Raw genomic sequence first — 117,508 nt, 5'->3', positions numbered from 1 at the left:
TAAGCTTTATCAAAAAGGAAAGTTTTAAGCCTAGCCTAAAAAGTAAACAGGGTGTCTGCCTCACAGACTAAAACTGGGAGCTGGTTCCACAGGAGAGGAGCCTGATAACTAAAGGATCTGCCTCCCATTCTACTTCTAGAGACTCTAGGAACCACCAGTAAACCTGCAGTCTGAGAACAAAGTGCTCTGTTAGGAACATATGGACCAATCAGATCTCTGATCAGCTGAAGGCTTTTAACTACATTTTGTGGACATCCTGATAGTAAAGAATTACAATAGTCCAGCCTTGAAGTAACAAATGCATGGACTAGTTTTTCAGCGTCACTCCTGGACAGGATATTTCTAATTTTGGCAATGTTCCGGAGGTGAAAGAAGGAAATCCTAGAAACCTGTTTAATATGGGATTTAAATGACATGTCCTAGTCAAAGTTAACACCAAGGTTTTTTACTTTAATACCGGAGGTCAATTTAATGCCATCCAGGTTAAGTGATTGACTAAGAAGTTTCTTTTTTAAAGACTCCGGTCCAAAGACGACAACTTCTGTCTTGTCTGAATTTAGAAGCAAAAAATTTAAAGTCATCCAAGTTTTTATGTCTTCAAGACATGCTTGTAGTCTATCTAACTGGTTGGGCTCATCAGGATTTATGGATAAGTAAAGCTGAGTATCATCAGCGTAACAGTGAAAATTTATCCTATGCTGCCTGATAATTTGACCTATTGGAAGCATATATATAGTAAAGAGAATTGGCCCAAGTACTGAACCCTGTGGTACTCCACAATTAACCCTGGAGTTTAAAGATGATTTATAATTTACATGAACAAACTGGAATCTGTCAGACAGATAAGATTTAAACCAGCCTAGCGCTGTTCCCCTGATCCCTACAGCATATTCCAGCCTTTCTAAGAGAATATTATGATCGACTGGATCAAATGCAGCAATGAGATCAGTGTCAACATGAATGTTAAAATCCCCCACTATAATAACTTTATCTGTATTTAACACTAAATCAGATAAAAGGTCTGAAAACTGATCTAAAAATTGAGAGTAAGGGCCTGATGGACGGTACATAACAACAAACAGAAGAGGTTTTAGTGCTTTGATATTTGGATGAGGAAAACTAAGGATTAAATATTCAAAAGAGTTGTAGCTATTGATTGGTCTGGGGCTAATCAATAAATCAGACTGAAAGATGGTTGCTACTCCTCCTCCTCGCCCAGTATTTCGAGGAATGTGAAAATTTAAATAATTAGTAGGATTTGACTCATTTATATTAACATAATCCTCTTGCTGCAGCCAGGTTTCTGTGAGGCAAAATAAATCAATCTGATTGTCACAAATCAGGTCACTAACTAGCAATGTCTTTGAAGAGAGAGATCTTATGTTCAGTAAGCCACATTTAATTGTTTTATTTTTCTTTTTAGTCTGAGTTGTGTTTATTTTTATTAGATTTTCCTGATTTCCTCCATTTAGATTATTTTTTAATTTATTCAATTTTGGCCGTGGGCGAGACACTGAGACATTTATTAGAATTAAGATCTAGACTCAAGGACTAGGAAGTAATGTTCCAATGTGTTTTTTACTCTCAGCCATTGTACATACATAGTACATTCTAACTACCGCTTGTCTCTGAAAACGGGTTCCAGACTGTAATGTTTTAAAAACGTTCAAGTCTTCATTTTCATGTAAGCAGGAAAAACAGATTCCAGCTGTATGGGAAAGTCCTGGCACAGAGGATATCAACAGCAACAATGGCGGATATCTGCTGAGTCTTTTGAATATACAGGTCCTTCTCAAAATATTAGCATATTGTGATAAAGTTAATTATTTTCCATAATGTCATGATGAAAATGTAACATTCATATATTTTAGATTCATTGCACACTAACTGAAATATTTCAGGTCTTTTATTGTCTTAATACGGATGATTTTGGCATACAGCTCATGAAAACCCAAAATTCCTATCTCACAAAATTAGCATATCATTAAAAGGGTCTCTAAACGAGCTATGAACCTAATCATCTGAATCAACAAGTTAACTCTAAACACCTGCAAAAGATTCCTGAGGCCTTTAAAACTCCCAGCCTGGTTCATCACTCAAAACCCCAATCATGGGTAAGACTGCCGACCTGACTGCTGTCCAGAAGGCCACTATTGACACCCTCAAGCAAGAGGGTAAGACACAGAAAGACATTTCTGAACGAATAGGCTGTTCCCAGAGTGCTGTATCAAGGCACCTCAGGGGGAAGTCTGTGGGAAGGAAAAAGTGTGGCAGAAAACGCTGCACAACGAGAAGAGGTGACCGGACCCTGAGGAAGATTGTGGAGAAGGGCCGATTCCAGACCTTGGGGGACCTGCGGAAGCAGTGGACTGATCACAATATGCTAATTTTTTGAGAAGGACCTGTATCTACAGCTCTCCAACAAGGTTCTTCTAAGCAGGAAGTGTTTGCACGTTGTTGTCTCAAAGAACATACACCTACTAGTGGCGTGGTAGGGAAATTACACCATTTCCATGTTTCTACTAGTGTCGTATGCACGGAGATCGTAATTAAAACGTTGCATGTAGATAGGAAAACAATTAGGTTTTCAATTGATCATTGGTCCTTAGTTGTATGTGTCATTATGCCACTCTCCTGTTGGAAGACCTGTGACCTGCGACTCAGGCTGGGATTTCTATTCATTATTTTAACGATAAATTGCATTTCTTATTATGATAGTTTTTTTATTCCCCGATAGCAATCAACATTACATTATTTCCCATCTCTACATTAAGGTCAGAAACGGTAACTTCCGAGTACAAACTGAATGCACAATAATACAATCACTTTCATACAAATAACACTGACAGTACAAAACTCCCCCTCCTTGTCAACACAGATGCTTCAGTTTAACATCTTTGACTTTAGCCAAAGAAAGATGTTCTGATGAAATATTCAAGATCAATGGTCTGCATCGTCTCACGAAATTGATGTATAGACGCTCACGAGATTTACCAGATCAACTGAGAGGCAGCTAAACAAAAACAAATGATGCTGGAAAAATCTACACAAGAAGTGTGATTAAAAGAAACAATAAAATAAAATCCAGTTTTGTGTTAATATTGCTTTATAGTGTAAATTTCAATTTTATTAATTCTTTGCAGATGGGAAAATGTCTTGTTTACATCTAGTTTTACAACTGTAAATTAAAAACTTTATGAACAGAATGGACTGAAAAACAATTTTTTTTTAAATGGGTTCTAGAGGTAGACTAAAGCTTTTTGTTTTGATATAGTTGCGCCTAAAAGACACTGACGTGAACCTTATTTGTAAAGCAGAAACAGCTCCACCTTCCTCATAGAGATGTTCATACAGTAGTTGAAGCCAACTGGTTTGCATTAATTTCTCCTTTCCTGAAGGGAAAATGAGTCGAATGTCTGCAATGATTTTTTTAACTGCCAATGAGCAGGATTTAGGCTCAGTTTAATATTTTTTTTTTCTGCCGTTTAATTTAGTCTTTTATTTGCTGTAGATGCAAAGCATTTTTGTAAATAAAACGTTTTCTTATAATTGTTGTCATCTGTGTTTTCTCTTATTTATTGAGCACCTAACTCACACTTATTACTGTTTGGTGCATGTCTTCCCTTTTTGCGCCAGTTTTTAGTTCAGGCCTCGACCCAAAGCATTTGGAAAAACCCAGACAAAACATGTTTCTGAATTTTGGAGTGAAAAACTTAATCTCTCTCTTCTAGGTTACATTCGTTAACCATTTTTTTTTTAACAGAAGTAACACCATGTAAGGTGCCTGTGACATTGAAAGTTTCAGGATATATCCAATTACATATATGGGAAACAAACATTGATACAATATTTCCAAAAGTAAATTCATGCCACTGAAATGAACAGTTGTTGGGATATATGGTCATAAATGTCATTAAAAAGGCATTTCCAGACGACTCCTTTTAGATTTTGTTGCGCTCTTTGATGACATCAGAGGGGAACCCCTGCAGGTAAACTGACTGCTGCTACAACGGCAGCAACACAGACAGCAGTTAGAATCTGATGTTTCTGTAGATATATTTCAGTCACTATCAGAGAGATGCAGCAGAGTCAGGAGAAGAAAGTCAGCTTTCATCAGATAGAAGAGCACTAGATGCTGCAGCCTGCAGGCGGCCGTCCACCAGAGTCTATTGTTGCCGGATGCTGGAGTCAATCTGAATCATACTGGACCACCAGGAAACAGAACCAGCACAACATCCGTTTTTTCAAAATAATTCACTAAAGACGGACTAGATCTGGCTGTATTAATAAATACACATATATATTTATATATACACGTGTTTATATTAGCAGTATTAACATTAGATCAATTAGATCAGTTACTGGGTTAACTAAGGGATTATAACCAAGCTATTAAACATTAAATGCACCAAATGAAGCAACAAGCTTCTCTGCTCTCAGTGAACTCATCCATTGTAGAACAAAACACATGAAAATATCTGGATGCATCAAATGAAAAATGAAGCAGTTTAACCTCCACAGAATGACTTGTTTTGGACCTGCTGCTGCATTTATCACCGGCGTTTATTGAGCGATCTGCCTATGGTTCTTGGAGCTCCTCCGGGCTTTGAAACAACCGGACCGGACCGGAGCAGATACGGTGTAAATCCAGGGTTACAGTAAATATGGCTCTGAGTGAAACAACCGGAGGTGAAGCTGAGCAGCAGCAGCAACATAAGAGATGATTTAAGATCTGAAGACACCACCTGGTGTCATTTTTTAACTTTATATCAGAATATTTAGAGAAACATTCATTTAAACATATTGTATGCACCTGTAATTTATCCTATTTTACTAATAATAATAATCATTTTGAATTATTAACAAAAACTGCCGATGTCTAAATGTACTTTTGCAACCAGGAAGTGTTCTTACCTGCTGAGCCTGGATCTGTTTAGCAACAGCAGCAACAACCTTTTCTTTGGAGATCTTTTCCCATCAGATGCTCTGAACAGCGAGGCTTTAGACTCTGCTTCAAAGTCCTCCTTCATCTGCACATATCTGACCTCTGACATCATTTCTCTGGTGAAATCAGAGGTTTCTTGTTCGAAGCAGTTTGCTGAGAAGTCCTCCGATCACACCTGGCTGTGCTTGGTGGGACCAGCCCATCTGTTCCTCCTCAGTTTTCCAGCTCTGATCCAGGCAGCTCTGATCCTCTTTTCTTCAGGAAAGTAGTGCAGACTAACGGCTGCTGTCGTAGTGTTGCTGCCACCACCAGCAATGCACCTTTTCGCCATATTAATGCTGTTTTTAACGCAACTTGGCTTCTACCTGAACAGTTTATTACTGAGGCTCACACAGTGAATGACCCGAGACTTCCCCTTAGACGTCATTATGGGGCGACTCTGGACTTGCAAAATTTAACATCCAAATTTTGTGTCACAGTTGTCTTTTATCACGTCTTTAATCCTAATATGTCAATCACAGCCCAATTCCTTCAATATAAAGATGTTTTCTTTCAGTTTCTGCATTTGTTGGAAAAGCGTTTTAGACACTTTAAAGTAGGATTACAGAAAGTTGGACTTTGCATGACTGAATTTGGATTTTGATACCTTTAACTGTTTTTATACAACTGGTGTTTATGTTAACAAAAAAATATTTTATCAGAAAATGTTAAGCTTAGGGTGTGATAATGTCACACACTACAAATTTTAACCCTGAAAAATATTCATAACATTTTAGATTTAAGCTCCATTCCTGCCCACAGTTTCATGTCCACATGTACTTTTTTAAAAATCTTATTTTTTATTTAACCTTTATTTTACCAGGATAGTCCCACTGAGATTAAAAACCTCTTTTCAAATGAGTCCTGGCCAACAGGCAGCAACAGATAAAACACAAAGTTACACAGTTTAAAGAAAAACAAAAAATTTTGCAAAACAGGAACATGTTATTGAAGCAGCCTTAAGAACTTTTAGTTTGGAAGTAAACTCTAATTATATTTCAGCTCAAGTGTTTGCAATCAAAACTGTAACCAAAGAGCTTCTTTAACCTGTCGTATTGTCAACACAAGCCACTGTAAAGATAGAAGAAATTTAAACGGGTGCCTACAGAACAGTTTAGCAGGATTTTTAATATGATCCACAGTTTTCACACAGCAACTGCTTGTTTGAGACCTAAATTGTTGTCAGTATGTTGACTGGTACCCCTTCCCCCTCGGTTGAGGCGCCAATCAGCATAGCAACCATGGGTTCAGCATTTCCTGGTTCTCCTGTTCTTGCATGTCACATGTTCAGAAACAAAGAAACAATTTTAGCATAATTTTATGAGGTTTAAGGGGCAAACAGAGGTTACAGATCAGTGAAACAAGGCACATCACATACAGTATAATTGTGTTTAAGCTGTACTGATCTGCAGCTGATCAGTGCTGCACAATAAAAATACTGTATAATTAAATATTTCTCTAATGTAAAACATAAAATGTGCCACAAAAAATTTCACTGATAAACATTTAGCATCAAGTACCACAAATAAGCAAAATACATTATGAAGGAAGATACATGTGTTATGCGTACTTTATACAAAATACACTGTGAACCATTATACTTTATTCTTAGATAAAAAGAAAATAATAAACCTATATTTCCTTTTGTGGTAAATCTCTTCAATAATACACATTTTCCACAACATTTCTTTTTCATTTGAACAGAAATGTACCAGAACTACAGGCAGACAACAGGTTCCACAGGAGCAAACCTAACAGTTTTACAATAATGTGGTTGTATGTTTGCAGTTTTGGTGCTCAAGCGATGCCTTTGTTGTTCATGTAAAACTGGTTGCAGCGATGCAAAGGTTATGTTGTTGCTTTCATAAAGAAGTTAACCAGGAAGCCCTGAAGCTATTTTCCTAGCATTTAAGTCATGTGACTTAAGAACGTCTGTGTCACGATCCAGAGGTGTTAGGATTTGGTTTTCATTTGTGATCATGTTCTTCAGCATTTTTTGCTTGGTTATGTTCTAAAGGTTTTGCCATATTCTATTTAATTGTTTCCATATCAGTGCTTTCCTTGTGCTCATTGTTAGTTGTGTTCCTTTAGTTCATTACTTTGTGTTTCTCTTGTAAAACCTCTTTTAGTTTCCAGTTTGATCTCAGTTTGAAATTGTTTCTCATGGTTTCTTGTTAAGCTCCATTCATGCTTATTTGTTTTTCCTCTCCTTCTCTGCTCTGCTCCTTTCTTCTGTCTCAGCTGGTCCACATCTCCCCTGATTGCTCTGCCTCAGCTGTTTTCATTCCCTCTGATTGGCTCTTCTGGTTTTCCTGTCATCTCTCTACCCCTGCCTCAGTGTATATTTACTCTTTGGTTCACTTTACTCTCCCCTGGATCCTCCTGTTGTCTTCGTACCTCTGTTGCTCCGTGTTCCCAGAGTTTTAGGATTTCTTCTCGTGCATCTTAGTGCAAGACTCAATTTTTTTTCATCGTTTTTCATTAAAACCATTCAAACGTATCTATGGTTTGCTCTGCATTTGAGTCTCCTAAAACTCAAACATGACACTCGGGGCTTGTGACCCTTCCAGGTCATTTAGCTTTTTTTTGCCCTTTTTTCACCAAAGGTCCCATGATTTTAATACCTGGGATTTTTTTTTTTACCTGGGTAAAAGGAATCCTGGGTAATTTGTATGCTTTTCCACTGTTATGAAAGGCCTAGGAACTTTTTTAACATATCCCGTATCCGTACTTCCTCTTCCTTTGGTCCATTCAAGATCACAAAAAGTAGCAAGGGTCCACCAATCATCGTTGCTCAGCACATAAACCTTCCCAGACCGGGACTTTTTATCCAGGAAAGTATGGACTTGGGAAATTGAAATTACTTGAGTAAAATTGTACCTAACTGGGTGGAGGGCTTTAAGAGTCCCAGGTAATGGCTGAAAGTCCCTGCAATGGAAAAGTGGTTATTGTTGTCCTTAAAGAGACAGCTCGGAGTGTTTGAATTGCAGTAATGTTGGGAGGTTATTACCAGTCAATATCCTACTTGCTGAAGCTATAGTCGGAAGTTCAAACCGAGACATCATGGATGTTGATGAATGTAATATTTTTGGGGTTTTGGGCTACTAATGATTTATTTGAACTATTCTTTCTCCATGTTGGAATAACTACATTAGAAACAACTTCAGTGATTTTTTTTAAAAACAAGAGATGAATGCACTTCATTGTGGATTTTCTCTAACCCACATGGGATCAGAATTATACATACAGCCCTACTCATATTTGGTCAAATGACCGCTGAATAGTTGGATCTTAATCACACACTTTTTTAGCCAACTGCCATCATTCTAGCTGGATTTTGCCTTCTTGACAAAATGATAGATCCATTTAAACTGGTTGATTACCTGGCGCAGACTAAATGTTTTAGGATATTCCACTATATCTTAATAGAAGATAGGTCAGGGTTTTAGGAAATTCCTTTGAGAAGTCTGAATTTAACCAGTTCGGACGTGTATTGGGCTCGATGTCCTGTTGAAACACCCAAGCGTGCCAAGGTTTGAACCAAGTAGCTGTTGATTTCAGGTAAGGTTGAAGAATTTGGAGTTCCTCCTCCATCTTCATGTTTGCATCCAGCAGCAAACACCTCCACAGCATGATTCTACCACCACCATGCTTGATAGTTGGTACAGTGTTCTCCTCAAAACATACTTTTTGTTATTGTAGCCAGGTAGGCCAATCTGTCTGTTTGTAAAACATTTCTCCAAAAGGCATTAGGCTTATCCATTTAGGCAGCTGTAAATTTCATTCCATTTTGGTTTTTTTTTTAAGTCAGTACATTCCAGGGGCATACTGGGACAGTAAACTCATACAACAAATGATTTGAAATATATTGTTTGATTTAGGTGGTCCTGAAAAATGAATCAAAATCCCTGGAGTGAGGAAATAATCTGACCTGCTGTCGGTCAGACAGCCTGAGATAAAGCAAGGATGTGTCTGTCTCTACCTGTCGCTACTGCAGTCTGCGGGAGTTTTAACCAGGCAGATACCCGAGTGAGCCACACGAAAGGCATGGATTGTTTTCTAAGCACAACCCGAACCGAACCATCGGGCCTGGCCCCTCATTCTTTTCATGGATTTGAAAAGTGATGCACCTGAATAACTTACACCTAAACACATTGAACTCAATCATGATAATTAACCTCAAGTTAATATGTATTTGCCTCAACAAAATAAACAGCATTTTATACACTTTTGCACCAACAATTAAAACAGATAGCTGAGCCTGTATGTATAGTTTTGAACCTGTACAGAAAATCCATAATGACTTCAACTTTGTGCCCACATTTTTTCTTTTTAAAGTCACTGCAGCTACATTGTTTGTAATTATTCCATAAACATATCATTAGAAGCCCAAAAGGACCAGTGGAACTTATCTGTATCTCTTTCAGCCTTTTTGAAACTGAGATTAGTTTCCAAATTAACAGCTATCAGAGTGGGGCAAAGACCAAAGTGCATTTCTGCCATGTTAAAATATCTCCAGCCTCATGAATATTACAGTGCTTTATGCAGACTGTTTCATAAACCATAAAACTGCTGTTCTGCATTAGACGTAGAGTTGCATGCATCGATTAAAATGCTGAATTGTCCCATATTTGACACTTCACTGCTACATAAAGCCACATTTAAAAACTCAGACTAATCATTATTAACTGCTAATTCACTGCTGTGAGTTCTACAAATATTTCCTGCTGCAGCTAAAAGAAAACATCGGAAATGTGTCTTTGGAAGAAAATTCAGTAAAATTCATTGCAGCTGTTTCTAAAAGTGGACACAGAGACAAATCCTGCACAGAATGGAAACTAAGAGGTTGCTGTGGAAAAACAGTAATGAGAAAAAGGCTGTTTTCAGTCACTGTCCTTCTCTTTGGTATTTGTTTAAGGTGGGCGTTGCACCCACCTAAAGTGCTTTAAATAGAAAGCTGGCCGAGATTTTCATAACCGTTAAGTTGGTTCTTTGCATTCATAATGTGGCAAATTTTAAATTAAGGTGAAACCTAAAAGGATTATGTAGTTTCCTCTGTCAGTGACGCCACACTTAGCTCATCAGGCCATTCATTATATGAAAGAATTAATATCAGGTATAAGTCTGAGTCTCCACTCACAAACTAAACTCTGTCCCCTATTTCTGTAGAAAGTTTTGGCCCTCTGTTGCTGCAGAGCCTCTCGAGCGGCCGCAGCAGCTCGTCCTCTCTGGGTCTGTACGGCACCACGTAGCTCTCCTCCTCCAGCAGGATCCGGTTCAGCGTGTGTTCGTAGTTAATGTGGCGCCGCACCATCAGAATGTACTGTTTCCCCACCAGCAGGTCGGGGCAGTCGCACAGGTTCGGGACCCAGAGGAACTCCCGGTGCTCTAGCCGGAAGCGGTTCCGGTACGTGTGGATGATCTGAACGTCGTAACGAGTCTCCTCACCTCTGTACAGCTTCCCAAGAACTCTGCCACGAAACACTACCAGAGAAGTAAGTAAAACAGTTTGATTGGATAGTTCAGTGTGTTCAGAGTGTGAATGTGTGAAGTAGTTACGTCAGTCAGTATCTTACCCGTATAGACAGCAGCAGTCAGGCAGATCTCAGTTTAAAGAATCAAAGGAATTTTAATAAAACTAATATCTAAGCTTTGGACTTCATTAAAAAATATATTTCATTTTAACCATGTCTCATGCCTGCCTCCTGCGTGCATTTGGGTCCACACATTATGATATCATGGTCGAGTGAATTGGACTGAAAGTGAGTGAATAACCTGAAAGTCTAAAGAAAGTCTTTTACGGATCTTCAGGAAGCCTGGAGAACTGCTGATGAAGAACATTTAAAAATATTCTAAAAATTCATTTTGAAAAAGAATGAGGTGGTTCACTAGTTTTACACAATTCTAGTTCTTAAAACTTGTTTTACTCTCTTAGGATTTTATGATTATTTTACTACACTGCACTATAGCTGTTAAAACACCTTTCAGCTGTGTCTCCAAGGTGTTCTTGTGTCTTCCTAACAGTTCTCCCTTATGTTTTGTACTCCAGTTCTCCATTTTCTCTTTGGTCTACAAAGTTAATGCTTCTTCTAATCACTTATTTTCATTGTTTTATTGTTCTTCTGCAATAAACAAACAGGAACTTAAAGTATCAGCAGATTCGGGACAGAACTCTTTCAGCAGCCCCATTCTGTGCAAACAGGCATAATGAAACAGATGATTGTTCAGCTCAGGAAACCGCGACAATGTCAAACTTGAACAAATAAAGAGGTTTAAATGAGATAATGTAGAGTTGGCTTGAATTCATTAAAAAAATGAAGGTAGTTTTCATCTTAATGAGCGTGAGCAGTTTGCTTGACACCCCCATGAGAATTAGTCCTGGCTTAACTAAGATCTCTCTGAAGACTGTTCACTGCTGGTAGGATACTGACTGCTCTATACAACCCCTGAGAAGTCCTTACCAAAGTCCTTCTGGCAATACTGTCTCTGGCGTTCTCTTCGTCCTTTAACTCTCCGACATTTTCCACAATGCTCTAAGGAATCAACCAAGAAGAAGTAATTTCGGTAGACCATAACACATTAATATATTGACGGGGAGTTACATGATAAAATATCTCCAATGCTGATCTCTAAACCTTTGCCCAAAAGTTCTTAGAGATTTCTTCAAGGAGAAGTTATAGATCTAATGTAATCTCACACTGCATGGATTTGAGACAAGTCTCTAAGGCCTTTAGAGTATTATAGAACCTTCTGCAGTGCTTTTCCAGCCAATAATGTCTGAGCAATATTTCGACGATGTAAAAGCTCATGACTTGTTAGGCATTATAGAAATGGTGTGCGTACTTCCAGGTGGGACCTGAGGAAGGAAGTTTCTGTGGTTTTCCTCCCGCTCCAGACGAGTGAAGGGCTGGCGAGGAAGGTGCTGGTGGTTGCTGAGAAGAGGCTGACGGAAAGGCTTTAAATAACTGAAAACTGGAAGACAGAAAACAAAAACAGATTACTCTGAAAGGAGAGTAGTAAGTGCAGATCTTTATACAGCACATTTCTAGTCATACAGATGACTCAAGAGCCACGTTCATGACAGACAGATCGGTGGGCAACTTGGGGTTAGCATCATATCAGCTTCACAAGTCTAAAACTGGAACCGGTTAACCAGTTCCAATCTAAACCTAAAGCTTTTTAATCAAACCCTCAAAGAAGCAAAGGAAAACAGCGAGCTGTATCTTCAGTTGTCAGGGTGCTTTAGTTCAGTTTGGACTTGTTCCTTAGTCTTCTGGCTTCTAGGGTCTGCTTTAGAAAACACCCTCTGGTTAATTAATGTTTTTCCAGGTTTCAAATAGGGAATTAAATAATAAAATGTTCATGTGTTTGGTTTGTTTTTGGCCTATGCTGATATTTCGTCTGTAAATTCAATTTCAATTCAGTTTATTTATATAGCACCAATTCACAACACATGTCGTCTCAAGGTTCTTCACAACAGTCAGGTTCATACATTCCAATTAATCGTAACCATTGAACAGTTCAGTCAGATTCAGTTATTTATTCAAATTGGACAAAACGTTTTTCTATCTAAGGAAACCCAGCAGATTGCATCCAGTCAGTGACTTGCAGCATTCACTCCTCCTGGATGAGCATGTAGAGACAGTGGACAGTCACTGGTGTTGACTTTGCAGCAATCCCTCATACTGAGCATGCATGTAGCGACAGTGGAGAGGAAAAACTCCCTTTTAACAGGAAGAAACCTCCAGCAGAACCAGAACCAGGCTCCGTGTGAGCGGCCATCTGCCACGACCGACTGGGGGTTTGAGAGAACAGAGCAGAGACACAAAGAGAACAAAGAAGCACTGATCCAGGAGTACTTTCTATGGGAAGGAAAAGTAAATGTTAATGGATGTAGCTCCTTTAGTCGTTTCATCTAGAAAGAAAGAACAGATAAACTCTGAGCCAGTTTTCAAGGTTAGAGTCTGAAAGAGAGCATATAGAGTTAGTCACAGTAGAAGCTCAGTCAGTAGCCATGTCTAGGAGAGAGAAAGGGTTAAACACTGAAAGACAGGGCCATGTGGATCATCTGTAGAGGGTGTCTCAGGTAGATACAGTGTCAAGCCAGGTGTAGCTTCTAGGAAGAGAAAAGAGAGAGAACAAAGTTAAAAACTGAAATAACAGCAAATAATGCAAAATTGGAGAGTAGTGTGAGAATGTAGCGAAGAGGGTGAAAGTGGTCATTATGTCCTCCAGCAGCCTAAGCCTATAGCAGCATAACTACAGAGATAACTCAGGATAACCTAAGCCACTCTAACTATAAGCTTTATCAAAAAGGAAAGTTTTAAGCCTAGCCTTAAAAGTAGACAGGGTGTCTGCCTCACGGACTAAAACTGGGAGCTGGTTCCACAGGAGAGGAGCCTGATAACTAAAGGATCTGCCTCCCATTCTACTTCTAGAGACTCTAGGAACCACCAGTAAACCTGCAGTCTGAGAACAAAGTGCTCTGTTAGGAACATATGGACACAATCAGATCTCTGATGTATGATGGAGCTAGATCATTAAGGACTTTATATGTGAGGAGGAGAATTTTAAATTCTATTCTGGATTTAACAGGGAGCCAATGAAGAGAAGCTAAAATAAGAGAAATATGATCTCTCTTTTTAATTTTCATCAGAACTCTTGCTGCAGCATTTTGAATCAGCTGAAGGCTTTTAACTACATTTTGTGGACATCCTGATAGTAACGAATTACAATAGTCCAGCCTTGAAGTAACAAATGCATGGACTAGTTTTTCAGCGTCACTCCTGGACAGGATATTTCTAATTTTGGCAATGTTCTGGAGGTGAAAGAAGGAAATCCTAGAAACCTGTTTAATATGGGATTTAAATGACATGTCCTAGTCAAAAATAACACCAAGGTTTTTACTTTATTATCAGAGGTCAATTTAATGCCATCCAGGTTAAGTGATTGACTAAGCAGTTTCTTTTTTAAAGACTCCGGTCCAAAGACGACAACTTCTGTCTTGTCTGAATTTAGAAGCAGAACATTTAAAGTCATCCAAGTTTTTATATCTTCAAGACATGCTTGTAGTCTATCTAACTGGTTGGGTTCATCAGGATTTATGGATAAGTAAAGCTGAGTATCATCAGCGTAACAGTGAAAATTTATCCTATGCTGCCTGATAATTTGACCTATTGGAAGCATATATATAGTAAAGAGAATTGGCCCAAGTACTGAACCCTGTGGTACTCCACAATTAACCCTGGAGTTTAAAGATGATTTATCATTTACATGAACAAACTGGAATCTGTCAGACAGATAAGATTTAAACCAGCCTAGCGCTGTTCCCCTGATCCCTACAGCATATTCCAGCCTTTCTAAGAGAATATTATGGTCGACTGGATCAAATGCAGCACTGAGATCTAACAGAACCAGAACAGACACAAGTCCATTATCTGAGGCCATAAGAATATCATTAGTGACTTTCAGCAGAGCTGTTTCAGTGCTATGATGAGCTCTGAAACCTGACTGAAACTCTTCAAACAGGTCATTGCTGTATAAATGTTCACACATTTGATTAGCAACTATTTTCTCAAGAATTTTAGATAAGAATGGAAGATTGGATATAGGTCTGTAATTTATTAAATCATCTCGATCAAGCGAAGGTTTCTTAAGTAAAGGTTTAATTACAGCTACCTTAAAAGCTTGTAAAACCTGTTCCTTTTGTATATTTTAGCTATAATAGTCACAAACATTTTTCCCTTTGTTAAATTATTGTGTATTTTTCCCCTGTTGTTTTTGAAAGGTTTTTATTATCGTTGCTTATGTTTCTCCTCTTTTCTCTCTCATGTTTGTTTCCTTTTTTAGGATTCTTGTTGTTTTTACAGAATTATGAATTTTGCTTTGTTTTCTTTTTTTAATCTCTGACTCTTCGCCTGTATAGCTCTGTGTTTAGATTCTACTAACTGTGGACCATGACACCAGTGTATTTACAGCTTCATGCAAAAGTGACCTTTTTCACATATTGTCACAGTACAGTCACTAAAGTAGTTCACTGGAATGGGGTGATGTAATAGAGCAGCAAAACGTTGGGAGGATTGTGAATTGGAAAAAAAACAAGACTTCAATTTCAAGTTTCTATTTTTTCACAAATAAAAATATTAAAAATCTTGAAAATTGCATGATTTTTCTTCTGATTCATTAGTGTGGAGAAACCTTGTATACAAAAGAACGTCCACACTCATACTCACAGGTGTTAAGCTTCAGGTGTTGACAGATACACAGATGTTCTATATTGGGCTGCACTTCTCACTAAGTACATTTTACATTCAGAATTACTGTGTACTATTTTGTTAAAAAAAAAAAACAGCTGAAGGTGTATAAGCAAGCAGGGTGTAATCTTGTATTCTCTTTATCCTTCTTTCTCTCCTCTACTCTTTCCTCCCCTTTTTCCCCATCGTTCTCTTTTTCAAGCTTCTTTTTTCCTTTTCATTTCAGTCTCCGTGTCCGTAACAATTGAAATATTCCCAAAGAAGTTTATAATAAAGTTTCTTTTATAAATATCAAGCAGAGCTTTAAAGCATTAGCTGTGATGCTCTGCTTGTGAAAGTAAATCTGTTGGGCAATTTCTTGGCACTCAGACAACAATTCTGAGCGATACTCTGCTGGACAGGACACGGTAAAAAAAAAATATATATATTTTATGATTTTTCTTCTGATTCATTAGTGTGCATGGTGGTTATTGGTCTTTCATAATAAATACGTTTTAACAGGAAACAGTGAAACAGTGTCACTGTGTCAGCTATGAACCTCGAGTTTCAGCCTCAAAGCAGGCTTGCTCCTAATCTGCAGTGTCTGTTTTGTGCACAGCTGTCAATATGAGTTTCATATAGTTATTGTAGAATGAACACCTTAATAATACACAAAACAAAATTATGTCAAAAAATATCCTGAAATAACATAGTCTGAAGACAAGGTTTTATATCGCTGTCCCAACACTCCGATCAAAACTTAAAAATTTCTCGTTCTTGTTCCAAACACACACTGACAAGTTAGAAGATGCTCCTCATGTCCTGAGGTTTAAAGCTAATGTGGCTGGACATTCTCCTGCGAATATTTACCACAACACTCTTTAAAAACCCTTAAAGATTTTCCCTGCAGATGTTTTTAAGTAAGAAATAAAGAACGAAAGAATAGTATTACTGTAGAAGTGATAGGTGAAATTCAGGGACATTTTGACATTGATTGTAAGATGTATAGAGTCTCAGAGTGTTGAAATGTGGTGAATCCACACTGGGGGCATCCTGATTGTAAGCAGGCAGCACAGTTCTCAGAGTTACAGGTTAGGATGACCTCATCACCTCCTGATCCAACATTATAAATCACTACCTGATGGTTCACCTTTCTATTACGCAATGCAATGTTTTCTGGCAACAATTTGAGATCAGTTCTGTTTGGCTGCAATCCACCAGCTGGAAAAGGATTTCCAAGAGGCTACTTATATTCACGGAAACCTTGGACGGAATCCGACCGAAAGCACAATCCTCGGATTGATTGCAGATTGGTTTAGGAACATTAGGGAGGTGAGTGGGGATTCAGCACATTTGTAATCAACACGTAGAGAGTAAACCAGCTGCATTCCTCTGCTGCAGCATCAGGGAGGTCAGCATGCTGATCAGCAGTGGAGTAAAGGTGGATCATGCACACACCACAGATGTTTTCACTCCCTGAACCCAAATGGGCTTCGTCTAATCTGTACAATTACAATCATTTGTACCAATTTAATCGTAGCTTTGTGGTTTCCTCTAAAAACTAACAGTTGCTCTGGGCCACAGCAGCTACGCCAACTTAAATTTTGCCCTGTTATAATACCTTTTGCTTCAAACATAGCTTCCAGTGTTTTGGGTTATGTCTGTACCAGCTTCACACATATAGAGACTGACAGTTCGGCCCATTCTTCTTTGGAGAACAGTTCAAGCTCAGTTGGTTTGGATAGATGACATCTGTGAAGATCAAGAGGCAAAGTCTCTGCACCTCTAATATTATTGCCAATGAGAATAAGTCTCCTATGGTTTTATTCAAGACAATTAACTGCCTTAAATCTATGCACTTCAGCAATGATCGATGTTATGTCGTGAAAGTTTTCTTCGTTTTTTTGTAGGTAAAGTGCTTTCTGTAAATTCGTCTGTAAGTTGTAATGAACTGATGATCGACCCAACTAAATCTTTTCTCTTCAATCAGTTTAAACTGCCTGCAGATTTGTGGAAAATGGTGGGATCATTAAAACCTACCAACTGTCCTATGGACATGGTCCCTACCAGAGTGCCTAAATCTGTTTTTAATACAGTTGGGCCAACACTCCTCTTTTTTATTAATTGTTGGGACCCAGCCATGGAAACAACATTAAAGCTCCGGTACACACTTTTCTGGAACTTTCAAAATAGCTTTAACTGACTTCCAGCAACTGAGGAAAGGGGGGGTAGCAGCAGACTTCCCACGATGCCACTGTCTGAATAAGAGCCCCACCTCTCCAACAAGTCGACCTCTTTCCATTGCTCCTCTGCGGGACCAGGATAGGGGAGGCCCAGCGCGCTGATGTCTCTTTGCTGGCAAAAAGACATAACTCTTCAAACTGGATCCAAGGACGTCATACGATCATCGATCATATGCAAAGTTAAGTACGAATGAAATACTGTCTGTGTATCTGGTATTTTCATTCATGAACGGGGAAATTAAGGTGTAAGAGTTGCTTACTTTATCTCTGAGGCCTGCAGAAGCAAACTGTCCCAGAGAAGTTCCCTACAGAGAAGCGGTCTCTACGAAGCCGAGCAGAGCGTCTCCCAGTCTGGAAGGAAGACAGCAGAGACCGCATCACCGTGTTTTACTGCCGTGGTTTATTGAATACATTTTATTTAAGCGTTATGCATATTTACGTATCATTAGGACATTTATTTTGAAAATGCTCAGATAGGAACTAATGTATGGCATGTTGATTCGGCTGGTGCGCAAAAAAGTGATGCACGCTCTCAGTGAAGCATGAGCGTTGCAAGTTGCAGCAGGAAGGGCCAATTTAAGTTAGAAAGGGCTAAAATCTTTAAATCATTGTTTTAGGTCCTCATTTCTACCTCCAAGCATGGGTCAGCCAGCGAGGTATGTTTATGTTATATATAATTTCATATCTTTATTTCTATTTGTCTATCTCATTGAAGTTTATGTTGTGTTTTAGTTCGACGGTGACATAATATTGTGATCAAGATGGTGCTGTAATCATACCAACTTCGAGACTGTACAATTCACATTAAAGCCAAATTCATGTCATCAGTAAAAAGAACTCTTTATTGACTTAACGACGAGGTGGAAGTGATACCGTGGTTACAGTAACGTGCAGTGTGGTTGGCGGACAGAAGGGTTAGGGTCGCTTTGACAGTATTTATGACAGATGGAAAGCATTAATCAAAGTGGCAAAGAAATATGTTATAAAAAGAGACTCAGTTGACATTCTTGAAGGTCACATGGACATTGCACAAAAGGAAGTTGCCGAGCTTAATGGTCTTTATGATGAATATAGAACAATGGATGGACCACCTCATGACATGCGTTCCAAGCTAGACAAATGCACATCAGTGACTACGCTAGTTTTGCAAAACATCAAACTTCATGTTAAAGGAGAAATTCAAGAGATTGTATGGCCTGATGCCGGCTCTATTTTTACATCCTCTAGCTCTGTCAGTGTCTCAGATCACAGCTTGTTTAAAGCCAATACAGTTAAGTCTTATGGCTCCTCTGTCAAAAGACAAGAAGCTGCAGCAGAGTATGAAGCCACAAAGGCTGTACTTAAGATAATGACTGAACAAGAGAAATATAGAGAAAGAATGCGAATGCTTGAAGAAGAAGACAAACGCATAAGAGCAGACCAAGAAGCTGCTGCAATGTCACAACGCCTCCTAGAGGAAAAGGAGGAAATTGAGCGCAAGTTAAAAAGAGAAGAGGAGAAAGCAGCTGTTCTAAGGAGACAACAAGAAAAAAGTGCTTCCAGGAAAAGGTCACTTGAGGATTTGAAAAGAGAAATTGAAAGATTGGAACATCTGAAAGGATTCAATGCAGCAAAGGCAAAACTACAAATTTATGAAGAAGATTACCTTTCAGTAAAGCAAGAAAGTATCACGCTGAACCCAGCCAACGTACAGGTTACCAAGTTTAAGAGCACTGCTAGTCAACCTTCACAACCTCTAAGAGAGTTAAATGTAACTCATGAGAGTACAGGTGAGCTTGTAAAGGTTTTGGCAGAAGCTATGTCTGCTAATAGACTACCTATTCCAGAACCTGCAGTATTTAGTGGGGATCCACTTAAGTTTAAGCACTGGAAAGCGTCCTTTCAGACTCTAATAGAGAGAAAAAACATTTCCACTGCAGAAAATATGTTTTTTCTACAGAAATATGTAGGCGGCTGTGTTAAAGAGGCCTTAGATGGCTATTTTCTGATCAGCTCTGAAGATTCATATAGGGCAGCGTGGAACATTCTCAATGAACGTTATGGAGAGTCTTTTGTCATTGCTAAAGCTTTTAGAGACAAGTTGCACTCCTGGCCAAAGGTTACAGGAAAAGATAGTGCAGAGTTAAGAAAGTTTGTGGATTTTTTACAAAGCTGCCAATCTGCAATGAGTAATAATGAGAATCTAAATGTCCTTAACGATGTTATTGAGAATCAGAGACTCGCTGCTAAACTACCAGACTGGTTAAGTAATAGATGGAACCGAAAAGCAACAGAGTATCAGCTGGAGCACAAACAGTTCCCACGTTTCAGTTACTTTGTAACGTTCCTTTCAATGGAGACAAGTATTGCATGTAACCCCATTACATCATACCAAGCTCTAAGACAAAGTGACTCTGAGAAACCAAAGACAAGACCTCTACTTACACCTATTAATAAGAGACAAGATACAGTGAAAATCTTTACAACTAACTGTACTGAAAGAAGCACAGTGTCTTGTGTATTTTGTAAAAGAACAGGACACAGCTTACACAAGTGTCGTAAGTTTGCTGAGAAACCAGTTACTGAGAGAGTCAAGTTCATTCAATGTGAAAAATTATGCTTTGGCTGTTTAAATAGTGGTCATCTCTCCAAGAACTGCAGCAACCGGATGATATGTAACACCTGCTCAAAACGGCATCCCACATGCCTGCATGAAGAAAGACAAAGACAAGAGACAAAGAAAGAACAGCCTAAAGAGCAACAAGTAAGGGATGTGAAGGAGACCCAGCAACAGGTAATACAGTCACAAGACACAATCAATGAGAGTACCTTTAATAGAGTGACTCATGAAAGCAAAAACACCCAGACATCTGCAATAGTACCGGTCTATGTATCCACACAAAAAGAGCCAAGTAAAGAAGTACTGATCTACGCTCTGCTAGACACACAGAGTGATTCTTCATTTATTCTTAATGAAGTGGCAGACAGTTTGGACATAACCAAAACCCAAGTTAAACTCAAACTATCGACAATGTCATCCAAGAAAGCAACTGTACCATGCACAAAACTTGAAGCTTTGCAAATAAGAGGACTGTTTTCCAAGAAGAAACTCACTGTGCCAGTCGTTTACACATGTGACTTTATACCTGCTAATCGTAGTCATATTCCTACTCCAGACACTGCAAGGGCATGGCCACATTTGGAGCATCTCAGTGAGCATATTGCTCCAGCATTGGACTGTGAAATAGGGCTTCTGTTAGGGTACAACTGTACACAAACCTTAATGCCCAGAGAAGTCGTATGTGGTGAAGAAAACCAGCCATACGCCCAGAAAACAGACTTGGGCTGGAGCATCATACGTTACTGTGAGTCTTGTGATGCAGGCAGTGATGTGATTGGAGTAAGTCATCGCATCACTGTAAAACAAGTAATACCAGAAGCTGAGTTATCCACAAAGCTAAAGAATGAAGTCCATTACATCTGCAAGACACAAATTAAAGAAGTGGCATATCCAGATGTAATCAAGGCACTTGAGTCAGACTTTACAGAGAGAGCAGTGGAAGAGACAAGTATTTCACAAGAAGATGTCCGCTTCATAACAAAGCTAAAAGAAGGAATCAAGCAAAAACAAGATGGACATTATGAAATGCCACTGCCCTTTAAAAGCGACAGACCAAATCTTCCCAATAACATGTCAAGTGTAATGCAGCGTTTAAGTAGTCTTGTACGCAGATTTAAAAGGGATCAAAAGTACTACACAGACTATGTAAATTTCATGGAGGACATTATTGCGCGTGGTGATGCAGAGAAGGTGCCAGAGGAAGAGCTATGTAATACCCCTGCCTGGTACATTCCTCACCATGGGGTATACCACCCTCAAAAGCTCGGTAAGATCCGTGTAGTCTTTGACTGTTCTGCACAATATCAAGACACCTCACTGAACGAGCACCTGCTAACAGGGCCTGACCTCACAAACACTTTGGTGGGAGTGCTCTGTAGGTTCAGGAAGGGCTCAATCGCTATCATATGCGACGTGGAACGTATGTTTCATCAGTTCCATGTAACACCTCAAGATCAGGACTACTTACGCTTCCTATGGTGGGAGCATGGTGACCTAAGTGTTCCGCCCTCAGTCTTTCGCATGAAGGTACATCTATTTGGTGCTGCTTCTTCACCTGGTTGTGCTAACTTTGGTTTAAAACATCTAGCTGCACAAGGTGAGGAAACATTCACTCCGAACACAGTCAAGTTCATTCAAAGGAACTTTTATGTAGATGATGGACTTGTAAGTGTTACAACAGAAGTAGAAGCAATAAAATTAGTCAAAGAAGCAAGAGATCTGTGTAGCACAGGTAAACTAAGATTACACAAGTTCATATCAAACAGTGAAAAGGTGATAACGTCACTACCGAGAGAAGAGTGTGCTGAAAGTATTCAAAATTTGGATGTAGCACTTGGAGAGCCTCTGATGGAAAGAGTACTTGGTGTTCAGTGGTGCATTTCCTCTGATGAGTTTCCGTTCAGAATTATAGTGAAAGAACACCCAATGACGAGAAGAGGAATCCTGCGCACAGTAGCATCAGTTTATGACCCATTAGGATTTGTGGCACCCTTCATTTTAAGAGGAAAACAAATCCTGCAACAGTTATGTCAAGAGAAAGTTGGATGGGATGAGCCACTCTCGGATCAACTCCGTACACAGGGGGCTCTTAGACCTTCAAAACCTGTCAAAAGTGAGAATTCAAAGATGTTTCTTACCTGCAACCACTGACATTACACTGTGTGAATTACACCATTTTTCAGACGCCAGTGTGACAGGATATGGACAGTGCAGTTATTTAAGAACACTGACATCACAAGGGAATGTTCATTGTACCCTAGTCATGGGAAAGGCACGCGTAGCCCCAACCAAGGTCACCACTGTCCCTAGGCTTGAGTTAACTGCTGCTGTAGTTGCAGCAAGAACAGGTGTAAAGTTAAGGAATGAGCTGGAGATAAGCAATCTTCAAGAGCATTTCTGGACAAATTCCAAGGTACTGTTGGGATACCTAAATAATGATGCAAAGATATTTCATGTTTTCGTGGCAAATAGGATTCAAAGAATAAAGTCATACACAGGCCCACATCAGTGGCATCATGTATCTTCTGAAAGTAATCCTGCAGACCACGCATCAAGGGGATTAAGTGTTCAACAGCTACTGGAATTTAACTGGTTTAAAGGTCCAGAGTTTTTGTGGCAAAGTGAGCTACCCATTAAAAATAATGAGGTTGCTGAAATCATGCCTAATGACCCAGAGCTTAAAACAGTACATGCGCTTAACACCAAAATACAAGAAAGGAGTACGATACTCGACCGTCTCGCCAAGTTCTTAGATTGGACAAAAGCTGTTAAGGCAATTGCTCGTCTAAGGAAGTTTGTAAAGGATTTTAAAGGAGTCACACAAATAAAAGGAGGAAACACAAGTGTTGAGGACAGAAAAGAAGCAGAACTATTCATAATAAAACTGCACAAAAAAGCACATTCAGCAAGGAAATCAAGGACTTAACTCAAGGAAAGGACATTCAACTCAAGGATAAGGTACACAAGCTGTCCAATTTAAGTCCATTTGTTGATGAGCAAGGAGTACTTAGGGTGGGAGGACGTTTAGCAAGAGCTATCAAACATCCTGCCATTATCCCCAAGTCAAGTCATGTATCATCTTTACTTATTAAACACTTCCACGAAAAGGTGCAGCATCAAGGAAGAGGAATAACCGTCAATGAGTTGCGCTCCAATGGACTATGGATCACAGGGTGAAACAGCGCAGTTGCTTCTCACATCTACAAGTGCACAACCTGCAGGAAGTATAGGAGAAATACTCAAGATCAACGGATGTCAGATCTACCAGAGGATAGAATGGAAACAACACCCCCATTTTCTTACTGTGGTATTGACTGTTTTGGACCCTTTTATGTAAAAGATGGTAGAAAGGAACTCAAAAGGTATGGTCTTCTTTTTACATGCATGTGTTCTAGGGCAATACATATTGAAATGTTGGATGACCTTACAACTGATGCTTTCATTAATGCATTACGCTGTTTCATTTCTATTCGTGGACATGTAAGACAAATCAGATGTGACCAAGGTACTAATTTTGTTGGTGCTAAGGGAGAGTTTTTGAATGCACTGAAGGATTGTGACAAAGAACAATTAAAAACATATGGATGTGAATTTGTTCTGAACACCCCTTCTTCAAGCCATATGGGAGGTGTTTGGGAAAGGCAGATTAGGACTATTAGAAGTGTTTTAACTACTATTCTAGATCAAAATTCTAAGAGACTAGATAGTTCTTCCCTTAGAACATTTCTTTATGAAGTTATGGCTATTGTGAATAGCAGGCCATTAACAGTAGAAAATCTAAATGATCCAAGTTTACATCCTCTTACACCAAATCACATTCTCATGATGAAGTCCAGTGTTATTTTGCCCCACCCCCGGTGAGTTTGTTAGCCAGGATCTGTACCTGAGAAAGAGATGGCGCCAAGTTCAGTTTTTAGCCAATGAATTCTGGACAAGGTGGAAGAAAGAATATCTTCTCAATCTTCAGCAGAGAAAAATCTGGCAGAGGGATAAAAGGAGTGCAAAGGTGAATGACATTTCTATTCTTCAAGAGGACAATTCTCCAAGAAATAAGTGGAAATTAGCAAGAGTAACAGAGGTGTACCCAAGTGCAGATGGGCGAGTTAGAAAGGTGAAGCTTTTGCTCAGTGATTCAACCTTGGATAAGGATGGGAAAAGGACTGTCAAATCAGTGTATCTTGATAAGCCAGTACACAAAACTGTGTTGTTACTAGAAGCAGAGTAAATGCTAAAAAAAATAAAATGTAAATACCAATGTAAAGTGTTTCTATTATGATGTTATGTGTTTGAAAGGAAATCACAATAGATTTGTGATTTGGTGGGAGTTTTACTGCCGTAGTTTAGTGAATACATTTTATTTAAGCGTTATGCATATTTACGTATCATTAGGACATTTATTTTGAAAATGCTCAGATAGGAACTAATGTATGGCATGTTGATTCGGCTGGTGCGCAAAAAAGTGATGCACGCTCTCAGTGAAGCATGAGCGTTGCAAGTTGCAGTAGGAAGGGCCAATTTAAGTTAGAAAGGGCTAAAATCTTTAAATCATTGTTTTAGGTTCTCATTTCTACCTCCAAGCATGGGTCAGCCAGCGAGGTTTGTTTATGTTATATATAATTTCATATCTTTATTTCTATTTGTCTATCTCATTGAAGTTTATGTTGTGTTTTAGTTCGACGGTGACATAATATTGTGATCAAGATGGTGCTGTAATCATACCAACTTCGAGACTGTACAATTCACATTAAAGCCAAATTCATGTCATCAGTAAAAAGAACTCTTTATTGACTTAACGACGAGGTGGAAGTGATACCGTGGTTACAGTAACGTGCAGTGTGGTTGGCGGACAGAACGAAAAGTCTTTCATCCACAGCTGGAGGTTAGCGGGAAGCTAATCATTGTTCACCGTGGATACCTTCTTCAAACTTCATTGTCGCTTGGACAACATTCCTCACCACAGTTCAAGAGGTGTTCATTAAGTGTTTGGGTAGAACAATAATAGAAAGATTTAGATTGAAATTATCTAAACGTTTTTCATTTTATGAAGTTTGGTTTTGTTTGTGTTGAACTCAGCTATCTTGGTGCTAGCAGACTATATGCAGCAAACGTGTTCAGGTTGTGTTCTGTGTTTGTGTGTTTTTAAAGTTAAGAAAAACTTTATTAAGGGGTGATTTTAAACAGAAGATTGCTCATAACGCGCCGTCCGCGCTTACGCATTTTAACCCTTTTATTAACGATATTTTTAAAGGTGTGTGTTTGAATCTGGTGCTAAGCTAGAAGCTTCTTTGTTAGCTTAACTGCTAACAGCTAAGGACATGTGCTTGCTGCTAAATAATATTTACCCAGAAAGGTTTAGTTTTCAATCCAGTAAATAAGGTGTCCCTAGCATCTTTTTACTAAACTTGATAACTAAGTAAACACCATTAAGCCCCATTTCTCCAGAAAGATTTGGTTCTTTTCCAAAATATTCCCTTAATAATATTTTTTCAAATATTATTTCAATAACTAAAGGCAGCTAATTAGACACCGTTGAGAAATGGTCATCCAGAAGGTTGGTTTTATTCAGCAGATCATTATTTAAAACATTATTTTATTAAAATAATATTTTATCTGATCTTGCATTGTGATTGGTTGTCTAAACGTTTGCTGATTATTTCCTAAGTTAGTTCCAAGACTAACTTAACTTCATTTCAGATTCTTCAAAATAATCCTTGGTTCTCAAACATAAACATTGCATGGTAATGTTGGATTACTCTTTTGGTCATAATTTTCAATCATCTTTAATCAACTTGTTTATATTGTACATAGACCATTAGTCTTCGTTATTCTTTAATTCTGCTTGGTAGTTTAGTTGGATTGTTTTAGCATAGTAAAAAGTTTGTTGATTGAAATATGTTTGTCTTTGAATTGACTTATTTTTGTTAATAAATTCTTGTATTATAAGAAATCGTGTGAATTCATTCCATATATGTGCAGAGTTTATGCTGTTCAATAATGTCAGAGCTCGTCTCACACCTTTCTATTTTGTCCTAATACCATCGCTTTACTGGACTGGTATTCACAGGACAACCCTTAACAGACCGAAATATTATTTGATAAAATATTAATATTAAATATTAAATAATATTCTCTGATTTATAATCCCAACATATAAACTATCTTTCTTTAGGAGTTGTCTCTGCTGCTTTTAAACATGCGGTGGTCAGACCTCTACTCCAACATCCAGAGTTTGTACTATCAAATTTTACACCTGTATCTCACCTGTCCTTTCTTTCTAAAATCTTAGAAAAAGCCGATGTTAATCAAATACAGTTCTTTTTAGAAACAAATTAGATTTTTGAAAAGTTTGTAATAGAAAATTATTTTTAATGGTCTGACCTCCTTTTTACCTCTGTCCCCTCTAACCTCTGTGTTCTGTTATTTAGAGCAGATGGACTCTAATTTCATTATCAGGCGTTTTATGGTTAACACTCCCTGAAGTGTTGTATCTCAAGGGATGGTAGATGGGTGCTCTCATAAATAACTTTGTTACCTCTGACCCGGGGTGGGGTCTAGGGGTTATATTTCCAAACTCTTTTAAGTTGAGGTAACACCCACATAGTGTTTAAATACTGTCTGTAAATTCTGTTTTGGGCTCTGTTTGTCTGACTAAGCTCAGTGACAGGGTCTTCAAATGCTGAAATGCCTTTGACTAAACTTTATAAGATAAAGTCTGGTCTTTCTGTTGTTAATGAGTGGTCTTCTCTCCCACTTTGATTAGAAAATCCACAACAATTTTGGCGTCACGAACAGGATCCGACGTGCCCGAGGAATCCGCAGGAGGGGATAAGGACGCCTGGCCAGCCTGGAGACTAAGTTGTCCTCAGTCTACCTCCATTTAACAGAGTGGAGTCCTAGTGCCTGCCTGTGGCTTCTGGCCAATTGGATCCAGACCATAGATCTGCAAATATATCTGGGAGAGAAGTTATTCTGAATGATATATATTATTTTTTTATTACACATTGACCATCATCTCCTAACTAATTGATTAGGTTTCGGAGTTGGGAGAGGGAAGACTACGGCTGAGGGCCAGTTAACCCTGTAAGGAATACAGGGAGGTTCTTATTGGTAACAATAAGATAAAGCAAAACAAAGGGTTTTGCGTGTGATTTTTTGCGATTTCTACACCTTATAAAAGAGAAAAGCCAGATGGTAGACGTGCCGCTGAACGGGTAAAAAATTGTTCCGGAACCTCAAAGGCATCAGAGGTGGGTCCTTCTGATGCCTCGCCAACGACCTGAACGAGTTCTACTGCCGCTTTGAAAGACAAAGGGACAGTCCTGCAACCATCTCCCACGACGCCCCCCAACAGCTGCAGCCACAATCCACCACCCCCACCTCCCCAACCTCAAGAGGGGCCTTGGCACCTCCAACCCCCACCCTGAAGTTCCCCCCCACCAGCCCCCTACCCACGCCGAGGACGGCTCTTTCCATCCAGGAGAGGGACGTCAACAAACTCTTCAGGAGACAGAACCCCCGGAAAGCTGCTGGTCCGGATTCTGTCTCACCAGCCAGCCTGAAGCACTGCGCTGATCAGCTGTCTCCAGTCTTCACAGACATTTTTAACACCTCACTGGAGACATGTCATGTGCCAGCCTGCTTCAAGTCCTCCACCATCGTCCCTGTTCCCAAGAAGCCAAGGACCACAGGGCTTAATGACTTCAGACCCGTCGCCCTGACCTCTGTGGTGATGAAGTCCTTTGAGCGCCTTGTGCTCTCACACCTAAAAGACATCACCGACCCCCTCCTGGACCCCCTGCAGTTTGCCTACAGAGCCAACAGGTCTGTAGATGATGCAGTCAACCTAGCCCTTCACTTCATCCTCCGGCACCTGGACTCCACAGGAACCTATGCCAGGATCCTGTTTGTGGATTTCAGCTCTGCCTTCAACACCATCGTCCCAGTTCTGCTACAGGAGAAGCTCTCCCAGCTGAGTGTGCCCGACTCCACCTGCAGGTGGATCACTGACTTCCTGTCTGACAGGAAGCAGCGCGTGAGGCTGGGGAAGCACGTCTCTGACTCCCTGACCATCAGCACCGGTTCCCACCAAGGCTGTGTTCTCTCTCCTCTGCTCTTCTCCCTGTACACCAACAGCTGCACCTCCAGTCACCAGTCTGTCAAGCTTCTGAAGTTTGCGGACGACACCACCCTGATCGGACTCATCTCTGATGGTGACGAGTCCGCATACAGATGGGAGGTGGACCATCTGTTGGACTGGTGCAGCCAGAACAGCCTTGAGCTCAACGCTCTAAAGACAGTGGAGATGGTTGTGAACTTCAGGCAGAACCCAGCCCCACCTGCCCCCATCACCCTCTGTGACTCCACAATTGACACTGTGGAATCTTTCCGCTTCCTGGGAACCATCATCTCCCAGGATCTCAAGTGGGAGCCAAACATCAGCTCCCTCATCAAGAAAGCCCAGCAGAGGATGTTCTTCCTGCGGCAGCTGAAGAAATTCAACCTGCCAAAGACTATGATGGTGCACTTCTACACAGCCATCATTGAGTCCATCCTCACCTCCTCCATCACCATCTGGTACGCCGCTGCTACAGCCAAGGATAAGGGCAGGCTGCAGCGTGTCATTCGGTCTGCTGAGAAGGTGATTGGCTGCAGTCTACTGTCGCTCCAGGAACTGTACACCTCCAGGACCCTGAAGCGGGCAGGGAAGATTCTGGCTGATCCCTCCCACCCCGGTCACAGACTCTTTGAGACTCTCCCCTCTGGCAGGAGGCTGCGGTCCATCCGGACCAAAACCTCACGCCACAAGAACAGTTTTTTCCCATCTGCCACCAGCCTGGTTAACAAAGCCCGGAAACCACACTGACACTCTCCCTTTCCCCCACACCCCCCCTTTTTTTGCTGACAGGACACCTGTAACCTGTAACTCTATGCGTTACATTAACGCTCAGCTTGGACTCCTGCTTACTTGCACTGCTTTACTTGCACAATGATCACCTGCACTGTTGTATTGCTCTTGCATCTTATACTGCTCTATATTTACTCTCACTCACTTAAAGCTGTGCACTTATATTTATATTATATTGTAGATATGTTTATACTGTTTAATTTGTACTGTATTGCACCGACTACGCCAAAACAAATTCCTTGTATGTCCAAAAACGTACTTGGCAATAAAGCTTTTCTGATTCTGATTCTGATTCTGATTCTGATTCTCCATACTCTGTGATTTATAAAATAATGAAGAAAAAAGGTGGGGATGATTGTGTTAAATGTGCTTTAATTTGGGAAGATAAGACAAGTTTTTTTTTCCATACAGCAATCAGTCGGGAAAGAAGGTAAAAGTGAAAAGGTACATTAGAGATGGCAAAAGAAAGTTGTTTTAGAAAGGAGTATAGTGCATGTTGTCAAAGGAAGTGACAGGCATGTGGACAACTGACTGACTGACTGACTGATAATATTTCTGTGTGCAAAATCAGAATCTATACTAAACGTTTTCTTCTGTCTCTCACTCTCTCTCTCTCACACACACACACACATCCGTGTTTTACTATCTTTATGAGGACTTTTCGGTTACTTCCATTGACTTCCATTCATTTTCCTTGATTTTTAGTGCCTAACCCTGACCCTAACCCTAACCCTAACCAGTTAATACCTAACCCTAACCCTAACAATAACTCAATTAATACCCTAGTCCTAAACCTAACCCCTGTCCCAAGAACGGAATTTGAAAAAGTGAGGACCAGGAAAATGTCCTCACTTTGCAATAAAAATACAAAAAATGGTTCTCACTCAGCAACAAGTACAAGAACACACACACACACAAACACACATATGGGATTTGAGTGCAACATCTGTGTTTTTGAGTCTGGATTTTAGAAACCTGCCTTCCCCATGGCTACTCCACCAGAGACACTTCTTCATCATGGCTGGAAGAGAGAGGGTCTGCCTGTCTGCCTGCCTGCTTGCTGCAAATCACAGTGTGTTTCCACCAGAACAAAACTCAGAAGAAGTCTGGCCCCAAACCCACTGAGATGGACAACGATCCATGCTGTTTGCCATAGCCAGAAGAGCGATACGCTGGATTTATATTGAAAGCACATCTTATGCGGGCAGAAGAGAAACAGGCCGGAGCAAAGTTCTTTCTCCCTCCTGGAGAAGTTAAAGTGGACAAGGAGGGAGTGAATGTCCCACCAACAGATCTGGGAAGGGCCTGTTTTTTTTTTTGACTGATAGAGGACTGGGTGCCATGACAGTCTGACTCTGGAACGATTAAGAAACTGAGGGGGGTAACATACAAACACACACACATTTGCATAAATCTTTTTCCTATTTTCTGCAACAAAGAACACTTATTAACCGCTGCTCATGTGACACGCTTGCTTGACACTGACAGATATAGCTGGTTAAAATATTATTAGGCATTGTTTTCTGTTGTCGGAGTTTGTATCCCATAAATCTAATGGGTAGAGACCTCATTAAAACAGGCTTAGTTTTACTGAAGATGGTCCTTATACAGTCTCTGACACAGTACTTACAGTGGGGTGCAGTTTTTGTTCGCAAGTGCTAACTTACGCTTATGGAAAGTACAAATTCATTGTTTTTCACAGCAGCTGCTGGGAAGAGGTTATATTAGTTTTTTTCTTCCCTCTTCTGTTTCATGCAGCGTGTTGATTTACACTTTACCTTATATCAGGTCCTGACAAAAACTATGAAAGGCTTGGTTCTGCTGGTTCTTTTTTCTCCCTTTGGGGAAGGAAAGGAAACCTAATCAGTTCTGTGTTGCATACGAATATTAAAACACTTGTTGTTTTCTAAGATATCACCAGCTAAAACTTTTAAAACTTTTGAGAGTAATTGGTTTTGTTACACACATTTTCCTTGGCAAAGCAAACCTTTAAAATGAGAATGGAAAACATTGGGTTATTTTTGAAGGTAAGAAAGAATCTGATTGGACAGTGGTACCACACAAAATTAAACTAATCTGATGTTCTCTAAAAGACTCTGCATAGAAAGGCCTTCAGAACTGTGGAATTATTTTCCACCACAGTACCAATTTTTTAAGCATGCTTTTCCTTTATTTTAAAACAGATCTGTGTTTTTGTTTTTTAGCATAATGTTTGTCTGAAGCTTCTTATGAAGTGGGTTAGGAGCAAATATGATGTGGGGTTAATTAGGAGCTGTGAACTAGTAATTTTTAAATTTGATTATTGTCCAAGCCAGAAATAATACACTAATAGGTTTGGGGATTTTAAGCCAATCCTTCAATTTCTGCAGAAAGGTTACATCGTTGTTCAATGCAGCAGTACTCAACCTGAAGCCCGTGAGCCATAGATTTTGGGTTCATAAAATTATAATACTTAATTAAAGGTAGACCGATTACCAATTAAAACAGATCTAAGCCAATGATGGGTTCCAGTCATTTTGATGGCTTTGAAATGCAATAATACTCAAACTTTTTAATCTGGGGAACACAGTTTGGGGCTGAAGAGTTTTATTTTGGAGCCAAGTGTTGGACCATTTGTTTGCTGAATATTGGACCATTTGGACGCCACTATGCATTTCCAACGTCATCGGCCATTTTGTATCCAGGACAGTCCATTACTACAAATCCCATCGGCCACTGTGGCTGATATGACGGGGCGTCGCAAGTCTGACGTCACAGGTGATTATAAAGGAAGGTGACTCCCTTTAAAGAACGCCTTCAGCTGGAGACCTTGACACGGTTACCACGCAACTGAAGCATCCTCTGGAGAAGAAGAAGTCCCACGTGGAGTCTTCATTTATTCTCCTTCGTTGGCCAACGAAAAATTCATGAAAGAGGTTTGTGAAATGAGAATGCCAGAGACGTGAGTTTAACACGTAACCAAAACCACGGAGTTTCAAGGAGACGCAACTTTCCCTCCTTGCTTGGTTCTAGTCGACTGCTGACGGTCAGATCATATTTTTCCTTTTCGCCAAGGAGGCCAAAGGACGAAGATTGACCGCTCTTCCCGAAGTTAACTGTGGACGCACGTTAACTTCCAACTTTCCCTCTCCTCCTCTCTCCCTCTGCTCAGAAGGAAGACTTCACCAAAGTAAAACTCATCCTTTTATTTTAATTTCTTTATTAGGAATAGCGTGGGCAAGGTAGAGTAGGATTTTTAGTGCGATTAGAGTCGCCATTTAGAGTCTAATGTGTTCTGAATTGTATGTGCATGCCATTGTTTTGAAACTTGCTGGTACTTTCGGAGGCCGCTGTGTCTCGCAAGTGTGTCTTTACCGTGCAAACACCTGCGCGCAGGTGCGCTGTGAAACTGGACCGCTATAATAACCTTATGGTGAAAATCAACCATTTTCTTTGTCTTAAACTTCATGTTTTACTGGTTTGCTGCCAAAAGGGTTTATGATCCTTTGTGTGGACTGAGTTTTACAACCTTGATGGGGGAAGGTTTATGACTGCCCGTATCCCGCTGAGCTACACTTTGGGAGGGGCGCACCCAAAGCTTCGTTCAACCATATTCCACTTTGATTTTGCCATAACCGCTGGTTTGATCTCATACACACCCACTGCTGTTTTGTTTTATTTTGTTTAGTTAAATATTTTACCCTTTTTGTGTAGAACTTTGCATGTTTGAGTAGGTGAAGATTATTAAATCGGAAGAGCGGATTGTATCAGGCTGTGATTTAATAAATATCCACATAGATAAAGAGAAGTCGTGGGTGTTTATTTTGTGCAAGAGTGATTTGTCAGTCAAAATAAGGTTAAAGTTCCACACGTTTCGACAGAAACGGTTGATTAAACAGTGACATCTTTGGTAATAGTTATTCATTATTACTGAGTAATTAACGGTTGTAGTTATCAAAGGCGTTGAGCCACAATTACAACCCCAGAAGACATCTCTGGTCTCGATTCATAAATGAGGATTTTTGGTTAACAAATTAATTTAGTCAAATTATGATTTTTAATTATAATTATTGATAAATATCAATTAATCAATAATCATAATTCCAACATATGGCGTCCCTGGGTGGGCCTTAAAAAGACAGACATCACATCACTGTTGCAGAGAATAAACAATTGTGATATCCATTGAATCTAGTTTAGTGGTAGATTTTTGAGTTTCGCACAGAGCGTTTGTGAATTAGGGGATATTTTGACTAGAGTTTGCTCAGTTCTCCTGCAGAGGATAAAATAATCTTTTTTTCTTGTTTGTTGGGGATGCAAGGTGAAAGTTGGTTTGGCTTGTGAAAAATTTAAAGTTAATTTCCAGCCGGCCAGCCCTGCTGCATCAGCTGCAGAAAACCAGTACTGATAAGCAGCAGACCTGCCGCCAGTGTCCGCTGGACGTATTTACAGTTGTGACCAACATTCTCCCAGTCAGGTAGAGAACAACACCTACATCTGGTGGCCATTTAATAAATTGCAGTTGCAGCTGGACTTCCCAAACCGCAGACCTGCACTCGGTACCATCTGGTGGTCACTAGTGAGAATTGCATTTCCTACTTGGATTTTAATCACTCAATTCATTAACACAGGCAAATAATTCCATCACCTATGATCAAAAGGGCATAACTTAAAGTTGAAAGTTGAAGTTACAGATCATTCATCAAATTTAAGCATTTGTGCTGGGTTTTATTGTGTGAAGCATGTTTTGATCTGACTCATAAAACTAACTTAGTTGTCTAACAAGAAGGTAGGTGATCCATATTAGAGAGCACTAACATTTATTTGAAGCTAAGAACAGCATTGTTATAGTTTCGTTTTCCTATTTAAAAACATTTTATTTTGAATTTGGTTTTGGGTTATTTCAAAATTCTTTCTCTTCTTCCCTCTTCCCCTTTTTGTGTGTGTGTTTGCTTGATTACTCCCACTAATGCATAGACTTGGTTAAGCCACAGTTTGAACGGTCAAACCTGTGTGCCCACTTTAAGCAAACCCATACACCTGGAAGATACATATATGAATCAGACAGCTAGCTGAACAGCTTAGCCTGTTGTGTGCTGCTAATTAATTTAGCTATCATTTAATCACTGAACAGCTTAGCCTGTTTGTGTGCTGCTAATTAATTTAATAATCATTGGTCACTGAACAACTCAGTCTATTACGTTGCTGCTAATTTCTTTAGTGGTGGTTCATAGATAAACAGTTTTGTGTGTTTGCATTGTGCATTTTGGGCCAAAGATGGAGGGAACATCCCAGACTGCAGCTGGAGATGTGTGTATGGTGGAGGAACCCATAGGAATGCAGGCACAAGAGGTGATTGGGTCATTGATTCTGTTGTCCCCAGAGGAGCGTAAAGGTCTCAATGATTATGGCATTGAGCAGCGTGAAGCCAGGATTCAGGAGTTGCTCCAAGTCATTAAAGACCCACCAAAAGACAGACGGGTCTCAGATGTGTTAGGACAGCTCACTCTGTTGTATCAGTGAAGGTTAATGTTGGAAGTTGACCAGCGTGTTAAACTGCAGTTCGAGCTGAATGATACTTTGCAGACGGTGGATGTCCTTAGAGGTGAACTAACAGAAGTTGGAAATAGATTGGAGACAATAGAGGGTAGTCATGCCACCCCCCCATCCCTGGAGGAATGGGGGGACGAACCGAAACCCACCCCACAGGTTGAAACCTTTAGAGGTGAGCCACACCTGCGTAACCCTGAGAGAACCTGCAGGTCAGATCTGGAGGATGTAGAAGCTGCTCTCCAGAGATTACCTTTCCAGGCTCATGGAGTTCCCCATACATCTACTGAGGCAAGAACAGGTGTAAATAGTCAGAATAGGTTCAGTGGTGCGGTGCCCCACCCCACTGCAATCAGCAGCCATGAACGGTACCTGGCTGTGGATCCAGCAGGAGTAAATAGTTCAAGGTTTAGAGGCGAGCAGCCTTCAAACTTGACTCGCAGTACGGTCCTCTATGATCCCTCACCTCCGCCAAGGCAACAGGAAAACCGCCCCTGGGATTCAGGTGGTTCCTACCACCCTCAACTGCTGCCCAGGACCCGAGTCCGGGAAGCACAGGGTCCTCCGTTGTACCGTGAGCAGCCTCCACTGCCTCCTCCGAGGATGAGGCGTGATGCACTGATAAACCCTGAGTGCAGCCGGAGTGAACTCTCCGATGATGACTCAGATGGGCCGGCACCAATCTCTGAGAGTGCATTGCGCACCCGCCAGCTTGAGTCCCTTGCCAAAGACATAGAGTGTTTTGACCCTAATAATGCAGAATCAAACATTGATGATTATCTTAGGAAAGTTGAACGCTGTCTTCTAGATTTGTATTGCCCATCAGCACGGGAAAAACTGAAGCTCATCTGGAAGACAACATCCAGGAGCGTCCATGTTTTCATGGAGAGCCTGACACCCGCAGTCCGAGACCATTATTCAACCCTTTGCGAAGTTTTAAGGGAAAAATATTCTGTGTACACGGACCGGGCCTCCGCCACACTTGGTGCTTTCACTATCCAGCAAAAGAAAAGCGAAGCACCTAGGGAGTATTACCGGCGCTTGAGAGCTGTTTACTTCCAAGGACGCAATGCTCCCGGCATTGAGGATGAACATGCTTTTAAATCCCTGTTCCTCCACAACCTTCATGAAAGTGTGCGATACGATGTTACTATGTATTGCAGAACCAAGACCTTGAGCATGCAAGAGATCCGCAAATATGCTCAGATGGCGTGGGAAACACGTGCTCGCCCGACCAAGGGATCGGAGAGCGAGGCTAGGGTTTTACAGGTCCAGACTGAAAGAACCAGCCTTGCGTTAGAAGGTCGGGAAATGCCTTCAGCAGGAACCCACGTTAAGAACCGGTTCAGGGAACAACGTAGGTTTGGTCAGCTGGACTGGGGGGGTGGTACTGAATACCAACCACAGTCAAAATTGCCGGACCACTTCAGGTCGAACAGACGACCTGACCATCACGTGAAGCCTAAAGGTAAACCTGATGGAAAAGGGTGGAACCGACACGTGGAAGGGATTATGGGGAAAGAGATGGAGGAGGCCTTACGTAAGATGGTGACAGAAGCGGTGCGTCAGGCCACCATGCCCCCACAACCCTTGAAACAGGAAGCCGACCCTCCAGTTAAACCAGACCCAAACTTCCCGTCAGCATGACTAGGCGTGGACCCAGTCTCCACAGCCATCAGAGTCTACCTGATCGGATGGGGAGACAAACCTGGGACCTCTCCAGGAGAAACACCACAAACCATCTTTCCAAGGTTCTCAGGTAAACTGTCTATACTGTCTGATTATGATAGGAGGACGTTCCCAACTGAGGTTCCATTTTTAAATAGGATCAGAGATCAACCTGATGTGCTCAATAATGTTTGAGGAGGTGAGTAGAGCCATGCTCCCCTTCAATGAACCATTACAGGCCGAAGCTTGTGATGTAAGTATCACCAGCCCCACCCAAGACAGATCATGCATCACTAGTTGGGTGGAGCTGGACATCAAACTCAGAGACATGACTCTGGTGCACCCCATCTATATGTGCACATTAAACAAAGAGATTTTCCTTGGTGGCCAGGACCTGCTGGACAGGCTGGCCCCACTTATTGACTGCAACCGGGACCAACTCTGGGCCCAGGCGGAGGTGCCTTACCCACTGGGTGCAAGCAGCGAACGATCCATTGTGACCAATCAGGTCACCAGCTTAGAGGAGCCCAAAGAGCCTCTCAGGTCCTCGTCGGTGCCAGACATGGGCACCTCTGGGACACAGCTGCACCCAGCAACCCAGAAAACTCCTCCCAGATGCAGTCATGCATAATTTCTTTGCTCTTTAAAGAACCCAGATGTGAAAACTTACAACCCCAAAGTGTTGGAAGGTGTACACCTGGAATCCATGTTCATACCAGAAATGCTTCTAGCATTCTGGCTGGAAAATTCATCAACCAGTACAGAGCTGTATGACCGCTTGTGCCAAAAAGACCTCCTTTTAACTGAGGCACAACACAGCCACACACTCCTTTTAGCAGACGGGCTCCACCCTCTCCTCAAGACAGACAGAGTGTGCACCTCCAGTGTGCAGATTGGCATCAAACAGCTCTCCCATGCTGTGGACATTGTTCCAACATAACAAAGGGGGGTCACATTATCCTACGCCCATTACTCTCCTGTAGGGTGCCATAGGAGCTACAAAGCCACACTCCACATCCTCCAACAGATGCCGCACTGGCCTACAACATCTCACAACACTCAGGTCTACATCAAAGGATGTTTAACCTGCTGCCAGTTTCAGCCATCCCAGCCAACCAGTCAACCTCCGCTTCAGCGGTTACATTACCTTGGTTCCACCTTCAGACCAACTGGGTCGAACCAGCTCCAAAATTAACAGGAGGTAACAAATTCCTCCTAACTGTGACATGCAGCTTCATTAAGTGGGTTGGATGCTTGTCAGAAAAGATTGACACCGTCATCCCAGCTGCTGCTGTTTTGCTGAACCAGATGAAGTCCTACATCGAACTCTCCTCCCCAAGAACAGAGCTTGTCTCCATGTCCGGGAAAGGAGAGACCAGTGCGTAGGACTAGTTAAATAAGTGCATGTTTCATAAACTCACACTAACATGCACTAACCAGTAACAACTTTCTTCAACAGAAACAATTAAAAATATAAGTACCTTCTAGGACACAGTGTTAAACTGTAAGTTGGTTCGATATTTTTCCATAACACTTTGCATGCACAGCAGACCTCACAAAAGTGATTAAGAATGATGTAATGGACACCCACATTGCCAGAGATTTCATGCAAAATCTTATTAAAGGAGGTTGGTTCATCTGTAGACAGTCCCACTGAGGCAAAGATACCCACTGGCCCAGTTCGGCTGAACTTAGTAGAGAAATCCAAAGTCCACCACAGCAGACACCTTGCAACCTCCACAAACACACCTGGCTTATAGCCTAGGTACTGCAATTCATTTATTCTTTTTCTCCCTCTTTTCGCATCTAGATAGTTTAGAGACAGAAGTCATATTAAAACCCATCATCATTTGGAAGAGCTAATGGTTTAAGCCTAAACCTGTTTTAAACATTCAGGGTTTTTTTTAAGATTACACACCGCATACAGGCAGGTCATCCGTTTACAGGTCAGGATTGATTCCATCATATTCATTCCCCCACAGTTCATAGCACCACCTTTGCCAATGACACAGCCAGGTTCCAGTTCCTAATAGAAGTTGGACGAATAAGCTATGAACCATGTTTTGTTTTTGGTTTTTATATATACATATATGTGTACTGTATCTTTTATTGCTGTTTCATTTTGTCTCAGGGTTACCAGAAGCTGATGACCAAAAGAATGTAATGATGATATGAATGTATTGTCTTGTATTTTCTCATTGAACAACGTAGAGAGGTATGAGTTAGTCAGAGTTTAGTCCTGCCCAGGCTAACCTCTATCCTGCTCAGTCATAGGTTTTGAGGAACACAGAGACAGTGTTGTTCTGTTCTGCTTCGCCATGGATCACTGATTGGTCTGCAAAGGACAGAATGGTCCCAGTAGCTTCAAAGACTGCGATTCATCTCACCCTTTGAACCAGGGGGGAAGGTTGGACCACTTGTTTGCTGAATATTGGACCATTTGCACATTGCTGGACGCCACTATGGCTTTCCAACGTCATCGGCCATTTTGTATCCAGGACAGTCCGTTACTACAAATCCCATCGGCCACTGTGGCTGATATAAAGGGGCGTCCCAAGTCTGACGTCACAGGTGATTATAAAGGAAGGTGACCCCCTTTAAAGAACGCCTTCAGCTGGAGACCTTGACACGGTTCCCACGCAACTGAAGCATCCTCTGGAGAAGAAGAGGTCCCACATGGAGTCTTCATTTATTCTCCTTCATTGGCCAACAGAAAATTCATGAAAGAAGTTTCTGGAATGAGAAGGCCGGAAATTTCACTTTGCCGATCGAAGACGTGAGTTTAACACGTAACCAAAACCACGGAGTTTCAAGGAGACGCAGCTTTCCCTCCTTGCTTGGTTCTAGTCGACTGCTGATGGTCAGATCATATTTTTCCTTTTCGCCAAGGAGGCCAAAGGACGAAGATTGACCGCTCTTCCCGAAGTTAACTGTGGACGCACATTAACTTCCAACTTTCCCCCTCCTCCTCTCTCCCTCTGCTCAGAAGGAAGACTTCACCAAAGTAAAACTCATCCTTTTATTTTTATTTCTTTATTAGGAATAGCGTGGGCAGGGTAGAGTAGGATTTTTAGTGCGATTAGAGTCGCCATTTAGAGTCTAATGTGTTCTGAATTGTATGTGCATGCCATTGTTTTGAAACTTGCTGGTACTTTCAGAGGCCGCTGTGTCTCGCAAGTGTGTCTTTACCGTGCAAACATCTGCGCGCAGGTGCGCTGTGAAACTGGACCGCTATAATAACCTTATGGTGAAAATCAACCATTTTCTTTGTCTTAAACTTCATGTTTTACTGGTTTGCTGCCAAAAGGGTTTATGATCCTTTGTGTGGGCTGAGTTGTACAACCTTGCTGGGGGAAGGTTTATGACTACCCGTGTCCCGCTGAGCTACACTTTGGGAGGGGCGCACTCAAAGCTTCATTAAACCATATTCACCTTTTACTTTGCCATAATTGCCATAACTGCTGGTTTGATCTCATACACACCCACTGCTGTTTTGTTTGATTTTGTTTAGTTAAATATTTTACCCTTTTTGTGTAGAACTTTGCATGTTTGAGTAGGTGAAGATTACTAAATCGGAAGAGCGGATTGTATCAGGCTGTGATTTAATAAATATTCACATAGATAAAGAGAAGATTTGGGTGTTTATTTTGTGTAAGAGTGATTTGTCAATCAAAATAAGGTTAAAGTTCCCCACGTTTCGGCAGAAAATGTCAATTAAACAGTGACATCTCTGGTAATAGTTATCAATTATTACTGAGTATTTAACGGTTGAAGTTATCAAAGGCGTTGAGCCACAATTACAACACCAGAGGACATCTCTGGTCTTGATTCATAAATGAGGATGTTTGGTTAAGAAATACATTTTGTCAAATTATGATTTTTAATTATAATTATTGATAAATATTAATTAATCAATAATCATAATTCCAACACAAGGCTAGGATTCTTTATAACAGAATAAAGACAAGTAAAATCCTTTATTTTAGGAAAAGAAAAGAAATAAAGGCTCTCTTAACAGTAAGAGGATGGTCGGCTCAAACTCCAGTCTCCTTGTTTGATTTCTTAGGGTTTAAAGATTAAAAGAATAACTAGGACTACAAAGGTACACAAGGTAATTTCAGATTATTAGGAAATAAAATATTGGAACATTTATCAACATTTAAATTATAAAAGAGGGGTTATAGTAATAATTTTCTCCCCAACTCTCAAAATTTAAATAGCCCAAATTAAAGAAAATGATGTTTGTTCTTTTTGAAATGCTATGTGAGAACAAAGTCCAGTTTGGAGTCAAGCTTCTTAGCTGAATTTCTGGTTAAGTTTAACACTGTATAAAAACGTCATCGCCGACTGAAAATACTTCTTTGCATTTAACCTGAGCAGAATAATTCTTGAATACAGTTGGGATCAAATTGAACAAAACAAAAAGAGAATTATAACAATAACCCTCAGGATTGTAGTTATTGTTATAGAGTTACAGTACAAAGAATTGGCAAAGGGTTTCAGCATCAGTGAATTTGGATACATTTAAGAGAAAACTGTTGCTGTGCTTCTAAATAGTTTGTGCACTCATCTTAAAAAAGGATCCTGAAGATTGTCAGAACAAAATTGATCAATTATAGCATTAAAAGATATGGCTGAGAAAACATATTCTGAAAAGAGATTGTTAAAAATTTCTTTGAATTCTTGAAGCTTCAAATTTGGCCATTTGTCTGTCTTTGATGTTTTGTCTTTGTGTTTGTTGGACTGAATGTTTGTTTATATGTTGCATGAAACAATAATCCATGTTTAGAATAATGTTTCTAAATCTCAGATTGATTAAAACTTTGAGTTTTCAGGAGAGTTAAGAAGCAGCTTGTTTCTGAGGTAGGTGCATGTTAACAGTTTTGTAGTTTAAGGTTCACTAAGATGGGTTGGAATGAAGAAACTGTGAGTCCCGCCCATAGGCTGCCAATCATAGGTTAGTTCTGCCTGACTCCGCCCACCTATCAGGTTGGTTCACACCTTTGCTGTCATGGTAACGTTCAGCACCTCCCTTCCTGAGTTTTAACACTGTTTAAGAGACAATAGAATCAAAATGCTTGTAGTGATTGTTGCCTTAATAACATGTTTTTTTGGATGTAGGATGACTTTTGGATTTATGTGTTTTACTATTAAAAGGTTAATGAAATAGTTTAAACTTTTTTTAAAGGATTAGTTTTGCATACAGAATCATTGGTGATTTATTAGATTGAAAGTTTCCCTGGTGCCATTAAGCTAACTGACAGTTCAAGATGTGTCAAAAGTAAGGAATATATTTTTGATAAAAAATCAGTCATGATTTCATACTTGGTGGGAATTATTTATCAGATTAAATTTGTAGAGTGTAAGCGTCAATATTACATTAGATTTCCATTAATCTAATACTCATCTTCATACAAGACAAATCAGGAATATATGTGACTTATTTTTAAGTGAGACATTGATGAATTGCACAACAACTGAAGTTTGCATTTTGTTGTTAATGGAACTGAATTGCAGTTAAAAACATCTGGATCTTATTTATGTTGCTTTTGGTAATTTCATAGTGACACATAGTTATGTCAGAATTCATATGTCACATTTTTAATATTCAGAATATTTAGCCAAAATCTCTGTCTTCCACATCTTTGTGTGAAGAGAGGATGTTGTTTTACTGTCAAAACCTGTCCACTGTGCTTTCTCAAGTTTCACAGATTGTGAAGGCTGCATTACTGGAAACAGCCACTTCCAAACTCCACTCCTTGGTTCCAGGAGAACACAGTTGAAGTCCAGATGCTGGAAGGGCCCATATCAGATCCTACACCGCTGTCAAGGTAGCAGAGCATCTTACCTGGGTCTATGCTACACTGGAAGGTGTTCATGGGAACACCACCTGAGCAGCATCCTGGTTCTGAACCTCCTACCTAGAGGAGCTTCCTATGACCGCCCACCTGTACCAGACTGGTAACAGGGCAGCTTGAATAGCAGAAGCCACTCAGGAGAGGCAGCAGGATTTTTGAGTTTTGTTTATAATTAGTTTTCTTTGAGAAAAAAAACTGTTTGCTTTCAGTACCAGAAGAAAGGACATTCCAATTCAAGGTCACGATGCAGCTATATGGAAGATGTTCTGTTCTGATGCTAATGATTGGTATTGCAAGTATTTTTATTACTCTTGTGTTCATTTTGGAAAAGGTACAGCAAAGACAATGTGTGGTTAATCTGACTAATAATACTCATCAGCTGATTCGAAGAGAGATTCATCACTTTTCTGACTACTATGATCATGCTGATAATGTTTGGTGGCAACTGATGCATCAAACTGTGAAGAAGATAAGAAATGACATTTGCTATGTTTGTTGTTTGATTCCACGTGCTATTAATGATCAACCATTTTTAGTACCTGTTCTTATTAATACTACTTTCTTTCCAGATAGGCAACATAACCAACTGGTGGAGGTTGTTTTTCCTTGGGTGAGGAATTATATTGTAAGGCAAAGCAGAAATGTTAGTAGATTTTCTAGTGAGACTAATTTAATATGTGCTAGTACAGGAATTTTTTATAGATTTCGGGGTAATAGGAATTCAATAAAGGATCCAGATATTTGTATTACACAGGAGGAAAACACACCTTATTTCTTTGAAAAGACAGAGGGTTGCAAAACTATTATATTTGTTTCACGTGCTTTAACCAACAGAAATAAATCTGAGCCATGTCCTATCAGAACTGATCCTAATACCATTTCAGGATCTTTGGTCCCAGAGATTTTGTGTTAACTCTTAATCTTACAGCCTTACCGAATGGAAGTAAATTGAATGGCCAGGCAGGTAAATTAACCAGGGTTCTTGTTACTTTTTCTGGTAGAGATGGGTACTCGTGTCCTAAGAACATGGTTTGGATGTGTGGAAATAGATCATATCTGTATCTGCCTGCTAATTGGTCTGGAGTATGTTATTTAGCTCATTTACTACCTACAGTCACTACTTATGATTCAATCACCCAAATATTAGAAAGGAAAACAATGCTCAAACAGCAAAAGAGAGCTAGGATTCCATATTGGAAAGGGATTTTGGGTACAATTATTCCTAGTTATGGCGCTGCTAATGCCACACATAGGATTAATGAGTTGTCAGTTGAGTTAGAAAATCTGACTGCTTAAACTGGGGAAGGTTTAACTGTTCTGACCAAGGAGCAGCAGGATATAAGAACTATGAGTTTGCAAAATAGAATGGCTTTGGATTGAGAGGGGTGGTGTTTGTCATTTAATTAGGGAACAATGTTGCAATTTTATTCCTGATGTGTCTAACAACATGAGGTGTTGCTGACATCTCAACAGAAAGAAAATATGGGTTCCTCTTGGAATCCTTGGTCCTGGTTCATCACTGGTGGTTGGAGAGCCTGGGTAATAAAGATTGGAGTAATTATTTTATTTTGATTTTTGATGTTTCTTTCATGTTGCATTATTCCAATGGTTAAAGGAATGGTAATGAGACTGATTAATGTTTCCATGCTGAAAGATGATATGGATGTAGACTTAATTTCTGTTTGTAATGACTATGGTGATTCTGCATTTGAGATAACAGACGGTATGGATAACAATGGATTTTATATTGCTTAAGATGCTATAATGATGTAATAACTGTAAACTGTTTGGAGAGTTAATACTGATGTTCAGCATTCTAGTGGTTAATAGAGATTTGGAGATTTATTCTTTTAAAGTGTTGTATATTCTTTTTTCTTAGTTTTACTTTGATTATAATCTTGGGTGATGGTTTTGTAGAATTTTCCTTTAGTTGTGATTATTGTTGGGACCACAGCCATGGTTACGACATGAAAGGCTGGTACAAAGTTTTCTGAAACTTTCAAAATAAATTGCATTAACCTACCTCCGGCACAGCCAGGAAACGGGGTAACTGCGGACTTCCTGTGACATCACTGTCCAAATAAAAGCACCGCTCTTGCTACATCCTGCCTCTTCCACACGGCCTCCAGAAGGACCGGATAGGGCGGGAACAGCACGCTAATGTCTCTTTGCTGGCAAACAGACATAACTCTTCAACCGGATCCGAGAGTGTCATACGATCATCGATCATATGCACTAAGACAAGTACAAATTAATCACTGTCTGTGTATCCGGTAGATTAATTCATGAATGGGAATTATGGTACAAGCCTGGCTTGCCTTTCTCTCTGAGGCTGGCAGAATCAAACTGTTCCCAGTTGGAAGGAGGACCGCATCACCGTGGTAACATGCAGTGTGGTCAGCGGACAGAACGGGCCACAAAGCCACTGCTCCGGAGAATAGCTGGAAGCTAACCCTTTGTTCACAGAGCTTTCTTCAAATTTCGTCGTTGCCCGGACAACTTCTCCTCAGCATGGGTCAAAGGTTAGGTTTGGGCAGAGTGATAGAGAGAGATTTATGATCTGAATGTTTTTCATTTTATGAAGTTTGGTTTTGTTTGTGTTGAACTCAGCTATCTTGGTGCTAGCAGGCTAGCTGCAGCACATGTGCTCAGTTTTTGGTGTTCTGTGTTTGAGTGTTTTTAAAGTTAAGACAAACTTTATTTAAAGGGTGATTTTAAACAGAAGATTGATCATAACGCGCCGTCCGCGCTTATGCATTTTAACCCTTTTATTAACGATATTTTAAAGGTGTGTGTTTGATTCTTGTGATAAGCTATCAGCTTCCTTTGTTAGCTTTCACTGCTAACAAGCTAAGAACACGTGCTTGCCTGCTAGGGAATATTTAACAGAAAGGTTATTCGTTTTCAAGCTAGTAAATAATAGTCCCTAAACAATATTTTACTAAATCTGATAACTAATGAAAAACCATTAAGCCCCATTTCTCCAGAAAGATTTGGTTCTTTTCCAAAATATTCCCTTAATAATATTTCTTTAAATATTATTTTAATAAATAAAGGCAGCTAATTAAACACCATTGAGAAATGGTCATCCAGAAGGTTGGTTTTATTCAGCAGATCATTATTTAAAATATTATTTTATTAAAATAATATTTTATCTGATCTTGCATTGTGAATGGTTGTCTAAACATTTGCTGATTATTGTCTAAGTTGGTTCCAAGACTAAATTAACTTCATTTCCAGATTCTTCAAGATAATTCTTGGTTCTCAAACATAAACATTTCATGGTAATGTTGCATCACTCTTTTTGGTCATGATTTTCAATCATCTTTAATCAACTTGTTTATATTGTACATAGTCCATTAGTCTTCATTATTCTTTAATTCTGCTTGGTAGTTTAGTTGGATTGTTTTAGCAAAGTAAAGAGTTTGTTGATTGAAATATGTTTGACTTTGAGTTGACTTATTTTTGTTCATAAATTCTTGTATTTTAAGAAATTGTGTGAATTCATTCCATCTATGTGCAGAGTTCATGCTGTTCAATAATGTCAGAGCTCGTCTCACACCTTTCTATTTTGTCCTAATTCCATCACCTTACTGGGCTGGTATTCACAGGACAACCCTTAACAGACCCAAATATTATTTAAAGAAATATTAATATTAAATAATATTCTCAGATTCATAATCACAACATTATCTTGTAATCAGAAGAAAGGAGTGTAATGGAAAATTCTTTTTAATGGTCTGACCATCCCATTTTAGCTGTGTCTTACTGGTAGCGTCTTAAACCCCATCCTTCGTTACTGGGGTAAAAATTTCTTTTTTTTCTACTTTCCTTAATCTAAGTTCCTTTAGTGAAACGTAGACCTGTGTGGTCTCCACCGAAACATCAGAATCTGGACTAAAAGCTGATAGAACCCATTTCTACGAACACCAAACACAGCTAAATCAGAAAGTAAACAAACTCCACAAAATGGTGTCGCTGCAAGACTTGGCCTCACCACACAGCTTCTAAGCACACAACCAGCATGGCTGCTCAAGGCAAAGATCTCACAGATTCAAAAATACAAGTTTGGTCACAATCCAACAAGCAGCAAAGGAAGACCAGAATTATCAATGCCGTTTGAAAAACAGAATTATTAACATAACGATTATTTAAATAGAGTTAGTAATTTCTGAGAAAATTTAATTAGACCTGGGCGTTATTTCGAATACATTTCAAATGATGTATTAATTTGTGCAGGGCTATCACATAAAATCCCCACACATCCCCTGCATTGAAGTTTGTGGTTGTAATATGACAAAATGAGAAAGAAGCCTGAAGGATTTGAAATGACTTTGAAAGAATTGAGAGAGTAAAGACTTACACCAGTGGGGTCTCTGGGTAGTGTTTGGAGGTGCCCTGGTGGTAGTGGCAGAGGTTGTGGTTGAAGTGGTGGGTTGGATTCTGGGGAAGTAGCTGGCTGTATGGTGAGCCTGTCGTAAAGGGCTTCTCCTCCCATGGTAGAGGGCATACTGGTCAGGTGGAAGCCAGTACTCGTACTCAATTCCTGAGTTTGTGTCTGTTGCCAGAACCTGATCACAAGAGGACGGAAACATGTGAGAAAGCCAAATTCAAATAAAGGTAAAGAATGAGTCAGGCAATAAATTGGTGAAGCTATCTGTTAACCAACCAAACAACCAGCCAATAACTTTCTCGTTAAAACGCTGCTGTTCCAATAAAATCTCAAGTGCATTTTTGAAAGTGAATACATTTGCGTTTTTAGTCAGGCACAACTGACTGAAATAGATTCAAAATAACATTTAATGACTTTTACATGTTGATTTTCTCCACAGCGATTCCAGTAATGCTTCAGGGCAGATTCTGAACTGAAAGAACAAAGAACCAGTCTGGAGTACCACCACAGAGCCCCATCACTAGCTGTAGAGGACAATGGTGCCTAGAGGTGGCTTGTCTCATAGTATTTGGCTCGTTACCTCTGCAAAGAGATGTCTTGATCCCAACAGCATATTTAAAAAAATGCTGTTTTAAACCATTAGTGTTTATGAACATTCATTATAATGCTGTCTGGTATATCTAACCTCTGAGTTGCATTTATAAAATACACATGAAATGGGAGATACCCACACTGTTTTGAGCTAAAGGCATTGATAGCAGCTGGGGATTGAAAAGTTTTTATAAATTCAGTAATTAAAACATGGATTGTGGATGCAGCTCTATCCAGTCCACCATTCACTGTTCAACTAGCGATATGCAAACAACCAGCAGGAAGAAGATGAGCTCATGCTATTCTGGTGCCAATTTCTCTTATTAAAGTTGAGGCTCAGCATTTTCATTGTTCTCTTCTGAATTAGGGAGACAAAACTTTATGCTAACTTTGGAGATTTCAAGATGCTGCTCACCACAGGTTAGAAGATTATTCTTAATTCCCATAAACCCACTCTCATCCCCCTGATAAAGTCAGCTCTGTTCAGTTGGTGCTAATGGAGACACTGCAGTGAAAAACTCGTGCAAACCAACAAAACCAAACCAACCAACACCTTTCTCTTTATAGAGCTCTACATAACAAAAAATACATGTACACTTTTTAAAAATGATCCCAATCAGTTTCACACTTATTTGAATCAGAATATGCTATTTTTAATAACTGTACAGTATTTTTTCCTCATGTTGTATATGTGCCCTCACAATAGAGACTCATGTATTCTTTTTATATGTTTTACCTGTGTACCATTCACTTTGCTGCTGGAACACCGGGATTCCCACCCTGAGGGACCATAAAGGATATTTCTATTGTTCTATTCTATTTTCTATTCTATTCTAAGCAAGCACTAGCTCTGAATTAGCACTTGTTGATGTTCTTGGTGGAAAAATAAAATGCATTGACATGAATGATGCATTTTATGCAAAAAAGAGCAAATCCACAGAAGTCAATGACATAACCTCCTGTTTAACAGATAAAGCGGGATGATTTTTCTACATGTTGGACTGAACTTTACCTGGCGTGTGTCTCTTTTGCATGGGAAATGTGAATCTCCTTTCTGACAACACCATATGTTCATAAATTCTCCTAACAGTGGGGGCCCAAGTCCAGTCCACAAAGGTTCTATCCTGCAACTTTAAGATGCATCCCTTCCCCAGAATCTCCTCATCAGCCGTCATTCAGCTCTGCAGAGGTCTGGGATGAGCCATTCATTTGATATGTTGGAGAAGGGATGCATCTAAAGGACAGTAGCTCTCTAGGACTGGATTTGACTTGGGAATTCCTGTTCTAGAAAATGCTAGTTGATTTTCTTTGATGGTCATTTAGTTTTTTTAGAAACAAAATATTGTGCACCCTCTTTAATATAATTTGAAAAGCGTCCACAATATAGACTAAACTTGTCTACTCAGCAAGGCTTTCTGGCTAGTTCTCTGCTCAACGACATCTTTACTCAGCCTTACCATTAGATGAAGGTTTTCTTGGGTTGGTCCTGACACCTCAAAGCTCTCCCAGGTGTCTGCAGAGCGCCGGTAAAGCAGCTTGGTGCCAGCTACGTTGTACTCTCCGGGATCGCTGATCTTCCAGTTTCCATTGATCACAAACTGGGCTTGACCATTCTGCAGGGCTGGGTGATCGATGAAATTGATGGGAAGGGTGGAAAAATTTAGTGCTGTTGAACATTTTTTAAACTGAGTTGAATACTTCTGGTGGTGGACTTTTTGAGCTAAAGGTAAAGATTTCCGGATGACAGAGGCAGACATGTTCTCATGGCTATTTAAGGTAGTTTGGAAGGGCAGTTTCCATGACATGAGATGGAAACAAGTACCTGCTCTGCCCATGCCACCAGATACTGTCATTATGAGCATCCCCTTCCAAACCACAGTATGTGCCATTCTGGGGTATGTTGTATTTATGTCACCATAACAAGGATGAGAATAAATAACCTTAGTGATTATGTTACTTAGAAAGCAGATGAGCCTCTCCCCAGTCTCTGGGGAAACGGTGTAATAATAAGTATTACTGCGTATGAAGGGGACAGAGACAGGCTCAAACATCTTACCAAGATAGTTCTTGCTGTTATCGGTGACCAGGATATGAGTGGCTCCTGCTGGTATCATTGTCACTTCATTGTATCCGAAAGGCCCCCCTGGCAAATAGAGGTTTGGCTTAGTTTGTTTCTGTTCAAAGAAACATTTTTATTTAGGAACTTTTTTTTACTTTACTAAGAAGTAAAACCTCAAACACAAAATTCCCTCAGGAATCAAACTTTTTATCCAATTTGAATAAAAAGCTAACTCTGACTGCACTGTTCAATTGTTAGGATTACTTGGAGTGTATGAACCTGACTGTTGTGAAGTGCCTTGAGACGACGTGTTGTGAATTGGCGCTATATAAATAAAACTGAATTGAATTGAATCTCCTGGAACAATTTGCAACAGTAGTAGTTTAAAGCATTGTTGGGCACTGGCAAGTTCACGTAGCTTTTTCTGCTTTTTGTTGACAAAAACCTTCAATAAACATAATGTAAAATGGCTAATTTTGTTTCTTCGTGGGGAATATTATTGAAATACAGCCGCTCAGTCTGAGATTCTCGGACTCTCAGTCTTGATTTGATTAAGATCATCCATCTTTTTCTGCACAATTTCCCTTCGCAATATTGTCCCATTTTCACACACTATCTTATCATTTAGTGACTTGCTGATCCCTTTTAAGACCTTTGACCCAAATTATGAATTGCTTCAGAAAATTTTAGGATGTCCATTGTCAGTTTCAAACACCCACACATGAAAATGAATGGGATGCCTTTGGAATAATAAAGAATTGTCTTTCTATAGTTGTAACCTCCAACTATAGAATGATCTAAATAATAAATTAACTTGGACCTGCAGGGACTACAGAATAAACATCAGACGATCTTGTTTACATGGCTCAGTTAGGCTGTTCTCTATGTACATGCTTTTTGGTGGTGATGTAAGCAATGATTTCTACACAGATAACACACTCCTGTACATACCTAAAAACATAAACTCCTTCCCTTTTACTATTTTGTTCCATCCAGATTTATCGTTGGGATTAAAGAAAGAAAAGGGTGTCACAATAAACATGTTATTGATATAATTTAATACATAAAAACCATTGTCATCATTTTGACAATGATTTTTCTTGGTTTACAAGCCACTATAAAATGCACTGCTTTCAGCTTGTAAAAGATAACACTCTTATCATTCATCAGCCATAAGCTAATATTATTTCCTCTAAAAAAAAAAAAGGTTTATTGCGTATAGATATAATAGAAGAAAAATATTTCACTTTCTTCACTGCATGCAGTCAGACCATATATAATCCTTGAACCTTAAGGTGCCAGTGAAGGTAAAAATTGATCAGTGGTGCTTAGCCAGAATAGCTGGAAGGTCTTTATGTTCCTCCACCCCCTTCCTGAAATCTAACCACCGTAACTTTAAATCTGCTGTTAGCTGAAGTCCTTCTGGGAAGGCAGCCAGTCACTTTTGTGTTGCAATGCTGTTTCCATGGTTTATATTCATTCAATCAGGTAATAACACAGCGCTAAATAGGCCTGAAAGTCAAGTCAAGTCAAGTTTATTTATTTAGCGCTTTTCAGCAACAAGGCACTCAAGGCGCTGTACATACAGAAAAACATTACAATGATACAGAAAATCAAACAACAGATGATGCTTTCACAAATAATAGAAAAGTGGTCAAATAGAGCAACATCAGTTACAGACACCTTGGAAATGTTTAGACCCTTAGTGATGATCAAGTCCAAAATATGTCCCTGTTTGTGTGTTTGCTGTTTAACATGTTGAGTCAAACCAACATTTCTAAGAGTGTCACATAGATCTATTGGACTTCTGTCTTCAGGATTGTCCATGTGAATGTTGAAGTCTCCCACAATAATTAAACAGTCATAATCAACACAAATCACAGATAAAAGCTCATTAAAATCACTGATAAAGTTTGTTTTGGACTTAGGAGATAAATATTTAAGAACATGGTTCGGACCGGTTTCTTTACCTGGAGAGCCAAATATTCAAAAGAGTCAAATTTGCCGGGAAATACTTTTTTACACTCTAATAAATCTTTAAAAAAAGTGCCCCCCCCCCCTCCACCTTTTCTTTGCTGTCTGCTCTCACAAAGAAAATTGTAGTTTGGAGGCGTCGCCTCTATCAGAATGGGAGCTTCATTAAATTCATGTAACCATGTTTCTGTTAAAAACATAACATCAAAATCGTGGTCAGTAATGAAGTCATTGATTAAAAATGATTTTCCTGACAGATATCTAATGTTCAATAAAGTCAGTTTATATGACTTAGTTGCTGATATTAACTCTGTGTCTGGTTGTACCTGACAGTTTATGGCTTTTTTGATTGTTTATTACTGTCTCTTATCCTTTTAGCTTTGGTCTTTCTGTCACGTATAAGCACAGAGATTTTACAACTATCTCCTATTAGGGGCCCAAGTTTTTCCTGGACATGTTCATTTCTGATAGAGTTACCACTGGGGCCCAGACTGTATCACAGAGAAGTGATTTGAAGGTTCTGATTAGGAGGAGATAGATTAGGAGGTGGTGGAGGTCTGCGGCTTTTGGAAGATGTTGGTTTAGTAGCAGGGCCTCGGCCACGGGGGGTGTTGAATGGAGAAGATGTCAGAACCATTTGGGTCCTGATTTTAAGAGCTCATTTCATGTTATCAGAATCCAGTAAAGCTAAAACCGGGCTCAGTGGGGAGATGGGAGAGTTCTGTGAGGTCTGGGTCAGGGTCTGGGGTGAGGGGGATTTACCGGGGGTGTCGGTCTGGGTCTGGGTTTGCGGGGAGGGGGGTATAATGGGGGGGTCCACTTCTCCTGTGGATTTCAATGGGGAGACCTTTTGTGATGACCTCTCTTTCTCAGCCAACTGGCTGATTGTTTCTGCTGGAGCTGTTGGAGGAAGCGTTATCATTGTTGTTGATGCTCCATGTTCTCTGCTGAAGGTCGAAGCTGCTGGTGGATTATTTACTGAATAGAAGAGATTAGATGTGGGACGTCTGGCTCCTGGGTTGTTCAAACAGAAACCATCTGGCTTGAAGAGTTGTCTTTTTTCCCAAAAAATATTAAAGTTGTCGATGAAGTTCACAGTTATAGTAGCACATGTTTTTTCTAACCACTTATTAATCATCAGAAGTCTGGAAAAAATCTCATCTCCACAGAAAATCGGTGCAAAGGGTCCGCTGAGAAACACCTTGATATTGAGACCTCCAACAATATTCAGAAGACGAGTGAAATCCTCCTTCAATCCTTCTGATTTTTTCTTAGCTACGTCATCCATGGCTCCACAGTGTATAATAAGGTTTTCTAGAGACGGGCGTTTTTCTGTGATTGCAAGAATATTCTCTGAGATATCGGACACCACGTTACTGGTACCAATCAGAACTTCTGTGTTTTTCTTGTTGCAGAAGTTTTTAATCCCATCCACAGCTGTGTTGCCCACTATTAGGGTTCTTGGTCCGGTGGGGCGCTTTTTCTCTGGCAGCTTAGGAGAAGACTGTTTAGAATGAAGGTTGTTCTCAAACCTTTTATTGTTCTCAGAAGATGGATCATTTTCCTGGTTTTCATTCTGTAGTAGAACAAATATGTTCTGGAGGAGAACTCCATTATTTCCACCTGTCTCACTCCTATCAGTTGTTGTGACAGCAGCTCGCTGTCAAAGTCTCCTTTTCCCAGGGGAAACGGGGGCATTTCTCTGTAATTCTGGCCATTCTAATTTATTTAATTGCTGAGATCTTCCAGTGAGTCGTCCACCTTGATTTTTTGGGCACGCCCCTAAAACATGCCAGGTGGGTCTGCTGGTAGGTTTATTCTCAGTGTTCTGATTGCCGGCTGAGTTGTTGAGCTGGCTGTCACTGTTTGGGATCACAGGCAGAGTTGAATCATCGCTTTACCTCATATTCACCTCCACATTCACTTCTAGTCCATGGATTTTCATCTCCAAAACAGACAATTTCTGTAAAAGTTTATCGAAGTCCTCTGTGGTGAAGGGAGGCATTTTGTGCTGATTAGCTGGCGTCAAATTGTCCTGCTTTTGAGTTCGATTATAAAAACATCAAAATCCTTTAGAAAAAAAAAAATAATAATAATAATAATAATCCTTGGGAGTTGCTGGTAAGAAGTTGTTTTAGTCCAATATTTCCATAATTTTGGTTAAGCGATAAAAAGTTAGGAGTAAAAGAAAGCAAGTAATCAGGGAGGTTAGGAGAAAAGTGTCTGAACAGGCAGAGAGGCGGAAGCAGAATAACTGTTGCTTGTGAAAGGAAAACAAGGAACTGGAATTATCTCCATGCTGATTTTCTAAAACTGCTTCAGTGCATTCCTCAGAGACAGGGTAGGATGGTGGTATGTGGTATCAGTGTGTGTGTGTCCTACCTGCCTCCAGCCCACTGCTCTGGTACACACTCTTGTGGTGCAGGCAGGTGGTGTTGTGTCCTCCACACACCATGCAGGCATCTTCCTGCTGCTTTGAACCCAAGATGGAGTCACAGCCAGGCTTCTGCATAACATAGAAATGGAAAACCTTTCTGCTGAACATGCACTCAGCTGGGAAGCTTTCTTTTGCATCATATTTGTTCACCACTCCCCCTGCCAAGGGCTTGTGTCTCTGATAAATTATTTCCTCATCCCTCATTTATTGTGGAGAAAACCAGCTCCTCTGGGCCTCATCAGGGGACAAGTGGTTGGAAAGTTTTTCCTGCAAACATTAAAAACGACAAAGCTGGAGACAAAGACGACGAGCTGGATGGTTACCATCAGGGAGAACAACTTGTTGCTGGACAGATTACACTGGCTGCTTTCACTGTCTGCCTTCATCTCTGCAGAGCAAATTAATCAAGGGGGAGTTTACCAGGCAAGAGAGCAACAAGCTAGCAAACCCATAATCATCCTCTAAAGCCCATTTGAAGATACAAAATACCCCAAGAATCCGTGAGAGCACAACAAGAAATGAGCTCCTTGTGACATGGGAGGATGGGGTACATTGGGCCTTACAAAAGCTGAGACATTAGAACTGCAAAGCATGGAGTAAAAAATCCAAGAAGTGATCATCTGGGCTGATATAGCTAAAAGAGTGAGATAAACGTTCTGCATGGAGAATGTAGCTGTGAAAATAAATGTGGGAGGGCTTCATCATTTGGTGAAGGACTGCTTTGCTTATGTCCAGTATATTATGCTATACCATATGCCTCAAGGTTCTGGCACCCCTACCGTTTACCTTGTAAACCGTAGACATTAGATACAGTTAGAAATCCTACTTTGTTGCAGCTATTGTGAAATTTACAGTACCTTGCAGAAGTATTAAATCTTTTTGTCACGTACAACTACGCACTTCATTAGTATGTAGGATTTTATGTGATAGACCAACACATTGTAGTCCATAATTGAAAATCTATAAGTTGTAGAATATTTGGGGGTATGTCTCTACCAGCTTTGCACATGTTTCCCTATTTTTCTATGCAAAACAACTGAAGGTCAGTCTAATTGTTGGGGTGGTTGCACTTTTATTTTTAATTGTATCAAATCAGAACGGACTGAAATCGAATACAAGACACTCTTTTCACATTTTTATTGGCAAAGATAAATTATTTTCCTTCCAATGTATAATTACCTACTGGTTTTTGATGGTCTACCACATAAAATCCTAACAAAATACAATGAAGTACATAGACGTTTTTGTCCCTCTGAGGAGTCTTGACATACACTGCAGTCTATCCAAAGCAGCCATGTGTTCTTCAGGGTGATCTCAGTCTTTGACCTGTGGTCCTCAACACCAGCTGCAGGCTGCATCTGCTTCCTGTTTCAGGCTCTTTGCTGCTCTGACCTCTCCCAGCCTGACACTATGGCCCATAAATCTGTTTATTTACACCGAATGCCATAATGCACACACACACACATCGACATATGTAAACACAGACACATATTAATCCTAGTGCTTAGCTGCGTCCTCTCTGGTAGCAGATGTCTCTCCTGAGTATTATATATTGTGCTGCAGATGAATGTTCATTGCCAACCTTCCCCATCTGTTTGAGGGTGACCTGCTTGACTGGAACTGTGGACTCTGTGCTCAGCTGAGCTGTAATGCTTCCTGAAGGCTGCAGTCCACACTGATGAGTGCACTCTGGCCCTAACGCTCAGCATGGGACTCGCTTCTCCTGGGAGCTCTCGTCAGAGTAGTCAACATCAGTTATACCTCATCTTAGTGCAGTTTAACAGTGAAGAACAACATTTCCCAAACTTAACCTGCATTTAACTCTTATTACAGCCTTCTTTCCAGAAGTGAAAATTCTGTGATTTTTTTCAGGGGACTTTTCAGATCAAACGTGGGCACGAAACTCTGACAAAAAAGGTCAAACAACTGAGCATAACTGGTTTTCTTCATAGCCCAAGTTAAAGTTTATTTCTAAAGCAAATAAACTGTGTTATAAAATACGTAACTAAAAACTAAAAAACTAAAGCAAAGAATGAAACAAGAACTGATTTTAAAATAAAAGGAGCTGCATGACAGACAATTGTCTGATCATACAGCACTAGAAAACAATGAGAAGCTCTTGTGTAGAAATTCTTTTTGCCTGTTATGATTCTTGGGTGTTTGGGTTTTGGTTTTCATTTGTTTCCATCACTGTTTTTTCTGTACCAGTACCTAGTTTTTTGGTCCCTTCTCCTGAGCAGGTACGAACTGGGCTGAGTCAGGACTACGTGAGACATAAACAGACTGCTGTCCACTGATTGGCCATGGACCAGGAGAAATGAGAAGGTTTTCTAAGACGTGCAGGGAGACGTTAATAAAACTCAAGAGCGACCACAATAATATTAAGGACTGCAATAGCAGAAGCGGGTCAAACCTAAATACAATTTAACTATTTACTAATCATAACCCAGCCTGAAGGCTGAAAGAAAAGGAAAAGGACACATCAGCTTTCTGAATAACACGCAGGTAGGGGTCGCTGTATTTAATGACATCCTAAACCAGCTGATCACACATAAAATCAGCTGTTCAGATGCACAAGCATTTCCCCCAAAACATACAGACAAACCACCATGAAACAGCGGGTTTGGTTCTGATATTTATTGACAGTCCTTCACAGAACCAACATCTGCAGGAGGAGGGAGCAGGTAGAGAGCAGCTGCCCGTAATCAGACGGCCTCCATCGGGTAAAACTGGAGGAAGACCCGCTGAATCCACGGAGCACGAAGATCCAACATCCAACCTAAAACTTATCACTATGGCTGACAACTCCCTCATAAAGCCCAAAATGTTGAATTCTTCATGCAAACTTTGGAGCTTCACCATCGAGACAACTGTCTATACTCGCTTGTCCTTGCAGGGATCCAGGCTCCAGCAGTCATTGGGGGAGAGGTGGGGTACACCCTGGACAGGTCGCCAATCCATCACAGGTCAACACAGAGGGAAAAAAACCATGCACACACTCACACCTAATGACAATTTAGAGACATCATTGAACCTAACAGTCATCTTTCTCTGTGGGAGAAAGTCAGAGTACCCAGAAAGAACCAATGCATGCATGGGGAGAACATGCAAACTCTATGGAAGGACCCAGGCTGGGATTCAAACTTTAGGACCTTCTTGCTGCAAGGCAGCAGTGCAACCAACTCTTCCACCTTGCAGCCTCTCCTCTTTATCCAGAGAGCAGTGATTAATTGAATTAAACAGTTCATACACCAATAAGAACTAACACACTCTTAATCATTTAAAACAAGGGCATCTTTAAAGTACCATTTTATTTTAAAAAGAAGTAAAGAAAATTTTGGGTAGATAATTGGATTAACTAACCTACTTGACACATTAAAACATAAAATAAAAGATCTTAAAAGATGCTTTAGCTTTATTTATTTTGTAGGAATTGTTAGAAGAGCCAGTTATTGTGGCTTATTATTGACATTAACAGAAACATTGGATTTTTTGGTCCATCGAATAAAGATACTTAAATTAAGGGCTATAAAAAGCCATTAAAAGAGTGGGACTTTGTTGCTGCAATATAAGATACATTTATTATCCAATTACCAATAACTGTCATTTCTAGGATCAAGATAGTAATTTGACTATTAAACTTAATTTTAATTGATTTTAGTTGAATTTTCATGAGCAGAATAATAAGATAGTCAATCTATGTCAGAATGCTCTCGCCTAAACTAAAATATTAATATATTCTTGACCCAACACACATATCCATCACCTTCAAGTACATATCTGACAAAATTATTGTCTGTTTATGCTTTTTTAAAGTTTACAACTCTTATATGATGGTCTATTTTGACACATAAAGTTTAAAAAGGCTCTACACTACTTTTACTACACCATGTGATAAGACACAACTAATGCACACATCTGGGGTTGTTGGTATTTACCAGACAGCGTCCGTTGACACACACTGCTCCAGACTCCTCGTCACAGGTCGTACCGTCCAGCACGTGACCGAAGTTGTAGTAGAAGTTGTGTCCCAGGGCCAGGCAGCTGAGTTCACAGGGGCTGGAACCTGACGGGGAAAATCTGAAGTCAGTAAATCATTAGTTTTTATGGAATAAGAGGTGATGAAAGGAAACAGGACATGAGGGGGGAAAGAGAATGGGAGAGATCTGGAAGAAACTGGCAGGTATGACAGAAAATCACAATAACACCTGCAGCAGGCAGCACCTGTAAGCTGTCAAGACGTCCTAGCTCCAATAAAACTAACACAAAGATATTTCCAGTAGTTTCACAAATCTGAAGCCAAAAGCAACGCATCGTTTTATTGCTGCTAATACGGTCCATGGTATCGTGACAGGGCAGTTTGTGCCAAATATATGTTGTGCTTTTTAATCAAGCTTGTAGCGTTGTGAGATTAAATACCTGTAAAATAAAGGATTATGCATGTGTGAGAATGATTTGTATGGGCATCTGAAATAAAAGAATAAACCCAGATGTTCCCAGTCATGACAGACACTATGCAGCTGCAACCTAAACCTTCCGAAAGCAACCTGCAAGGGATAGTTCTGTTATTTTTCCTGCTGACCTCCAAGAAATGTGGTCCATCTGAAGGAGTTTCCTGACACCAATGGCCTGTTGTTGAAGGCAGCACACTGCATCTCTCTGAAATCCCCTGAGCCAGGGGGACACTCCTGCACAAACAGAGATATGCATCATGAAAATGCTGTAATGGAAGAACATTTTCTTCAAATTACCTTCAGAATAACCTACATCTGACAAAACCTCATATGTGAACCAATTAATTCAAATCAGATTTTCCAAAAAGCATTTTAAAGCTTCAGCTTGACAGCGTCCCTTACTGCCGGTGTCCACCACCGGGTTCGGGGATTGCCGCCGCGACAGGCACCGCAGACCTTGCGGCCGCAGCTACGGGCAGCAGCATCGACAATAGATGCGGAGAACATGGTCCACTCGGACTCTATGTCTCCAACATCCCTCGGAATCTGGTCAAAGCTCTCCAGGAGGTGAGAGTTGAATACATCCCTGGCCGAGGGCTCCGCCAGACGTTCCCAGCTGACCCTCACTATGCGCTTGGGCCTGCCAAGTCTCTCCGGCTTTCTCCTCCTCCAGCGGATCCAACTCACCACCAGGTGGTGATCAGTGGACAGCTCAGCCCCTCTCTTCACCCGAGTGTCCAAAACATGCGGCTGAAGGTCTGATGATACGACAACAAAGTCAATCATCGACCTCCTGCCTAGGGTGTCCTGGTGCCAAGTGCACTGATGGACACCCTTATGTTTGAACATGGTGTTCATTATGGACAATCCATGACTAGCACAGAAGTCCAATAACAAAACACCGCTTGGATTCAGATCGGGGAGGCTGAAGTCACCGAGGTGGTTAAAAAGCTCCGCGGTGGCAAGGCTTCGGGGGTGGATGAGATCCGCCCTGAGTACCTCAAGTCTTTGGATGTTGTGGGGCTGTCATGGTTGACACGCCTCTTCAACATTGAGTGGTGGACAGGGACAGTGCCTTTGGATTGGCAGACTGGGGTGGTGGTCCCCCTTCATAAGAAGGGTGACCAGAGGGTGTGTTCCAACTACAGAGGGATCACACTCTTCAGCCTCCCTGGTAAGGCCTACGCCAGGGTATTGGAGAGGAGAGTCCGGCCGATAGTCGAACCCCGGCTTCAGGAAGAGCAGTGTGGTTTTCATCCCGGCAGTGGAACACTGGACCAGCTCTATACCCTCTACAGGGTATTCGAGGGTTCATGGGAGTTTGCCCAACCGGTTCACATGTGTTTTGTGGACCTGGAGAAGGCATTCGACTGTGTCCCTCGTGATGCCCTGTGGGGGGTGCTCCAGGAGTATGGAATCGGGGGCCCTTTATCAGGGCCATCCGGTCCCTGTACAAGCGGAGCAGGAGTTTGGTTCGCATTGCCGGCACTAAGTCGGACCTGTTCCCGGTGCAGGGCTGCCATTTGTCACTGGTCCTGTTCATAACTTTTATGGACAGGATTTCTAGGCGCAGCCAAGGGCTGGAGGGGATCTGGTTTGGGGACCAGAGGATTTTGTCTCTTCTTTTTGCAGATGACGTGGTCCTGCTGGCCCCCTCTAGCCAAGACCTACAGCATGCACTGTGGCGGTTCACAGCCGAGTGTGAAGCGGCTGGGATGAAGATCAGCTCCTCTAAGTCCGAGGCCATGGTACTCGACCGGAAAAGGGTGGCTTGTCCTCTTCAGGTTGGAGTGGAGTTCCTGCCTCAAGTGGAGGAGTTTAAGTATCTCGGGGTCTTGTTCACGAGTGAGGGAAGAATGGAGCGGGAGATCGACAGACGGATCGGTGCGGCTGCCGCAGTAATGGGGGCGCTGTGCCGTTGCCGAAAAGCGAAGCTCTTGATTTACCGGTTGCTCTACGTTCCTACCCTCACCTATGGCCATGAACTTTGGGTCATGACCAAAAGAACGAGATCCCGGATACAAGCGGCTGAAATTAGCTTCCTCCGTAGGGTGGCCGGGCACTCCCTTAGAGATGAGGTGAGGAGCTCGGCCATCCAGGAGAGCTCAGAGTAGAACCGCTGCTTCTCCACATCGAGAGGAGCCAGTTGAGGTGGCTCGGGCATCTATACCGGATGCCTCCTGGACGCCTTCCTCGGGAGGTGTTCCAGGCACGTCCCACCGGGAGGTGGCCCAGGACACACTGGAGGGACAATGTCTCTCGGTTGGCCTGGGAACGCCTTGGGCTCCCCCTGGAGGAGCTGGAGGAGGTGTCTGGGGAGAGGGACGTCTGGGCGTCTCCGCTGAGTCTGTTGCCCCTGCGACCTGGTCCCGGATAAAGCGGAAGACGACGACGAGTATGAGTACGAGTACATTTTAAAGCTGAACTCGTCCTAAAACACATGTCCACAATCTTTTTTCCTAATGATTAGAGGACTCAAGTTGTTCTGTTGTGTTTCCAGATGCAACACTGAGTGATGGTGGATTTTAGAGATTTTCCAGACAACCTGAGCAGGTCAGTTGTTTAGGGGTGTTACAACTGATACCACTGAGAAAAAGGTAGAAATGCCAAACTGCGGCGTTATTTTGCAAGTGATCATCCTTAGCTGATGATGGGCCATCATCTACCCAACTAGTAGTACGTCCGTCTGTCCATCCAGTATTTCAATGTTTTTCTATTTAAAGCCTAACCTTGATAAAGTATATAATTCATAAAGTTTTGTTTTTAGAATTGGGACTGAGAACTTTGCTAAGGGTTGTATTTTACTACAATATCTGAGATATTACACTTATTGAGAGCTGCTTGAACATGTTTCAACTCATCTGTCAGTTTTTCCTTTAATCAATAAAGGACACAAGAAATGGCTGTCTAAACACACCCACACCCATCCCCGACAAATAGTCGATGACCTCAGCCAACAAAGCAGGTCTGACAGTTTGATTGTGTGAAATGTCTGCGTTTATTACACAGCAGTGCAGTGAAAGCTCGGGCCGATAAACATCAGATCACACCCTAAAATACCTCAACAGCCAGTCTGGCACTGCCTGAACACACCTAAGAGACCAATTTGTAAAGCAAGAATTGGCCATTGTTCTAAATTTTCAATGCATAAAGACAGTTTTTCATTCAGAGAAAAAACATTCGAGCTGAAGTGACCTTGGTGTTGCAGATCTTGTACTGTCTGGGATCTCCAGCACATGGTCCGCCAACTGGGTTTCTAGGAACACAGAAAAAGATCTTTATAGATTAATATCTTACAATCTTAAAGCAAAAGCATGTTTAACACTTAACCAATTAAATGCACATATCATCAGACTTAAAGCAGTGTTTCCACCCCTACTGTTGATAAAAAGGATCTTTTCCATTTAAAGAGGTTTGTCATAAAATGAACAGATCATTCCCAGAATCGGTTGTTTGATGATATATTTGAGCTCTGCTTTTGTCTGCAGGTTTAAACAGTCATGCAAATATGACAACCAGTTGAATTAACCAAAACCAAGAAATAAGAGCTGAAGTTTTTTGTTGTGTAAATCTACACGAGGTCAAGATTATGCACACGGGCAAAATCTTTTAATCTATTATTTTATGGTTGGTGATTATGACTGTCCTTTCAAACTGTCCTCGTCATTAAAGAAGAACTGGTGAAGATGTTCAGGAACAACCAGGAAGTACCAGGGCTGAGGTCTGTCATGAAACTGTTGGAAACCTGCTGCCACGGTTCACAGTGAAGTCGGATTTACATCACCATGGACAGAGAGGGTGCCAAAGAAGCATCTACAGATCTGTGAAAAAGTACTTGAGATTTGTTTTTAGATATTTTAAGATTTCTTCAGTTTTGGCTTTGTTTGTCTCAGCTTCTTTTCCCTAATAAATACAATCATTATTCAAAAACAATATTTAGTATTTACTCAGGTCATCTTTATCGGATACTAAATTCAGTTTGATGAGCCGAAACATTTTAAGCGTGACAAAAAAGTTACATCAAGAAATCTGTATTAGGATACATAAGTTTTAACAGTGTTGTGCCAAAAACAGTTAACAGCCCCCAACATTGAATCTGAGAACAACTTACCAACTTTAAAGCATGGTGGCATAGGTATCATGCTGTGCTTTTCAGAGAAAGAAGAAGGGGACGACTATGTTTGAAATTCCTTAAATTCATCTTAACAATAACAGCTGGTGAAAGATTTTAATCTCTCTAAGAGGAAGCTGATTTTTGTTGTTAACTCCAGAAATACACATTGTATTTGCCTCACAGGCCCGAGTCAACAACGACAGTATTTCACATTTATCAGAAACTCCAACAGATAACTCACTGAAGAACTTCAGGTATATATTTGAACACATGACAGATTATTGCAAATCTTTCTCCATTAATCTCATATCATGCTGTGTATTTCTGGCACAGTGTTACCTGGTGATGCAGGTGCGAGTCCGCACAGAGGCTCCGCCCCCGCAGCTGCGTGAGCAAACAGACCAGCCGCTCCATGACGCCCACTCGTTTCTGAAGTGCAGCTGTCGTCGTGCATGTCCTGAACGCCCTGATGAGGTGTCGCTGGAAGGACCCCACACAGAACTCCAAGAGGCCTGAAACAGTCAGAGAGTGAGTGCATGAACACAACTTTAAAGCTTTAAACATTGAGAGTTCAAAAGTTGAGTTATATCTTTAAACAATATTTGCCTAATATTGACATCTTAACACATTACTAATACATTTGTTAAGAGTTTGATCATCCAGTATATTGTAAGTATACTTTCTCTGAGTTTATCAGCAATCAGAATGAGAAAAAACTTTATTGCCAAGTAATGTTTCACAGGTACGAGCAATCTGCTTTGGTGGTGAGGTTCTACACATAGACAAACATACAGCTGACATAAATACATTTGGAAATATGTTAAAACAAAAGCAAGTTGTGTATGAATGTTATGAGAGAAATAGAGCACCGTGGCAAATATTAAAAATATAAAATAACAGCAATATAGAATGAAATGAAATAGTATTTACATGTGCTGAGATATTGGTACTATTTGCAAGGGGAAAGTGTCAGTGGGGGACCAGGCCTTGTTAATGAGGCTAGCTGCAGACGGGAAGAAGCTGTTTTTGTGGCGAGAGGTTCTGGTCCTGATGGGCCGCAGCCTCCTGCCAGAGAGGAGAGTCTGAAACTGTTTGTGTCCAGGATGGGAGGGGTCAGCTCTAATCTTTCCTGCTCACCTCTGAGTCCTGGAGGCATTCAGCTCCTGAAGAGAAGGACGATTGCGGCCAATCACCCTCCCTGCAGAGCGAATGATACGCTGCAGCCTTCCCTGGTCCCTGATGGTAGCAGTTTGATTGTGACAGATGGAGGAGGTGAGGATGGACTCGGTGATGGCAAGTTGCAGCATGAAAATATAATAGTCTCACCCACAAGTGGTACGAGTTTCCATAATATTATAAAAGTAATCATGTAAATGACAGACACAAAGAAGGGTAAAATAATGAAAAGAAAAAAAAGTGATTAATGGTTTTCAATATTTCTACAAATAAAAATCTGAAAATTGTGAGGTGAATTGGTAACAAGCCACCTTTTACTCCGGCAGTTAGAGGCCATCCAACTGGCATCAGTGGTTACCTAATTAGTAAATAGCCAAGATGCTCATAGTATCTCTGAAGGAGCTGCAGAGATACACAGCCAGTTTGACACAATCCATGTAGTGTCAGGGTTCGCTGGAGTTGTGTTGGACCAAGGTGCAGAGCAGAACGAGGTAGCCACATGGTGAATTAATGAGTATTTTTATAACAAGAAAGCAGAAACTTATATTTATTCAGGTCTTACAATACAGGTGGATAAATTAGGCTTGTATAAATCAGGACAGTAAAGAGGCAAGGAACAATCAGACATGACAACAGAATCCAGTGGCGAACAAAGAAACCCAGAGTATAAATGCTGAAGAAGGGTGGAGAATGGACTAATGAGCTAATTAGGAGGAATCAGGAACAGCTGGTGAAAGCAAACAACTGATGGAACGAGACTAATTAACACAGAAGAGCTGGGAGACCAGGGGGAACAACAGAACATCTAGGTGAACAGGAATAAGTAAACAATTAAAGGCCATAAATAGCGAGGAATCAGATCTATAAGGAAAAATAAACTAACTCATCTAACACAGTAATCCAAGGATGTAATCTAAACACAAGGATGGAATGAAGAATATAAACATGAACTGAAATACCTGAAGAATGTGAGAGAAAACAAACTAGGAACTCAAACTCGAAAACTAATACAGGCAGATCCTGGCATGTAGAGGACACAGTGGCAGTATCATGCTGTGGGGATGCTTCTCCTCAGCTCTAACAGAGAAGATGCAAAAGAGCTGATGGATAAATAGATGGAGCTAAATGCAAGGCATTCTTTAGGACACCAACGAAGCATTGAGAGACATTTTCCCCAAATGGAGAAGATATTGAACAATGGTGAAGATTCCCAGGAGTGGTGAGCCTAACACTCCAAAAGTGCATTGTGGATTCATCCAGGAGGTCATAAAAGAACCTGGATCAACATCTGTAGCTATGAACCCTCACTTGTCTAAGTTAAGGTCAGAGTTCATGTTTCAACAATCAGAAAGATAGACTGGTCAAAAGTGGCCTCCACTAGCAAAGATCAAGGCCAAAAGCACTGTTGACTAAAAACAACACAAATAAACACCTTAAAGAACACCATCAGTTGTGATCTTAAGTTAAAACACGCTTAGGATATGCAGCAAGACAATGATCAAAGGCAGAGCAGCAGGTGCACCTCTGAATGCCTCAAAAAACATTAAGGTTTTGGAGTGGTCCACTTAAAGTCTGTACATAAAGTTTATTTCAGATGTAGTGGCATGACCTTAAATAGGCTGTTATTCCTTGAAAATCCTCAGATATGGCTGAATTAATGTGGATTATCTTTTTCTGATCTTAAAATCTGATATTCTGAAAGATTTGAGTGAGAAAAACAAAACAAAAACAGAAGAAATCTGTAAGGGAGCAAATACTTCTTCACAACAGGAAGTAAAAATGATGAACTCATCTAACGCTGGAATTTAACATGCAAAAAACATGGAGAAAAACAACGTAGCACATGAGTGAAGAAAACCAGGACCAGAAATATTACGAATCACAAAAATCCCAACAGCAAAGATTTTATCTTTTTTATTACCTCCTGCTTTCTGTTCTGTGAATGGACTGATTGGATGCTCTGTTGCTCTGGGTAACGTCACTTCCTGTTCTCACTGTTGGACTCGGTGGATTGTTTGGTGTGTGAAGCTCTCTCGTTTGATCTGATTTCTCTCTACTGTGATATCTCTTACTTGTTCTAATACATAAACAAGTTAAAACACTTACTTTCTGTTGCTACATGTAACGTTTGGGGACTCTCTGTGTCTTACATGGTTTTTCTAGTAGTGGTAAGGGGTCGCTAGCTTAGCTTTAGCTCCACCATGGCTACCCGTTCTGCTGTTTCTCTCTGAGTCTCCTCCTCTCTCCTGCTCTCTGTGCCAGATGTTCAGTTACTCCTCTGCCTCCTTTAGTGATAATGGTAATAAATGTAGTATTTTTGTAGCTTTGGAGGCGAGGGTGTCGGAATTGGAGGCCCGGCTCCGCGCTGTTGAAAAACCAGCAGATAGCCGAGGCCCCTTAGCCAGCATGGAGCCACCGAGGGTAGCTCCCCGTAGCTGTCCTCCAGCAGAACCCGCGCAGCTGGGGCTTCAGGCCGGCTGGGTGACGGTACGTAGAAAGCATAGTCCAACTCTGGTAATTGGCAGTTCCATAGTCAGAAACGTGGCACTAGAGACACCAGCGACCATAGTCAAATGTCTGCCAGGGGCCAGAACGGGCGACATCAAATCCTACCTGAAACTGCTGGCTAAGGATCAGCGTAAATACAGTAAGATTGTTATTCACGCTGGCGGTAATGACACCCGGTTACGTCAATCAGAGGTCACCAAAGTTAGTGTTGCTTCGGTGTGTAAGTTTGTCAAAACAATGTCGGACTCCGTAATTTTCTCTGGTCCCCTCCCTGATCGGACCAGTGACGACATGTTTAGCCGCATGCTGTCATTCAACCACTGGCTGTCTAGGTGGTGTCCAGAAAACGATGTGGGCTACATTGATAACTGGCGAACATTTTGGAGAAAACCTGGTCTGATCCGGAGAGACGGCATCCATCCCACTTTGGATGGAGCTGCTCTTCTTTCTAGTAATCTGGCCGAATTTATTAGTTCTCCAGAACTCTGACAACCCAGGGTTCAGACCAGGAAGCAGGGTCGTAGTTTAACACTCCTCTCTGCAGCTTCTTTACTGCTACCCACCCATTACCCTATTAAGACAGTGTCTCGCCCACGGCCAAAATTGAATAGATTAAAAAATAATCTAAAAGGAGGAAATCAGGAAAATCTCATAAAAATAAACACAACTCAGACCGAAAGGAAAAATAAAACAATTAAATGTGGCTTACTGAACATAAGATCTCTCTCTTCAAAGACATTGCTAGTTAGTGACCTGATTTGTGACAATCAGTTTGATTTACTTTGCCTCACAGAAACCTGGCTGCAGCAAGAGGATTATGTTACTATAAATGAGTCAACTCCTACTAATTATTTAAATTTTCACATTCCTCAAATTACTGGGCGAGGAGGAGGAGTAGCAACCATCTTTCAGTCTGATTTATTGATTAGTCCCAGACCAATCAATAGCTACAACTCTTTTGAATATTTAATCCTTAGTTTTCCTCATCCAAATTGCAAAGCACTAAAACCTCTTCTGTTTGTTGTTTTGTATCGTCCACCAGGCCCTTACTCTCAATTTTTAGATCAGTTTTCAGACCTTTTATCTGATTTAGTGTTAAATACAGATAAAGTTATTATAGTGGGGGATTTTAACATTCATGTTGACACTGAAAGTGATAGCCTAAATATAGCGTTTAATGCTATCTTAGACTCAACTGGCTTTGCTCAAAACATTAACAAACCTACCCACCTTTGTCTTCATTCTCTGGACCTTGTGCTGACATATGGCATTGAGTGTAAAGACATAACAATATTTTCTCATAACCCTGTCCTGTCTGACCATTTCTTAATAACCTTTGAGTTTAATTTAACAGAGTACTCCACACCTGAAAGAAAATGTCATTATACTATAATGATCTACTATAATTTCATTATAGTAGATCATTATCAGGCGATGCTGTAACAACCTTTAAAGAATCTGTTCCACTTTTAATTTCCTCATTATCACTGAAAAGCACAGTGGAGGGCAATAATTCTGTTTCTGCCCCTTCACAAATTGATTCTTTTGTTCATAGTGTTTCTTCATCATTGCGTGGTGCATTAGACAATGCAGCCCCCTTGAAAAAGAAGGTAATCGTTAATAGGAGGCTAGCTCCATGGTTTAATTCAGAGCTGCGTACTTTAAAGCACAATGTTAGAAAATTGGAGAGTAAATGGCGCTCTACACACCTAGAGGATTCCTACTTAATCTGGAAACATAGCCTACTGTTGTATAAAGACACTTCGCCAAGCTAGAACAGCTTATTTTTCATCATTAATAGAAGAGAACAAGAATAATCCTAGGTTTCTCTTTAGTACAGTTGCTAAACTTACACAGAGTCATAGCTCTGTTGAGCCATCCATTCCCTTAGCTCTCAGCAGTCATGACGTTATGGGATTCTTCTTAAATAAAATTGATTCTATTAAAAATAAAATCTTTGACATACTCCCGAAGATGATTACTTCATCCTCAGCAAGTGAGACAACATTGGAAATAACTGCAGAACCTGATTTGTGTTTGGACTGTTTTGATCCTGTGAAGCTTCCTGAGTTATCAGAAATATTAGCTTCATCTAAACCTTCAACTTGTATGTTAGATCCAATCCCAACCAAATTATTTAAGGAAGTGTTCCATCTGATTACCAGCCCCATTTTAGATATGATTAATCTATCTTTAGTAAATGGATATGTACCACAGGCTTTTAAGGTAGCTGTAATTAAACCTTTACTTAAGAAACCTTCGCTTGATCGAGATGATTTAATAAATTACAGACCTATATCCAATCTTCCATTCTTATCTAAAATTCTTGAGAAAATAGTTTCTAATCAAATGTGTGAACATTTATACAGCAATGACCTGTTTGAAGAGTTTCAGTCAGGTTTCAGAGCTCATCATAGCACTGAAACAGCTCTGCTGAAAGTCACTAATGATATTCTTATGGCCTCAGAAAATGGACTTGTGTCTGTTCTGGTTCTGTTAGATTTCAGTGCTGCATTTGATCCAGTCGACCATAATATTCTCTTAGAATGGCTGGAATATGCTGTAGGGATCAGGGGAATAGCGCTAGGCTGGTTTAAATCTTATCTGTCTGACAGATTCCAGTTTGTTCATGTAAATGATAAATCATCTTTAAACTCCAGGGTTAATTGTGGAGTACCACAGGGTTCAGTACTTGGGCCAATTCTCTTTACTATATATATGCTTCCAATAGGTCAAATTATCAGGCAGCATAGGATAAATGTTCACTGTTACGCTGATGATACTCAGCTTTACTTATCCATAAATCCTGATGAGCCCAACCAATTAGATAGACTACAAGCATGTCTTGAAGATATAAAAACTTGGATGACGTTAAATTTTTTGCTTCTAAATTCAGACAAGACAGAGGTTGTTGTCTTTGGACCAGAGTCTTTGAAAAAGAAACTGCTTAGTCAATCACTTAACCTGGATGGCATTAAATTGACCTCGGATAATAAAGTAAAAAACCTTGGTGTTATTTTTGACTAGGACATGTCATTTAAATCCTATATTAAACAGGTTTCTAGGATTTCCTTCTTTCACCTCCAGAACATTGTCAAAATTAGAAATATCCTGTCCAGGAGTGACGCTGAAAAACTAGTCCATGCATTTGTTACTTCAAGACTGGACTATTGTAATTCTTTACTATCAGGATGTCCACAAAATGCAGTTAAAAGCCTTCAGCTGATTCAAAATGCTGCAGCAAGAGTTCTGATGGAAATTAAAAAGAGAGATCATATTTCTCCTATTTTAGCTTCCCTTCATTGGCTCCCTGTTAAATCCAGAATAGAATTTAAAATTCTCCTCCTCACATATAAAGCCCTTAATGATCTAGCTCCATCATACATCAGAGATCTGATTGGTCCATATGTTCCTAACAGAGCACTTTGTTCTCAGACTGCAGGTTTACTGGTGGTTCCTAGAGTCTCTAGAAGTAGAATGGGAGGCAGATCCTTTAGTTATCAGGCTCCTCTCCTGTGGAACCAGCTCCCAGTTTTAGTCCGTGAGGCAGACCCCCTGTCTACTTTTAAGGCTAGGCTTAAAACTTTCCTTTTTGATAAAGCTTATAGTTAGAGTGGCTTAGTGTATCCTGAGCTATCTTCCTTATTTTTTACCTCTGCCTTCTTCCCTCCCTGTTGGTTGGAGTAAGGGGGAATCAGGTTTAGCCTAAACCGGCTCAGTTATGGTTGAGGTGCAAACACACCCTCCATTTCTGCTACCTGTATGACCCCTTCTCTTTTCCAATGGTTATAATCAGTCTGACAGAGAGAGGTATCCCAATCCTTGTGGTTTTTAGTATAACAATGACCATCAGTGGGACCCTTTTTGGGGTTCCTTGAGACGGCATTGTTGTAAATAAGCGCAGTTTAACTAAATAATCTGAACTGAAACTATCTGTGTAGTTATGCTGCTATAGGCTTAGGCTGCTGGAGGACATAATGACCACTTTCACCCTCTTCGCTACATTCTCACACTACTCTCCAATTTTGCATTGTTTGTTGTTATTTCAGTTTTTAACTTTGTTCTCTTTTCTCTTCCTAGAAGCTACACCTGGCCTGGCTCTGTGTTTACCTGTGACACCTTTCTGGAGAGGGGCATCGTCCGAGCTTCTGCTGGCAACAACTTAATGCTCACCCTCTACCGATGATCCACATAGCCCTGTCTTTTAGTGTTTAACCCTTTCTCTCTCCTAGACATGGCTACTGACTGAGCTTCTACTGTGACTAACTCTATGTTCTCTCTTTCAGACTCTAACCTTGAAAACTGGCTCAGAGTTTATCTGTTCTTTCTTTCTAGATGAAACGACTAAAGGAGCTACATCCATTAACATTTACTTTTCCTTCCCATAGAAAGTACTCCTGGATCAGAGCTTCTTTGTTCTCTTTGTGTCTCTGCTCTGTTCTCTCAAACCTCCAGTGGGTCGTGGCAGATGGCCGCTCACACTGAGCCTGGTTCTGGTTCTGCTGGAGGTTTCTTCCTGTTAAAAGGGAGTTTTTCCTCTCCACTGTCGCTACATGCATGCTCAGTATGAGGGATTGCTGCAAAGTCAACACCAGTGACTGTCCACTGTCTCTACATGCTCATCCAGGAGGAGTGAATTCTGCAAGTCACTGACTGGATGCAATCTGCTGGGTTTTCTTAGATAGAAAAACTTTTTATCCAATTTGAATAAAAAGCTAACTCTGACTGAACTGTTCAATTGTTAGGATTAATTGGAATGTATGAACCTGACGGTTGTGAAGAACCTTGAGACGACATATGTTGTGAATAGGCGCTATATAAATAAAACTGAATTGAATTGAATTGAATGCTACCAGCTGTAGAAGCACACAACATTAAAATCACTCAGCAGCATCACTCTGCAGTGACATCCTGCATGTTTAAAGCTGTCACAATGCAAATAGTAATTGTCTGTAGCCTGTAATGACTGTGCTCAAGATGAAGAAAAAGCACTAAGCACAGATTGATGGGATGTCACTGTGTGGAAGAGAAATGGTTTCCATGAAGTTTCACATGACTCCCAACAAAGCCCTCTTTGTATCTCGCCACGAGTCTAGCAGGAAGATAAATCTATTCAAACAGTAGACGTGACTAAAAATAACAAAGCAACCCCATGAGGCTGATGGATCAGGATCAGCAGAGCAAAACAATAAAAGTGATTAGAGAAATCTTTGTGGTTCTCCTCAAACACATTCCAGAATTTGTGCCCTGGAGGAGGAGTGAAACTGGCAGCCGTCCCACCAGATTCTCATACAGGAGCTGGTGTATAACAGACACTTTTAACTCTTTGCACACTTCTTCAAGGACTACTGCAGCTCATGTTCTGTCAGAAAGAGATGAGGTCTCAGGAGTCTGGTGTGCAGGAAAACAAGACAAGATCTTGAACAAATGAGTACAAATCAAGAACTTAGCTTTAAACCAGCAGTGTGCAAACCATTCAATCAGAATCAGCTTTATTGCCAAGTTCGTACATACAAACAAGGAATTTGACTCCGGTACACTTTGCTCTTTGGTTTTGTTGTTGTATTACAGTATATACATATATACAATTTACAATGTACAATATACACATATCTAATAGAAAAGGTGCATTTGCAACATCTGTATGCTGTTGTTTTGTACTTTATTAAATGTTCATCAGAGAAACATCCTGGGGGAAGAAACTGTCTCTGTGGCGACTGGTTTTAGTGAACAGTGCTCTGTAGCGCCACCTGAAGGTAAAACTCTGAACAGTTTATGTGCAGGGTGTGTGGGGTCTGCAGAGATTTTAGCAGCCCTTTTCATGACCCTTGACCTGTATAAGTCCTGAATGGAGGGAAGGTCAGCCCTGATTATTCTCTCTGCAGTCCTGATTATTCGTTGCAGTCTGGACCTGTCCTGTTTTGTGGATGATCCAAACCACACTGAGATGGATGAAGACAGGACAGATTGAATGATGGCAGTGTAGAAGATGACCAGCAGCTCCTGTGGAAGGTTGAACTTCTTGAGTTGCCTCAGGAAGTACAGTCTCTGCTGGACCTTCTTTCGAACAGTGTCTATGTGTGAAGACCATCTCAGGTCCTCAGAGATGGTGGTTCCTAAGAACCTGAAGTGGTCCACGGCCGATACAGTGTTGTTGAGGATGGTGAGCGGGTGTATGGGGGTGGTGTTCTCCGAAGGTCCACCATCATCTCCACAGTTTTGAGTGGGTTCAGTTCCAGGTAGTTCTGACTGCACCAGTGGACCAGCCAATCCACCTGCTGTCTGTATGCAGACTCATCACCGTCCTGGACCAGTCCAATGACAGTGGTGTCTTCTGCAAACTTCAGGAGTTTCACGGACGAGTCCGATGAGGTGCAGTCATTTGTGTACAGAGAGAAGAGGAGTGGGGATAGAACACACCCCTGGGGGGCACCAGTACTTATTGATCTGGATCGGGAGAAGATGCTCCCCAGTCTCACCTGCTGCTGTTGGTCCGTCAGGAAGTTGTTGATCCACTGACAGGTGGAGGCTGGGACGTTGAGCTGGGTGAGCTTCTGGTGGAGGATGTCTGGTATGATGGTGTTGAAGGCCGAGCTGAAGTCTACAAACAGGATCCTGGCGTACGTCCCTGGGTGGTCGAGGTGTTGCAGGATGAAGTGTAGACCTAAGTTAACAGCATCATCTGCCGACCTGTTTGCTCAGTAAGCAAACTGGAGGGGGTCCAGCAGGGGGCTTGTGATGTCTTTCAGGTGCTTCAACACCAGCCGCTCAAAGGATTTCATGACCACAGACGTCAGGGCTACAGGCCTGTAGTCATTTAATCCTACGATGGTGGGTTTCTTGGGAACCGGGATGATGGTGGATCGTTTGAGGCAGGAGGGGACCTCACACGTCTCCAGTGATTTGTTGAAGATCCTTGTGAAGATCGGAGCGAGTTGATTTGCACAGGCTTTCAGGCATGATGGGGAGACGTTATCAGGTCCTCCAGCTTTCTTTGTTTTCATGCGCTGAAAGAGCCTATGCTGAAAAAGCCTATGCTGAAAGAGCCTATGCAGCCTAAAGAAGTTATGATGTGCATCCAAACCATAGGCAAGAGGTCCAGGAGAGAAACACAGACTTCCCCCTTCCCAGTGACATACTTATTTCCTCTGGGGAACCCCAAGGCACTCACAAGTCAGAAGTAATACATAATCCTTCTAAGTTCATGGTGTATCTGGGTTCTTCATCCAGTGGGACATTGGCTTAAAAGGGGAATTCCTGGAGGCAAAACCCCAAAAACCTCACTGGCTCCTTTCGAAGTAGAGGGGCAACTCCAAGTCAGCTCTTTGTTCACTATGATAAACTGGAGCAACAGCCACAAAACTGCAGATAAAGTCTGCAGAAATTATGGTGTTTTATTCCATCACATAATACCAAGACATCAAGATACATGAACTTCTCTTTTTGAGACAAACTTACCTCTGCACAAAAGGTCATTGCTTAAAGATGCCAATAAAAACACATCTGCAAAAATCAAAGATAAGAAACTTTAGTTGACCACGTCATCAGCAAAAAGAAGAGATGAAATCCACTGGTCCCTAAACCAGACACCCTCCGGCCCTTGGCTGCACCTAGAAATCCTGTCCATAAAGTTATGAACAGGACCGATGACAGCCCTGCCGGCGTCCAACATGCAACAGATTCGGCTTAGTGCAGGCAATGCGGACCAAACTCCTGCTCTGTTTGTAAAGAGAGCCCCTACTAAAGGGCCCCATCTCCGTATTCCTGGAGCGCCCCTACAGGGCACCACGAGAAACATGGTCGAATGCCTTCTCCAGGTCCACAAAACACAAGTGGAACAGTTGGTCATACTGCCATGAACCCTCGAGCAACCTGTAGAGGGTGTAGAACACACCCTCCGGTCCACCACCCCGGTCTGCCAGTCCCCAAAAGCCATGTCATGTTGAAGAGGCATGTCAGCCACGACAGCCCCACTACACCCTGAGACTTGAGGTACTCACGGTCCATCTCATCCACCCCTGAAGCTCTGCCACTATGGAGCATTTAACCACCTTAGTGACTTCAGCCTGGGTGATGAAAGAGTCCAACTCCAAGTCCCCAGTCTCTGCTTCCACCAGGAAAGGCATGATGGCAGGATTGAGCAGATCTTCGAAGTACTCCTTCCACCGCCCGTTAATATCCCCAGTCAAGGTCAGCAGCACAAACCAACCACAGTCGATGGGACACCTTCTTCAGGTTGACAGCTACGAGGGGCAGCAACGACAGTAAAGGCAGAGAACATAGTCCACTCGGACTCTATGTCTCCAACCTCCCCGGAAACCTGGTCACAGCTCTCCTGCAGGTAGGAGTTGAATACATCCCTGGCCGAGGGCTCCACCAGACGTTCCCAGCAGACCCTTACTATACGTTTGGGCCTGCCAAGTTTTTTCCGGCTCCCTTCCTCTTGTGGTTTTTAGTATAACAATAGCCACCAGTGGGCTCTAGATGGACAAAGTTTATCAGTTTATTATTTTACTTAGTACCCCTACACATAGCCCATTCTAAAATGGCCAAACTCTAAACTCAGTAGTTTAATCTAACCTCCCGAACAACCCCACACCATTCCAAACTCTTTGTGAAGAGCCTTGAGACGACATGTGTTGTGAATTGGCGCTATATAAATAAAACTTCTCTTCCAGCAGATCCAACTCACCACCAGGTGGTTATCTGTAGACAGCTCAGCCCCTTTCTTCACCAGTGTCCAAGACATGCAGCCAAAGGTCCGAAAACACAACTAGAAAGTCGATTATTATTATTATCGACCTCCTGCCTAGGTTGTCCTGGTGCCAAGTGCCCTGATGAACACTTTTATGCACCACTTGGGTTCAGATCGGAGAAGCCCCTCGAGGTGTCCCTGTAGTTTCCCATGTGGGCGTTGAAGTCCACCAGCAGAATGATGGAGTGCCCGAAAGGGGCACTTTCCAGCACCCCCGACAGGGATGCCAGGAAGGCCGGGTCAGACACCTGTCCCTGACCCGAAGACGCAGGGATGTGATCCTCTCAGCTACCGAGGGAAACCCCAACAAAAGACAGGTGGGCTGGGGGGCGACAAGCAAACCCGCCCCACCCCAGATCCCACAGAAATTTACCTTCTGAACAAGGGGATCCATAGGTCCTGATCTTCAAAGATCCCAATTAAGGGGCGCTTAATTGCTTGCGCAAAATTAAAATTGCACTTTTAATTGGAGGGGTTGTTGCGTGCCATCATCAAACATTGCTCTTGTAATAGATAACAGGTGCAAAGAGGTGCAGACCGCCCTATTTAAATGGGGAAATTGCATGTGCTACTGGCTGGTTGCTGCTGCCTCCAGCAGAACAAGAGGAAAAACAAACAGATCCTCTCTGCTGTGTTACTTGAAACATGCAGGGGTTGTGAGGCAAAGACAACATCCTGCTTCAAATTTGATCAAAATATTGGATTACAGGCTATTGCGCAGGAGGGCAGAGCTGTGTCCAGAGTGGCGCGCGCTCTGCTATCGGTACTCACACCAGGCAGCTGTGTCTAGGCTGACATCTGTGTCTCCTTTTTTTAAGAGTATATGTTTAAAGAGTTCGGAGTTTATCATAAACAGCCACAATATTTAGGCCTGAATGTAATATTAGCAACAGGCTATCTGGATGTTAGTTTTGCTAATGATGACACAAAATCATTTTTACAGTATAAAGCCTCCCCTGGTATATGTTTACATTTAAACAACGTAATCAAACTGATCCAGCTTTGATTGCTCTGCAATGACACAATGTTATTGTCAATAATGAAGTTTTCTTTTGTTTAGAGACAAGGTCATAGCATACACCGTGTTTCTCACCACATGGAATAGGATGGCTTAAAATGGTGATTTTTCTCTGGCTAAGAAGGGATTTTTAACATCCAGTTTGCAAATGAAGGATTTAATCTGGCTTATAATGTCTATAATTCTTTCCTATTAGTTATATTATCAACATCAAAGCACAGTGGGCTTTTGCATGATTTGTAGTAACAGTTACAGGCTGCGAGCTTCTCTGGCAGATGATCAGTTATGTGTGCAACTCTGCATGATCAGGTTTGTGCTTCAGCAGCAGATGATCTCAATGACAGCGATGGTTCGCTGGAATGATCCAGACGCAAGAAAAACATATTTCATCTTCTGTTTGTGATTGGCTATGAACCAGATCTTAGATAACCCTACATAGAATCCTCTATTCTCATTAGTTTTATTTTGACGATCTAAATCTGCTGACACATGTACAGAAGGTTCTCTCTCCATCATCTGTCATTCTATCTATGCCTCCTTCTGGCCACAGTTACAGCAGACATTTTTGCGACCTGCAGGTCAAATGTGCTAAATCTAGACGCTGAAACAGCACCGCAATCTGTTTCAGATTTGATAATTGAGGGTGGTAAGTGATTACATTTGCATATCACCCTCCCATAAATGTACACGTTTGGGTCATAATCATGTTTTTTGCCCATTTATGAAGGCAAACATGCTAAAAACTTTGCGCTGTTCCACTGATTTTAGACCTGCAATCGCACCTCGTTAGTAGATCAGCTTTGTGGAGGGAAACAGGTTTGTGTGTGGTTTTGTATATACAAACCTGTTGAAGATCAGGCCCTGAGAGTGTTCCTTCCACCACTCACCAGTATCCTTGATCTCAGGTCAAGGTTTCCTACTCAAGCTAAGTCCAGCCTGGGACGGGCCCTGCAACTGATCTCCAGATCCCCCAACCCCCACCCCCAAAGGCAAGCTTCTGTAAAGAATGCAAAGCGATGACAGACTAAATATTTACATGAAACCTGCACAAACATAGTTTAACACTGTTAAGCATTGTGTCTTTTCATGTTGTGGATCTGATAAGGTTTTTCAGTTAGCAAATCTTCATAAAAGCTACTAAATTACTGCTGGGCTGTTTAAACATGCTGCATAAAATTGCTCATTTCCACAAATCTATGCAGAACAAAACTCCCCCAAAGCAAATCTAAAGTTACTTTAACTGAGCACAGTTAAAAATAAAGTTACAGCGAGAAGAAAGAACCAAACTAATTGAGGCTCTGACTTTGTGACTCATTCTGAACACACACACTGAGCAGAGATCCAACATGTGCTACTTCTCCCCATAATTTCTTGGCAGGGTCTCTTAAAGGTGCCCTCATTAGTGTTACTCCCGTTCAAATTAGCGTTGATAACAGTTGGAGATGGGGGGGGGAGCTGGCTTTCTAGATTAATGAAAGCAACCCTTGACCTTAACAGTACACTCCTTCCCCCTTCCCAACTCAAAGAGAGAAAAAAGAAACTTCACATAGGAAGCGAACTAAAAAAAAAAAAATTCCCGTTTCCCTGGCGTATAAATACCAGACCCAGAAGCCCATTTCTCCCTGCCACTCTTCAAAATAGGAAATACAGGAGAACATGTATTAGAGTAAGCCAGACATCTGTTGATCTTTACAAGAAAGCAGCTACTGGCTTAAACTCGCCCATATCTACAGTCAGCAAACAATGACATCTTGGGGTCATCAAGTCTGCATTAAAACTACACTAATTGGTTGGGAGGCATGCCGTGAAAACTTGTCTGTGCTTCCATCATGAACCTAAAGGTGGGAGATTTGCTAACTGTAACTGAGGCTAAGATTTAACTTTCACCAGCAAACACTTCAGGTGCGTCTGCCATAAAACAAAGACTCCTGTTCATCGTTAAGTATAGTGGAGGTTCTGCGATGCTCTGGGCCTCTTTACCTTCTCCTTGTATACTCCAACCTCATAAAAAGTTTTCCGATAATAATGTCCTGTTGGTGAAAGGGGGTTATGCAAAGTATTAATAACTGTGGCACCAGAAATCTAATATTATTTTTAAAAATGTTTGCAAATAGCTGTGAAATCTGCTGTCTGTGCACTTTTAACTCTAATGCCAATTATTATATTTATTATCTAGGCTTATTATTTGTTTTATCTAATTTGCAAGTGAGCACAAATTCAGTTGTTATTTTGAATAAAAATATGAAAATACTACTTCATGGCTTTTGTTTTTAAATATACAGTAATATTTTTTGCAAAAGTAGACGAAAAACGCCGAATTTGAAATTAAAGCTACATAACTGTCGCAGCTTTATGATGAACGGGGATCATGATCCGTTGTCCTTCCCATTGTTTTAGCAATGGGAAGGACATAGACATGTTCAACATCCATGTGCAGAAAAACATGTTCCAACTCAACATTCAGATCAAGTAAAAACGACATGGCAGGATTGTAAAATGGAAACAAAGTGGCAGAAGGAAGGAGAGATGTCCAATATATCTTCAAAATACAAAGTTTGTCAAAGTAGGTTATGAGAAAAGGCAGAGACTGGAAGAAATGTGTGTGAGTCAGATGTCAGAGATCAGTGGAAGGAAGTGGGGTTTTCCACCTGAAAAAGAATAATTCAACCCATCAGTAAGAGTTAAACATTAAAAAACAAGATTCAGGAGCGCTAAAGAGTAGCGACTCATGAAAGGGATTTATAGCAAAGAATCACAAGTCTGCATTCAACAAGAGTGTGACGACAGCTTTAGTTTGGTTTATCTCCAGTACAACACAGAAAAACGAGGCTGAGCATCATCCTCCAACTACCCCAAACATTTAACTCATAATTAAATCAGACAAGGAGAGGAAGGCTGTGGGACATTACCTTGAAGCTGTGGCAGGTTAGAACCACAAGTTTCTACATGTAGAGTAAAATAAGAATCATTTGTTGCAACTGTTTTCCAATTTCATGTGTAAGATCTACATAAATTCACAACCTCACATGCACTTTGTTCTTTTGCAAAATGATAAGATCCTTATGACATTGCAAACAAACAGATAAACAAAGAAAGGGAAAAGAAGCATTTAATTTAAGGATCATTGTCTTATAGTGATAGACATCAATTAAAGAAAATACGTTTTTGAGTGTAACTTCAAACATTTTTGAATAATTGATGTGGATTTTATTCCTAACTGATCATGTGTAAGGCAGGTTATGAAGAAAGAAAGTTGTAGTGCCAGTTTGGTTCATTTTAAAAATGATTTGAAGCATTTTTGTTGCAGCAGTTTCATGGAAACTTTGCTCCACTGTGTCAAAGCTTTTCATAGAGGTCATTTCAAAAGAACCTGAGGTGATAAGATATTCTCAGGGTTAGTTTAGCCGGAGTTACAGGTCCTTCTCAAAATAATAGCATATTGTGATAAAGTTCATTATTTTCCATAATGTCATGATGAAAATGTAACATTCATATAATTTAGATTCATTGCACACTAACTGAAATATTTCAGGTCTTTTATTGTCTTAATACGGATGATTTTGGCATACAGCTCATGAAAACCCAAAATTCCTATCTCACAAAATTAGCATATTTCATCCGACCAATAAAAGAAAAGTGTTTTCAATACAAAAAACGTCAACCTTCAAATAATCATGTACAGTTATGCACTCAATACTTGGTCGGGAATCCTTTGGCAGAAATGACTGCTTCAATGCGGCGTGGCATGGAGGCAATCAGCCTGTGGCACTGCTGAGGTCTTATGGAGGCCCAGGATGCTTCGATAGCGGCCTTTAGCTCATCCAGAGTGTTGGGTCTTGAGTCTCTCAACGTTCTCTTCACAATATCCCACAGATTCTCTATGGGGTTCAGGTCAGGAGAGTTGGCAGGCCAATTGAGCACAGTGATACCATGGTCAGTAAACCATTTACCAGTGGTTTTGGCACTGTGAGCAGGTGCCAGGTCGTGCTGAAAAATGAAATCTTCATCTCCATAAAGCTTTTCAGCAGATGGAAGCATGAAGTGCTCCAAAATCTCCTGATAGCTAGCTGCATTGACCCTGCCCTTGATAAAACACAGTGGACCAACACCAGCAGCTGACACAGCACCCCAGACCATCACTGACTGTGGGTACTTGACACTGGACTTCTGGCATTTTGGCATTTCCTTCTCCCCAGTCTTCCTCCAGACTCTGGCACCTTGATTTCTGAATGACATGCAGAATTTGCTTTCATCCGAAAAAAGTACTTTGGACCACTGAGCAACAGTCCAGTGCTGCTTCTCTGTAGCCCAGGTCAGGCGCTTCTGCCGCTGTTTCTGGTTCAAAAGTGGCTTGACCTGGGGAATGCGGCACCTGTAGCCCATTTCCTGCACACACCTGTGCACGGTGGCTCTGGATGTTTCTACTCCAGACTCAGTCCACTGTTTCCGCAGGTCCCCCAAGGTCTGGAATTGGCCCTTCTCCACAATCTTCCTCAGGGTCTGGTCACCTCTTCTCGTTGTGCAGCGTTTTCTGCCACACTTTTTCCTTCCCACAGACTTCCCACTGAGGTGCCTTGATACAGCACTCTGGGAACAGCCTATTCGTTCAGAAATGTCTTTCTGTGTCTTACCCTCTTGCTTGAGGGTGTCAATAGTGGCCTTCTGGACAGCAGTCAGGTCGGCAGTCTTATCCATGATTGGGGTTTTGAGTGATGAACCAGGCTGGGAGTTTTAAAGGCCTCAGGAATCTTTTGCAGGTGTTTAGAGTTAACTCGTTGATTCAGATGATTAGGTTCATAGCTCGTTTAGAGACCCTTTTAATGATATGCTAATTTTGTGAGATAGGAATTTTGGGTTTTCATGAGCTGTATGCCAAAATCATCCGTATTAACACAATAAAAGACCTGAAATATTTCAGTTAGTGTGCAATGAATCTAAAATATATGAATGTTAAATTTTCATCATGACATTATGGAAAATAATTAACTTTATCACAATATGCTAATATTTTGAGAAGGACCTGTATTTTAGATTGAGGCTGTGCAGAGATTTATGTTGATGTGGGAGGGCTTGACTTACGCTCTGCGGGGAGGCGAGGGAGCCAGGGGGGGCCAGCAACAAAACAAAGGTCAGGACCCGGTTCAGAGTCAGCCTCCTGAAGACACAGAGAGAGAGAAGAAAAATACTGTCAGACTGTTGGTGAAGTCCTCCGTGTTGCTTTTAAATTAAAATAACTGTGACCAACAACACTGAAGCTGGTAGAGCAGAGGAGTTTGTTGATGGTGGACGGGAGGACAAAGCCTAGGCTGAGTTATCGCTGATTTTCACATAGAAGATGTGACACGATCAAAAACAGAAGCAGAGTTCAGGAAGTATCAATAGTTCCTGGGATTTAAACCATCCTGCTGCCCTAAACTCCATCTGCATCCTTATCACCTCTGGCCTAAGCCTGACCCTGTTAAATAGGTGGATGCAACAAAACACCAATTATATTATAATTATATCATATTCCTTCACTAATTCATCAAATTAAAGCTCAACTGGAGAATGTTCAATGCAGCAAAGTTAAAGCATAGAAAAGGAAATTCAAACTCTGCTTTTTCCAACTGTTCTGGTTCTACTATTTGGCCTTTTACTGCACCGGATTCACTAAAAAGATTTCACTAAATGGATGCCGATGCAAACACGGTCATCAAGATCTGCAGACAGGAGCAATTTGCACCTGTTTTTAATTATCATCTTTTCAGGCACAAACACAGCAGATGTGGTAAAGTCATCATAAATTGAGAGAAAACGGGACCTGATGAGGGATTATTTAAAACCTTAAGAAACAACTTCTAACTGGAGGAATTAGATGCAAGAGTGTTTCCAAATCAATCAGTGATGCTGTCGGTTGTAAAAGAAAGTGAAATAAGGATTTAACTTTAACACTTTTAACTTTTAAACATACACCAAAAAGCTTTTAACTTGAATTGATTCACTTGCAGATCAATTCACTGATGGAACTTGAAAGCTGCCAAAAACAATTTATTTCAGCAGACAGTATTTTGTCAGACAATCTACTCAATGCAAAGTGCTCTGGTCACTGAGAACTTCATGTATTTTACTGTGGCAATGATTCATGCAAATATACACTCCTCAAAAAAATAAAGGTAACACTCAAATAACATCCTAGATCTGAATGAATGAAATATTCTCATTAAATACTTTGTTCTGTACAAAGTTTAATGTGCTGACAACAAAATCACACAATAATCATCAATGGAAATCAAATTTATGAACCAATGGAGGCCTGGATTTGGAGTCACACACAAAATTAAAGTGGAAAAACACACTAGAGGCTGATCCAACTTTGATGTAATGTCCTTAAAACAAGTCAAAATGAGGCTCAGTATTGTGTGTGACCTCCACGTACCTGTATGACCTCCCTACAACACCTGGACATGCTCCTGATGAGACGGTGGATGGTCTCCTGAGGGATCTCCTCCCAGACCTGGACTAAAGCATCCTTCAACTCCTGGACAGTCTGTGGAGCAACGTGACGTTGGTGGATGGAGCGAGACATGATGTCCCAGATGTGCTCAATCGGATTCAGGTCTGGGGAACAGGCGGGCCAGTCCATAGCTTCAATGTCTTCATCTTGCAGGAACTGCTGACACACTCCAGCCACATGAGGTCTAGCATTGTCCTGCATTAGGAGGAACCCAGGACCAACCGTACCAGCATATGGTCTCACAAGGGGTCTGAGGATCTCATCTCGGTACCTAATGGCAGTCAGGCTACCTCTGGAGAGCACATGGAAAGAAATGCCACCCCACACCATTACTGACCCACTACCAAACCGGTCATGCTGAAGGATGTTGCAGGCAGCAGATCTCTCTCCACGGTGTCTCCAGACTCTGTCACGTCTGTCACATGTGCTCAGTGTGAACCTGCTTTCATCTGTGAAGACCACAGGGCGCCAGTGGCGAATTTACCAATCCTGGTGTTCTCTGGCAAATGCCAAGTGTCCTGCACGGTGTTGGGCTGTGAGCACAACCCTCATTTGTGGACGTCGGCCCCTCATACCATCCTCATGGAGTCGGTTTCTAACCGTTTGTGCAGACACATGCACATTTGTGGTCTGCTGGAGGTCATCTTGCAGGGCTCTAGCAGTGCTCCTCCTGTTCCTCCTCTTGCACAAAGACGGAGGTAGCGGTCCTGCTGCTGGGTTGTTGCCCTCCTACAGCCTCCTCCACGTCTCCTGGTGTACTGGCCTGTCTCCTGGTAGCGCCTCCAGGCTCTGGACACTACGCTGACAGACACAGCAAACCTTCTTGCCACAGCTGGCATTGATGTGCCATCCTGGATGAGCTGCACTACCTGAGCCACTTGTGTGGGTTGTAGAGTCCGTCTCATGCTACCACGAGTGTGAAAGCACCACCAACATTCAAAAGTGACCAAAACATCATCCAGAAATCATCGGTACTGAGAAGTGGTCTGTGGTCCCCACCTGCAGAACCACTCCTTTATTGAGTGTCTTGCTAATCACCAAAGATTTCCTCCTGTTGTCTTTTTCATTTGAACAACAGCTGTGAAGTTGATTGTTAATCAGTGTTGCTTCCTAAGTGGACAGTTTGATTTCACAGAAGTTTGATTTACTTGGAGTTATATTGTGTTGTGTAAGTGTCCCTTTATTTTTTGAGCAGTGTATATAAATGTGGGCAATTTTTTCACTGAATGCATGCACAATGCCTCAGTAAAAAGTGGGAAAACTGCTTCAGTGTTGAGTTACTTGGTCTATAGAGCTATTTTAGTTAACAACTCATTGCAATCAATTAGGATTCCTTGAAAACCAAACTTTTTACTAATTGCCATAATAAACTAAACTTGACTGCAGTGTTTTATAACTGGATCATATGTGATTGTCCTTGAATCTTTCTATAATTGGTTTAAATCACATATTTCTGTATATACACGGGATTTGTTTCCATTGCAAAGTGCCTTGAGATTACAGTTGTTGTGAATCGACTCTATTAATTGAACTGAACCTTCTCCTGAATGTAGTCTCAGGTTTGACCACATTTGACCCCTGTAAATAACTTTAGTGCCAGGAAGAACATGCTAGCTGTGATGCCTTTATTTGATTTTAGCAAAGAAAAAAGTCAGCAACATCAGCAAAAATTAAAACAAATTTCTAGCTTAATACACCTTTTAATCAGTATCAGCTACAGATATAAGTTTCAAAAATTATATTCCTGTCATGATCAACAAATGATGTCCTCCATCACCATGAATTAATTTTGATACAGAGACATAAAAATGTCAAACAAAGCTGTAACAATGAGAACAGTCAGTGAACAGGTTGGTAGATCTGATGTGTCGCTTTATTCATTAAATTACAAAATGTTACAAGAAGAAAGGCATCTACACTACCGCTCAAACCCTTTAGATACACTTTCTCACTTAATGGGTCTTTTTATTTTCATGATTCTCACCAAAGACAACAAACCTGTGAATGAACACAAGGAATTATATAGTAAACAGTAAAAAGTGTGAAAGTCAAAGGCATGGCTACTTTAAGGAATCTAAAACATATTTAAAGTTATTTTACAGTGTTTTGTTTGCTACATAATTCCTGTGTTCATTCACTGTTTTGATGCCTTCAGTGAAAACTCTACATTCAATGGAAATATTCCTAAACATAAAGAAAACCAGTAAATGAGGAAGAAGTTCTAAAACTTTTGACCAGTAGTGTATGACAATTAAAAAAGGCACAAATGAGGAATCAGAGCTGGCTTTACTGGTTCCTGTGAGGTAAAACCCATTCTCAGATTTTCTGATCTTATAGCTCTTTGTACCCTAAAAGGCAGCGCTGAGTATTTTAATGCACACAATTAAAACCCATGAAGTAGGTTATTCTCTTCAAATATCTAGAAGCAGAAAGAGTGGCAGAGCTCAGCTTTCAGTTATTGCCTCGTTGCTCATGGAACCAGCTCCCAGTTTTCCTGATCTTAGAACTCAAAAAGCACTTCAGTAAATTGTGGTTACTTTTAAATGTAATAGAAATTAAGTTTCACCTGACTTATTGTGGTTATTGCAGAGAAATACAGGACTTTCAGGAAAAAAGAAATTGGGAAGCACTGGTGTAGCACATGGATATTCAGTACGTCAATCATTTAGTTATTCTATTGAATAAATTAAACATAATAATTGTATAGTTAAAGTCCTGTTCTGATTAATTAAATTTGGTATTAGTAATGGTATTAGCAAATGCTGTTTCTGAGAAGCGATTCTTGGAAAGTCCCTCACTTTAACGGTTCCAGGGGCCGCTTTGGTGACAGCTGCAGTGTGTCTTGCATTTAGGGCTCTCCATTGAGACTGTGCACTGCTTTTTGTTGCTACTTAATAGGCAACTGTGCTGGAACAGATTGCATTTAAAGGTTATAGCAACCCAATCGTCTTTTTTCTTGTTGTCTCGTTTCATCCTGCGTCCAGCCTCTCTGCTATCCATCTCTCTCAGCCTCTTTGTCTCTTTTATCTCCCTGCGAGCCATAAACAGAGAGCTGACGCAAAGCTTCTGGAGTTGGCTTTTGGCTCAGCCCCAGGTCAGTAAGTTGCCCTGTCTAATTAAACGATACATATCTCTTTCACACTTGGCTGAGCAGCCTCTCCCCTCAGAGCCCTCAGCTCCCATCCTGGCCTTACATGGGGGAGGACTTATCAGGGGAACAAAGAGGGTCACACTGACTGAAAGAGGCAAACAGAACATAAATAAGGTCTTAAGAGGCCTTTTCATTTTCATACACATGGATTTGATGTTCAGTGTCTCAGCTGTAAGGCTTTTGCGTGACCTTTTGCGTGACCTTTTGATGACTTTTACAAGTTTTGAGACTTTCACAAAAGAAAGCAAAATGTTAGCAAAGAAAAATTGCTTTGAATGTATTTCATGCATGACAACAAACTTGAAATGTGCTCACACTCTGATTTGTACAAAAGTCGTCAGCGACAAATAGGTCTAAATACAGAAAAATCTGATTTTTTCTCCTCATTAAAATGCAACAAACCTGAAAACTCCCACTCGCTTTGCCCTGTAAATGTACCAACAGGCTGTTCTTTGATAGACATTTGGTTTCGATTTTAGTAAAAATCAGATGAAGAGAAAACATATGCTTTGATGCATTAATGGAGATAATCCCGGGGCCATTCATTTCTCTGTTGGATTGAAAACCCCTACCTTTACCAAGTAACCTGCAGCAGAGTTTTCCCTTTATTAGTAAAGTTTGCAACATTTAATTTAAATTATAGCAACGTTTATCCAAATGTATGTGTGAGGTGAGATCTCAAAGAAAAGAAGAAATCAGTGTGTCAGGAAATGTCTAATCGCTGCCTCTCTACTGTTTAAACTGACTATATTAAGGTGAAGGATCTGTTCCTAAATCCTCACAGTGAGAATAAACTGCCTAAAAATTAGATATTTCCAAAATTTTAAATTTTGCAAATATGCACGTAGTTGAAAAATAATTTATATTAAAAAAGTATAAAGAATTCAATATTTCTTTACTGATGAATTTGCGTGGCTATAACATCATAAAACATGAATGAAGAACTAGATCAGGGCTGTAGAGTCAATGACTCTATCTTTCTGCTTCAGCTTTAAACGCCAAACATCAGGATTTAACATTTTAAAGCTTTTCATGGATTATTTCTCTTCATGTTGTAATCTGTCAAATAAATACAGTTAGCATAAACCAAACTAACCATCAAGAGAAGGAACCTAACCTTCACAGAGATTTCAAACCACTCTGCAGCAACTCGGTCTGCCTGTAGTTCACCACAGTGAACAGTGGACTTCTTGTGATGAAAACCGTTACTCACAAAAGTCCAGTTCTGGCAGCATTCAGTTAGAACACATATCCTGTGATTTTCTCATGATGTCACACAAGGAATCAGCATGTTTGAGGTGTTGCCCTGAGATACATTTGCACTATTTAACTCAAATGTTGAGACCCAGTGTATTTAAAGGCAAAATAATCTTAGGTTATGTAAACGCCTCACTTGTCTGAGGAAATTCTCTAAAATCTTTTTGTCTCTCGTTATTCTGGCATTTTTCAAAAAATTATTGTTTTAGTAAAACTAAAACAGGAAAGATTTAGTTTAAATTTATGTTCAGAAGTCTTTTTATACAATGTAAATATCTGGCGTATTTTTAAAAGAAGGGTTGCACGGTGGCGCAGTTGGTAGCACTGTTGCCTTGCAGCAAGAAGGTCCTGGGTTTGATTCCCTGCTGGGGGTCTTTCTGCATGGAGTTTGCATGTTCCCCCCGTGCATGCGTGGGTTCTCACCGGGTACTCTGGCTTCCTCCCACAGTCCAAAGACATGCCTGTTAGGTTAATTGGTCTCTCTAAATTGCCCTTAGGAGTGTGTGTGTGTGCTTTGTTGTTTGTGTGTTGCCCTGTGATGGACTGGCGACCTGTCCAGGGTCTACCCTGCCTCTTGCCCATAGACTGCTGGAGATAGGCACCAGTTTCCCATGACCCACTATGGAATAAGTGGTAGAAAATGACTGACTGATTTTTTTTCTTTTTTAAAAGAACAGCAACCACTCTAAAACTCACTTTTCTCCACAGTTTTACAGCCTCATTGCTCAAATCCAGTCTCATACTAGCCTTAAAAGATGACAGTTTCCACCCATAACTTCAAGAAATTACACACATTGCCAGAGTTTCTATTCATGCTTTATGTTTATTTTTTAAATCACAGCAGACCTGTGTTCTGACTGCTTGGCCTCATCACTGAGGAGGCTCTTTCAAAGGTCAGCAGGGGTCAGCCTGCCTCCTCTTGCTCTCATTAAGACAATAGCAGCACATTAGTGAATATCTCCAGGGCAGGGAGAGCAAAATGTCTTCAATCAACGTGAGACTACCTGTTTAATTTGACCCGGGAGGGTCTGCTGGAAGCAAATAACATGAACATAAGGTCATCATTGACAGATTGCATGCATGCAGGGGAAGAGGAAAATCAGCAGAGAACTCATGATTGTACAGGTCCTTCTCAAAATATTAGCATATTGTGATAAAGTTCATTATTTTCCATAATGTCATGATGAAAATGTAACATTCATATATTTTAGATTCATTGCACACTAACTGAAATATTTCAGGTCTTTTATTGTCTTAATACGGATGATTTTGGCATACAACTCATGAAAACCCAAAATTCCTATCTCACAAAATTAGCATATTTCATCCGACCAATAAAAGAAAAGTGTTTTTAATACAAAAAACGTCAACCTTCAAATAATCATGTACAGTTATGCACTCAATACTTGGTCGGGAATCCTTTTGCAGAAATGACTGCTTCAATGCGGCGTGGCATGGAGGCAATCAGCCTGTGGCACTGCTGAGGTCTTATGGAGGCCCAGGATGCTTCGATAGCGGCCTTTAGCTCATCCAGAGTGTTGGGTCTTGAGTCTCTCAACGTTCTCTTCACAATATCCCACAGATTCTCTATGGGGTTCAGGTCAGGAGAGTTGGCAGGCCAATTGAGCACAGTGATACCATGGTCAGTAAACCATTTACCAGTGGTTTTGGCACTGTGAGCAGGTGCCAGGTCGTGCTGAAAAATGAAATCTTCATCTCCATAAAGCTTTTCAGCAGATGGAAGCATGAAGTGCTCCAAAATCTCCTGATAGCTAGCTGCATTGACCCTGCCCTTGATAAAACACAGTGGACCAACACCAGCAGCTGACACGGCACCCCAGACCATCACTGACTGTGGGTACTTGACACTGGACTTCTGGCATTTTGGCATTTCCTTCTCCCCAGTCTTCCTCCAGACTCTGGCACCTTGATTTCCGAATGACATGCAGAATTTGCTTTCATCCGAAAAAAGTACTTTGGACCACTGAGCAACAGTCCAGTGCTGCTTCTCTGTAGCCCAGGTCAGGCGCTTCTGCCGCTGTTTTTGGTTCAAAAGTGGCTTGACCTGGGGAATGCGGCACCTGTAGCTCATTTCCTGCACACGCCTGTGCACGGTGGCTCTGGATGTTTCTACTCCAGACTCAGTCCACTGCTTCCGCAGGTCCCCCAAGGTCTGGAATCGGCCCTTCTCCACAATCTTCCTCAGGGTCCGGTCACCTCTTCTCGTTGTGCAGCGTTTTCTGCCACACTTTTTCCTTCCCACAGACTTCCCACTGAGGTGCCTTGATACAGCACTCTGGGAACAGCCTATTCGTTCAGAAATGTCTTTCTGTGTCTTACCCTCTTGCTTGAGGGTGTCAATAGTGGCCTTCTGGACAGCAGTCAGGTCGGCAGTCTTACCCATGATTGGGGTTTTGAGTGATGAACCAGGCTGGGAGTTTTAAAGGCCTCAGGAATCTTTTGCAGGTGTTTAGAGTTAACTCGTTGATTCAGATGATTAGGTTCATAGCTCGTTTAGAGGCCCTTTTAATGATATGCTAATTTTGTGAGATAGGAATTTTGGGTTTTCATGAGCTGTATGCCAAAATCATCCGTATTAAGACAATAAAAGACCTGAAATATTTCAGTTATTGTGCAATGAATCTAAAATATATGAATGTTAAATTTTAATCATGACATTATGGAAAATAATGAACTTCATCACAATTTGCTAATATTTTGAGAAGGACCTGTAAACATATTTTTCAAAAATATGCAAAATAATTTAAGACTCAAACAGCTGTTAAATTAATATATTTGGAAAACCGAGTAATTTTTTGTAGCTGTTTGTATTTTCCATCACTGATAAATTATTTGAGTCTTGATGTGATCATTGTTTATAGGAAATTGATACACCGGTTTGTTTTTGCAGATAAAAATGAAGAACGTGTTCGTATTCAGCTCCCCTAAATAAAATCCACCTCAACCATTTGTCTACAAATCACCTAGTCAGTAAGTAGAGTCCACCTGTGTCTAAGATGGTTTCAGTATAAACAAATGCACATGAACTTTTACCCCTGAGTCAATGCTTCAGGCCCTAAACATATTGAAAACACTTTGTGTTTCTTTCTACCAGCTTTGAACATTGAAGGTTTTTGCCTGTTCTTTTCTAAAGATTTTTTTTGCAGCACTAGTGGCCTTTATTTTTTGACAGTAGATAGACAGGAAATGGAGAGAGAAGGGAAGACATGTGACAAATGTCGCCAGGCCGGGACTTGAACCCAGAACAGGAGGACTAAGGCCTCCTTAAATGGTTCGCACTGCACCTGATTTTTCCCTGTTCTTATTCACAAAGTAGTTCAGTCAACTTGGAAGGAGCGTCTGTGAACATCAGTTTGCATGTTTTGCTACAGATTCTCAATTGGATTTAGGTATGAACTTTAACTAGGCCATTCTAACATATGTTCTTTGATCTAAACTATTCTATTGTATCTTTGGCCTTGTGTTTTGGGTGGTTGTCCTGCTGGAAAGTGAACCTCCACCTTAGTATCAGAATCAGAATCAGAAAAGCTTTATTGCCAAGTAAGTTTTTGGACATACAAGGAATTTGTTTTGGCGTAGTCGGTGCAATACAGTACAAATTAAACAGTATAAACATATCTACAATATAATATTAATATATGTGCACAGTTTTAAGTGAGTGAGAGTAAATATAGAGCTGTATAATATGCTAGAGCAATACAACAGTGCAGATGATCATTGTGCAAGTAAAGCAGGAGTCCAAGCTGAGCGTTAATGTAACTCATAGAGTTACAGGTTACAGGTGTCCTGTCAGCAAAAAAAGGGGGGGATGTGGGGGAAAGGGAGAGTGTCAGGGTGGTTTCCGGGCTTTGTTAACCAGGCTGGTGGCAGATGGGAAAAAACTGTTCTTGTGGCGTGAGGTTTTGGTCCGGATGGACCGCAGCCTCCTGCCAGAGGGGAGAGTCTCAAAGAGTCTGTGACCAGGGTGGGAGGGATCAGCCAGAATCTTCCCTGCCTGCTTCAGGGTCCTGGAGGTGTACAGTTCCTGGAGCGACAGTAGACTGCAGCCAATCACCTTCTCAGCAGACCGAATGACACGCTGCAGCCTGCCCTTATCCTTGGCTGTAGCAGCGGCGTACCAGATGGTGATGGAGGAGGTGAGGATGGACTCAATGATGGCTGTGTAGAAGTGCACCATCATAGTCTTTGGCAGGTTGAATTTCTTCAACTGCTGCAGGAAGAACATCCTCTGCTGGGCTTTCTTGATGAGGGAGCTGATGTTTGGCTCCCACTTGAGATCCTGGGAGATGATGGTTCCCAGGAAGCGGAAAGATTCCACAGTGTCAATTGTGGAGTCACAGAGGGTGATGGGGGCAGGTGGGGCTGGGTTCTGCCTGAAGTCCACAACCATCTCCACTGTCTTTAGAGCGTTGAGCTCAAGGTTGTTCTGGCTGCACCAGTCCAACAGATGGTCCACCTCCCATCTGTACGCGGACTCGTCACCATCAGAGATGAGTCCGATCAGGGTGGTGTCGTCCACAAACTTCAGAAGCTTGACAGACTGGTGACTGGAGGTGCAGCTGTTGGTGTACAGGGAGAAGAGCAGAGGAGAGAGAACACAGCCTTGGGGGGAACCGGTGCTGATGGTCAGGGAGTCAGAGACGTGCTTCCCCAGCCTCACGCGCTGCTTCCTGTCAGACATGAAGTCAGTGATCCACCTGCAGGTGGAGTCGGGCACACTCAGCTGGGAGAGCTTCTCCTGTAGCAGAGCTGGGACGATGGTGTTGAAGGCAGAGCTGAAATCCACAAACAGGATCCTGGCGTAGGTTCCTGTGGAGTCCAGGTGCCGGAGGATGAAGTGAAGGGCTAGGTTGACTGCATCATCTACAGACCTGTTGGCTCTGTAGGCAAACTGCAGGGGGTCCAGGAGGGGGTCGGTGATGTCTTTTAGGTGTGAGAGCACAAGGCGCTCAAAGGACTTCATCACCACAGAGGTCAGGGCGACGGGTCTGAAGTCATTAAGCCCTGTGGTCCTTGGCTTCTTGGGAACAGGGACGATGGTGGAGGACTTGAAGCAGGCTGGCACATGACATGTCTCCAGTGAGGTGTTAAAAATGTCTGTGAAGACTGGAGACAGCTGATCAGCGCAGTGCTTCAGGCTGGCTGGTGAGACAGAATCCGGACCAGCAGCTTTCCGGGGGTTCTGTCTCCTGAAGAGTTTGTTGACGTCCCTCTCCTGGATGGAAAGAGCCGTCCTCGGCGTGGGTAGGAGGCTGGTGGGGGGGAACTTCAGGGTGGGGGTTGGAGGTGCCCCTCTTGAGGTTGGGGAGGTGGGGGTGGTGGATTGTGGCTGCAGCTGTTGGGGGGCGTCGTGGGGGATGGTTGCAGGACTGTCCCTTTGTCTTTCAAAGCGGCAGTAGAACTCGTTCAGGTCGTTGGCGAAGCGTCGGTCGTTGATGGAGTGGGGGGCTTTCGGCTTGTAGTTGGTGATTTGCTTGAGCCCTTTCCAGACAGACGCAGAGTCGTTGGCTGAGAACTGGTTTTGGAGCTTCTCAGAGTACAGTCGTTTGGCCTCTTTCACTGCCTTGCCAAACTTGTACTTAGCTCTGTATATGTCTTTGTCCCCACTCCTGAAGGCCTCTTCCTTATCCAGTCTTAACCTTCTGAGTTTAGCTGTGAACCAGGGTTTGTCGTTGTTGTAACTCACCCTGGTGCATGATGGTACACAGCTGTCCTCACAGAAGCTGATGTAGGAAGTCACAGCCTCTGTGTACTCGTCCAGACTGTTGGTAGTAGTCCTGAACACATCCCAGTCTGTACAGCCTAAACACGCCTGGAGATTCTCCACAGCCTCACTGCTCCACTTCCTTGTCGTCCTCACAACAGGTTTGCAGAGCTTTAGTTTCTGCCTGTATGCAGGAATCAGGTGGACCATGATGTGGTCGGATTGGCCCAGTGCAGCACGTGGGACGGCGTGATAAGCGTCTCTGATGGTGGTGTAACAGTGATCCAGAATGTTGTCCTCTCTGGTCGGACATTTTATAAACTGTCTATATTTGGGGAGTTCGTGGGTGAGATTACCTTTGTTAAAGTCACCAACAACGATTACTAAGGAGTCCGGGTTGGTCCGCTCCACACTCAGTACCTGGTCGGCGCATGCGCTGTGCGACCTGCACGTTAGCTTGCGGTGGGATGTAAACACCGACCAGGATGAACGAAGCGAACTCACGGGGGGAATAGAAAGGCTTACAGTTTATGATGAAGGATTCCAGGTCTGGAGAACAGTGCTGCTGAATCACTGTCACGTCGTTGCACCAACCACTGTTGAGGTAAAAACAGATTCCTCCACCTTTCGCTTTGCCGGAGAGTTCCGTGTCTCTGTCCGCTCTGTAGAGCTGGAATCCTGCCAGCTGCAGCGCAGAGTCCGGTATTAATCCACACAGCCACGTCTCCGTGAAGCACAAAACTGCAGATGAATAAAAGTCCCTGTTTTTCCCCAACAGCAGTTGTAGTTCCTCCATTTTGTTGGGAAGTGAGCGCACGTTAGAGAGAAATATTCCAGGTAACGATGTTCGTAGTCCACACTGGCGAAGACGTACCAGCACCCCAGCCCGTTTTCCTCTCTTCTGGTGTTTCACAAAGGTGAGCGCACCTTTGACCAGGATGTCCAAATATTCCAGAGCAGTAGGCAGAAAAGTTGGAAATAACTCCTCTGGTGTAGTAGCCCTGATGTTCATGAGTTCTTCTCTGGTGAGAGAGCTCCGGGTACCATCACAGAAGACCGTTTTAAAGCAAAAAACAAAACAATGCGCACCAACACGCCGAGGCGACCATCTGCGGCGCCATCTTGGATTGGCAGGTCTTCTGCAGCCTCTCACAGGTTTTCTTCCAGGATTTAGCTCCATCCATCTTCCCATCGACTCTGACCAGCTTCCCTGCTCCTGTTGAAGAAGAGCATCCGCACAGTGTTTCACCATAGACACCACTGTGTGTTCAGAGTTGGTTTTCATCCTCGCCTTGTGATTTTCATGGATACTTATGTGATCAGAGAACCACATGATTCCACATTATTGATGTGTCTATTACATGGATTTCTTATGGCTTTACTTCAACAATGGCTTTCTAGTTGTTACTTCTTCTAAAATCACAATAAAATATTTGTGATTCCGTCAGTATGTAACATTGCTCACAGACTAAATGAATAGACTGGCTTCGTCCTTGTGACACCATAGAATCCTTTTATCTAAAAGATGTCCAATCTTTCCCCAAACATCTCCACCTGCAGGAGTTAAACCTGCTGTACCCACCACTCCTCTGTAGTGTTACTGAACTCACAAACCTCGTCTCAAACACGCCCTCAGAGGCAGGTAGTGCTTACATTCACACCCTGCACAAATAAACAATGGTTCTACTCTGTTATGGCACCATTACATGGAAACTTTTTCTCTGCTGCGGCCTGATTGCCTTCCAGGCGAGAATGTGTTCTTTTGACCTCAGAGAATGCGGGAGACACCTTGACTGAAGTGATTCTACATGGTGACCCACAAATATCCAGAGAAGCAGCATGAAGCCCAACCGGGGGGACGGCCTTGACCTCTGACCCTCTCAGAGGTTTATCTGTGACCCAGCCAGTGTTTGGGAATTTCTGCTGGAGGGTCCGATGGTTAAACGGCGCATGCTCCTGAATGGGCTGACAAAAGCAGGACCAGATGTTGAGTCTCAAGGCCCGTGGTGAGCTCTGACCTTGCGTTTGTGTTGACTATGAATGACGCATCAACAATCTGCCGCTCCGTGGCCTCGGTCAGAAGGCATTAACAAAACAAGCCCCTTAAGTAGAGCCTCTTTGTGGCTCTGCAGCTGCTTTACTGAAATACATCATAAAACTCTTCAGAGAAATGGTTAAAAACAGTTTTAAACAACTCCTAATGTCTTTATTAAGCTGCACCAACCTGTTCCTTATCCTGCTATTATGTCGGTGTATTAAATAATGTGTTTTATATGAGTTAAACAGTGAAGAAATTAAGAGCATTTAGTAAAACATAAGGATTTATAAAAATGGGCCATGCACTTGTATTAAACTTGACCCCCCTAAATAAAATCCAGCAAAATCAATCAATCATCTAATTAGTAAATTCAGGAGACCATCTGTGTGCGATTTCTTCTCACTAGAAATGAAGCTGTTTTGTGAAGCATTAGATGTTTCTTAAAGAACATCAGAGAGTAAACAGCATCCTGAAGACCAAGGCACACACCATGAAAGTTCTGGTTCAGTTTAAACCAGGGTTAGGTTTTAAGACAATAGGCCAACCTTAGAACATCTCCCGAGCTCTGTTCAAACCATCATCTGAACATGGAGAAAGGATGGACCACCTGCAGACTTACCAAGACATGGACATCCACCATAACTGACAGGCTGGGCATTAATTAGAGAAGCAGCCAAGAGGCCCATGATAACTCTAGAGGAGCCGCAGAAATCTATGGCTCCCTCGTGCACTCCAAAAATCTAAGAAGATTGAAAGCAAGCTCTGTAGTGTTTGCCTCCTACATGGCGTAGGAGACACTGGAGGTTCTCTGGTCAGATAAGATCAAAACCTTTTGCCTATATCCAAACTGTTAGCTAGGATGGAAGACTAACACTGCACATCACCCTGAAGATACAATCACAGAGGGGAAACACAGTGGTGGCAGCATCATGCTCTGGGGATGATTTTCTTTAGCACAGACAGGGAACCTGGTCCATGTTGCTGGGTAGATGAATGAAGCTAAATCCAGAACCAGCCTGGAAGAAAACCTGTTAGAGGCTGCAGGAAACTTGAGACTGAGGTTGCTCTCCAGCCAATCTGGCCGAGCTTGAGTTGTTTTGCAAAGAAAAATGGTCACAAATTTCCATTTCTAGAAGTGGAAAGATGATAGAGATTTACCCCAAAGACTTACTGCTGGGATTTCAGCAAAACCTGGATCTGAAAAGCGTCGACTCAAAGAGACTAAATACACCTGCACACCACACCTTTCAGAATTGACGTGAATTTTTACTTCCACTTCTCAAGTGCCCTACTTTGTGTTGGTCAATCACATAAACTCATATTACCTGACATTCATCTGAGAATGTCTAGATACTGGGGTTCAATAAGTAAGTCTAGAGAAAAACTTTGAAAGACCTCCACAAAGGATCTACTGATCTAGATCATTTTAGAAGATTGCAATAAGGTCTGGAAGCAAAGTACTTCAAGGAGGTTAAACATGACTCCATAACTTTGATTTGGAATTTAAAAAAATAAGAAGAGAAGGATAAAATACTGTTAGTTTTCCTGCTGGCAAAATGTCCGGATTTAACACCGATTCATTCTCGTTTCTTTGCTTCTCTTCACCTAATTTGCTCCTTTCATGACAAAGAGCACAGACTTGGTACACCATCATACCTCAAGGATTATGAGATTATCTTTTCACAGGCACTCCGACTGAAGCAGAGCCTCCAAGGTCATCCGCAATCACGCTCATGCAACATGAGAAAAGGGAAGGGATGCAAATATGTGATACTGTGGTAAGAAAATCTCACGTATTTGATTGTTTTATAGAACATGTCAAAAAGCAGCTCAAAAGTGCACATGCAAACAGATACTGAATAAACTGAGTCACCAGGCAAGATTAAAATGCATTAATTACATCTACCAAACACTAATAGTTCAGCTGGGACCCAGCAGAACCGGATCAATGGTTCCTCAGCACAGAACCAACACATCGTGCAGAAACTCCTCACAAGTTTTCCTTCTTAGATCCGTGCAGGTAGACGAACACAAAGCTGTAAAGTTTTATCTGAATGAACTTTGAAATGGGAGTTTTATCAGTCTATTCACTACCTGATGTCATTTTCTATGACATTGGTTAGTTAGTGAGTACTGGGAGAGGAGCGACCAGGAATCATGTGATCACTAAAGCTTCTTGCTTTTAGGTCAGACATTCAAGATTAGTTATCCCTGTTTTAATTCCGATTAGTTAATGAACTTTCCTTTCTTTTAGTCTTCCCACCTCTGAAGTCCCGTGGGACAGGCCTTTACGCTATCTGTTTTCTAGAATACACATTAAAAGTGCAGCTGGAAGGACTGCATTGCATTGTTAAATAAGGAGCAGAGAGACGCAGCTTGTGGAGAACATTTTGCTGCAGCGACAGTCATATTTGTGACGAAAACAAACTGATTCAATTGATCCATTGTAGCATTTCTCGCTATACTAGTGGAGTAATACAATTCCCACATGATTCAGACAGATGAAAAACAGGATTTCACAGCCTGGATAGACAAAAAAAAAACTGTCCAGTCTGAAAGAATGGGGGAAAACAATTTTACTGAAATACATTTAATGACAGCCTGAAGCACTGACCATCATCCCCTGCAGCCTCCAGGAATCTTCAGCTACAAAACATGCAAGTGGAAAACAGTATGCAAGAGAATTGACCTAAAAAGATGAAAGATTATAGGTCACTTCACTCCAAACCACAAGCTAACCAAAGATTCATGCAACAACAAGAATGTGGTAACCTGATCCATTAGGCCCAGCTTGGATTTAAACCATAAAGCTGACTGTAAATACAATAAAAATACAGAGATTAGACAAATAAGTGTTCCCGATCTGTCTGATCTTTCATGAAAACATCAGCAGGTGTAGCAGCAGTTTCTTTATGGTCATGGATGTAAACTGCTCTTTTTCTATCTTGGGACGATTATAACTTCATAGATTTTATAAAACAACAGTTGGAAGCACAAGTTTGAGTTTATTGCGGACATGCAAACAGGAATATATACATGTATCCAAACTAATATTTGGTTAAATGTCTTTCTGACTAGATATTTGACCACTCCTCTGGGTGGAATTGGTAGAGCTCATTAAAACCAGTTGATTTCCAGCTACAGAGCCATTCTTTGCCATAGTCCACAAATTCCCAACAGGGTTGAGGTTGGCCCTCTGGAACGGCCATTACAGATGTTTAATGGTAGGTCAATTTTATCCATCGCAAATTAGTTTGGATTGCTGTTTGAGAACATTTACTTGCTGGAACAACCAAGATTCAATCATTTGGCCAAAACTGTTCCCTCTGAAGAAAATAAATTGTTTGAAATGTTCAGGAGCAACCCAGAAACAAATAAGGCTGATGCCAGTTTTACTCTCAGTGGTACTGGTGCATTAAGCAAGCTGAATGGAATACTTCAGGAAGAGGACAAACTCCCAACTCTTCCACTTAAATCAGCAGCTAGATGGCTGAAACTTGGACATCTAAGATTAGATTCTGCTACAAGATAAATATTCAAATCTCCAAACCCAAATGATGCCAGAACCTGGCTGATAGCTACAAAAACAGTGTAGTCCAGCAACTTGCAAAGGAACATTAAACCCAACATGGTGCTATGTTGTCTTATTTGTATTATTATATAACTTGGAAGCCGAAATGTTTAAATAAATCATTGTTGAACGGGTTCTCACTAGAACCGTGTGGATTTAATGCGTCTCCAACAGTTTTGAGGTATACATTATAGAGAGTGAAAATCCCAGTTTGAAGTTAATGCTGTAACTAAATATCAGAAACTTCACTTCTGGCTTCCTCAGGCAGAAACAGCAGCATCCAAACCTTAGTTTGGTAGTAGTTTGTATCCTGCATCTGGTTTCCATTACAGTGTACGGCTGTGATGGTGCATCTGCAGAAAAACGGACCTCCTCACTGCAACTCTTGTCTCTGAGAGTTGGGTTAAACCTTTTGGTGTCCTAGACCATGTCACCTTGTAAACAACAAATCATTTTCCAGAGAAACACATGTCTATACCCAGTGTTCCCACTATGCATCTACAGGCAGGAAATCAAGGATTGAAATTCCTCCCTGAAGCAGAGTGACATCATTATGTATAACATCAAGTCAGAGTCGTCTCTTTGAAGCGAAATGCTCAGTGTTCCAAGGTAAGAACAACTCTGTTCATGAGGCTGATGGCTCAATCTCAGAGACACATTCCTACTGAGAGTCATCAGAAGAAGCGCCTGGAGCCGAACTTCTGCCAGTCAGCTCCACTATGCTGATCTGACAGGATGCACTCTGACACGTCACATCAAATCAGACTGCAAACATTTCACCTTCTTCTGTACATGTGTTTTAGGAATAACCTTCAAAGTAAAAGCTTGCCTTCAGCAGCCAGGCTAGGGAAAGTTGGAGCAAATGCTGAGCCTCTCTGCACTCTGCTGTGTCAGTGTTCTCAGTTGCGGGATCAGAAAAAATATGAGCTGAGTATTTATAGCTGGTGACACGCTAAGGAGATAAAGGTAGAGCAGTGGGACGTGTGGAGTCAGAAGGGGCAATCTTCCTGATATGGAGGGAGGATTTCTTCACCCAATGGAGCTATCCACAGAAGGTCTGGACCAAGCTTCTGTGCCTAAGAAAACCTACAGTGCCCTGCAAAAGTATTCCTAAGTACTTTTTTAGATATTGTCATGCTGCAAACTCAAACTTTAATTATTTGGTATGGATTTCTTTATGACAGACACAATAATACATGACGGTGAAGTAGAAGCCCTGATACCCCTAAATAAAATCTAGTGAAACCTACTAAGACATGACCAACCACCTGACAGGCTGGGCAAGGAGAGCATTAATCAGAGAAGCAGCCAACAAGCCATTGGTAACTCTGGAGGAGCTGCAGAGATCCACAGCTCAGGTGGATCAAAATTGAAGGTTTTGATCTCTATACAAAATGTTGTGTGTGAAGGAAAACTAACAGGACACATCACCCCCGAACACACCATGCCCACAGTGAAACATGGTGGTGGCAGCATCATGCTGTGGAGATGTTTATCTTCAGCGGGGTAAAGCAAACTGGACAGAGCTACTGAGAAGATGAAAGGAGCTGAATACAGGCCTTTACTTCTGGAAGGGAACCCAAAGCTGAGCAGATGATCGCAGGTTTATCTTTCACTATTTCTCCACAAAGATCAAATAATGTATGGCTAAATGGGAACTTTTTTCAAATACGCAGCAACGAAAACAAGTCATGAGTTTCAGATAATGAAGCAAACCTAAAACAAACATCTTCCAACATGGAAAAACTCAGAAAGTCCCTGGAATTGATCACCTCCCATCCTTCCCTGTACAGTAACAAACATTCAAGGCTGCAGTTCCTTGCAAGGAAAAACACTTCCAAGGTAAATATTTAAAGCCAGCACATATTTTCCTCCTAAAGAAGCCACTCAAACAGTCTCCACATACAGTCGGTGGAATGTGTCACCTACCTACAAAGCTGGACTCTAACCCCGGCATAGATGCAGGAAAACTTTGACAAGAGACACATTTTAAAGCCGGTTTTCTCACCTGGTCTTTACTGGGGACATAGTGGATCCTGGTAGATTAAAATGGACCGGGACAATGTGTCAGGTGCAGTTTTGATGAAGTATCATGATGTGAAATGTTGAGGCTCTGACGCACGGTGCATCCCAGCTGCAGGGGGAGCAGACACACGGGTTCCAAACCCAACCAAGTCCATGTCCTCTCTGCTGATTTTCCACGTCGTCTTTAAAAACACATGTAATGAAATAGTTTTTCCTCTTTCTCCTTCAGCTGCAGAGCTGATCCATCCAAGAAGCTGCGTAATCAGCTCCCCACATCACATCAATTTAGTTTTTCTGAAAAGCTTAAAGTGAAAAACGCGCATCTCACTCTGGAGCAAGAAGTGACTTGTTGGAAGACGTTTCTAGCTGTGTTATGAGCATATTATTCCCAATGAGGTGTGAACTTTTTCATGAAACATTTTCCAAGTTAAATCCAGCATCAGGTAGCTACATCCAGGGGCCGTCCCCTCTCATCTGCCCGCTCAGTCCTAGCCGACTCAAAGTGCGCAGAGTGCGGCAGAAAGCAGCAGTGCGCAGCGCTGAGGGTGCTGCGTGCTGTTGAAGCGCAGAGCTGCTGTGTTGGTGCGGTCTCTGTAGGACTCTCCCTCCACCTGAATGCTGCATTCCTGCGGTGAACACGCCTCTCTGCTCCAATCAGAGCCCAGCAGCTGCGCACAACTGAGAGGAGTCACACAGACTATCAAGCCTCTCCACTGCGCAGCTGTGCTTTTTTAAAGGCATATTGCCAGATTTTTGCATACTTTCATCAGCAGTGTGTTCGCGCTTATTTCCCGTCAAAAAGTTGAAATATGTAAGACGTGTGCACAACAGAAACCCAGCACACAGCCCAAAGGTGCAGAAGAGTGATGACGTCACGTATGGTAAGCGGAAGACGGCTTTCCATGCAGCACCGGAAATGAGTGACTGCAGGAAACGGTGGGAAATCTGGAAGCTGAATGAAGAACAAAAGGAAGAAGTGATAGTTTAGTCCCATGTTCCAATTACTGTCACCAATTTTGCGTCTTTCTAGTTATGTTCAGCGATTGTTCAGACCGCCTCTAGCAATATATATATTTTTAAACCGACAATTTTATTTAAAATTGTTTGTTGTTTAACCTACCTTTCTTACTCCTACTAAAGAGGACCTGTGGCTGGTGGACCCGACTCCCTGTACCAAAGCACTCACCAGCGGCTCAGTCCTCACCCAGCAGTCCACCCCAGCTGCAGAGTCAGAGCAGGAGATGTTCTACTGATGTGTTGGTTGTGAACAAAGCCGCTCTTCAAGCAGACTCTTCATGGCAAACTAACAGGACCAGCTCATATCTGGGACCCGGAGCTGCTGTTGATTTTTTTGTTATTTGTTCCCCAACTATTTCCTCTTTTCAGTTCAAGACATCTACTTGATGATGAGGGGTCTTGTTTTATCTGTAATAGGCAGGAGGGGAAGGGTCAGGTGACTGTGGCGATGGTGGCAGGGGTTCGTCTTGTAACCGGTGGGTTGCTGGTTTGAGCCCAGTGCTAAGGGCAAGACACTGATGGCTCGGTGGTGCCTGTGTATGGCAGCCATCTGCCCAGGGCTGTGGCTACACCACTATCAGTGTGTGGATGACTGGTTGTAGTGGAAAGCTCTCTGGGGACTTGATAAAGTACAGGCCATTTACCATTTACAGAGAGAGAACAAAATTAGTAAATATTACTTTGTTTTGTTTTAATTTCGTAAATGTATTTATTTACTTTGTATAACTTGATTAATAATTTATTTCATTGATAAAACTCAAAGTGCGTCTTTAACAGGATTTTAGCCCAGATGAAGGAGAAAGGCTGGAATTCACTGAATTTAGTTACTACAGGTCCTTCTCAAAATATTAGCATATTGTGATAAAGTTCATTATTTTCCATAATGTCATGATGAAAATGTAACATTCATATATTTTAGATTCATTGCACACTAACTGAAATATTTCAGGTCTTTTATTGTCTTAATACGGATGATTTTGGCATACAGCTCATGAAAACCCAAAATTCATATCTCACAAAATTAGCATATTTCATCCGACCAATAAAAGAAAAGTGTTTTTAATACAAAAAACATCAACCTTCAAATAATCATGTACAGTTATGCACTCAATACGTGGTCGGGAATCCTTTTGCAGAAATGACTGCTTCAATGCGGCGTGGCATGGAGGCAATCAGCCTGTGGCACTGCTGAGGTCTTATGGAGGCCCAGGATGCTTCGATAGCGGCCTTTAGCTCATCCAGAGTGTTGGGTCTTGAGTCTCTCAACGTTCTCTTCACAATATCCCACAGATTCTCTATGGGGTTCAGGTCAGGAGAGTTGGCAGGCCAATTGAGCACAGTGATACCATGGTCAGTAAACCATTTACCAGTGGTTTTGGCACTGTGAGCAGGTGCCAGGTCGTGCTGAAAAATGAAATCTTCATCTCCATAAAGCTTTTCAGCAGATGGAAGCATGAAGTGCTCCAAAATCTCCTGATAGCTAGCTGCATTGACCCTGCCCTTGATAAAACACAGTGGACCAACACCAGCAGCTGACACGGCACCCCAGACCATCACTGACTGTGGGTACTTGACACTGGACTTCTGGCATTTTGGCATTTCCTTCTCCCCAGTCTTCCTCCAGACTCTGGCACCTTGATTTCTGAATGGCATGCAGAATTTGCTTTCATCCGAAAAAAGTACTTTGGACCACTGAGCAACAGTCCAGTGCTGCTTCTCTGTAGCCCAGGTCAGGCGCTTCTGCCGCTGTTTCTGGTTCAAAAGTGGCTTGACCTGGGGAATGCGGCACCTGTAGCCCATTTCCTGCACACGCCTGTGCACGGTGGCTCTGGACGTTTCTACTCCAGACTCAGTCCACTGCTTCCGCAGGTCCTCCAAGGTCTGGAATCGGCCCTTCTCCACAATCTTCCTCAGGGTCCGGTCACCTCTTCTCGTTGTGCAGCGTTTTCTGCCACACTTTTTCCTTCCCACAGACTTCCCACTGAGGTGCCTTGATACAGCACTCTGGGAACAGCCTATTCGTTCAGAAATGTCTTTCTGTGTCTTACCCTCTTGCTTGAGGGTGTCAATAGTGGCCTTCTGGACAGCAGGTCGGCAGTCTTACCCATGATTGGGGTTTTGAGTGATGAACCAGGCTGGGAGTTTTAAAGGCCTCAGGAATCTTTTGCAGGTGTTTAGAGTTAACTCGTTGATTCAGATGATTAGGTTCATAGCTCGTTTAGAGACCCTTTTAATGATATGCTAATTTTGTGAGATAGGAATTTTGGGTTTTCATGAGCTGTATGCCAAAATCATCCGTATTAAGACAATAAAAGACCTGAAATATTTCAGTTAGTGTGCAATGAATCTAAAATATATGAATGTTACATTTTCATCATTACATTATGGAAAATAATTAACTTTATCACAATATGCTAATATTTTGAGAAGGATCTGTATATGTTACGGCCTGAGCCCTAACCTGCAGTTGCAGTTGCAGGTTGATGATCTGCTGGCCCAGCTGTGCAGTCACTCATCTGGGATTGGCTGGCTTCTTCTAAATCCTCCTGATGGACATCCTCCTGAAACCTGGTTGGACTGTTCATCTCCAATCCCAGAAACAGACCCATCTATTTCAGGATTCGTTGGCCTCTCCTAACTCCTCCCAAAAGGTATTCATCTGGAGCCTGATTGGACTGTTAATCCCTGGCTCCTCCAATCATAGAAGAGGCCCTTCTATTTAAATTCAGCTCACCTGTGAATGAAGGTGGCTGTGATTTCATCTTCTACTCGGTGGGTGTCTAGTGAAAGTGTTTGACTTTGACTCTGGCTTATTTCTTAAAAGGATTGTTAGCTCTAACTATTTGGTGTTGCCAGGTCAAAGTTCGAACCGAAAGTTCATTTAGAGGCCTGTCTAGGGCACCTGAAGACCGGCTCAGAAGCCTCACTTTTTGGGAAGTCTTTTGTTTGGGACTGAAAGCTTTTTATTTCAGTCCTTTTGGTTAATCATACTGTTGAAAATGTAGTTTTGGTAAACTTCATCTTAAACTTTGCTTTATTGGATACTGTTCTTGTTTTATGATTTTTATTTACTAGAAATTATGTTTGTAAACCTCAACTGATGGTTTGTACAAGTTCTACTATCCTCATTTTGTTCTCCTTTTTGTCAAAACCTAAAAGTGAGGGAACAATAAACCCCTTTTTATTTTAAAAACCACCTACATCTGGTTTAATGTTACTTTTCCTTTTCCCTGGCTGAGGTGGGGCGTACCACTATATATGTATAAGATGACTTTGGTTAATTCAACTTTATATCCAGCTTTGTAGTTCAGTGGAAGAAAGATCCTCCATGTAAATTATAAGGCTGCAGCTTGGGGTGTGTGCTGCACCCTTTCAGTTTCTCCTGTTGCAAACCCTGCTGTTCTCTGTAATAAATCCATGTAAAGCCGACGTTCCTTCAGATCAATTATTGTTTGATCATTTATTTTATTGTCGGGGGTTCACACCAGAAAGTTTGCGAATCATCCCTTTTTCTTTATAGTTTTCTTTCTAAACAGATGGATTAGGAAGAATCATAGCAGATTATAGGAGAACTATTCTTCTCTGTTTATTGTAAACCTAACCAAAAGGGTTAATTTACAACTGTTGTGTCTTTTTAAAGCCACTAAACTCTGAGCTGTGAATCATTCAGACATATAGCGCCGGCCCAAAGCAAACGCAAACCAAGCAGCTGCTTAGAGCCCCCAAACCATCAGGGACCTCCCATAAATGGTTGAATTGCAAATGAGAATACTGTTAGTAGGCAGACAGGAAGTGGGTTAAGGTGAGAGGAAAGACATGCAGCACAGGTCTCTGGGGCTGGGACTCGAACCAAGGACTGAGGCCTCCGTACCTAGGTTGCACTGCGCCCACGTTATTTTAGTTTGGACTTTTAAACAGATCCCCAAACACTGCCTTTAATTTTCCTCCATCTTTGTCATTCATTTTGACTAATTCCATCCTTCCCGACCACTTTGTGACTCCTCCGTTGGAACAGTGGACTGTTTCAGAGGAAACAAACATCATCTGCATGTCAGGACATGTTGCCAGGTTAATCATCTCATCCTCCACAAGAACATCATTCTTCGTGTGTAACTGTATCCCTCAGGCATCTACTTTGTCTCTCTCTGTATTTTAAATATGACAAGCCACAGCCACTTTTAGCAGCTTCAGATTCATCATCCTGTGATGTATGATGCAGGCCTTCTCCAGTCTCCTTCAGCAGCCGTTTAAATCGGTGATGGTGCTGAAACCACTTGGCCTCTCTGTAAACTCAGAGCCTCGTCTCCTCTTCGGTCTGCTGCATTCCCTTCATGCGAAGCCAAAGTCGGGACAAGTCCGAGCTGGGCTGCAGTTTCAACACGCAGCCTTCAACTATCATCTGGAGCCGTGCAGACACAACAGAGGAAACAGGAGCGCGTTTGTATCTCCAAACAGAGCCACAGGGGTGTTAAGCAGTGTCATATGACCAAGGGTTTGATTCATACGACAGTTTCCTGTCAGGGTGGGGAAGAGTTTTAGTACATTAGACTGAAACCCAAAATACTAAAAACACACAGCATCCAGTTTGAATCTTAGACACAGATTAACAATCTACTGCTGAATATGAAGTTCAGCTTCTGCTCAAAAGCTTCACACTGCTCTCCACTGGCTTTAACAGACATGAGATATGTTGGGTACCGGACATGGGGAGGTTCAAAATATTGAATTTTGTCTTTGTTTAATCACAAATAAATCAGACATAGTAAGATTTGCAATGTTGGTTCCTGAGGAAAACGATTCTTTTATGTCTTACCTTCATACAGGTACCAACAGTTTGCATTTAGTGGAGCTGTGAAGCTATTTTTTGATTTTTTCAGCTGTGTATTTCATGACAGAAATTGCTCTAAAACCCTTAGGGCTTAACAAATTAATCATTTTATGATCATCCATTCTGGGGCTGCACGGCGGCGCAGTTGGTAGCACTGTCGCCTTGCAGCAAGAAGGTTCTCCCCGTGCATGCGTGGGTTCTCACTGGGTACTCCGGCTTCCTCCCACAGTCCAAAGACATGTATTTTAGGTTAATTAGTCAATCTAAAATTGCCCTTAGGTGTATGAATAAGCGTGTGCATGGTTGTATGTGTGTTGCCCTGCGATGGACTGGCAACCTGTCCAGGGTGAACCCCGACTCTCGCCCATAGACTGCTGGAGATAGACACCAGCTCCCCCATGACCCACTATGGAATAAGCGGTAGAAAATGACTGACTGACTGCTTTTATTGTTTTATTTTGCGCCTCCATTTCGGTTCACTGGCCCACTGCACAGCAGTGAGGGTTCCAGCACGCTGTGGACATTTACTGGGTCAGACAATCAATACATCAAATGCTCCGCTCAGACCCAGCAGTTACTGAAAAGCATACAGACCTCAAATCTACCGTCTAAACTCTGGAGAACATTCAGAGTTTTCCACTTAACCAAGATCAGGCTGAGGAGGAAATTGGTCCTGGAGAGAAACCTGGAGATCTCTCTTCTCATTCCCACTTTCTATGCAAGAAGGGATATAAAGTCCTTTCAGTAGGGTCTGGTGCTACCTCTTCTCCTAGTGTGAAAAACCACCAATGGGAGGCATCTAGAAGACATCTAGATTATGTGCCTGAAAAACCACAAATGACTCTTTGCAAAGCCAAAGAGCCGAGGCTCCACTGAATCCATATCTCATGAGAGATATGACTATGTCTCTCTGAGAATGTGGAGACAGTACGAGTGGAAAGCAGCATTATGTACTGAGTTTTGTGCTTTAAACCTTCATTCTTATCAGACTGAATGGAGCCCTCAGCTCTGTGGTGGTACTTAGAGAAGGTTTCTTTCACAGATGAGCAGCTCCTCTGCACCTACTTGCTGTATATAACGATTAGTTTGGAGCTCTGGGCTCTGTGAACTTGTTCCAGCCCGTAGAGAGCTTTACCTCTGACCTCCCTATAGTTCCCCCTTCGTTACAGAACACATACTTCATCGTTATGTGCCGAGCCTCTTTACTCTGAGACTGATAGCTGAGTGTTTACAGTAATCCTCATGCTTGTGTGCGTAACATGCAAGACCATTAGTGCTCCCTTTGTGTATCTGTGTTTGACAGCCAACAGTTTGTCATTCTCTGCTTCTGTGTCAAAGGGCATCTTTATGATGTTTCTAAGGAGGAGGTCGATTTGGAGAGCAAACTTCTCTATGCCTTCACTGTTTTTAACTCAATCTGCCAACCTGCAACAAAGAAACCTGATTAGCTATAGCAATGATGCAACACTGTAAAATATACACTGACCCTAAGCCTGACCTCAATTCACACCTTAGTCCTAAACCCTGACCCCTGGCAAAATAGCGAGTGAGAACCATGAAAATGTCCTCACTTTACAACAAAGGGTCCTCACTCAGCAGCACCAACAGGAGCACGCACACACACACACACACACACTCACACACACACACACACACACACACACCTAAAGGGCAATTTTACATTAACCAATTAACCTAATAGTCACGTTTCTGGACTGTGGGAGGAAGAGGGAGTGTCTGGAGAGAACCCATGTATACACGGGGAGAACATGCAAACTATGCAAAAAGACTCAAGGCTGGGATTTGAACCCAGGACCTTCTTGCTTTAAGATGTCTGCAAAACAAGAACTTCCACTGGAAGATCAGGTCAAAACCACAAGTTGGATAACTTGTGGTTTGAAACCTTTTTAAAAAACAGTAGAGTCCAAAATTATGAATTTAAAAATTGGCTCAGAGGTACAATTTTTAGTTTCACCACTTTGCCAAAAGTCAGAAAAAAGACCTAAACTACTGCCCCCAGATAAAAAGAAATTGGTTCTGATGTTCAGGGACCATCAAGGACCTCAAGCCTGACATGAACTGGAAGCTGCTGGATCATCAGTGTCCTGTCCCCAGTGTAGCTAGTTGTAAATTTACATTGATTCTCAAGGAGGACAAGAAAGAAGCTTGACTGATATTTCAAGCTGGAGAAAAGTTTTGTGCTCAGACGAGACAGAGATTGAGCTGTGTGGGCACAAGAAGAAGAAGTATGTTTGCTGAAGACAAGATGAGGAAGAACAGAAGAACATGAACCACTGTGGAGGCAGCATCCTAATTATTGGTTGTTTTATGTGGTTCATAAAGTTCATAAATGAAGAAGGTGGAAGAAAGAGACCTCTGCTTTAAATGTAGGGTGGCAGAGACGCATGAGGTGAGGGCACTGTCTGCAGCCAAACCCTCAACAAATAGTAGTTGGATTTATTCGTCAGAGTCATGTGTTTTCCTCAATTCATCATAACACGCACAATTCATGACACGCAACCCTCACTGAGATTTACCAACTGCTTTCCCACTAGAGAAATAAAACGCAGCAAAAGCCACTTAAAACCTCCAATAAATACCATCCATTACATTAACAGAGCTGTTTGGAGTCAGTTAAACAGGACAAGCAGAGAGCAAACAGCCCCAACCGATTTCTGAGCAGAAACTCTGTTTGTGTTTGGGGAACTAACGTTTTCCAGAAACCGGTTTGTTTTTTTGGAAATACAGAACACATGGTTTACAATTAAATGTTAATTAAATGAGTCATGTTTGTTGTTCAAAAGAATCTGTCTTACTGCCAGGAAGTGCTCCTTTCAGTGAAAAGTTAACATTAAAATTCAACCCAAACCCTTAAATTATGACAAAGCGGCTGCTGGGATGATCCGAAATATTAAGGAAAGTTGGGTGATTGAGTGTGAGTGTTTTAATATTCACACTTACACCCACAGGTGTTTGGATTCAGATACACAGATATACTCTATATTGAGCTATGGTGGCCACTACATATATCCTGTATTAATTAGGACAGAGTACTTTTTAGTAATTTGGAGTTATATACGTGTTTGTTTTTTTCCCTCTCGTTTTCCAGTCCATTGTATTTGAAATAATCCCAAAGCAGTTTCTAATAAACTATTTTATAAAGATCAAGCGGAGCACAGCGTCTTGGAATATTCATACCCCTTGAATTTTGTTACAGCCACAAACCTCATTGTGTTTTATTGAGATTTATGTGACAGATCAATTTGTTTTATTTTTTGTTATAAAAAAAAAAGTGTGTTGTGTACACTTGTATTTGGACCGCATCAATCTGATCTAAATCAGAGGTCCTCCCTCATCCAAAAACCTTTGGGTCCAAACATTTTAAATCAAAAATATTTTCTTCTTTATTTAACATTCAATTAATACTAGAGTTTTTGTTTTTTAACTACTGATCAAATATTTGTCCATGAAATCATCTGCTGAACAGAAAAGAGCAATCCAATTTAAGAACCAACATTAAACGCTTTGAATGGCTCCGTCTAGCTGGGTCAGAACATCTTGGTAGAACAGTTCTGCTCTCCTTGTTTTTCTGGTGGCAGGCAGGGCTATTTGCTGAACGGTTTCTCCTTCTCTTCCATCTAAAGGTGTTTCTGCCACAGTTCCCAGGCAGTCTGTGATCATCTCCCAGTCAGTGAAAGGCTGTTTTTTCTCCACGGTCCTCTCAGTGAACCCTCCATGTTCACTGCTGATCAGGTTGGGTCCGATGGACACATGGTCAAATGTGGTCACCTGATTGGACAGCACGTGGGTCTGGACCTGGTCCAGTAATCCGTGACCTCTGATCTAAATAAAACACAGTGCAACCTCCAGAAGTCACCCAATTAGTAAATAATTCAGCAGTGTGTAACCTTTAACCATAGCTACAATTATATAGTTTAGATAAAAGCATTTTCATGTGTTACAGTTAGGGCTGCACAACATGTGGCAGGTTCATCGCCATCACAATATCTGTGTAAGCAATATGCATAATCCAAAAATCTGCATGGACTGACATAAATGTTAGCTAATTAATTAAGTACCAGGCATTCAGGCTCTGCATGCCTGTAAAATATTTGGTGACTCTTGTTGTTTATTGCAGCATAAAAAAGTTTTACAAGAGAAAGAGGCGGTAAGGGGGTCATTAAGAAACGGGAACTTTAAATAAAACCTTGCTGAAATAAAAATTATGAATTTATTTCATCCTAGTAGCTGGAGACACCTGTTGCTATGTGGTGTCTATGTTTGAAATCACCCAAAGCAGGAAGGAAGGAACACTGTTTCAATATTTATTTATCACAAGTCAAAACTTCATCGCAACGTTCACTGATATTATTCCATACTGTGTTTTCCTAAATCATGCAGGTAAAGTTACAATGGCCTAGTCAAAGTCCACATCGTCTTGAACTATTTTGCATAAAGTAATGGCAACAAATTCAGTTTCTGGATCAACAGCTGAAGTTCTAAGTGCAGCTAAATGAGGTTCCACAGAGTTTGGAGTCAGGGGGACTGGAAAGAAATGCACGCCACACTTTTCAGATTTCAGATGTTCTTTCTAAAAGCGTACTACTAATAAACAACAAAATGTCATTTCTAAACTGATTTAGATGGCAAAATGCCTTTATTAAACAGCAGTTTGAATATTTTACTCTTTGTTCTGTTTTTGATTGACACATTTCTTCTCATGAGTACCTTCATTCTCAAACAGGAAAACTTTGATGCTGAAAACCTCCTCTTTGGTAACGTGCACACCATTGTTTCCCAGGGGGAGATCTCCAACTGTCTCATGCTGGAAGTTGTGGGTTTCCTTTTTGTTCCTAGGAATAAAAACCCATCAAACATTTATGCGTGTAAGAAAAACATCCCTAATTCCTTGATTTTGAAATGTGAGGTAGAAAACACTGTGTTCACACCAACCTCCAGTCTGGCTATGTTGCTGTAAACAGACTCTCTGGATGAGGAACATCTGCTGCATCTGTCCAGGCTGACGTTATCTCAGCGTGTCTCTCCTGTATGTGGAGTCCAATAAACTACATGCTTCATTGCAAGCGGACCCCTGAGTGATTTCCAAGCAAAACAAATCAAATACACACAGATAAACATTCAGGCTGCACAGATGCAGGGATAACTTGTTCTTATGTCAACGGCACAGTAGTCTTAGAGTAACATCCCAGTGCAAACACAGCCAGCCTTAAACACAGCTGCAGCAGAGAGTTTACAGTACCGTTACTCTGTGTGTGTAAATGTTGAAAAGCTTCACGTTTACTGAATGAAAATCTCTCTGCAAACAAGATCCTCTCTTTCCCACTTATTACTGTCAGATGTTCCCACTGAGCAGAATGTGCCTCAAAGCGGTCGGATGAGGATAACACAAAAGCATGTAAACAAAAGCCAAAGCTGTGAACCACATCCAAAGCCCCCTTTACAAAGCAGACCACAGATCCAATGCTTCTGCCCCTCCTGTTCTGGGAACAGCATTCATTTGAGCTGTTTCTGCTCTGATCCTGCTGCTGTTGTGCATCATTCATCTATTTAAATCACAATACAACAGAACACCAGAAGTGAAGCTGTGTGGGCATCTGCAAAGGGTTATAAATACCAATAAAATCTGATCGAGCTGGATAGTGGCCAATGAAGCTCGTGCCTTGAAATGCAGCTAATTTGACGCTAAATGGATGGAGCTCATTAACTGATCGTCATCCATGTGAACACCTCAATAACAGCAGGAGCTCTGGCAGTTCTGGCTGATCTGGAGCACAACGGTGTGTGTCGACATTTCCAAGATGTAACGGGGTCAGCAATGGCTTAACTGAAGCAACTGCTGCTTTCCACGCATCTGGGAATGGTTTCAAGGTCATTTCTATTTAAAATCCATTCAACACAAAGAAAGATTATTCACAAGTGAGACATCTGCCAATCTTCCCAGGACTCGATGTCCCAGCAAAGTCACCGCAAGGTCAGAGTGTAGAAGGCTCAGAGAAATTGACTTTGAAAAAGTATGGTTTGTTAAAGATAAAAAGGCTTTTCTCCTTCAAAAGAATCATTCAGTTACATTAGAACGAATCACAAATAATCAAGAACTATGTCCTTTACAGAGATGATAGCAAAGCAGGGATGTCTGACCAAAACGCACAGCACCATGCAAACTGGGACAATGATCACAAACATGGCAATAAATCTACAGCAGTGCCTGGCAATGGCTAAAGAGAAAAGATGTTGCCATGGCCTAGTCAAAGTCCAGACCTCAACCTATAGTGGAAGCTTAAGAGAACTGGGTAGAATCAAATGTCTGCAACCTCAACGCATTGAAGCAACAATGTAAAAAAACAGCAGCCTGAAATCCTCCCACACAAAACAAGAAACTCCAGCCGTCACACTCGCTCGCTGCTGGCCAAAGACCAGCTAACCTAACGTGTATGTTTTCAGAGCGTAGGAGGAACCCAGAGTACCTGGAGAGATACTCTGCATGCTCTGGGAGAACATGCAAACTCCATGCAGAAAAGACCCCAAGCTGGGATTCAAACCCATGACCTCAGTGTGGAGGTCAGCGTGGATGTAAAGCTATCCGTCTGATTCATGTGAAGCTGTGAAACTCCAACATGATGTAGAATACACATCCATCACTAAGAGACACACCAAACTTTTCATATTCACAAGCAGAACAAATGGAAACACATGGCTGAGGAGGCTGGTGTGGGAAACATGTTAATAAAGATTCACTCTCATCAATGTTTACAATAACAGAAAAATAGTAAAAGTTCTCTTTTACTAAACAGGTAATTCACTAAATCTTTCAGAAAAGTATTGCTGGCAACAGACTGTGAACTAAATTAAAGTGATAAAACGTAATCGTTTCTGCTGCCATGGGGTGAAATGAGATACATACAGACCAAGTCATTACATCGTAAAATTACTGAAAACTTCATTTATTCCAAGGACTCAGTTCACCGAGTGAAACACATTATATAGATTAATTACTCACAGGCTGACGTTTTCATGTCTTCGTTTCTGTTAATTATGATGACACTACCACCCATCAGTAGGCTCTTGAGGTTTGGGACGATGGACATGCAGGCCTGATGGAGCACCATACAGTGCCCCACCTCCTCTATGTTGGGCCCGTCCTGCACCTCAATTGTAATACACTAGAGAGACTTAAGGCTTTGGGCTTGGAGTGGGGGAGACTTTGTTGACAGCAAACAGTGGAGTCTTGTCCACCCCAACCACAACCCCAGTTTTAATCAGAATCAGAATCAGCTTTATTGCCAAGTTCATACATACAAACAAGGAATTTGACTCCGGTACACTTTGCTCTCTGGTTTTTGTTCTTTGCATTAAAGAATATATACAATATACACTCCTCAAAAAAATAAAGGTAACACTCAAATAACATCCTAGATCTGAATGAATGAAATATTCTCATTAAATACTTTGTTCTGTACAAAGTTAAATGTTCTGACAACAAAATCACACAATAATCATCAATGGAAATCAAATTTATGAACCAATGGAGGCCTGGACTTGGAGTCACACACAAAATTAAAGTAGAAAAACACACTAGAGGCTGATCCAACTGTGATGTAATGTCCTTAAAACAAGTCAAAATGAGGTTCAGTATTGTGTGTGACCTCCACGTGTCTGTATGACCTCCCTACAACTCCTGGACATGCTCCTGATGAGACAGTGGATGGTCTTCAGAGGGATCTCCTCCCAGACCTGGACTAAAGCTTCCACCAACTCCTGGACAGTCTGTGGAGCAACGTGACGTTGGTGGATGGAGCGAGACATGATGTCCCAGATGTGCTCAATCGGATTCAGGTCTGGAGAACAGGCGGGCCAGTCCATAGCTTCAATGTCTTCATCTTGCAGGAACTGCTGACACACTCCAGCCACATGAGGTCTAGCATTGTCCTGCATTAGGAGGAACCCAGGGCCAACCGTACCAGCATATGGTCTCACAAGGGGTCTGAGGATCTCATCTCGGTACCTAACGGCAGTCAGGCTACCTCTGGAGAGCACATGGAAAGAAATGCCACCCCACACCATTACTGACCCACTACCAAACCAGTCATGCTGAAGGATGTTGCAGGCAGCAGATCTCTCTCCACGGTGTCTCCAGACTCTGTCACGTCTGTCACATGTGTTCAGTGTGAACCTGCTTTCATCTGTGAAGACCACAGGGCACCAATGGCGAATTTACCAATCCTGATGTTCTCTGGCAAATGCCAAGCGTCCTGCACGGTGTTGGGCTGTGAGCACAACCCTCATTTGTGGACGTCGGCCCCTCATACCATCCTCATGGAGTCGGTTTCTAACCGTTTGTGCAGACACATGCACATTTGTGGTCTGCTGGAGGTCATTTTGCAGGGCTCTGGCAGTGCTCCTCCTGTTCCTCCTTGCACAAAGGTGGAGGTAGTGGTCCTGCTGCTGGGTTGTTGCCCTCCTACGGCCTCCTCCACGTCTCCTGGTGTACTGGCCTGTCTCCTGGTAGCGCCTCCAGGCTCTGGACACTACGCTGACAGACACAGCAAACCTTCTTGCCACAGCTCACATTGATGTTCCATCCTGGATGAGCTGCACTACCTGAGCCACTTGTGTGGGTTGTAGAGTCCGTCTCATGCTACCACGAGTGTGAAAGCACCACCAACATTCAAAAGTGACCAAAACATCAGCCAGAAATAATCGGTACTGAGAAGTGGTCTGTGGTCCCCACCTTCAGAACCACTCCTTTATTGAGTGTCTTGATAATCACCAAAGATTTCCTCCTGTTGTCTTTTTCATTTGAACAACAAGATGTGAAATTAATTGTCAATCAGTGTTGCTTCCTAAGTGGACAGTTTGATTTCACAGAAGTTTGATTTACTTTCAGTTATATTGTGTTGTTTAAGTCTTCCTTTATTTTTTTCAGAAGTGTATAAATATTCACATATCTAATAAAAAGGTGCATTTACAACATCTGTATGCAGTTGTTTTGTACTCTATTAAATGTTCATCAGAGAAACAACCTGGAGGAAGAAACTGTCTCTGTGGCGGCTGGTTTTAGTGAACAGTGCTCTGTAGCGCCACCTGAAGGTAAAACTCTAAACAGTTTATGTGCAGGGTGTGTGGGGTCTGCAGAGATTTTAGCAGCTCTTCTCCTGACCCTTGACCTGTATAAGTCCTGGATGGAGGGAAGGTCAGCTCTGATGATTCTCTCTGCAGACCTGATTATTCGTTGCAGTCTGGACCTGTCCTGTTTTGTGGATGATCCAAACCACACTGAGATGGATGAAGACAGGACAGACTGAATGATGGCAGTGGAGAAGATGACCAGCAGCTCCTGTGGAAGGTTGAACTTCTTGAGTTGCCTCAGGAAGTACAGTCTCTGCTGGACCTTCTTTCAAACAGTGTCTATGTGTGAAGACCATCTCAGGTCCTCAGAGATGGTGGTTCCTAAGAACCTGAAGTGGTCCACGACCGATACAGTGTTGTTGAGGATGGTGAGGGGGGTGTATGGGGGTGGTGTTCTCCGAATGTCCACCACCATTTCCACAGTCTTGAGTGGGTTGAGTTCCAGGTAGTTCTGACTGCACCAGTGGACCAGCCGATCCACCTGCTTCTCTATATGGTATGCCTGAAATACAGCAACAGGACACGTGGACAAAAACAATAGAATGTTAAATCAGCCCAATGAAAAATGATTTGTAATACAGAAGTGTGGGCTTAATGAAAGGAATGTTTAATAGTTGCTTAAAGGTTGTTACTATGAAAAGGTGCTTTTAATCTGACAAACGAGCCTCATCTGTGAACATATTCTAATTTCTATGAAATCCACACCCATCAACAGTCTATGTAACTTTAACTGTAACTGTATATGTGGCAAAACATCTCACCTCCAGGCCATCACTCCATCACACTTTGTTCCTAAATGACTTGAAAACAAGTCAAATAGAATAAAAGCGCTGTCGGGCAGTCCTCCAGGTTTCCCCGCTGGTGGGAACCTGGAGGACTGCACACACACAAACACAACCTTCAGAGGAATTCAGGTTGGCATCCTGATCTGACTCCACCCGCCTCGCTCTGTTTCTCTCTGTGCCTGAGAGTGTTTTTGTTTTGGAATTTGCCTCCAGACTCCATTTGATATACGAGTTCTGGCTGTTTTCCAGGAGCCCACACTGGCCATCTGCCTGGCTTTACTGTGGTCACACACACCAGCGGATGTGTGTTTGTGTGTGTTTGAGAATGTATGGACGCCAGCTCCTGCCTACTGAGCACCAAATGTCACCAAAACAGCATAATTGAATCATAAACCATGTCTTAACGTCTATTTTTCAGAGAATTATCACATTTATATTCATTTTGAAACGATTATATGATGATTTGATTTTTGGGACCACCAAAACCCTCCTTCAAACTGAATAAGGGCTGAATCCTCTTTGATGAACAGCATCTTAATTTAGTTTAAAACTCTGACTGGGTTAAGCTTTGGCAGCTGAGGTAAACAAATCTAATTAATTGTCTTTTTGGACATTTTGTAAGTCCACAGACTTAATTAAATTACACGATTTGTCAAAGTCAGACAGTTTACTTCTTAAGATCTAAGTCTTTAAATAAATGTTTTCACAAGTGAAAGGCTGGATTTTGCCTCCCATGACCAAATGCCACTGGGGAGCACCGCAGAGGCGGCAGGGAGAAGGAATCCAGTAGCAAATAATGCCATCGGACTCACAGAAACACAGGCTGTGGCTGCCATCAATTAGAGCTGCAGTCACCATTTACAAACTGAGGTCAGGGTCAGTGAGGTTTCAGTCAAATAAAGACAAACTTTTAAAAAGTGTTGGTATCCATGGACACAATCTTAGTAAAAGCAACCTGAGATTTCCCAAACTTCTGATTATTGTTGCTTCTGCGCAGCCATCATTAGGTCCCACCATAGCATTTCAGTCAGGTTTAATCTGGGCTTTGACTAGACCATTGCACAGAGTTTTTATGTCTTTAACATCAACCTGCTAGTGGGACTAGAGATGGACCATATTCTCACGTATTTACACCCTAATTTTCATTAATATGTACTGTCCCGTTTTTTAAAATAAACTGACCTGAACTAAACCTTGATTCTTTTCCTTGTAGATTTGCTGCTGTGTTTGGGCCCGTTGGGTCCTGTTGATGGCCCAGTTAGAGCCAGGCTTCAGCTGTTGGACCCACGGTTCTGCATGTTTCAGGGGCTTCCCTAGTGCCACAGACCTGATTTAAATGAATGTGTTTTAATGGCATGCGGAGGAGGCGATGTTACCATTAGAACCAGGTCTGCTGGAGCAGACCCATCTATAGCATGAAGGACAGTGGGCTCTGAGGACCAGGGTTGAGGGCCACTGCTCTAGAGTACTTTGTTGAAACAGGAGCAGATTTATGCTCATATTTGCTGTGCTTGGTTTTCTCCAAACCTGGTGCTGTGCAACCTTGGTGTCCTCTGTCCAACAGACATTGTTAAAGAAAGTCTACAGAGGCTTTCTACTTCAGCGCTTCCAAACAAACTCTGCTTATTCAGTCTTTTTCCATCCTGTCCTGGACTTTTATATCTAACGTGCTAATGAGGCCTTTAGAGTCTGATATGGAGCTCTTGGACTTTCTTTCATTTCTCTGTGCACTGCATGCTTTGACCTTTCGGGTGGATTTGCTGGGATGTCCACTCCTGTGAAGACTGGCAGCCACACTAAATATTGTCCACTTGATGGTCCTGAAATATCTTGGAAATTGCCTTAAAACCGTTTCCAGAATGATGGGCAGCTACAGTTGCTCCTCCAAGATCACTGCTGATGTCCTTCCACTTTAGCATTGTGTTAACTCAGGCCTGTATGCTGCAGATCAGAAATCTCACCAGAAGTCCAGCT

At 41.6% G+C, this 117,508-nt stretch overlaps 1 protein-coding gene across 1 annotated transcript; it reads right to left on the bottom strand.

Annotated features, from left to right (window-relative positions):
* Positions 1-6,092: 6,092 nt before the first annotated feature.
* On the bottom strand, positions 6,093-100,367 carry adamtsl5 (ADAMTS like 5). The gene is made up of 13 exons (XM_047363161.1): positions 99,741-100,367; positions 80,577-80,652; positions 62,380-62,552; positions 61,122-61,182; positions 58,055-58,160; positions 57,411-57,538; positions 53,418-53,541; positions 49,059-49,145; positions 48,460-48,623; positions 46,382-46,589; positions 11,828-11,956; positions 11,446-11,517; positions 6,093-10,468 (listed from the first exon to the last, which is right to left on the bottom strand). Exons 1-13 carry the CDS (start codon positions 99,758-99,760, stop codon positions 10,128-10,130), a joined length of 1,689 nt encoding a protein of 562 aa, XP_047219117.1. The 5' UTR covers positions 99,761-100,367; the 3' UTR covers positions 6,093-10,127.
* Positions 100,368-117,508: the final 17,141 nt, after the last annotated feature.

This window comes from Girardinichthys multiradiatus, chromosome 4 (assembly GCF_021462225.1).
Source record: "Girardinichthys multiradiatus isolate DD_20200921_A chromosome 4, DD_fGirMul_XY1, whole genome shotgun sequence".
Classification (NCBI taxonomy): domain Eukaryota; kingdom Metazoa; phylum Chordata; class Actinopteri; order Cyprinodontiformes; family Goodeidae; genus Girardinichthys; species Girardinichthys multiradiatus.
Note: the sequence above shows the minus strand (reverse complement) of the source record. Positions and strands in the feature narration are given on the sequence as shown.

What these genes read in the sequence shown, in the direction of transcription:
- adamtsl5 (XM_047363161.1), bottom strand. Translation starts at nt 99,760, where the DNA reads ATGTCCCCAGTAAAGACCAG. An exon ending in CCCTCGCCTCCCCGCAGAGC is followed by an intron (nt 62,553 to 80,576) that starts GTAAGTCAAGCC and finishes TGACTGTTTCAG; the next exon opens with GCCTCTTGGAGTTCTGTGTG. An exon ending in TAACAGCAAGAACTATCTTG is followed by an intron (nt 48,624 to 49,058) that starts GTAAGATGTTTG and finishes TCGATCACCCAG; the next exon opens with CCCTGCAGAATGGTCAAGCC.